General features: G+C 42.8%; 6 protein-coding genes and 1 long non-coding RNA gene across 26 annotated transcripts in view; 5 read left to right on the top strand and 2 right to left on the bottom strand.

The window, feature by feature from the left end:
• Positions 1-19,569, top strand: part of ZDHHC5 (zDHHC palmitoyltransferase 5) — a 23,391-nt gene extending 3,822 nt beyond the window's left edge. For 3 of the 5 annotated variants that reach the window (XM_019947873.3, XM_019947872.3, XM_019947874.3), the window contains 11 exons: positions 1-691; positions 8,786-8,907; positions 12,460-12,617; positions 13,376-13,548; positions 13,704-13,806; positions 14,641-14,732; positions 15,153-15,285; positions 15,763-15,886; positions 16,321-16,433; positions 16,902-17,761; positions 18,194-19,569. The exon at positions 1-691 is cut by the window's left edge and continues 504 nt beyond it. In XM_019947873.3, the coding sequence (XP_019803432.1) occupies positions 588-691; positions 8,786-8,907; positions 12,460-12,617; positions 13,376-13,548; positions 13,704-13,806; positions 14,641-14,732; positions 15,153-15,285; positions 15,763-15,886; positions 16,321-16,433; positions 16,902-17,761; positions 18,194-18,359 (2,148 nt within the window). In that variant the 5' untranslated portion in view covers positions 1-587 and the 3' untranslated portion in view covers positions 18,360-19,569. Of the gene's footprint in view, positions 692-1,375; positions 1,452-8,785; positions 8,908-12,459; positions 12,618-13,375; positions 13,549-13,703; positions 13,807-14,640; positions 14,733-15,152; positions 15,286-15,762; positions 15,887-16,320; positions 16,434-16,901; positions 17,762-18,193 lie in introns of all 5 variants that reach the window. The other 2 variants (XM_073808983.1, XM_019947876.3) reach the window with 2 other exon arrangements.
• Positions 19,570-20,844: 1,275 nt separating this feature from the next.
• MED19 (mediator complex subunit 19) lies at positions 20,845-26,307 on the bottom strand. Of its 2 annotated transcripts, none has more exons than XM_019947879.3 (5): positions 26,018-26,307; positions 21,995-22,251; positions 21,751-21,847; positions 21,341-21,462; positions 20,845-21,240 (listed from the first exon to the last, which is right to left on the bottom strand). In XM_019947879.3, exons 1-5 carry the CDS (start codon positions 26,283-26,285, stop codon positions 21,172-21,174), a joined length of 813 nt encoding a protein of 270 aa, XP_019803438.1. In that variant the 5' UTR covers positions 26,286-26,307; the 3' UTR covers positions 20,845-21,171. The 2 variants fall into 2 exon arrangements, with proteins under 2 accessions (XP_019803438.1, XP_004315591.2); XM_004315543.4 differs by having other exon boundaries at positions 21,341-21,435; positions 26,018-26,293.
• Positions 26,308-26,501: 194 nt separating this feature from the next.
• Positions 26,502-35,287, top strand: TMX2 (thioredoxin related transmembrane protein 2). Of its 3 annotated transcripts, none has more exons than XM_019947877.3 (8): positions 26,627-26,871; positions 31,526-31,586; positions 32,047-32,160; positions 32,428-32,504; positions 32,740-32,846; positions 33,023-33,088; positions 33,168-33,297; positions 34,405-35,287. In XM_019947877.3, exons 1-8 carry the CDS (start codon positions 26,683-26,685, stop codon positions 34,549-34,551), a joined length of 891 nt encoding a protein of 296 aa, XP_019803436.1. In that variant the 5' UTR covers positions 26,627-26,682; the 3' UTR covers positions 34,552-35,287. The 3 variants fall into 3 exon arrangements, with proteins under 3 accessions (XP_073665088.1, XP_019803436.1, XP_073665087.1); XM_073808986.1 differs by lacking the exon at positions 26,627-26,871 and adding an exon at positions 27,983-28,068; XM_073808987.1 differs by lacking the exon at positions 34,405-35,287 and having other exon boundaries at positions 26,502-26,871; positions 33,023-33,077; positions 33,168-33,292.
• A 389-nt stretch (positions 35,288-35,676) lies between these two features.
• On the top strand, positions 35,677-37,417 carry SELENOH (selenoprotein H). Of its 2 annotated transcripts, XM_004315542.3 has the most exons (4): positions 35,687-35,966; positions 36,054-36,199; positions 36,342-36,472; positions 37,237-37,417. In XM_004315542.3, exons 1-3 carry the CDS (start codon positions 35,845-35,847, stop codon positions 36,440-36,442), a joined length of 369 nt encoding a protein of 122 aa, XP_004315590.2. In that variant the 5' UTR covers positions 35,687-35,844; the 3' UTR covers positions 36,443-36,472; positions 37,237-37,417. The 2 variants fall into 2 exon arrangements, with proteins under 2 accessions (XP_019803439.1, XP_004315590.2); XM_019947880.3 differs by lacking the exon at positions 36,342-36,472 and having other exon boundaries at positions 35,677-35,966.
• A 749-nt stretch (positions 37,418-38,166) lies between these two features.
• On the bottom strand, positions 38,167-45,633 carry BTBD18 (BTB domain containing 18). Of its 2 annotated transcripts, none has more exons than XM_073808985.1 (4): positions 44,863-45,633; positions 44,291-44,366; positions 43,209-43,373; positions 38,167-40,197 (listed from the first exon to the last, which is right to left on the bottom strand). In XM_073808985.1, exons 3-4 carry the CDS (start codon positions 43,330-43,332, stop codon positions 38,186-38,188), a joined length of 2,136 nt encoding a protein of 711 aa, XP_073665086.1. In that variant the 5' UTR covers positions 43,333-43,373; positions 44,291-44,366; positions 44,863-45,633; the 3' UTR covers positions 38,167-38,185. The 2 variants fall into 2 exon arrangements, with proteins under 2 accessions (XP_073665086.1, XP_073665085.1); XM_073808984.1 differs by having other exon boundaries at positions 43,967-44,366.
• A 170-nt stretch (positions 45,634-45,803) lies between these two features.
• CTNND1 (catenin delta 1) lies at positions 45,804-98,296 on the top strand. 11 transcript variants are annotated; one of them, XM_073808981.1, is made up of 20 exons: positions 45,804-45,941; positions 74,168-74,284; positions 75,829-76,010; positions 78,000-78,071; positions 78,809-78,961; positions 79,377-79,912; positions 83,094-83,557; positions 84,660-84,843; positions 85,703-85,820; positions 86,282-86,435; positions 87,309-87,377; positions 88,229-88,356; positions 88,459-88,609; positions 89,367-89,559; positions 89,913-90,027; positions 91,090-91,177; positions 94,425-94,487; positions 95,255-95,358; positions 95,765-95,851; positions 96,119-98,296. In XM_073808981.1, exons 3-20 carry the CDS (start codon positions 75,978-75,980, stop codon positions 96,128-96,130), a joined length of 2,724 nt encoding a protein of 907 aa, XP_073665082.1. In that variant the 5' UTR covers positions 45,804-45,941; positions 74,168-74,284; positions 75,829-75,977; the 3' UTR covers positions 96,131-98,296. The 11 variants fall into 11 exon arrangements, with proteins under 11 accessions (XP_073665082.1, XP_019803424.1, XP_019803425.1 ...); XM_019947865.3 differs by lacking the exon at positions 45,804-45,941 and adding an exon at positions 50,903-51,116; XM_073808982.1 differs by lacking the exon at positions 45,804-45,941 and adding an exon at positions 59,829-59,844.
• A 23,634-nt stretch (positions 98,297-121,930) lies between these two features.
• Positions 121,931-140,123, top strand: LOC141279396 (uncharacterized). Its single transcript, XR_012333543.1, has 2 exons — positions 121,931-134,863; positions 136,248-140,123. It is a non-coding gene; the product is annotated as an uncharacterized lncRNA (long non-coding RNA).
• Positions 140,124-140,393: the final 270 nt, after the last annotated feature.

Consider the following 140,393-nt stretch of genomic DNA (forward strand, 5'->3'; position numbering starts at 1 on the left):
GGCTTCTCTTTAAAGCTGGAAGGGGCGCCAGATTCCTTCTTGGATTGAAATAGAAACACCTCTTTTAGGTGCTGCTCACATCTTGTGGAAGTGTGGTAGTCGTGGAGGTTCTGTAGTATCTCCTCCAAAGAATTTTTCCTTGCTTGAAGTGTTCCGTCCTACCCTGATATCCTCCCCTTCTTTCCTTTGGAAGACTCGCCTCCCTCCATGAGCTGTTCCGTGATCTGTCTGACTGCCCATGTTCTCTACCTGCAGCCATTTTCATGTGTACAGCCTACTGTTTGTCTCCAGTTTTTAAGCTGTACAAGTTGTGTTTCTTAATCTCTCCTTCTGCCTTGTTCTGGGGAGGTGGTTATTCATCATTTGGAATCACCTTTCCCCCTCCCATGTGCTTTCCTTCATTTGAGATCTTTTGACCTTTGGTTTTATTTGGGAGGGGGAAGGGTGATAATTCTAAATTTTCTGCTTCCCTGGTTTCCTTCTGTACTCCTCTGGCCGTTGTCTCCCTCATCCCATTTTCTTGTCTGTTCTGCCGCTGTGTGGGCCTGGGCTATGCGGCAGGGCAGATCTTCCATCAGAGCTCCAACATGCCCGCGGAGTCTGGAAAGAGATTCAAACCCAGCAAGTATGTTCCAGTCTCGGCAGCCGCCATCTTCTTAGTGGGAGCTACGACCCTCTTCTTTGCCTTTACGTGAGTTTTCTCCCAGTGGTGGTATGGGCGGGGGAGCTCCATGGGAGGCGGGCGAGGGGGTATTTTTCCTCTGGAGTTCGGCTACTTACTTGCAAAGGCAAGTGACTGGGAGAGTTTGAGGTCTGATACAGGTAAATCCAGATCCCAGAGATGCGGCAAGAAGAGTAAGAACAGGCCTACCCTCTCGACCTTGTTAGGAATTTTACTCTGCTGACTCCTCTACTTTCCCCTGCCTCCCTTCCTTTGAAATCACAGATGTCTTCATATTTTCCTACCCAGTTTCATCGTTAGATGATTCCGCACTAGGAAGGAAATGGGAGGGAATCACCAGAGTCTTGAAGCAGCCTAAGCAGTCAATTCTGTGAGAGAACTGGACTAGATGAAAGGTTTTTCAAAAAGTAGTGGCTTTTCCCCAGGATATCTGAAGCTTAGATTTGAGACTGTGGGAACTGGGAGTACTAGAGAACTTCAGAGTTGATTTCGAAGGTATACCAGTAAGATGGTCTTGGCTCTTAGTGTTATCAGATGGTTTTCTCTGTATTCTTAAGAGCCAAAGCCTGGAGAAGTGAAGGCCACTGGGAAAGGGCAAGTTTTACTTAGGAAGAGAGTTCTAGAAGGCTTCCTTTATGTTAGTTCCTGCTGAAGGGAATGACAGTCATTTCTCCCATTCCCTGGTCCTATTAGGAAAAACAGTTGGTGTCGAAAGATTTCCCACTTAGGATATTCAGCCTTTGTTCGTCTGCTTGTTACTGGAGGAGCCGTGAGTGATTTACATCTTTTTCCTTTTCCCTGGTATTTCAGCTGTCGACTACCTGGCAAGCGTCTTTGCCGTTACCTGTTTATAAATTAACAAGTACCAGGCTTCTGAGCCTTAAACTGTTGAGTCATTGAGTTAGTGTTCCGGTTGTGGCTCTTGGAACAATCAGAGCATGCTAGATTTTCTGGGGAGTTCACTTTGCTGTGATTCAGGCTCAGACCTAATGGTGGGGTGCTGTTTAGAGCCAGTGTGAGGTTGCTGGCAAGAGGAAGAGAATGAATTGACGTGGTAGGGAATAAAAGCAGTTTGGAGTCATTGAAGGATGAATGAGCAGGAGTTGCTGGGGTACAGACAAATTAAATCTGAGATAGGAGGGAAGGGGCACCCGCCCCCTCCACCCAAACAGAGCTTCTGACGCCAGAAGGAATTCTAAAAACTATGGGTCGTTTGGCCAAAAGAGTAATAATGCAGAAGTAAAGTAAATACGATGTTTTCCTATTTAGTTTTTAAACAAGGAAGGAGTGAATCTCTTATCTAAGGTGTGGGCATCATCCTGCTTCCCACCTCTTCTTCTAAAGAGTAGAAGTCCTAGATTCTTTGGCCCCCAGCTCTTCAGCCTGAGCATACCTGTTGAAACCCTCAAGGATTCCACTCCTACCCATAAGGAGTGAGTCTTCAGTGTCAGACTTGTTTTGGTTTCTGCTCTTATGACCACTAAGTGGAATCAGCATTTTAACCAAGGGACATTTATATGGGATCTTAGTATCTTTGTAGTTGTTGTGGTGCTGTATCAGGAGGGATAAGTACAACACCAATTTGACACCCTTAGACCTGCTTAATTGGAGAGGGTCTGTTTTCCTTTAAGAGGCAGAGCCTTCGGGAGTTAGGAAATTTGGGGAACTGGCTAAGTGGTTTCTCTTTCAACCCATCCATTCTTGAGTTTGGACAAGCAGAAACCTTGTTCTTAATTTGCTAATCTGGAACCATTGAAGTGTTTGGCTGGTTATACCAGTTTTGCCACAAAGAGTTGTCCTGACATAGACATTTTCTCAACTGAGAGTTGAAGCTGTTTAACCTACTTCCCCGTTGCCTGATGCTAGAAGAGTAGGGGGCCCTCCTTATTCCATGGTCTCTCAGCCCTAGGACAAAGAATTTTGGAGGACAGTATTGACTCTTATTTGGAATTACTCCCTCTAACCCAAAGTTAGAAGAGCCTTAGGTCTTAGCTAGAGTTCTCCCTGGCAGTTTCCTCAGGACACGTTTCTGGGCTGTCTTTTCCTCCCTAGGCTTTCCCCTGTCCACTTTGGGGAGACATAAATACCCTGTTTATCTTACCTAGCTCTTGGTACCTCTGAAATTCTCATCTCTTCCTTGCCATCTGACCATAGCAGTTCCTCTGCAAGTCTACACCTGGGCTGAGGTGTGCCGCTGTTCTCCAGAGCTGTTCTGTCCCTTTTGATGTTCAGTTCTATGTTTAAAACCATATACCACCTAAAAAAGAATTACTGGTTTCAAATAGAGATAAGAGGAAGGCTCTTTTTGAACCAGCTCCTATTTGGGGCCTTAAACCTGTAGCTACTTTGTCATCCTCCTGTTCTCTTGTCTAGGCTACAGCTGTCTGTTCTTACATCAGTATAAACCCCAGGTGAGAATTACTTTAGGACCTATAGGACTGGAGTAGGAGGACGAGCCCTTTCAGTTGGCAGACATAATTAGTGGAGGCCTGTGGGCTTCCACTAATTAGGAACAATTTACCCTCTGAGTCTCTCTGTCAGGTAGGGGGGGCTATGAGCAGAAATTATCAGTTGGGCTTTGTCATCAAAAAAATGGTGATCCTCTTCTGCCCCAGAGAACCTCGAATAGAACAGTTGAGGTCTCCCCCTTTGCCCCCATCCCTCTCATTTATAGGGTTTGTCCAGTACTAAAACTAGGCAGGAGTTATTGGGGAACCTGTGTTAATTCTTTTCCCTTTTCACTATTTGGGAAGGAGAGTGTCTGCTAAAGTAACCCTCCTGGTCCCCATTAGGTAACAGACACTGCATTTAAGATAACGGGCCTGGACCCTCATCTGGCTTAGTCTCCTTTTGTGATTGGCAGGGGGCAGTGCCAGGTGAGAGGAATAAGCACTGTTTGGGGCAAGCTGATTTTGGTAAAGTCTGTTAACCTTTGTGGACCTCTTTCTTCTGTGTATAATGAGGAAGTTGAGCTAGAGCAGTTTATTTAAGCAATATGACCTTTTTTTTTTTCCAAATGAGATCTTTTGGGGAACCCCAGTATTTAAAATGTCAGAGTAGGGCTGCTCTGGTTCGAGTGAGGCTGGTGCATAGAGGCCCATACACTGCGTATCTCCTCTTTGCCTTCCTGGGGACCCCTGAGACCTTCTTAGGGCTCCTGGCAATACCATTTGAAAGAAATCGCAGACTTGTATCCCCTAAAGTCTCTTTGAGCTGTGAGTTAAGTCAGCTAGTTTCCCATATATCTGTTTCTAAAACTGATGAGGTGGGGACTTCCCTGGTGGTCCAGTGGTCAAGACTTTGCCTTCCAATGCAGGGGGTGCGGGTTCGATCCCTGGTTGGGGAGCTAAGATCCCACATGCCTCGTGACCAAAAAACTAAAACAGAAAACAGAAACAATATTGTAACAAATTCAGTAAAGACTTTAAAAATGGTCCACATCAAAAAAAGAATCATAAAATTGTTGGGGAGGACATGGGGGTAAAGTCTCCGCTGCAAGTGATCCTCTGTGGGAAGGCTGAGTCAGGGTTGTCCAGAAATCCGTGATGGTCTTTCCAGTGTCCCATCCATGAAAGAGCTTTCTCCATTACAGTTTCTGCTTCTATCCTCTCTCAAGCATTTCATCCACAGAGTTAGTTGGGCAACCTCAGTGACTCTCCCTTCTGGCCCTTTTTTTCCATGACTGCAGAGGTGCTAGCACCTGATTTGAGTGGGAGCAGCCTCGTGATTTAGGGCATTAATTGAGCAGTGGTTGTTCTTTTCTTCCCCACGTTGTTTTCTCAACAAGGAATAAGCGCCCAAGTCCTGTATCTTGTACTCAGCTGCTTGAAAGTCTGGTAAGACAGGACAAATCAAGTCTCTTACGAGAAATTTATCCACTAGAAGCGGAGAGATTGTTTTCCTGTGGAATCTTGAGGATCCCCAGGGGCAAGAAGTGGGATATTCATTCTAGCCTTGCCTCATCACCAAAGAACACTAGTCACAGTGTTCATACACATAGTCAAAGTATGTGCTAGGCATGGGAGGAATGCATAGACCTGTTCTTTAGGAGCAAAGTGCCTCTGTTGTTAAATGTTCTTGAATCTAGTAGTTCAGAGGAGAGGAAGTGGAGTTAGCGATGAAGGTGGAGCTGGAATGATAATTGATGATGATGGAGATAGTTAATAATGTGGTTTTTTTTGTTTCTTCTATCCCATGAATGCTCAGTATTAAACCAGCTGGTTTAAAAAGAATTCTAGGCTCATTTAAGACACTGTCTCCTTCATTCTCGTACCTGTATTAGGTAGCTGACCTAACAAGCTTGGAGACTTTCCTGTGAATTACCTAAGGCTACAATAGCAAAGCATTGATCAAGACAGGGTTAAAATCCAAAGCTTCTTGACTCCTACTTTATTTTTCTTACCAGGAACTTATCCATTTTTTATAATGGGCAGAGTTAGAGAGGGCTAGGAAACAGATTTGCAGGAGTGTGGGTATTGAAACCCACTCTCCCAATTTTATTTGGCCTTGAAAACAGGAGTGCTAAAGGGATGGGCAGAAGAGCCTGTTCTCCCTGGGATGGTGTAGGTTTGGGAGTCTCATCGGTGAGTCAGCCAGCCTTCTGGGCTACGGCCACTCCCTCTGCTTTGGAGCTCTGTGATTATCGCCATCGGCTAAGGACGAGCCCAGCAGCTCCTCAGCCCAGCCCTCCTCTCCGTCCATCAAAGGCAACAGATTCAGATGGGCCACTTGGGGTGGTCACTTAGGAATCTGGCGAAGTTCTGCAGCAATGGCAAGCCTCTCCCGGAGCCAAGCAGAATGTGGGGTACAGTGGGAGCAGGCTTTGGTCTCACAGGCCTCTCCTTGGTGGGATGTTCCCTCAGAGTGCTCAGGTTGGAAGCAATGGTCTTTGACTTGAATCTAGGAGCGGCTGTTGCCTGTGAAGTTGAGTTATTTGCATCATTTCCAGATACTGCCACTGTGAGGGTAGGCTTTATTTTGGCAACAGATATTGGAACTTGATTCTAGAATTACACACTTCAGCTGGGATGGGTTGATATCAAGAAGGTTGTAGGGGTAAAGTTCATTATCTAGGGGCAGGTCATTGGCAGGCTGTCCAAGAAATAGAGTGATTTGCTTTGTTTGGAAATGCAGAAACTGGAGGAAGAATGGGTTCAGAAAGACTGACATCTGGGCCTGCAAGGGGACTGATGTCTCATTCTCATTCACCTTAGTTTCCCTCAGAGATGGAGAATACCCTTATTTTTTCAGAAGCTCAAGAGGCCATGTAGCCAGTTCTAGGAATGAGACATTTAAATCACGGACACCTCAGTGTTCTAAGGATTTCATTTCTTTTTCCCTTCTAATTATCTTCCCAGGCTGTAGGAGTCAAGTGAGTCACCCTTTCTCCTCTTCCCTGGGTGGAAATTGAAGTGACAGCTAAGTACTAGGGAGGTGCTCTGACCTGGACGACTGGTTTTCAGTTTCTCTCCCTCCCTCTTTAAGATCCTAGGAGGTCAGGCTTTGGGTGGGGCTGTGTAAAGACTCTTGCCTTCTTGCTTGTATTCCACCCCAAATCCTGCCAAGGTATGGGGACATCTTTTTTGAATGAAAGAACCCCCAGAGGAAGAGGCTTCCATAGGAGACTTTGGTAGAATAAAACTAGAGCTGTGACTGAAGGTCGAAAGTTTTTTCCTTGAAATCACTGCCTGCGCTCTAGCTTCATTATTTTGTCTCCCAATTATGTACTGACCCATAAAGAGAAGCAGAGTTAATTGATAATTACTATCTAAAAAGCCTGGCACATCATAAATATTTACTTAAAATTTTTTTTTTAATGAATGGCTAAATGGAATTTGAATAAATAGATGGTGCTGGTAAAGACTTGTGAGATGCTTTGTGACAATCAGTTTTACTTCTTATCATTAGTTTATTTTTCATTGAGGAGCTCAGTTCTTTTGAATTGTCCTGAATCACTATTCAGGGGTGTGCTTTTTATTTTTTAAAATTTATTTATTTCTGGCTGCACTGTGTCTTCGTGGCTGCGTGTGGGCTTTTTCTAGTTGCGGCGAGCAGGGGCTGCTCTTCGCTGCAGTGCGCGGGCTTCTCATTGTGGTGGCCACTCCCGCTGCGGAACCTGGGCTGTAGGCGCGCGGGCTCTAGAGCACAGGCTCAGTAGTTGTGGCGCACGGGCTTAGTTGCTCCACGGCATGTGGGATCTTCCCGGACCAGGGCTCAAACCCGTGTCTCCTGAATTGGCAGGTGGATTCTTAACCACTGTGCCACCAGGGAAGCCCTGTTCTTTTTATTTTAATGGAGACAGATAACCTCTCAACAGAATCCAGGACTGCTGTGGATTAATTCTCCGGAGTCAGTTGCTGTCTTGTTCTCTTGGTCCCTTCTTCCTTTCCTTCACTGAACTCTTCCTTTCCTTCCGCTGGTCTAGATAAAGGGAACAAGGACAGATGCTGGCCTAATTCTGGAGATTAAGTTCTCAGCCACAAAGCAGATTAGGGTGTTTAGCCACTGTCTTGTTATGGGAAGTTCTTCCTGAGCTGAGACAGGAGAGAGGGTGTTTGATACCACTGACCAAGCAAGCAGCACATCACATGTTCTTTTGACACTTCCAGCTCCCAGGAACCATCTTCAGAGAAAGGGAGAGCTCTTGCAGCATTCCTGAGACATATATCCTGACAGAAACTGAGCTTAATCCTGGACTAGGTCACTATTTTGTCAAGGAAAAGTTACCTAAAGCATATCTCTTGATTTGAACCCTGTGGAATATTGGATATGTGTGGCCAGTTTCTTTTTCCTGCAGGATTTGGGGCTGCTTTGGTCTGATATCTTCCCTTTTTTTTCTCCTCCACTCTTCTGCTTCATTTATTCATCTCGGGGTCTAGTCCTGTGTCTTGGTATCCTTCCTTACCTGTGACTGGTTTCCTTTTCTTTACCTTGAGAACTAGCCTCTAGTTGAATAAAATTCTGAGGAATATCTGATGTATAATGTGTCTGGAGAGACTTTAGGCAGTTGAGAGTAGTTCAGAGCCAGCCGGGAGGAGGGAAGAGAAGCCAGAGAGGCAGGTGGTGTCCCATGCTTTGGGTGAATGTGCAGGTCAGTGGGGCATGGCTGGGGTCCAGAAGCCTCAGGCTGTTCCAGAGAAGGGAATGCAGCTGGTGTCAGTTACATACTTAGTCCCTAGCTCTTGTGCCTGGTTAAAAGGAGGTAAGGACAGAGTCCAAAACATGTGCAAAGATCCACGAGGTAAGAACACAGACTTTAGTGCAAAGGGTTATGAGTCTTGTACCTTGATCAAAAATGAGTATTTACTTATTTATTTTGGGCTGCGCTGGGTCTTTGTAGCTGCGCGCAGGCTTCCTCTAGTTGCAGTGAGTGGGGTCTACTTTTCATTGCAGTGCATGGGCTTCTCATTGCGGTGGCTTCTCTAGTTGCGGAGCACAGGCTCTAGGCACGCGGGCTTCAGTAGTTGTGGTGCGTGGGCTCAGTAGTTGCAGCTTGCGGGCCCCAGAGCGCATGGGCTTCAGTAGTTGCGGTGCGTGGGCTCTAGAGCGGGCGGGCTTCAGTAGTTGTGGTGCGTGGGCTCTGGAGCGCAGGCTCAGTAGTTGTGGTGCACGGGCTTAGTTGCTCCACGGCATGTGGGATCTTCCCAGACCAGGGATCGAACCCGGGTGTCCCCTGCATTGGCAGGCGGATTTTTAACCACCGGACCACAACGGAAGTCCTAAAATGAGTATTTCTGTGGGAAACTAGACCCACTTGTTGGGAAGGATAAAGATAATTTGAGACTTCAAAGGTGAACCACACAAGATTTATATATAGGTATGGGGACTGAATCTTTTTTTTTTTAATATTTATTTGTTTGGTTGCACTGGGCCTTTAGTTGCAGCTTGCCGGCTCCTTAGTTGTGGCATGTGAACTCTCAGTTGCGGCATGCATGTGGGATCTAGTTCCCTGACCAGGGATTGAACTCGGGCCCCCTGCATTGGGAGTGTTGAGTCTTAACTACTGCGCCACCAGGGAAGTCCCTGAATCTTTATAGATTTTTTTATGTGGTTGGTGTCCAAAGTGTTAGAGACAGCCCCTCACTTTCTTTATTATCTGTGCAGCTGTCCAGGACTAAGCCTCTACGTGTCACCTGCAGTGCCCATCTACAATGCGATTGTTTTTCTCTTTGTGCTGGCCAACTTCAGCATGGCCACCTTCATGGACCCAGGGATTTTCCCTCGAGGTAAGATCTCCCTCCTCTCTCTTGGAAGTATCTTACTGCCTTTGAAAAAGAATGATTTTTGGACATTTATACATTTGGTCTGGGGCCTTAGGAGTCTTGGGTTTTGGGATACTTTTATAGTCTAATGATGAAAAGCAAGTCAGGATCTTAGGAATATATGTCATAACTTCTAGGCATCTGATCCACTTTGGGTCAACTCTTTGATTTTCAGTTACTCATTCAGCAGAAATTTATTTCGAGCACATGGGTTGGGCATTGTTGCTAGTTTTGATACTATCTAAGATGAATTAGAGAGTGACAGTGTGATAACAAACTGTAACGGAAGCATGAGAAAGGTTCTCTGAGACCTTAGAAAAGGGCACTTATATCTGCCCAGATAAATTGGGGAAATGCTGCTGAAGGTAGGTAGGAAGGACTTTACCGAGTAGAGGATGGAAGGGAAAGGCATTCAAGGAAGAGGAAGCGGCATATACAGAATTGTAGCTGTGAAATGCAGAATTCAGTGGGTGGAAGTTAGAATGCATGGTGGGGCCAGAAGGGGCAAGAGATAAACCAGAGCCAAGTGTAAAAGACTTTATGTGCTAAATTAAATAGATTATAATTCTTCCTTTGGACAGCAAGACGTCTTTAATTGGGGGAATCACAGGATCACATTTCCTTTTACAATAATAATTCTTATAAGAATGTACAGATACCTTTTGGGAGGCTATTGCAATAATGCAGACCAGATGAGAACTTGAATTCAAAGCTGGATTTACAGATTTTTCATTAGTAGACCCAGCAGAATTTTTCATTACTAATTGCTTACTAGGGGAGAGCGAGAGGGTGAAGGAATTGTCTAGGGTAGTTCCAAGGTTCCTAACCTGAAAAATAGGTTGTATGCTGGTTCTTTATAAACCAAGACCCAAGTTATAGACTGTTGAGTGGGTTTGGAGGGAAGACAGAGCATCTTAGACATGTTGAATTTGAGATACTTAATGGATCATTCAGGTAGTTACCCAATGGGCAGTTGAGTGGTCAGACTCATGGCAGAGTCCTCAGCCACGTAGTATTTGAAGCAACAGGAGTAAGATCGCCTAGAGAAAGTAGAATGAGATTAGGAAGGAACGAAAGTCAGCCTGACCAGCACTAACACTGTAATAATGAGGAGAAGGAGGAGCCGCTGAAGAGCCACTGAAGAGGGACTGAGCAAGGAAAGTTAGGAGGAGGACAAACCGGACACAGTGGGAACTGAGGAAAGTTCATGAAGTAGCTGATGGTTGGCAGTATCAGAAATTAGGTCCAGTAGTGTGGTAACTCAAAGTTGCCCATTGTTTTAGTGTCTAAGAAATTAGTGATCTTAACAAGAATAGTTTGAGACATCCCTGGTGTTCCAGTGGTTAAGAGTCTGTGCTTCCACTGCAGGGGGCATGGGTTCGTCCCCGGTTGGAGAACTAATAAGATCCCGCGTGCTGCGTAGTGTGGCCAAAAAAACAAAACCAAAACAAAACAAAAAACCACACACACACAAGACTAGTTGTTTTTTGTTTTTGTTTTCATTGTTGTTTTTTTTGGCCACATGGCTTGCAGGATCTTAGTCCCCGACCAGGGATTGAACCCAGGCCCCAGCAGTGAAAGCACTGAGTCCTAACCAGTGGACTGCCAGGGAATTCCCAACAAGAATAGTTAATAGTGTGTTTATGTATGTATGCGGGAGAGAGACAGTTAAATTACCAAAACTATAATGGTTTGGAAGGCAGTGAATAGGAAATGAGGAAGCAGAGTCAATGAGTATTAAGATTATTCTTTCAGGAAGTTAAGCAGAGAAGGCAGAAGATGGACTATCTTAGGGCAGAGGGAGGAGTTTTGTTTGTTTAATGATACAGAAGACTTTAGCATGTTGATAGCATGAGGAGGTGGAAGCAGAAAAGAGGGAAGCAGGAGGTGATGAAAGAGGGTAATTGAAGAGTGGCCATCTGGAAGGAGATGCTTTCCTCTGCGTGTTGGAAGTGTTATGCTTACAGAAGTAGGCTGTTTCTGGAATAGGAGGTGAGAGTGAGGACCAACCAGCATTAGTGGAATAAGAGATAGAAAGAGAACTGATGATGGTTGTTACTGATGACATCTCATTTTTCTCTCAAATGTGAAGTTACCTTGTAAGAGTGAGGCAGGTGGGATTGGGATAGCAACTTCAGTGAGATGAGGTTTTTCTGAAATTCATTGTGCTCACAAAGCCTGTGTCACTGTGCATGGTGACTTTTGTTTCAAAGCGTAGATTAACAAAAGGTGCTTTGAGTCCCTAAAGCCAAGGAAGGCTATTTTAATGAGTGTTTAATGCTCATTTATCAAATATTTATTGATTATTATGATAATGGTCATTTGGAATGATTATTATGATGGTCAAATAGCTCGGTCTTGAAGGGAAGATAGAGAAGACATTTACATAAATACACTGTGGTAACTTTAAAGAGTAATCAAAGAACTGTAGTACTTGAAGAAGAGAAAGCTCACTTCTGATACATGATAGTGTGGAAGAATCAGATATTCAATATAAGTAGCATTTGAATTTTTTTCCTTTAAAAAACTTTTTTTAAAAACGATTTTAATAAGTAGTGAATATTCATTATATAGAAAGTATAAAAAAGATAAATATATTTCCCAGCCCAGAGATAACTACTGTTACATTGTGGTATATTTCCTTCCAATCAATATTGTGAAGATTTATACATACAATATTTATTTATATATACCGTAAATCTGTAGCATATATATGTGTGTTTTTATTTGTTTTCAAAATGGGATCTTTTTGTTTGTACAGTTCTTTACCTTGTACTTTTTCACTTAGTTACATTGTTAGCATTTCCCTAAGTCAGTACATTTGAAAACTTCTAATTCCTATACCATCACTTACTTAATTTTTCCTCCTCACGGGTATTTTTTTTTTAGATTAATAATAAAAAATGAAAATTGCACACTATAGATGAGAAGGCAAATGATGTCCTTTAAGTTTTGAAGTGGGGTGGTGAGTTTCGGACAGCTGAAAATTGAAAGGGCATTCAGGTAAAGAGAATGTCTGCAACCAAGAAACAGTCCTGAAATGTATATAGGGAACTAGGGGAAGATCTTTTGGGCAAGGGTGTCTGTGTGTGGAAAAAAGGTTGATGTTAGTTCGTTACTTCCTCTTTCGGATTGTTGTAGTTCAGTCGTGTACTTGTAGACACTGAACTGTTACGCAAACTCATTATAGATGTACTTTGATATATAAAGTGTCTCTTTCTTTTGAAATATAATATGTAAACCAAGAATAGCAGCATATCCATATCAGAGCCACCTCTGAGTCATATTCTTAAACCTCGTTTCCCAGTGTAGAATAAATTGCTTCCTCATCTGCGTTTCCATAGTGTTGTATATAGAGCTGATCTCACCGTATTAGAGTTACTAGTTCCTAGTCTCTCTCACCATTAGACTGAATTCCTCGAAGGCAGAGGCCATATTTTAAATATCACTGCATCCCTAGTGCCTAGTACACAGTTCTAGCATAGTCATTTTTTCATTAACTTTTACTCTCTACAGCTGAAGAGGATGAAGACAAGGAAGATGACTTCAGAGCTCCCCTTTACAAAACAGTGGAGATCAAGGGCATCCAGGTGCGCATGAAATGGTGTGCCACCTGCCGCTTCTACCGTCCTCCTCGATGTTCCCACTGCAGCGTCTGTGACAACTGTGTGGAGGTAAGAACTCTGGGTGGGGTTAGCTGAACCTAAGTTATCTTCTTCCTACCCACAGAATAAGAATTGAATCCAGTGGATTCTTGGCCATGGACGAAAATGTAGCCCTGTCTGACTGCCTGGGCTGTGTTCTAGCTCTGGCAGAAAGTGTTAGCAACGATGTACACACGAGAGGTAGAGCATAAATATTCTGTTACAGGAGGAGCCCAAGTGGGTAGGCATAGGCTTTCCCAGCACCATTAGTCAGAGCTCCAGCCTTCCATCCCTGGGCTCATCTTTTCAGTTATTTGACCTGCTTAGTGTTCTCCATTCCTTCCACTTCATCATGCTGCTGCATTCAACCTTTCCAATTATATTTCTTTCTTCTGCGTTCCTTGTCTTTTATTTTTAACCCTTTTTTCAGGCGTTGTTACTTAGCTGTAAGCAGTTGCCTGCCAGATTTTTCTTCTAAGCCTCTTTTTTCATGAATCTTAATGTTTCTGTAAAGCCTCTGACATTTGTACCTCTCAGAGTTCCTTGGTCACATAGGATAAACTGAGAGGTGGCCTTGGCCTTTGATCAACCTCTGGAACGTCTTCCTTATAGATTGATAGAGCAAGATAAACTGCATGAACTGTTTTTAAATTTTGTAACTAAATGGTGAACATGATGACAGATTATTAAAAGAAACACTTTAAGTTCTGCTGTTTGTTCTGCTTGACAGAAATGATCTAGTGCCGTGGTCCAAGGATGCCGCTCAGTCTGTCTCATTTTGCTCCTAGGAATTTGATCATCACTGCCCCTGGGTGAACAACTGTATTGGTCGCCGGAACTACCGTTATTTCTTCCTCTTCCTCCTTTCCCTGACAGCCCACATTATGGGTGTGTTTGGCTTTGGCCTCCTTTATGTCCTCTACCACATGGAGGAACTCTCAGGGGTCCGCACGGCTGTCACGTATCCTTCAAGGCCTGTGGGTTGCAGGAGTGGGAGGGGGAAGAATGTAGAAAGTTGAGTCCTGTAGCAGTGAGGGTCAAAGGGAAGATGGCTACAGCACGGGCTGGGGAAGGCGAGATCACGTTGCTCTGCTCTCCTTGATTGTCTGGCTTCAGAATGGCAGTGATGTGTGTGGCTGGCTTATTCTTCATCCCAGTAGCTGGCCTCACGGGATTTCACGTGGTGCTGGTGGCTAGGGGACGCACAACCAATGAACAGGTATGGGGAGAAGTGATGGGAGATCCCTGAAGAGCAGGGCATGTGTCTCTTGGCCCTCTCGTTAGTGTATACTTTTTATGATGAGGTGTCCAGGTTCCTCATGTAAGCATGAGTATGGGCCATTTCTTAGTTAACAGACATTTATAGAATGTCTGCTGTATACTGGTCGATTTAGGCTCTGAGGTAATAGAAACAGTAAAAGACCTGGGCCAGCCCTCAAGAAGCTTATAGTCCTGCTTAAAGGAAAACAATTATTTTTGTGCCCATAACAATAGCTAACCTTACTTGCTTTTTCTTTTTTTTTTTTTTTTTTTTTTTTTTTTTTTTTTGCGGTACGCGGGCCTCTCACCATTGTGGCCTCTCCCATTGCGGAGCACAGGCTCCGGACGCGCAGGCTCAGCGGCCATGGCTCACGGGCCCAGCCGCTCCGCGGCATGTGGGATCTTCCCGGACCGGGGCACGAACCCGCGTCCTCTGCATCGGCAGGCGGACTCTCAACACACTGCGCCACCGGGGAAGCCCTACTTGCTTATTCTTACGTTATGTTATCTTAGTTTTCAATATTTAGAGAGCTATTTATCCCCATTTTACATAAGAAAACTGATGATTAGGGTCAGATAGCTACCATGAAGTGGACCCAGAATTTGAACTGATGACCCTGACTTTGGAGTTCCCATTCTTAGCTTATGCTTCTTTATGGTAGGACTGTATTTTACTCATTTTTATATCTCCCCGATAGTGGGTGCACAATAATTTGTCATTGATTTGTGTTTTGGCTTTTGGAGGTCAAGGTCCCATTTTTTGACTGATCTGGTCCTTTTTCCCTCCCTCTAGGTTACGGGTAAATTCCGGGGAGGTGTGAACCCCTTCACTAATGGCTGCTGTAACAATGTCAGCCGTGTACTCTGCAGTTCCCCAGCACCCAGGTACACCTACCCCTTTGCTCTAGTGTTCACCCTTGGTCAACACTTTTGTCTTCTTTGGGTTTGTTCTGGCTGCCTTTTAGGGAGGGTTCTCTTAGAATGAGAAGTGCCTACAAGGGAGAGGCACACCATCCTTTAATGGACCCTGTGAGTTCAGTTGTATTCTTTAGATGTTACTCTCTTTGGAGAACTGAGGATGAGATTTACTCGAGTGCCTTGAGCTAGGTGTATCTGCCCATAGGCCTGGTCTTGCTGTTGTTCTTGTTCTTCATAGAATCAAAGAAATCAGTTCAATGCTGATCTTTTCCCTGGCCTGGTAGGACTGTTTCTTGTATTTGTAAAACTGCTCTACACAAGGTAGGCAACCATTAGATATTTTGGAATGAATGAGTGAATGAAAGCCCTCTCACTCTTGACACTCAGGTATTTGGGGAGACCAAAGAAAGAGAAGACAATTGTAATCAGACCACCCTTCCTTCGGCCAGAAGTGTCAGATGGGCAGATAACTGTGAAGATCATGGACAATGGCATCCAGGGAGAGCTGAGGAGAACTAAGGTGAGGAGAATTTAGGGAAGTAAAGCTAGGTAATTTGGGGGGGGGGGGTCTCACCCATGGCAAAGAGATGGAAACTTGCTTTGTTTACATCTCTCTTATAGTATCTATCACTTTCTGATTTGTGTTAAAGTTACTTAAACACATATCTTCTTTTTCCCATTAGATTGTAGGTTCATTGACAGTAGAAATTTAGTCCATTCATTTGCATGTCTTCATAGGACTTAACATAGCAGTTTATAGATGGTAGGAGCTCAACAAGTAGATGTTGGTGAAAATAAACAAATAAGTGACAGAATGAAACCCTTGTTGAAAGCTTTTCTTTCTCCAAAACCGTCCCCAAACTGATCTTGTGTCCTGTCTTCCAATTCCAGTTCAGAAGTATGTGATGACTCCCCAGTGCCCCTCTTACACCAGTTTCATACTTTGAGTTGCCCTAACGCTCAGTTCTCCAAATCTGATTTTCCCTCATTTATCCAGTCTAAAGGAAGCTTGGAGATAACAGAAAGCCAGTCTGCAGATGCTGAACCTCCACCCCCTCCTAAGCCGGACCTGAGCCGTTACACGGGGCTGCGGACACACCTCAGCCTGGCTACTAATGAGGGTAAGGGCAGAAGCAGGAGTGAGAATGTTATTTGTTAGCTGTGGAGATGACACAGGCAAGGGCTGGGAGATAATGCTTGTGTTGTGACTGAGAAAACCCAGCAAGTGGTACTTGAACCACTTCTTTGGACAGCCGGGAGAAAGGGGATGACATAACAGTTAGCTATTGGCAGTGAGTTGGACATCTCTGTGTGTCTGTGTGTACTCTCAGCATCCGGACAGACCAGAGAACATTCTGGGATCTGTTTGGTACATTCACTCACTCTGTGTTCTGGGCTGGTATGAGTCTGTAGTCTTGGTTTCAGCAAAATCATTATGCTCCTTTGCTTGGTATATCTTTTCCTACCTTGTCCTCCCCCGGTACTTTAAGGAACTCTAGCCAGGTCAAAAGAACAGCTTGTAAAGTGGTGCCCCCTGGGCCTTTTCTTCCTGCAGAGAGCAGCCTCTTGGGCAAGGACAGCCCCCCCACCCCTACCATGTACAAGTACCGGCCGGGCTACAGTAGCAGCAGTGCATCAGCCGCCATGCCTCACTCTTCCAGCGCCAAGGTACTGAGTACTCTCTAAGGAGTAGGGTTGTCATGTATGCCAGCTGTTCTGGGAGAAGGGGAGGAAGAAGCAGAGGGAAGAGAAGAAAACCAAAGGCATTTTGCTAATTGTTGGCTTAGTAACAGCGTTGACAGTTTGTCCTTCATCCAAGAGAGGTCACGGTAGCATGATAGATAAAAGCATTGATTACAGCATCAGATCTGAGTTCAAAACCCAGTTGTGCCATCACAGAGAAGTTCCTTAAACTCTCTAAGCCCCATTTCCTGCATCTTAAAATGAGATATTATTTGTTCCTACTTACAGATTTACTTCAGGGGTTAAACAGGATAATGCCTGTGAAAATTCTAAGCATATTGCTGGCACGTAGCAAATACTGTTTTTGACTGCCTCCTTGGGCTCTGGGGCCTACTGTCCCAAGAGGGGACAAGAGGGGGAGCACTAAGAACCTGCTTTGCTTTTCTCCCTCAGTTGAGTCGTGGGGACAGCTTGAAGGAGCCAACCTCAATTGCGGAGAGCAGCCGTCATCCCAGCTACCGTTCAGAGCCGAGCTTGGAGCCAGAGAGCTTCCGTTCTCCCACCTTTGGCAAAAGTTTTCACTTTGATCCACTGTCCAGTGGCTCACGCTCCTCCAGCCTCAAGTCAGCCCAGGGCACAGGCTTTGAGCTGGGCCAGTTGCAGTCCATTCGTTCAGAGGGCACAACCTCCACCTCCTATAAGAGCCTGGCCAACCAGACACGTAATGGAAGCCTATCTTACGACAGTCTGCTCACTCCTTCAGACAGCCCTGATTTTGAGTCCGTGCAGGCAGGGCCTGAGCCAGACCCACCTTTAGGCTACACCTCTCCCTTCCTGTCAGCCCGACTGGCCCAGCAGCGGGAAGCCGAGAGGCACCCACGTTTGGTGCCAACCGGCCCAACGCACCGAGAGCCCTCACCAGTTCGGTACGACAATCTGTCGCGCCATATCGTGGCCTCCCTCCAGGAACGAGAGAAGCTGCTACGCCAGTCACCCCCACTCCCAGGCCGTGAGGAAGAACCAGGCTTGGGGGACTCAGGCATCCAGTCAACACCAGGCTCAGGCCACGCCCCTCGTACTAGTTCCTCCTCAGATGATTCGAAGAGATCACCCTTGGGCAAGACTCCACTGGGACGCCCAGCTGTCCCCCGTTTTGGCAAGCCAGATGGGCTAAGGGGCCGGGGACTAGGGTCCCCTGAACCAGGCCCAACTGCCCCCTACGTGGGCCGATCTATGTCTTACAGCAGCCAAAAAGCCCCATCTGGTGTCTCTGAGACAGAGGAAGTGGCCTTGCAGCCATTACTGACACCCAAGTAAGTATTAGTCCATCCTGGCCCCCAATGGACTTAAAAGTAGCGTAGTGCCCTGCAGAAGGTATCAGGGCTTCACCTGTACATTTTAGTGCAAGTGGACCCAGGGTTATCCTGCTTGTAAGATAGCCCTTCATTTTCACTCTTAACTCCAGCTGCCTTCACGGGCTATTCCTGTTAAGAGACTGAGGATTAATACTTTTTTCTTATTTCTGTCTTCCTAAAAAGTAATTTATTTGCCTGAGAGTGAAAGGAATAAGTAGAGGAGAGAGGATATCAGGCTGCTTGTAAGCAGGGCGGTAAAATAAAAGGGAATCTTTGTGTAAGAAAGTATATATGTAGAAAGCACATTTTTTTCTCTTAACTTTTTAAACTACCTCCCTTTTCGGTGCTGTGTGTCCCATTTCTGACACCTCTCTCTTCTTTTCTTCCCAGAGATGAAGTACAGCTCAAGACCGCCTACAGCAAAACCAACGGGCAGCCCAAGAATATAGGCTCAGCCTCCCCTGGCCCAGGCCAGCCACCTCTCAGTAGCCCTACAAGGGGAGGAGTCAAGAAGGTGTCAGGGGTGGGTGGCACCACCTATGAGATTTCGGTGTGAGCTTTGGGCAGCTCCCCTCCCCCACACCTCTGCGCCTACACCAAAGGGCCCCAGGTGGCCACCTTCCTTTCCTCAAGGGGCTCCCCTCCCCTGCATGGACATTTTTTAAACAACCGATTCCAAGAGGATGAGGACATTTTATAAAATGCAGTGGGGTTGGGGAGTTGGAGAGTTGGGGCCCTGAGACTGGGGTAGCAACCCCCTTCACCTTTTAAGACCTTCCCCTTCCTTAACCCCTGGACCAGACTCAGTGGACATTTGTGCAATTGCTCGCCTGGAGGGAACCAGATCATTTTTAAACCAGAAATAATTTTTTTTATTATTGTTACGGATTCTATTTTTTTCCTCTTCTGCGTTACCAGGTGTGTGTGTACATTATATATATATATATATATATACATATAAATATATATATATATATATATAAAATAAATATCAAAGAAATTATATATCTATCCTGGGATGGGAAAATGAGGGAGGGATATGTATAAGGAGGGGGATTTTACTCTTCTTATTCCTCAGACCAGCAGGAAAAGAGGGGAGACATCGATTGAAGTCTTCCTTTCCCCCGTGGTTCCCTCTCTTTGTCCCAGTTACCATCTAAGGAAATAGCACCCCCTGTTGTTGGTGCTAAGTGACCAGGAAAGAAACCCAGGGAGAGGCGCGTCTGGGTGGGGTTCTGGTCAGAGGAGGGAAGGACCTGGAGAGGAGAGTTTGTTTTCTAGGCTCACTGGCACTTAGTTTCCCCCAGGGAAGGGGTCGCAGCCCCATGACTTTGGTGGTGGTGGTGGGGAGATCAGGACAAGAGCTTGGCTGAGCTCCAGAAACAATACTGGATAATCCCCCCTTCTTGGGGGAGAGGAATTGTGGTGGGCTTCTTCAACTGGCCCCTCAAAGCCTTCCCCCAACTCACACGGTTGACATTATTTTTAAATTCAAGGCCGGGAGAGAAGAATCCAAAAAGCAATATTTCTCATCACATGCCAAAAACGGGATAGAGAGAAGGAGTGGCAGGCCTAGGCCCCTCCAGTTGTCCCTTGGGGGGTTACCCCTCAGCCCACCTCAGTATGGTGCTGGGTAGAGGGGATACCTGGGTTCTAACCTTTAAGTAGGGGAGACCCCAGCCTCTAAACAGAAGCCCTTTTATTTTTTATTCTGATTAGCCATTTTAAACCAACAAGGAATAAAAAGAAATCCTGATCTAACCAGCTCCCCCTGACTTGTGTTATTTTGTGTGGTTAAGGCAGGGTGAATGATCTCTGATGGGAAGTTAGTTACATGGAAAACCGCATAAGCGTCTCTGGTCCTGGTCCAACTTTAAGCAGGACTGTAGTGAAAATAACCACTTTAAACAAGAGGTCCTGTTTTTATTTCAGTGATTTAGATGTTTCAGAAAAAGGTCTTTTGGAACCACCAAAACTTGTCATTTCAAAGCTTAGAGAGCTCTTGACTTTTGCCACAGTTGTTCCTTAATACAGAATTTTGTCTCTGGAAAATAAAGCTCATTTTGGATGTAGTCAGAGGTGAGCCAGTGGATGATCACAGTATGAAAGCCTGTTAAAGGCAGATAGATAGGCTAGAGGGATATATGGGTGGCAGTCTGACATCTCATATTGTCTCTTCCGTTGGTCGAAAGCAAAAGGCTGTGCCCTCACTTTAAAAAGGCACCATCAGATACTAAATCTCAGAAAACTGGCCAGAACCCTTTATTTTCACTGTCCATAACTTAAGTATTTAAACTCTTGCTCTGAAATCCTAGTTAAAACGAGCTGAATGAGTGGTTTTCCACCTGCTGATCTAGGTGAACAGTCTTGGCTCACTGCAGCAGATTTTAACTGTTCTGTGTCAAACTGAGCTTAAAGTCAGATTGCATTAGCTTGTTTTCTCATGGATGTTTCTGGTTATCTGGCCTGCTGCAAAGACTGAAGGGATTTATTTTACATTTTGCTAGTTTAGGCTACCTTTTTTTTTTTTTTCCTGTCTTAGACATGTTTTCACATCGGCCAAGTAATTTCATTGTCTTAAGGAATGAGGCAGGTCAAAAGTTCTTATAAAGAGAAGCATTTACCTTTGCTTGCCAGAGGTTTATTTCAAAAAATGATAGGCTTGACCAAGAAGCAACCTTGCTGAAATATGTTGGTGACTGTGGGTGCTTTTTCCATTGGCTACTCTGTTTCAACACAAAACTGACGCAGAACACAGCTGAGACCTAAGTGAATCCACTCCTTGAGACAGAGCCTGAAGATCATCCAGGTTACTGGTTCTCAACATTACAGGCAGAGTGTTATGTGTCTGCTGTGGAAAGGTATTAGCAAGCTCTGCCTCACCTTTGGACCATGTTCCCCAATCTCATTTTGGTTGTTTCCCTGCCTGCTGATGAGAATGTAATACAAGACCCAAATCCCCTCAGATCTTAGCATGCCTTGGCTTAAACCCTGACTCTCATAGAAAGGCACTTACCTCTTAACAGGCAGCCACACTTCAGCCAGTTTGATAAATGCAATTTTAAGAAAATAAAAATCCTAAAAAATCAGATAAAGTCCTAAATCAAGACAAATGGCACAAAAGAGATGAAAAGAAAGCTTCCTGGGAGAGGAAGAGATGTCCATGAGAAAGCAAACTGGGCTGAGGCTTACAAAAGCAGAGCCCTTCTCTCTTACAGTGTGTTCATCTTAACTGAGCACAGCAGGAGCTGGCTTCTGTCCCAGCGGCAGGGGATGCTCCCAAGGCGGTGGCCAAGAGCCTGCAAGGCAGCTTTGTCAGCGGGTTCAGTACAGCAGGAAGGTCCTCCTGGCAGAGTCCCCTGGTCCTGCTAGCGGAGGCTGCTGCTGCTGCTGGCCTGAGAGCTGCCCACGCCTGGGTGGTCGGGGCTGTGCCGGTTCTGGGGAAGAAAAGTGAGCAAGAGTAAGAGAGCCAGACTCCACCTAGGATGAGTGAGACGGGAAAACTCACCGGGCTGCAGACACCAGCCGCTCCCATACCTTCTTTTTCTTCTTCTCTTTCTTCTTCCGTTTCCGTTCAGGATCCTCTTCTTTTTTCTTTTTCTTCTTCTTGTGATCTGAATCAGATGGTGTTTCTGTAGGAGAGATGAGGAGCCTATCACCTGTCGAGTTCAAAATTCTCCACTGCCGTAAGTCTGAAGACTAGAGGAAAACCCCTAGTCAAGGGCAACCGCTTTTCTTCAAATGACCAGCAAGGATTTGGAGGCAGTGCTTAAGCTCCTGCCCCAAGGTCCTACTTGCCCAGGAGACCCACATTATGTCAATTTCTTCTTTAAGGAGAATCTGGGAGTCCAGGGCTCATAAGGAATTTGACTGGGTTTTTAACTGAGGAAGGTCAAAACAGATTCAGAATGTCCGGTTTTCTGGCTTTGAAGAGAACCACTTCTTACCTGGGGGGACCGGATCCTGGGTACGGCTCTGTTTGTGCTTCTGCTTATTCTTCTTCTTGGGAGGCTGAATATGCATCAGACGACACTGCTCTGGCAACTGAAGGAACCAAAGGAAGGTCCAGGTGAGTAGAGGGAGGGAATCCCCTGCTCCCATCATCTGTTCTGCTCAGTAAGTTATGAAGGAACAGAGGTAGACAGAAAAACCACCTCCGTGCCTCTCAGGCCTCCCCATGAGGGGACTCACCGGGCCTGTGTGGAGGCGGAAGCCAGCCAGCATGGTCCCTGTGATAGGATTAAAAGAGCCACCAAGAATAGGGGGCTTCTCAATGAGGGAGCGGAGGCTGCTGTTGTCATGGGAACCAGGCAGATCAATCATCCCTGGCAGGTCAGGCAGGAAGTTACTTAGCTTCTCCTTCACTTTCTTCCCACAGAATTTATTATAGGCATGTTCCAGGTTGTAGTGTGTGATCAGATTAGTGCTGCCTGTCAGCTCTGTGCTGCCTAGAAGATACAGGGAGAATAATAATAAGAAAAATTAGTACCAAGAGGAGAGAATTTTTTTTTAAGTCATTGACCCAGAAGGGAAAGTAAATTAATCTTTTAAGTGAGAATTACCCAAAAAAAAATAATTTAAAAAGTTATTTTTAAAGTAAGAAATAGCAAAAATAGGGCTTCCCTGGTGGCACAGTAGTTAGAATCCGCCTGCTAATGAGCAGGAGACACGGGTTCGATCCCTGGTCCAGGAAGATCCCACATGCTGCGGAGCAACTAAACCCATGCACCACAACTACTGAAGACCATGCGCCTAGAGCCCATGCTCTGCGACAAGCCACTGCAATGAGAAGCCCGCGCACCGCAACGAAGAGTAGCCCCGCTCACCACAACTAGAGAAAAACCCACGCGCAGTAACGAAGACCCAACACAGCCAAAAATAAATAAATAAATAATTTTATTTAAAAAGTAAGAAATAGCAAAAGTAAATAACATACAATAAACACTAAAAATATAATACTATAGAATGGTAGGTTGGAATGAGAAGGAGAAAAAATAGGCAAAAATCCAAATAGGGCAGCAGTGGAAACTGCTTTAACCCAATGAAGGATACACTCGGACTAACCAGAGTAATAACTTACATGATGCTTATACTCTGTGTTAAGCACTGTGCACTGTTCTGTGTTTCATAAATGTACTAATGAGAAATTATACTTTTGGCCATGACCAGAATAATACAACCTCACAGCTCAGCTACAACCAAACTTAGGGTCAAATATGACCCAGTGGCTTGAGTGTCTTGCTTCCTTTTTTTTTTTTTAAACTAGCAAGAAACACTAATCACCTTTACAGAGAAAAACAGGAGATTTTTCTAGCTACTGCTACATAACTTTTGTTACCACCATCTTTAGTCTCCTAATAATACCAAATATGATAGCTTTGCCTAGAAGAAAGAAAGGTTTGATTAGAAGCTGGGCAACTAGATTTCTAATCCTAGCCGTCCTCTATGTCTCAGTTTCCGCTTTTCTATGGAATGGAGTAAAAGCTACCTTAATTACACAATTTTTCTTAAGGTTCAAATGAAATATTGAAAAGTATAAAGTATTATATAAATGGAAGGCTTTATTAGTATAAATATTTCACAGCTGGCTTTTTTGAAAGAATACAAACTTATGAGTAATTTAACTAGGGTCCAGTGGCAAGGGTAGAAATATCTAGCCTACAATTTCATGTATAGTTATGATGAACACTCAGGGTACAAATGACAAAAGTGACTTGTTTATAATCATTCACTTGATAAAACTCAGGTTCTGAGCTATGAGCCCACTGAGGGCAGAGAAAATGCCTTGTTCATTCACGTACCACTGGTGCCCAGCACACATTAAATGAACAATGTATTTTTCCTCCCCACCTTCAGGCCTTACGTTATTCTTTTCCTTTGTCTTCCCAAGCCAAATATCTCAGAAGAGTGGTCCACGGTAATGGAAGGAGACTCAGTGCCCCCGTACTTCTCATAACTCAGCACTGCTTCCTGCCATTAAGAGTATCCTGATTTTTTTCCTCTCTGTCAGCTCTCCTTCCAGGTGATTATTCTCAAGGCTCAGGTGAGAAGGCACTCTGTGCTTTTTTGTAAATTCTTTAAGAGTCCATCCAACTTTCTGTTTTGCCCATCAGTTCTATGAAGATGACTTATAAATCTCTCTTCTTCAGTTTCCTCTCCTGACAACTAACCTTCCATTTCCAACATTGTCTTAGTTAATTCACTGCAGATTTAATTTTTTTTTAACTCCAAATCTTCCCCACCTCACTCATGGTTCCTTTATTCTAGTACATGGCACCCACATTCTCCAGATATCTTTAGAAGCAGTACTCAGTTCAAATATCTCAATGGTTTCCTATTCCCTCAGGAAAAAGCTCAAATTCTTTTGACTGTCACTCACGGTTAAACACATCTTACTGTAACTTAGCTTTGGGGCCTGACCAACTGGTACTCCCCTATGTAAAATTTCTGATCCATCCAAACGGGTATCCATCATCTCCTGAAAAAAATACCCCTCGTATTGTTTCCTTTTAGAAAATTTCTTTTAGAAAAATTGACCTAATTATAGGAAAATTCTTCCTAATTTTCCTCACCAGTATGAATTCTTCAAAGTCCAGCTAAAGTGACAACTTATTCTTGCTGTCATGTTGAACAACAAGAAACACATTTTGAAAACCATTACGCAGTTCTTAGTAGTTGTATGTGAGGCATGACCAGAAAATAATGACATTGATCTTGACAAGAAATAACAGTCATTACTTTATCTTTAAACAACGTACTTTTCATTCTTAAGTAAATTTAGCTGCTTAAAAGCAAGGACCAGGCTTACTGATCTCTCTTCCCTTCTCATCACATGCTCCCTTTTTACACACCCAGTGTTTGCCCAGAACGGATAGTCAATATCTATCAAGTGATTGATGTAAATAGGTACAATCAGAACAGGTTAAGGTTAAAGAAACTGCTGGTAGACATCAACCAGTAATTAACTAAAGTCAAGTCAACCTCGCTATTTTTTTTTTTAAGATTTAAAAAATATTTATTTATTTATTTGGCTGCGTCGGCTCTTAGTTGCGGCAGGCGGGATCTTCGTTGAGGTGCGCGGGTCCTCAGTAATTGCGGCGCGTGGGCTTAGTTGCCCTGCAGCATGTGGGATCTTAGTTCCCCGACCAGGGATTGAACCTGCATCCCCTGCATTGGAAGGCGGATTCTTAACCACTGGACCAGCAGGGAAGTCCTTGCTTCAGTTTTTTCAACTATAAAATGCAGATAACAATGCCGATCTCAAGGGACTATTTAAGTATTAAATACTATAACATAAATAACTGCACTGTGAACCTCAAAGTGTGTAACAATATTCATTATTATTTCCCTCAGCTCTTGATGTAGCAGTAGGACTTGGGATGAACTAAAAGGCATCCTGGAGACGTAACACATCCAGAATGACTCTTGAGGATCTCCCTGGTGGTCCAGTGGTTAAGAATCCGCCTGCCAATGCAGGGGACATGGGTTCGAGCCCTGGTCCGGGAAGATCCCACATCCTGCGGAGCAACTAAGCCCGTGCGCCACAACTACTGAGCCTGAGCTCTAAAGCCCGCGAGCCACAACTACTGAAGCCCACGCACCTAGAGCCCGTGCTCTGCAACAAGAGAAACCACCGCAATGAGAAGCCCGCGCACCGCAACGAAGAGTAGCCCTCGCTCGCCGCAACTAGAGAAAGCCCGCGCGCAGCAACGAAGACCCAACGCAGCCAAAAATAAATAAAATAAATAAATAAATGAATTTATTAAAAAAAAATTCTAATCACTTCCAACAGATGAGGGAAACGCCGAGGCCCAGATTAGGAAGGAAGGCAACACGCCCCAAACCAACAGGAAGTTTGAGGCAGATTTGAAACTTAAGTTCGCAAGGATATTAAATCTGAACTCTCAAGTTGCAAACTCAAACTCTGGATAATTTTTAGGGAGCCATAAACCACTGTCAGGGACAGGGGCACGATAGAGCGTGAAAGGTGGTCACGGATATCCACTCTTCTCATTCTCAATCCATCCCAAGAATTCATGTCATCCCTTTGCTTGTGAATCCTCAGAGTCTCAGAGTCCGCTCCGATATACAGCTCTGGAATCCCCACACGCGTTGCCTACTTTATCCCTCACCTCTGCCAGCCGGCTGAGAGGCACGCCCATTCCCTCCTCGTTATGATCTGACTGGCTGGCTTTGGCCAGGCCTCGAACTCACCTGGCAGTTCCCGCATTAGGTAGAAGGGGCCACAACCTGCCGCTGACTTGTCAGCGCCGGAAGGGGCCGAGGCCGCGGTTGGGGGCGGGGCGGGGCCGGGCCCTCCACCCGGAGGAGGAGGCGGTGGGGGTGGAGGTTTTCCAGCTCCGAAGCCGAGTGCGGTTGGGGGCGGCGGTGGGTCAGCCTGAGCCCCGAACAGCGCCGTGAAATTCTCCATCGTCCCCTCTGCCCCGGCGCTGTCCCGGTGTCTGGCGTTAATGACTTTCATTGGTCAATCTTTTCCCGGGGTACCGCCCCCTTCCTCCAGGAGCCTCTTACCATTGGATTGCCTCGGGCCCTGCCTACCCTATTCCGGTAACTACTTCCGGCGCCTTCTGAGAACTTTCCGGAAGTATTACCTACCTTTATTAAATTCTCCTCCTACCTCCGTTCGCCACAGTCATATTCAATAATATGACACATAGAAAAAGCGACAGCTAGGTTAGCCAATAAAGTATCAAATCCCATTCTCAGTTTTTACCTGCCGTAGAGGCCAATCAGATATCTAATTCCGGGTCCAGAGGTGGTGCATCCGACACTGGGCCCAATGGAAGCCTCAATGGTGGGAGAGGCGGGACCAGACCTACGGACGCCGAAGAGCGGTCGGCGCCCCAAGGGCCGGAAAGATGGCCGTGCTAGCACCTTTAATTGCTCTAGTGTATTCAGTGCCGCGACTTTCACGATGGCTGGCCCGACCTTACTACCTTCTGTCAGCCCTGCTCTCTGCTGCCTTTGTACTCGTGAGGAAGCTGCCTCCTGTCTGCCACAGTCTCCCTACGCAACGCGAAGACGGTAACCCGTGTGACTTTGACTGGGTGAGCGACCCCCGCCTTAGGACCCCGCGACCTTGACTGTCCCTGCCCCTGCCCCTATGATTGCATCTGGGAGCCCCGAGGTTTACCTTTTTGAGAACATCTGAGGTTCCGAGCCTCTAGCGGACTTAACAGACTATTAGGAGTGTAGGGCGTGGATCGTCATCGAGCCTAAACCTCTTGTTTAGGATGGGAAAACATCCGGTTAGCCTGCACAACAGCCTAAGCCTTCTCCCTTTTGAGTCCAAGCTCCTTTCTGTCTCACAGTTCATAGTCGACAACAGACCTACCCAAACTAGGCAAATACACTGCTTTCCAGAGCTGCTCATTATGTAAAGCCTTTTGAGGAACCAGTGAGTTAAACAAGGCAAGTAGTATACTTGTTTTATTGATGAAGAAATTGATCTAGGCGTGGTTAGGCGACTTGTCCAAGGTCACACAACTAGTGAGTGACTAGGGCTTGAAACCACTCTTCGGCCATGGTATCAGCACGCTCTGTCAGCCATTGCTTAATTCAGTTAACAATTACTGAGTGAGGACTGTTAATGCTACGCACTGTACTGCATCCTGGGGATGTAAAAATGAATAAAATTGTTAGGGCTATTGAAATGGAATTGTAGAAAATACATTGCAGAGAAATCTATCTCAAGCCTCTTGCAGTATTCCCTGAGCTGGAGTGGAGAGACCACTCAGAAAAATAAGTTGAAGCTCTCTGACCTCTGCTGTGTAGCCGCATCTGTGTTCTGGGAAAGGAGGATCACCTGAGTTTTTGTCCTTTTTTGAGCCCCAAAATGAGTCTTGACCTTTAACAGAGCCCACTTCCTTACTTTTATTCTCCATCCCTTGTTTACTTTTTCATACTTCCTCTGTCCTTTCCCAGTGTTACTAATTAGCTCAAATGTAGCCATGCTACTTCAAAAGATTCTATTTTTATCTATACCACTTTAACCAAAATGAGACTCAAACATGTAAGTGGTTAGTAATAAAGATTTTAATAAAAGGAGGGACCTTTTATACAATAAATTTCTCTGTATTCTCTTGTCTTAATAATGTGCAAAATACTGTAAGGTTTTATATTTTCATATTACTCTGTTATGTTTTTTGTTTTTAAACTATGTAGGGTTTATGGCCAGTGTTTGTTTTCCTGGAAAATCTGTGTTTTGCTGATTTACCTTGGTGATTTGGAAATTAGAATATAAGGTAAATAATGTTAGCAATAACAGGTAAACTTCAAAATTTCAGTGGCTTAACAGAATAAAAGTTTATTTCTATTTTGTTAAATAAAAAGAAAGAATCAAGTATTTTGCTTTTCCTCTACATACTGTCAGAGTAACCAAATAATTGATATAGAAAAATTTGAGCTAATGCAGAAGGAGTGATAGCATTTAAAAGTCATGTAGCATTCTCGAATGCAATAATACATGTAGACAATGATCATGTAAAGCCATCAGATGAAAGGTTGCTATGTCCTCGGAAGTGATTCAGTAGGGAGTACCTAGTACCTCCTATGATGTATTTTTGGCAAAAGATTTGGATTTCATTGTATTCACATCTCTAGATTTCGTTACCATTTTACAAGAAATATGGGAAATAGAGGATCATCATCGTCAGAACGCATACCATGAGTATTGCCAGCAGCCAAATCCAAGAAAGTCAGACAGTTGACAGTGCAAATGACTCAAGGTCTTCAACAGATAAATAGCCTGAGATAGAAAGGAAGAACATGTATCCTTTAGAGATTAAAGAAGACCAAAGAAACACATTGGCCAAATGCAATTTGTGGTTCTTGCTTGCTTGTTCCTGATTTGAACAAACAACTGTACAAAGTTGTACAAAATCTAATACTTTGTTCTTTGAATTTGAATAAGGGCCAGGTATTAGATAACAATAAGTAATTATTGTTAATTTTGTTAGGTATGATAATGGTATTTTGCTTTGTTTTAAAAAAGAAGTCCTTGGGACTTACCTGGTGGCTCAGTGGTTAAGAATCCACGAGCCAGTGCAGGGGACACGGGTTCAAGCCCTGGTCCGGGAAGATCCCACATGCCGCGGAGCAGCTAAGCCCGTGCACCACAACTACTGAGCCCACACGCCACAACTGCTGAAGCCCGCATGCCACAACTACTGAAGCCCGCGTGCCTAGAGCCTGTGCTCCACAACAAGGGAAGCCACTGCAATGAGAAGCCCACGCACCGCAACAAAGAGTGGCCCCCCACTTGCTGCAACTAAAGAAAGCGCGTGCGCAGCAATGAAGACCCAATGCAGGCAAAAATAAATAAATAAATGAATAAAAATTTTTTTAAAAAGTTCTTATCTGTAAGCAATACTTACTGAAGTATTTACAGGTGAAATGATGTAGTTGGAATTTGCTTTAAGTTCCTCCAGCAAAAGAAATGGGTAGCATAGATGAAATAGAACCATATTGGCAAGATATTACTATTGAAGCTGAGTAATAGGGGTTTATTAAGGTATCGTAGGGGTCAGAAAAGAGTTTTCCCTTTACCCTTCTGAGGTCTTGCCTGAGACCCCCTAATAAAAGACAGATTAAAGACAAATACAAACAGAAGTTTATTAACATGTATAACTTGTATACAGGGGAGATACCCAGGGAAAAATCAGTAACTCAAAGAGGTGGCTTCCAGCTTATATGGCATCTTCAACAAAGAACAATAAGTTTGTGGAGAAATGACAGGATGAAGGAAAGAGTTTTAGGCTTGCAAGAGCAGAAAACTGTGGAAAGGTAAACTAATGGTAGGTAAAGGCTAGTTTGTTATGTAGATTCCTCTAGTGCTGTTTCCAGGTTGATAGGGTCTAAAGTTATCTCCCCTGATTAGTTTTGTCCTTGGTAGAGGTTGGAGGGACACCTTTGAGAATTTACGTCCTACCTTTCGACAGGTAGAGGGCAGGGAGCTTTGCTTTATTCTACTTCTTCTGAATTGCCTTTAGACTCAAAATAATCCTTATGTCAAAGTGGCATATTTTGCTACCCTCAGTATCCTCTCTGCTTTTGTGTATTGTTTGAAAATTTCCTTAATAAAAAGCTTGAAAACAATGAATAAACAAGTGAACAACCAAGGGGGCTCAGGTTTATATAGTTATTCTGGAACCCTGTCTCGCTGTCTTCAGCTGATGGCTTTAAGATCATCCCAGCATCATCAAGCCAGCAGGTGAAGAAAGAAAGCTGGACTGCAAGGGCATACATACCCTTTCTTATTTTATTTATTTTTTTTTGGTACACGGGCCTCTCACTGTTGTGGCCTCTCCCGTCGCGGAGCACAGGCTCCGGAAGTGCAGGCTCAGCGGGCCGTGGCTCACGGGCCCAGCCGCTCCGCAGCATGTGGGATCTTCCCGGATCGGGGCACGAACCCGTGTCCCCGGCATCGGCAGGTGGACTCTCAACCACTGGGCCACCAGGGAAGCCCTACATACCCTTTCTTAACCACCTGGACACAGAAGAGGCACATCACTTCCATTCACATTCCATTTAGGAGTACTAGTCACACAGTTCTCCCTAGATCGAAGGAGGGAGTCTACCTGCAGTATGCCCAGGAGAAAAAGGAAATAAGGTTTGGAGTATACATGGCCAGTCTTTACCACAGACCCATTCTCTCTCTTTAGAGTATGTTCCTTTTAGTCCTAGCTCTGGTCTCCTGATTGGCCATACTTCCCTTTTTAAATTCATCTTTCCATAATTATAACTGCCAATTCTAATCCAGCTTCATTCTTGAAAACTCTTCCTAATTTCTACTCGGATGTAATATTTAGTAAGGTCTGTCACATTCCCTACCCTCCACTTTACATGTTCATTTCTAAATCCAGTCAGTTGCTTTTTGTTGGAGATTGGGGCTAAAAACCTAAGTCCCTGACTGCTAGCTGTAAATCGCAGTTAATTGGTTCTGTCTGAAGTAAAGATTTGGATCCCTGTATTATAAACAGAAAGGTATGGAAAGCCTCAGACCCTCCCCGTATACTTTCTCTCACAAAGTCCTTGTTATTCTTCATTGCAGTCTTTACTCTTTGAAATTATGTCATGTTTATCGTCTGTCTCACTCATTCACATGGAGCTTACATTCTAGAAAGAGAAAGAACAGTAAGCCAAGGGTACTGAAAACGATCTTTGAGAGCTTTGAAAGGCCTCCTTCAGCTCTCAAATTATATTAAAGGTGCATGGATTATCACTATGAATATTAGGTGGAGAGGAGTGATTTAACTTAAATAAAAACAAATGGAAGAACCATATGTTGTATTAATGGAATATTACTGAGAAAGTTTACCTGGAAAAGTGTTATTTTACCAGGGTCACACTGAGTTGATTGTAATAGCTACAGTTTTATACCATGTACTTTATATTAACTCTTTCATACTCATCTTATTTAATCCTCACAGCACCACTTTGAAATATTCAATCAAAGAAACCAAAGCTCAGAGGTTAAGTGCTTTGCTGAAGGGCACCAGCCAGTTTGTGGCAGGGATAGAACTGGAATCTAGATCTTCTGATTGGTGTTTTCCCCACTACACCTTAGCTGACTCCGGTTATTTCGCTATGGTTACCATTCCCAGTGTGGATCTCTGTTGGTTTTTATTACATATTTGGCTCCCTTGCTCACCCAAATCATTTCTGTTCATGGCATTCCTGTCACTCTGATTTCTGTTCCAGAGAGAAGTAGAGATCCTGATGTTCCTCAGTGCCATTGTAATGATGAAGAACCGCAGATCCAGTAAGTGTAGCCTGCTTCTCTGTCTCTCAAGATTAGGACTAGTGACCTCTGAGGTGCTTTCATCCATGTTATGAGAGGGGCGTTATTTGGTGAACTTGTCCATCATTCCGTGCCAAGGCTGAATTTTATCTTGGACTTTTTTTTTTTTTTTGCGGTACACGGGCCTCTCACCATTGTGGCCTCTCCCATTGCGGAGCACAGGCTCCGGATGCGTAGGCTCAGCGACCATGGCTCACGGGCCCAGCCGCTCCGCGGCATGTGGGATCTTCCCGGACCGGGGCACGAACCCATGTCCGCTGCATCGGCAGGTGGACTCAACCACTGCGCCACCAGGGAAGCCTGATCTTGGACTTTTATCCTCTTCCCCCTCTCCCATTTCAAAATACTCCAGGAACAGGGGCAAATAATAGGTCATAGGAGCGTGCAGCCCAGCCTGACCTGTGACATCTCTGTGTTTCAGTCACTGTGGAGCAACATATCGGCAACATCTTCATGTTTAGTAAAGTGGCCAATGCGATTCTTTTCTTCCGCCTGGATATTCGCGTGGGCCTGCTTTATCTCACGCTCTGCATAGGTAAGGAGACCGCAAGACTTGGTTGTGGGAACCAAATTCCATCCCCAAACCAGGTTCTCCATAACCTTCTGCCATATCTTATACCTAATTAATTATGTGTGAGCCTTAGATGATAAGAATCTACAGAGATTTTAAGAGGAAGGGAATGTGTCTGTGTATGTCCACAAAATGCACTCTTTGGTGCTTGAAATCTTTGAGTTGCTTTGAAAGTAAATCCGCTGCCCAAGGCCTTATATGTTTCCTGTGACGACTTTTTTCTGTGTTTAGTGTTCCTGATGACATGCAAACCCCCATTGTATATGGGCCCTGAGTACATCAAGTACTTCAATGATAAAACCATTGATGTGAGTACTCTTTCTCCCTCTGTTTCTTGGGTCCCTTGTGGGTGATTTTGTAGTTGTGCTCTCTACTCACTAGGAGGAACAGCGGTGCTTCAGAATGGAAGTCAAGGGCACTCGTTCACTGTGGGATCTAGAGGAGAGGTATAGGGAAGCCAGGATGAGGAATTAGGTGCTAAAGTCTGAAACTTTCCAGGAGCCTGTGTAATCCGGTTCACTGTTTGTTCTCTGTGTGTGACAGGAAGAGCTGGAGCAGGACAAGAGGGTCACTTGGATCGTGGAGTTCTTTGCCAATTGGTCTAATGACTGCCAGTCATTTGCTCCTATCTACGCTGATCTGTCCCTCAAGTGAGTAGGACAAAGGGAGGGATGACAGAAATTATACCTTCCCTTCCATTGTTTTTGGCCTTGATTTTTGCATATTGCAACCAAAGGCACTCCCACTCCCATCCCCAAATATCTGTACTTCTACTTCATTGATTCATTCTCTCTTCTTTCACCATGTTAAATAATCTACTTCTCAGGTACAACTGTACAGGGCTAAGTTTTGGGAAGGTGGACGTTGGACGCTACACTGATGTTAGTACACGGTATGTAAGGGCTTGGGCGGGGGATCATTCAGAGTGATATACACAGATGCATTTACAGAGCACCTTCTGGGCCCTGTAGGTACCAAGTGAGCATGTCACCCCTCACCAAGCAGCTCCCTACCCTGATCCTATTCCAAGGTGGAAAGGAGGTCATGCGGCGGCCACAGATTGACAAAAAAGGACGAGCTGTCTCTTGGACTTTCTCTGAGGTATATGAAAGAGTGGGCAAGTTTTGGAGGAGGGTGTGGAACAGTAGGTAAGTTTTAGAGCCTAACCTGGGTTTAATTCCTAGTTCTGCTACTTGCCCATAAGCTTTGAGAGTGTGGACTAGTTATTAGACCTCATTCATGAATTCACTTAGCAGATTTATACTGTTTCTACCATGTGCCAGACATGGTAGTACTGGGCAACAATTATTTGTTAAGATTTAGTCTCAATGGCTCTTGTACCTATAGTCTTTTTCCTTGGCAGTACATTGGAGATGGTAGCACTTGGCTCACAGGTTTTGTTTTGCAGGTTACATTAAATAATGTAACCATAATTCTTGGCATAGTGACCGGCACATAATACGTATATATCAGTTGACTTTTCCAGGTACCCAAAAAAGGACAGCTGGGTTAGAGTAGATTCCTGTCCTTTGCTTCCTCCTTTCCTAGACTGTGTCTAAATACAATTGACCCTTGAACAAATGGGTTAGAACTGTGTGGGTCCGCTTATGTGGACATTTTTCAATAGTAACTACAGGGCTTCCCTGGTGGCTCAGTGGTTAAGAATCCGCCTGCCAATGCAGGGGACACGGGTTCGAGCCCTGGTCCGGGAAGATCCCACATGCCGCAGAGCAACTAAGCCCATGCGCCACAACTACTGAGCCTGCGCTCTAGAGCCCGCGAGCCACAACTACTGAGCCCACGTGCTGCAACTACTGAAGCCTGCGCACCTAGAGCCCATGCTCTGCAACAAGAGAAGCCACTGCAACGAAGAATAGCCTCCGTTCACCACAACCAGAGAAAGCCCGTGCGCAGCAACAAAGACCCAATGCAGCCAAAATAAATAAATAAATTTATTAAAAAAAAAAAAAGTAACTACAGCACTACACGATCCATGAGGTTGGTTGAAGCCGCCACACGTGTGGAACCACGGATTCAGAGGAACTGTGGCTACGGAAGGCTGACTATAAGTTATAGGTGGATTTTTGACTGTAAGAAGGGTTGGCGCCCCTAACCCCACACCTTTGTTTAAGGGTCAACTGTACTTACTTCCCAGACATAACACCCCCTTCCAACCTGAACCCTGATGTGTGCACCTCTTTTGCGCAGGAGAATGTGATCCGAGAATTCAACTTGAATGAGCTATATCAACGGGCCAAGAAGCTGTCAAAGGCTGGAGATAATATCCCCGAGGAGCACCCTGTGGCCCCAGTGCCCACTGCAGTGCCAGATGAGGAGAGCAAGAAGGACAAATAGGATCCCTGCCTCCAGTACTTCATCTCCTGTCAATCCCAGGCACCTCTGAGGCCCTGCCCTTTCTGTAGCCACAAGCGTTGCCTGACGCCTTGGCCTTTTTTTTTTTCTTTCCCTGTTTGGCTCTGCCCAGGAGGGGCAGGATATTGCTTCTGATTTTTAAGAGGCATCCAGGGAAATGACAGGTATCCTCCAGGAAGGCCTCTACTGCTGTGGTCTGCTATTTGACTGGAAGGAGGGAAAGATCTTATATGGTGGAGGGGGAAATGCTTTCCTTCCAAGCTTGGGCCAGTGTGTCAACTGCTGTGTGCTGCCCACACGTCTCCATCACACGCTGGTTTCATTATTCCTCATAGTGGATATACACAGCCTGCTTAGATTAGATTAAACCCTAACATAACAGGCCAAGATGCAGAGTTAGTGCTAAGATTTTTCCCTCAAGACTCTTGCTTCTTTAAGCCCTTTTGGCTTGGTCTGTGGCCTATATTTAAAAAGTATAAGCCTGTCACTGGTCCCAAGGAGAAACCTTTAACCACAGAGTTTTCTCATTGAAGATAGTATTGAATTATCTCCCTATTTTATGGAGATTGGGAGGAGGGGGAATAGAAGTTTGAGACTTCCTTTGTGTGGTGGGCCCTGGAGGAGAAAGCCCCTGGGCAGGGTCTCACTCACCCTCCTACGTCCTCCCCACACCCAGTTGATGGTTTTCCATAATAAAGAGGCTGGGATTTACTTTTGATTGCGCCTTTGTGTGTTATTCACGTATTAGAAAAGCCGGCAACTGCAGAGGAGTTGTCCATCTTAATTTCAAAGGGCATCCTGATCAGTTTCACCAAATGCTGTACATCGGTCCCCGGGATTGCGAAGAGCTGGCGAAGGTTTAGATTCCTTAACCCTAGAGTTGTCTTGGTTTGGGATTGGTCCGCGGGTCCCCGGAAGGAGGTTTTGGGTAGGGATCGTGATGCACACCATTTAGCTGGTCGCGCGGTTACAGAAAAGCCTGTGTGAAGCCAGGCTCGTTGTCAGAGCTGCCCGCCCCCCCCCCCAAGCACTGGTGGTTCGGTCTGGAGCCTACCTCCCCCGTCTCTACGTGCGGAGTGGCTCTGCCCGAAGGCTCCGCCCCCAGGCCACGTGGGCGCCCACCGCCACGCTTTCTGCAGTTTAAGAGGTTTTGTTTGGAGAGCAGAGTGGGTTGCGGTTTGGATCTTGGAGCTTGGCTGGCCTCTCCTCGGTGGCCGCGTCTCCACCCTATTCCCGCCCCAGGTCGGCTCGGTTCCCAGCCGGGCTCCAGGCGCCATGGCTTCCCGCGGGAGGAAGCGGAAGGCCGAGGCGGCGCTGGCCGCAGCGGCCGAGAAGCGGGAGAAGCCGGCTAGCAGCCAGAAGGAAGTGGAGGAGGCGAGCGTCGTTATCGAGCATTGGTGAGGGGGTCTGGGGAGTAATGGGGGGCGGGCAAGGGCGCCGCAGACCAAGGGTCCCAGTCTCTGACCTCCCCCATCTCTCCTTAGCATGAGCTGACGCGTCTACGGGCGCAACGCCGCGGCCCTGAGCCAGGCGCTGCGCCTGGAGGCCCCGGAGCTTCCAGTGAAGGTGAACCCTACCAAGCCCCGGAGGGGCAGCTTCGAGGTGACACTGCTGCGACCCGACGGCAGCAGTGAGTGAGGGCCCGGGGCGGGGCGTTGGGGGGCATGGATCCGAGGCGAGGAAGCGCTGGTCTCAAACCGCCGCCACCTGATGATTTCGGGGACTTGCTGGTGGATTGCAAAGTAATTTCGCTTCACGTGGACTTTTCCCAGGCGCGGAGCTCTGGACTGGGATTAAGAAGGGGCCCCCACGTAAACTCAAGTTCCCTGAACCTCAAGAGGTGGTGAAGGAGCTGAAGAAGTACCTTTCGTAGGGAGGTTTGGGCAGAAGTCCTCACGCTGAGGTTTGAAATGGGAAATGGGGGAGAGTGGACTGATCTCGGTGTGGCTATTGGCGGAGCAGCACTTACTGTTAAACCCCTTATTTCACGCAGGACCTACATTTTCATAACTCTTTTCTGCTCTCAGGATTTCCTCTAGTGGGAATACCTCTTCCCCTTACTGGTGGGAAAAACTGAAGTCCGCAAAAAATGATTTCTATCCAGTGTGCCCTTTGCTAACTCCATGTTTCATTCCATTGTCTTTGAGCTAAGTCGTGGAATACCGATGGTAATGTAAATGATTACAAAAATGCAAATTGTGTCCTTAGAGGATGCAGTTAATTGTTGCCCTTGGGGTGTAGACCAGTTTTATATGTTTAAAAAAACTCATTTTCCTGTAAATCCCACTTATTTATTGGGGATTCCCGTATTTATTGGTAAGGGTTATGATTCTCCCCTTTCCTGATCAAATCTTTGTGTAACTTCAGGTATGCCTACTCCTGTCCTCTTGTCTTTTTTGTTACTGGTGTGTTGTTTCTGTTACCACCCACGTAATAAGCCTGCATTGTAGTCCTCTCACTCCTGGTCACAGGATTTGACCTTGTCTTTATCCCTAGTGCTTCACAGAGTGCTTTGGCATGTTGTCAGGCACTTGATACGCTGAGGGAGATGTCGGGGGAGGATGCAGTCCTTGAGCTCTCCTGGGTTTGTGGGTTCAAGGGAGGAGGGCTGGCCATATGATTGCCTGGAGCCCTTCTCTAACTTTTTTCCCACTCTCATTTTCACAGCCTCTGTCCCTGGTGATGTTGGAGCATTTATGACGGGACATGGCCAAACTTCAGTCATGTGCCTGAAGCTGTGGTTTCTTCTCCAGAAACGGCGGTTCAGTTGTGAGGCAATCCTCTAGTAAGGCACTGAAAAGTTCTTGGATTGGTTTAATAAAAATTAAAGTATTTGAGTTTGATATAATCTATGAGTAATGAAGTAATAAAACTTAATCTTATGGTAAGGGATGCCCTAAGCCAGCCTTATGGGATTGGTCCCCCTTGTGTTTTTCATAACCTAAGGTCACCAATTAACCTGGAACTCCTGTGGTCCCTGTTAGAGCATGTGAAATACTTGTAAAAACTATGGGGAAAAACTAAATAATTTCTTTTTAAAAAAGCAGCTGTATCTTTTTCAACTCACTTCTCCGAAGAGATGATGGAAGTACATCTTCCTGGCCCCTGTGGAGGTTCTGGCTAGACTAACCATACTGGCAGTGACTAAGCCACGCACGTTAGGTACTAGACAATATCCTGTCACTCCCACCCACTTAGTGTTCCATCCCAGCATTGCTTCACACCTCCTTCTGGAACATTTTCTCTCCCACAGAACCCCCACCACAGAGGGCTGGTCTTTCTCAGCTCTTCCTGAGTTGCCTTTTGACCTGGGAGACCTGGCTTTGGCTGTTGGCTGTTACCTATGACCCACTTAGAGTTGTGACACACAGTTTATTGTTTCACTTGTCACTAACTGCAAAATAGATTATAAAGAGGTAAGATGGTTCAAGTTCATAATTTTCTACTCATGGAACGATTTTTGTCTGCCTCCAAAAGCCTAGGGAGGGAAGGAGAGCTGGGGGTATATCTGCCTCTTGTGCTAAGAGGACAGGGCATGTGCCAGCCCGCCCGTGTACCTTCTGTTAGCCAACATTTCCCACCCTCCCAGTCCCTCTAACCTGCCCTCCCCACTCCATTACGTTAGTATGTCCACCTCTGTTTCTGACTCTGAGGAAGGGTCGGGCCATACGGAGGGAATACTCATGGGCACAATTCCCTCTGACATCGAGTCCACCACATCAATCTCTTCCTCTTCAGGGCTAGCAGGAAGTGGATCCAACAACTCAGAGTTGCTAAATCCCCCCTTGCTTGCCTCTGGAGCAGGGTATAATACTTCATCCGGAGTTAGGGACACTTCCAGCCCAGTCTCCACCCAGTTTGAACAGGGAGGTAAGAGGTCCCCATAGGACCTTTGGGGAGGGTCAAGGGAGTTGATGTGGAAAAGTTTGTCTCTCTGACCATCCAGTGGCTGGGAGCTGGGAATTTCCAGGTCTGGAGTCCAAGAGCCTCCCATTGAAAGCACCTCCCCTTCACTCACCTCAGAGGCCATGACAAGGGGGCTAAAAGGCTCAGTTGGCCCTTTGTTCTCACCAGCAGGTTCCTTTTCCAATCCTGTGATTTCCCTGGGCCAGAGCTCCACGTCTGGCAAACACCATTCTTCCCCTTCAATCCAGTTCTTTCCTGTTTCTGTCAGGTGATAACTAGGGGTCCTGCAGCCCTCAGCCCGGGGACTCTCCAGAGACCCTATGGGTGGCTCGATGTCTGAGCCACAGAGCATGAAGTCCAGGATTTCCTCCAGCTCACTGGTGGCGGCAGCACTGGTGATTCGGTACTCCTCAGCCTCGCACGGCTGCCCGAGCAGGGCTGTGTCAAATGCATAGGGCTCTCTGCAGTCAATATCCAGTCCCGGTTCCTGCCCTGTCAGCTCTGGACTGGACCCAAACCCGGACTTCACCACTGGGTTGTCCGGGGAGTGGCTAGCAGAGAGCAGGATGTCTTGTAGCCTAGAGTGCATGGGGGAGTCCTCACACAGCTCTATTCTAGCAGATGTCACTTCCTGCTCGTTACCTGAGGACGGCCGAGTCCCTGGAGGCTCTTCTGAGTCTTCAGGTTCTGGGATCTGAGGGCTATCTGGAGAGTTTTTGAGGGGAGGCTCTTGAACTACCTCCCAGCAGGTCCCGTTGACGATCTTGCGAAGCTTCACTCTGCCGACCTGCCCCTCTGCGGGGTCTGAGTTAGGTGCCCTGACCTCAGGGCTCTGCTTCCTGTTCCCACCCGACTTTCCAAGACCAGACTGGCTTGGGGTGCTCTGTAGAGGACTAGTTCGCCCTGTTTTCTGCTTGTCCTCTGGTGCTTCTTTCTTTATACTCTTCTGCCGCCAGAGACGCCGGCCAGGGGCTGGGGGTACTGAGCTGGGTCCACTTAAAAGGCCGGCAGGCTTGGACGTACAGACATCAGGAGACAGCTTTGAGCGGCTCAGCCTGATCTTCCTGGGCAACAGTCGCTCGTCCACAGAGGGGTACAAGCTGGGTGGGGAAAGTGCTGTAGGACCAAGGGCAGGGTAACTTTTGTTCTCTTTAGGTCCCTGACTGTGGCTTGATGGTGAAGAGCCTTTTTCTTGTGGAGTTGGGCAGGCTCTGGCCTTCCTCTTGAGCAGAAGCGTGCCCGACAGGTTCTCTGTGTTCTGTCGGTTGTTCTCCTGGGGCCCCTCCTCCTTCCCCGAGGACTTCAATCTCACTGCCCCAAGAGGACAGGGAGTCTGGGTAACAGGCAGTGGAGTTCGCGGGCGGCAGATGGATGCCACCACCCTGGCAGAGATGGGAGCAGCACTTGGAGGTTGTAGGCACTCCCTGTTCAGTCTTCGACCCTGAGGGGCCTTCACCAACTTCCCACCCTCTAGATGGAGGGATTCTAGCTCAGATACACGGAGCTGCCGGGCAGCAGAAAGCACATCCTGGGCTTCTTCTCGAGATACTTCCATCTCTGAGGTATACAGGAAGTCCACCAGCTTCCTAAGTGTCCTGATCTTCAGGCCCCCCAGCTCGAGCACCACCTTCCGACCCTGAGCTGGCCTCTCCCGCTCCAGGCGCTCTGTGAAGAAGGGGCTGCAGGCCGAAAGGATGCAGCAATGGGCTGGGACGGCCTCACCTGGAGGGAAACCCAAACACTTTTTATCTGTCTCATGCCGACTGGCATGTTCACGGGTTAAGCACAGACATTACTACCTAAATGTGCTGCCTCTTCTCTCAGTTTCCCTCCACATTAGCTGAAGGATAAATTTAGTTCTTCTACCTGCCTGGAACATTCTGCCATTACCTAGTTAACTCAGTTTTTACCTATTTTAGGCTTTCAGAAAGCCTTCCCCCGCCCTACCCCGTCTGGGTTAGGTGCTCTGCAGCTATCACAGCATTCAGCTATCTGCGCTGTAAGTGTCCATCTCCTTCACTAAACTGTAAGCTCTGTGAGGACAGAGACCGTGTCTGTCTTGCTCACTGAAGTATATAGCCAGTGCTTGACACAAAGTAGGGGATCAAATACTTGCTGAGTAAATGTTTTTGACTCACACAAGAGTTTAAAACTTTCTGTAGAGCTGCTTGTGGTCTAACAGATCATGAGCTCTGGATATGGACGATCAGGGCTCAGTTCTTTCCTGAGCTCTCTTCGCTGCCTGGTATCCACTGTCCTGAACAACCTTCTCATTTTATGGGCATTTCATGGGCAATTTCCATCTCTCCAATGGCTTCAGTTACCAAAGGCTTGCTGATGACTCCCAGATTCTACATCTGCCCAGGTATCTTTTCTGAGATATTAAGCATGCCGTAAGCCTGCATGACTACATGGAGGTCCCACAAGTACCTCCAATGCAACCTTTCTAGAAAGTGAACTCATCATTCCCCACACTCCAAAACTTCCCAATTTTTGCTTCAAAATAAGATAGCACATTCATCCAATTGCCCAGGCCTGAAAACCAGAAGTCATATTTGATTCTTTTCTCTTACCCACTGCATCTAGTCAAATATTAAGTTTTTTAAAAAAGCTAATACTTCTTGAGTCCTTATTATGTGCCAGGCGTCTAAGGATTTTATCAGCATTAATTCAATCTTCACTGCAACCTTGTGGGGTAGCTGTCATTACAGATGAGTAAACTGTGGCATAGTGAAGTAACATGCCCACAATTACAGTTAAGGAGCAGGGACAAGATTTGAACCCAGGGCTACAGTCTATGCTCTTAACTGCAGCAAGTATTGTAAATTCTCTTGAATAGCTCATAAACTATATATTTCTTTCTATTCTCAGTGCCTTAGTTCAGGCCACCATTCCCTCTCTCCTGGATTCCAAAATAGCCGCCTATCTGGGCTCAATAACAATCTAATAATTCTTCTCATTGCAGCCCCAGTGCTGTTTCTAAAGCAGTTAGGACCTTCTTGAAACCTTTAAATACATTTCTCAGTGTGCTGAGGATAAGACCAACTTCCTTGGTATAACACTTCAGACCTGCTGATCTCTCTAGCCACACCTCTGATCAATACACTCATAGTCTGTGCTCTAGCCATAATGAACCACTCGCAAATCCCTGGTCACATGTGTACATCTCTGTACATGCTGTTTTCTCTGCCTGGGAAAATCTTACCCATTTCCTCCTACTTCTATGTGTCCTTCACAACTCACCTATGGGGTTATTTATTTATTTATTTTTAACAGTTGATTTTTTTTTTTTTAATTTATTTTTTGGCTGCATTGGGTCTTCGTTGCTGCGCGTGGGCTTTTCTCTAGTTGTGGTGAGCCGGGGCTACTCTTCGTTGCGGTGCGCGGGCTTCTCATTGCGGTGGCTTCCCTTGTGAAGCATGGGCTCTAGGTGTACGGGCTTCAGTAGTTGTGGCACGCAGGCTCAGCAGTTGTGGCTTGCGGGCTCTAGAGCACAGGCTCAGTAGTTGTGGCGCACGGGCTTAGTTGCTCCGTGGCATGTGGGATCTTCCCGGACCAGGGCTCGAACCCGTGTCCCCTATATTGGCAGGCAGATTCTTAACCACTGCGCCACCGGGGAAGTCCCCTATGGGGTTATTTCCTCCAAGAAATTGTCCCTAACACCCATCCCCCAACCTACTCAAGTCTGTGAAGGATGCTCCTCTTTTGTGCTCCTGTATCAGCTTATACTCACCCCAGTGTTATTATACTGCCCAGTTATCTGGAGGCACTGGTTATTTGAACGTCTCCGCTTTACATGGTTTCCTTACGAGGATGGACTTATCTTCATATATACTATATGCCATGCTAGTAAAGTACATTAGCATACACCGGGCAGTTGATACTTTTTATGTTTATTTTGAATTAACGAATGCATCCCAACTCTGCACTTCCTAAGAGAACCAATAGACAAGTCACTTAACTCTCTAGGCCTCAATTCACTCATCTGTACCGCTGGAACCATGTAACATTCCACATCTCACAAGGCTGTTGTAAGAATCAAATGAGACACTAAACTGTGCTATATGTGCTCTGCAAACTAGAGTGTTACACAGTGTTGGCTGTCATAATCCTTTTTGATAAATGAAGCAAGTGAACTGGAAAGAGGTGAAGTTACTTGCTCATTTGTTACTGTTAGTAACAAAACTAGGACTTAAACTCGGACTTCTAGTCTTAGGCCTTTTACACTATACCAGGCTCTACCCCAAGCTGATTTAACATTTCAAGTGTAAAGGGAAGGGGTGGAAATAAGCTATATGTTTTTAGGTTTAACAACAAAACAATAAAAGCCATCAATTTGAAGACAAGAAAAAAGAAAAATATGTAATAGTATCATTTAAGTAAGTATCTAATACTTACATTGTGCTTAGTACATTAAAAGTACTGTTCTAAGTGCTTTACGTATGTTAACTCAACGTTCACAACCATCCCACTACGGTGTATCCATGTTTTACCGAATTTCTGTGCTTACAGAACTTTATAATTAGTTTCATTTTTTAAGAGAAGGGGCATAATCTCACTTTCACTCATTGAAAAATGTACCTGTCCTAGAAACAGCTCTTTACCAAATAGCTTACAGCACTCAAAGGCAATAATTACACACTTTCCTGGTTTTGTCCTTCACTGCTTGGCCCTGAAGTCATTTTATCTTAGTCTATGGTGAGTTTTCAATTGAGTCCCTACTAGTCTCTTACCTTCTGCCTGCAGAAGGACATCACAGAACACACCACTCTGTTGCTGGTGATGAAGCTGCAGAAAAGCTAGCCGGAGGAACCGGGGATTCCTGTATAGGATTTTGGGACTGGCAGGAGAGGACATGTTGGTCTCTTAAAAAACCTAGGTTTTCATGGATCAGATTCCTGTGGGTGAAATAATACCTTTCAGAAGCACAATTATACCTAATTTTTTTTTTTTTGTCTTTGAAATGACAGGGAAATTTTGAAAGTGGGAGACAAAAGCATGAGTTGAGGAACCATAAGCCCAGGAATTGTGCCAAGGGTATCTTAAGAAAGAACATCGTAGTGGTTACAGGTGGGAGCTCAGAAACAGCCTAGATTTGAATCACAGCTCTGTTATTTATTAGCTTAGCTGTATAATTTCAGGCAAATGACCTAATTTCTCTGAGTCTTACTTTTCTCATCTAGGAAATGGGAATTATAACAGTCTTGTACTTACCTCGTAAGGCTGTTTTAGAGATTTAATGAGTCAATTTTACCAAATTGCTTAGTACTGTGAGTGTCTGGCGTGAAACTAGCACTCCAAAAATGGAGTTGTTGTTATCCTTAAACCTTCCTCATTCACATTGCCAGAAACTCAACTCCTATGGTGCTCACTACTCATATTCTTCCTGAGCACCACATTTCTGAGTTTCATGGGTATATAGTTCCCCAATTTAACACATTTTAACAAAACACTGTGGAGTATTAAATGACCTCTAGGAAGTCGTACACACCTTCTTTTCTCTGAGCTCACTCTACCACACTAACCAGCAGAGGGTGCACAGTAAAGAAAAGAAGCTGCTGGACTTGGTGGGAAGGTCTCTCACAGCAGTAAGAATATTGCCACCGTGGGTTCAGATGTTCTTGACCGAAGTGAGCCTGATTCCACCTGGAAATGGGCAAAGAATCTGGCCTTTAGGTTTGTCAATCTGGTCAGTTCTCTGGCTAACGATAAAGGAAGGCTAATTAAGCGTTCTACCCCTCCCAACACAAGCTGGGTATTCTGACTTCAGGCTCACTACGTCTCCAGCTTTTTGCACTGAGATCCCCACACTCACTGCACAGCTGGTGCTCCTTCCCTGGCACGCAGTTTTCTGTCAGGTGGCACAGAAGCTCCAAACAGTTCACGTCAAACTATCAGGAAAGAAAAGAGTGGAAAGGTAAATTAAGCAACTGTAGGCTCAGTTCCATCCCAGCCAGATAGATGGGGATATGGAGGATGGCAGCTGTTGCAAGGGCCCAGAGGTAGGCCCTGGGGAAGCTTCCCAATCCACCAGCACTGGGTCTTGTCTTCAGACCCAACCTGGAAGAGCTCTGCGGCAGGAGATGCTCCTGCTGTCCTCTCCGTGCTTGGGTCCTCGGTCCGGCCTGCCTTGCTTCCTCCCAAGGTCCAGGCTCGCGCGGGACGGGGCTGGGGGTGGGGGTGGGGTTTAGCAAAGCTGCACAACGTCCTGAGGGTTCTCCCCATCCAGAACCAAGGGAATCGGGGTTGGCGGGGGAAAGCAGGGCTTCAGGGAAGGCCCTGCAAAGCTGGGCGCCTCGGCCCAACTCCTTTGAAGAGAGAGCTCTCGGCGCAAAGGTTTCTGGGAATGGAGCGTGGGGATCCCGGAGGCCCTAATTCAAGGCTCACCCAACACCGTCACCTCCGGCCGCACGGGCTTTGCAGCCACTCCCCGGTGCCCTCGTCCTGCCGCAGGCTCGGGGATCCTTATGCACTGGGAAGTGGTGACAGCGAAAGCCTGAGGCCACGCGGCCGGTGCCACACACCTCGCGCCACCTTTCCGCTCACCGCACGTCGCGGCCCCGACGTCCTTCCTCCTCCCCCAGCTCGCGGGCCTACGTCTGCCCGAATACGTTATCCCTATTGGCCGAGGCTCCTCAAAGAGCCAATCACAGGACGAGCGCTTTGGGCGGGAGGCTAAGTCTCGAGGGACTTGGAGGCTGCGGGAAGGCGATAGGGCTGCAAGAGGAAGGGGGAAGGGCCCGCTCGGAAGGAATTCTTCTGGAAGCCAGCCTCGTCCTCTGTACCCGATGAAAACACACGGAAAAGAGGCTCAGGACTCCCAACAGGGCAGGCTCCAAGGTGGTAGAAGGGCATCTGCGGCTTCCCTTTGAGGAGGCTGCGAATGGCCTCGGCCTCACTAAGAGTGCCCCAGGCGTAATGGAGGAGAAGGCCTCTGGATGGCTCCAGCTGCACCTTGTCCCCCATGTCTCTCACTACATGGCTCCTAAGGCCAGGAATGTTCTGGAACAAGGTCTTCGGGCTAGTTTCTGAATTCAAATATTTCACAGATTCCACTCCAGCCCCGCATCTCGGAGACCTGGTGACCCAGGGGGTGGCAGACCTTTCCGTCTGGAGGGGGTCACTGGTGTTGATTTCCTTCGCACACTTCCCGACTGGAAACAGCTGTTCTTAGGGAGGGATGATATCAAAAATTAGAAGATCTCGAGATTAAACATTTAGAGAGAATGCCAAGGCACGTTAGAAATCTGGACAGCTGCTCTCTCCCCCGTGCGCGTTAGGACCCGGGTCCCGGCTTCGGGTAGCTGCCTGGTATGTCCAGCGCTGGACAGAGCCGGCTGAATCCAACGCCACTGGGGACAAGGTGTGGTGAATTCGCCCGGAGCAGCCCCCGCGGAGGCCAACTGGAGGCAGGAAGGACGATGTCTGAGAGAAGGGGAACCTGCCCACGGACAAAACGTAGAGGGGTGAGTAGTACAGGGCGCTCAAATGTATCTTTACTGATATTTTACACCTTTTCAAAAAGCATTTGAGGTGGTTGATTGAAATATGCGGGGTGGGGGTGGATTTCCAAGTCAGGTAATATTTTCCCTAGTTTGAGGCTCCTGCTCTTAAAACGAAGAAAGAAACAAGGAACAGAAGACATTTTTGGTTGCCGTCATATTTTGAAGAGGTAACAGTTCGTGAAAGGACATAAAACTTAGCAGAAGGACAGGTTTTAGGTGTTGTCAGCACCCACACACACACAAAGCGAGCAAGCAAGGAAAAACAGGCAGAACAATACTTGTTCACGCATCTGTTACTGTGGAATCAAGACTAGATTACGCAGGTGCAATACCACTATAGGTGATTCTTTGGGGTTGTAAAGAAAATATAAGTATTATATCTCCTCATGAATATATTATCAGGATTAGATTAATTTTCAAGAGGTACGAGGACACACTTCTTGGTTTTATGTTTTTTTTTTTAATCCAATTTTAGTTACATCTTGTGTTAGTAGATTTTCTAAAGGGAATGATAAATGGCCATCCTACGCAGGGCTTCAAAAATGACAAACTTTGTATGGTAATGTGTTGTCATCAGAGGGTAGAAAAGAGTAAAAATGTTTTGTTTTCCTTTGTATGGATAGCCAGTGTTTTTTTGGAGTTGGATTTTTTAAAATTTCTGGGCTTCCCTGGTGGCGCAGCGGTTGAGAGTCCGCCTGCCGATGCAGGGGACACGGGTTCGTGCCCCGGTCCTGGAGGATCCCACATGCCGCGGAGCGGCTGGGCCCGTGAGCCATGGCCGCTGAGCCTGCGTGTCTGGAGCCTGTGCTCTGCAACGGGAGAGGCCACAACGGTAAGAGGTAAGCATACCGCAAAAAAAAAAAAAAAAAAAAAAATTCTTCTCCTTGGCATTTATAGTTTTAGTCTGTTTTAGAAGTAGAGCCATCACAGCACAATGCTCTACCCTACATAATATTTTAACACTTTTTTTTTTTTTTTTTTTGCGGTACACGGGCCTCTCACTGCATCGGCAGGCGGACTCCCAACAGCTGCGCCACCAGGGAAGCCCCCAACACTTCTTTTTTAAGTATAATTTTATTTCACGGCTCTTCTCTAATCTTTCACCATTTTATGGTATCTTTTCTTTGTGTGTATGTGGTGATGGTTGTTGGTGGAGCAGTTAAACTTTGAGAGCTGTAAGAGTGAGCACTGACTGTAGTCTTCCATGCATAAAAAACAAAAGCAAAAAGCAAAAAAGGAAAGAAAAAAAAGCCCCAAACAAAATCAACCCTGTATCTCTGAACACATCCTCAATCCATTGACTTATCTCCATTTTTACTGCTACCGCTGTAGTCAACTCCATATCACTGCAACTTGACCTTCAAACTAATTTCCTTGCTTTCACTCCTGACCCTACTTTTTAATATTATTGTTATTTTTAAAAATTTTAATTTATTTTTGGCTGTGTCGGGTCTTCGTTGCTGCGCACGGGCTTCTCATTGTGGTGGCTCCTCTTGTTGCGGAGCACTGGCTCTCGGTGCACGGGCTTCAGTAGTTGTGGCTCACGGGCTCAGGAGTTGTGGCTCACGGGCTCTGAGAGCAGGCTCAGTAGTTGTGGTGCATGGGCTTAGTTGCTCTGCGGCATGTGGGATCTTCCTGGACCAGGGCTTGAACCCGTGTCCCCTGCACTGGCAGGCAGATTCTTAACCACTGTACCACCAGCGAAGTCCTCTTGCCCTTCCTTTAATCCATTTGTCACATAAGCAGCCAGATCTTTTCAAAATGTGGACTGGATTATGTCATTCTGCTGTTTAAAATCCCCTCAGGCTTTCTTCTACCTAAGAATAAAATCAAAACTCCTTTCTCTAACCTATAGAACCCTTCATATTCTGATTCCCACCTATCCCTCCCTCCTCATTTCCAACATGCTCTGCTGGATCCAGTATGTTTCAGCCCCACACTTTAGGGCTTTGGCATTAGTAGTTGCCATTGCTTATATTTTCTCATGGTTGGCTGCTTCTTACCATTCATATTTCAACTTAAATGTCACCTGTCCAGAGGGACTGTCCCTGACATCCAGTCTAGAACAAGCCCCAAGTCATTCTCATCAGTCTGTTTTGATCTCTGCATAATGTTCCATCTGACATCTTATCTGTTAATCTTCTGCAACCTCCCCCCACACCACCCCAACTAGAATGTAAACTTGAGAGCAGGAAACTTGTCTATTTCATTATCCTTGACGTCTGGAAGAGTGGGATGGTGCTCAGAATAACCCAGAAGGAACTAGTCTTTTTTCTGTTCACTGAGTATAAACAGTTTTTCTCTCAGTGAGTATTAATCCTTGTGATTCTTTATTTGGAGATGGCTGTTTGAGATAAATTTAAAATTTAACAACTTTTTCACCACTGAGTTAACTTTTTTGACTTGTATATAATTTTATTTTGAATGTTATCTACAAATTCATTAATGTTAAATGGCTTGTCCAGGATTATATAACTAGTAAGCTAACAGACTTCATTCATTTATTCATCTGTTGCTAAATATGAGATACAAGGCTGAGCTCTGGGGATACACCATAAACTAGAAAGACATTTTTTATGCCTTCATGGAGCTTATCTTCTGGTGAGGGAGACAGGAACACACACACACACACATACATACACACGAAAAAAGGAAGGCAAAATACTTGCAAGTTACTGGTGGTGTGAAGGAAAGAAGCCTAATCCATCTCTAGAAAATCATAGCATATTCTAGATAATGGCTCTGATCTAGGAACCAGTGAATCAACAAATATATGTGTTGATTGTTTTCCTTTGACAATCATCTTTGGCTTTTTTTTTTCATCTTTGGCTTTTAAACTTGCTATGTAGGACTAGGAATAGATGGAAAGTAGAGGTAGAAGATGTGATAAGGTAACTGGAAAAGATTCTTAGACAATGAGAGTTAAAGGCTGTTTGTTTCTCTGTCAAATGTATTCATTTCCTATTCTATTCCAGTTTGTTTAAACCCCATCAGACAAGTGCTGTGATGTCTGTAACGTCTTCCAGCACTTGGCCACATTAGACCAAATATGAGGGTATATGAGACAATAGACCAAATATGAGGGGGTGGATAACGATCAGATAAACCTGATTAGAAGGGCACTTTCATCCTGAGGAGGAGCGGAATTTCAGTTTAGAAAGATAAGGAAAGGTCAGATTATGGTTAATAAGTGTTACTTTAATGTATTGGATGAATAGATATGGCATCTTGAAAACAGACGAGGAACCTGGCCTTTATCCCGATCACAGTGTAAGGTAATGGAAAGAGCATGGGCCTTGGAGTCAGACTGATGAGGGGCTCACTCCTTAGCCAGATGAGCTCAGGTTAGTTTCTTAACCTTCTGAGCCTTGATTTTCTCGTCTCTAAACAGTGGTAATACTGTCTCCATGGTGGTGTTTGAGAAGTTAGGGACAGTGAGTGCAAAGTGCCCTCACGTGATAGATGCTTCATTTATTCATTGCTATTATTGGGCAGTGGTGAATCACTGAAAGTTTTTTGGTAGGATAGATATTGGTAATAATAACTCATTCTTATTGAGTTTGTACTGTATGCCATGCATTATTTTAAGAACCTTATGTGTACTTTAATTCTCACAACAGTCCTGTGAAAGAGATATAGCTATTATCTCCATTTTATAGTTAAGAAACTGAGTCACAGAGAGATTATCTAACTTTTACAAGGTCACAAAGTATGTAGTACATTGACTTGATTAAGTATACTTACAGAAGAGAAGGTTTGAAGCCAGTCAGTCTGACTGCAGAACCTATGCTCTTAACTATTTTAGATTATGAAACTGTTATGAAGATTCATTTGGTAGCAGTTTACAGGACAGATTTTTCAGTAAGAAAGAAAAATTTCAATTTATCAGTATGATTTTCACATAGCTAATCCCCGAATGACCATAAAATACTAGTCTTTGTCAAGCATGTAAAAAAAATTTTTTTTCAATCTCTGTCCTTCATGGCCTAATAGTCTAAGAACATATTAAAGATAACTCTTAATTCAGAAAAAGAATACTTGCTATAATCCTTTATTTAGGTCAAGCATAAACAGAATGTATGAACTAGACAGTCTTAAGCTCAAAGTTAACAAATAAATTGAATTTTCTAGGTATGAGATTTTCTTTTCCTTACACATGCTCTCGTCTCCTCCAAATATATTGTTTATTGGATATCATTTACTCTCCCCCTCAAACCCACATTATTTTGATTTGGGGACAAATGGGAAGACAGTGATTTTCCTCAACAGCCTAGTGGATTCAGCTTCCTTCTGGTTGAAAGTATAGACACTGAAAATTGTTAACAAGTCCAAGCATTAGGTTTTCTAATTAACTCTAATGCATTTAAACCAAAACAATAAAATTGAGAGTTTACCTCAGATATCCCCTACCGTCCCAATCAACACATTGTAGTCCTGTTTCTAGCATTTCACGCTCCTTCCCTTCCTGTCTTCCTTTGGGGAAATGCTTTGGGGTAGAAAGCAACAAACCAAATAGCAGCAGGCAAATAAAATCAGCTCTTTTTTGCTTCCCCACCCGGAAAGGAAGGAGGGAGCAAGAACCCTACCATCAAAGAGAGCCGAGGTTCTTAGGCATGCCATTCTGAAAACCCCTTATTCCTTCAGCCCCCTTCCCCCGACCCCTCCCAGCTCTGCATAATTCCTCAGAGATCATATAGGTCTCCACTTTAAATATAAATATATATATAAAACTTCCCCCTGTCTTTTTCTCCTCCTCTTGCTCTCCCCCCCTTTTTTTTTTTAATTTCCTATAATAAAGTTTCCTATTGGATAAAATCAGCTCCCTGATTTATGCCCGGCTCCTATTGGAAGTTCTCAGGGGCTGACATCACTTAGGAAAGCGAGGGGGTAGGGCTGCCAGATCAGTTTGTCACCACCCAGGCTCCCTAGCCTCTGGCTGGGTGCAACTTCCATTTTAGGTGTTGGATCTGAGAGAAAAAAAAAGAGGGAGAGAGAGAAAGAAGAGCAGGAAAGATCCTGAAAGGAGGAAGAGGTGGCGAAAAATCAACAACCTTGCTGGATTTGTCTTTCTCAGAACATTGACGAAGCCTTGGTTTTCTTTCTTAAAGGACTGGTTTTTAGAAGTCCACGTTTGAGGTGTGTGCCTTTTTAAAAAATATGTGTATAGACGGGTAAAGGAGGATAAGCCAAGTTGAATTTTTGTCTTATGGTAACCGAGGGAATTTAAAAACGAGAGGGTCTGTTATGCTGACGGGTAACTTTTAAGCAGTTAATTTTTCTTTCTACTTATTTTGGGGAATTTTGGTATTTTTATCATATTTAAAGCAAAGTAAAATATTCAAGACCCAGAAACAAACTTCTGGTCTCTCTAATGTAGGGAGATGAATAGATTCAGGGGGGTGAGAGCAATTCCATAAATTTACATTTTGGTGTGTTCTTTGATTTTATGTATTTTTTTTCTAGGTTAGGCTAACAAACTTCTGTTTTCAGAGCCCAAACCAAAAGTTGGTTTTTTTGGCATGTTGCGTGTGGGTTGGGAAAGGAATTTGTCCGGGTCGGAAGCTAGTTATACAGATGGTTCTTCATACGTTTCAAAACTTTTTTTTCTCCCTTTTATCATTAGATTTGTGGAAGTGGAAAGTTGCAGGGAGCTTTGCAGCTTAAATGGTGATATTTTTTTCCCATAGAGAGTTTGAACGGCCCAGATCGGTTTCAGCCCTGCTGTTCCTGGGTGGATCCTTCTTTTACTTTTCCAGGTGTGGTGGGTAGGAGCCTCATTCTCCTTCTAGACTTAGCCTCCCTGCTTTGCCTTATAAAAGAAAATAAATGGATCCATGGTAACTGAATTGCCATCCCCTTACTTCTAAAACTACCTTTGCTAGCAAAGATTTGTGGAGGTATTGTATGTTCAGTCTGCATATACGATAACGTTTGGTTTATGTGCTTAAAGGAGTAAGGAAATTCTAATGATGCTTGTTAGTTCACCTGAGTAAAGTGGCACATGTGAAAATATTTTCAGCTTTGTGCTCTCTGAAAGGGCCTTGGATTAAAATAAGGTTAGGCTAAGAGTAAAACACTTACACAAACTTTAGTGTTTAGGATGCAGTTGAGAAAGCACAAGGGGAATTCTTATTTTTAAACCAAACTGAAAGTTGTTTTTTGGAGGTGGGTTTTTTATTTGGTTAATTTGCCGTGAAATCAGAAGTTTTTAAGATCTGAAGGCCCATGACTGCTTTCATATCTTATATTTAATTTTAAGATTTGTTTTTGTTTTGCAAACACATTCTTGTAAAAATACTGATGCCAGATAACCATATAACCAACTCATCAGTGGCTGAAAACTGGATGTTCTCTTCCTTCTCCCTTTGAAAATGCGAATCATTTGAAAATTAAAACTGCAATAGATACTGCCTAATTGTAACAAGGTGGGCCTTAATATGTAAGCTGCTCATTAGCTTTAAACTGGTATGTATCTATAATAATCCTCTGATTTTGTACCCCCCACCCCTTAATTCTTTTCAGACTAGAGCACTTCCTTGAATTTCTTTTCCAGACATGAGTATTTCTTGAAAGCTGATTTCATTCTTGTGAGGTTGTGGCTTCAGAGGAAATGGAACTTTGTTCCTTCTTTTAATATAATTTATGCAAGGGCTACAGTAAGATTTTAATGTCTGGATCTCCTAATTATAGCAAGTGCAGTTAAAAAGAAAGAAAAAGGACAATGTGTACAGTTTGTTGGGCTGTAGTTCTTGTTTCATTTCCAGATTTTCAAATGCTCTTTCTGCCTTGACCCCAGCCTAGGGGTTTCTTGGTGGATCTTTGGAGAATTGGTCATGTTGCTACCGGAGTGTCAGTTTCCCACTCAGCCTTTAGGGGGAGGGATGAGGGAATCTGAAGAAGGAGTACAAAGGCAGTTTGAAAATAGATTCTGGATGACTGAGTGGTGGTGGTTTGGGTCCAGCTTTAAATGCTGGGCTTTGTGTAGCTGCAGTGAACATCCTAGTTAACTAGCGTCCAGGACTGTTTCACGAACTGAGGCATTGTTTTGACTGGTGTGTACTATTAGAGCCTTTTGGTTGATAAGATGGAAGATTTGTCTTTTACCTCACCTCTACTAGTTCTTCCCGGAAATATAATAAGGGGTGTGAATAAGTAAATCTTTTATTTTTTGTTTTGCTCCCCATTTTGGTTTTGGGGTAAAAAAAGACAAGTAAGTGAGAGTTGTGCAGATTTTTCTTTCCTTGTCTGACTCCTATATGCTGTTGGTTTCTTTGTTATATGACTAAGGTATGGTATGTTCCAGGTGGGGGCCTCCTTTGGGTGCTTAGAGCCCTAGTGCCTTTCTTAGGGTTCCAGTTATGGAGAGTTAGAGGGGTTAGAACATGTTCTTTCAGCTAGGATAAAAATGGGGACTATTGGAAATCTTAAAAATAAAAAAAAAGCTCCAAGTAATTGCAATTCAGCCTTGAATTGGGTTTATGAGGTAGTTGCTCTCTAGGGATGAGTGAGAGAGGATGGATGCAAATAAATTAAGCATAGATCACTATTCAATTGGAATAGCAAAATGATTAGCTCTGTAATAATTTATTGCTTTCTATTTTGGTACCTGGTGGTCCCTTGTTAATAACTGCCCACCCTCCCTCCCCCACCCCCCTCCTTGTTTTTTTACTGAGTGCTAAGCATTTTGCATAAACTATTGTATTTACTTAATTTCCTACAACAACTTTTTGTTTGTTTGTTTCTTGGTTTATTTTTCGTTCCTTAAGGAATTTGAGCCTCAGAGAAGCTGAGGTTTGCTGAAAATTTCAGTGCTTGTAAGTGACCAAGGCCAGGATTAAACCCTGGTCTGACTAACTACAAAGTTAGTGGACTTAACCACTAAAACACTGCCATTCTCCACAGAGAATAGAAACAAGAGCCAGAACTAAAATGAGCCCTTGCTAGAGGCTCATCTTGCTGAAGGTCAGTGCTCATTTAGATTTCCAACCCCCTCCCTGTTAGAGTAATGTACGTAAAAAAAATCCATTTCCCATAAAGCCTGTGGGGAGGTGGGGAGCGAGATATGTTAGAATGGCTATTATTTCAGTCTTTAGAACAGGAGTCTTTCCATATGCACACCATTGCCCTCCTCGAATTTCTTAAACTTACTAGAAATGTCTCAAACTTCATTTGATTGTCAGTGAAATTTCTTCTTCCAGAGAATTTTCTGGCATGTGGTTTGGAATGATATTGCCAACTTGCAGGGAGAGGTTTGTAGCAGGTAGTTCAAATAATGTTTATCACACTGTATTAAAATTGTCTATTTATTTATTTTTTGAATTTTATTTATTTTTTATACAGCAGGTTCTTAGTAGTTATCTATTTTAATACATATTAGTGTATATATTGTCAATCTCAATCTCCCAGTTCATCCCTCCCCCCTCCCCCCACTTTCCTCCTTTGGCGTCCATACATTTGTTCTCTACATCTGTGTCTCTATTAAATTATCTTTTATTTTTGTCTTTCCCTCTGTACTGACCTGTTTGAGTGTAGGTACTGTTTTACCTCTGTATCCTCTTAGCACCTATCTTAGTGTCTGGGATATATTGAGGTGCTTAGTAAGCTTTGGTTAAATAGGCACTATGGGAATCAGTGAGGGACTTTTGTGGGGAAGGCTGAAAGGAAGTTGAAATAGGAAGCAATTCAACAAAGATTAATAAAATTGCAATGTAATTTTGAAACTTTAGTCTGTAGTTTCAACCTTTTACACATCTCCCACCTTCCTTTTTTTTGTTTTTGCGGTACGCGGGCCTCTCACTGTTGTGGCCTCTCCCGTTGCGGTGCACAGGCTCCGGACACGCAGGCTCAGTGGCCATGGCTCACGGGCCCAGCCGCTCCGCGGCATGTGGGATCTTCCCGGATCGGGGCACGAACCCGTGTCCCCTGCATCGGCAGGTGGACTCTCAACCACTGTGCCACCAGGGAAGCCCCACCTTCCATTTTTAAATAAAGTTTCTGGAAATAATTGAAGATTTAAAATTTTAATTTCTCTTTAATCCTGTTTTCTTTCTGGGCAGACGGTACAAATAATAGTGTAAAAAGTAAGGGTCCGGGACTTCCCTGGTGGCGCAGTGGTTAAGAATCCGCCTGCCTGTGCAGGGGACATGGGTTCGAGCCCTCGTCCGGGAAGATCCCACACGCCACGGAGCAACTAAGCCCGTGTGCCACAACTACTGAGCCTGTGCTCTAGAGCCCGCAGATCACGACTACTGAGCCTGTGTGTCACAACTACTGAAGCCCATGCGCTTAGAGCCTGTGCTCCACAACAAGAGAAGCCACCACAGTGAGAAGCCCAAGCACCCCAACAGAGTAGCCCCTGCTCACCGCAACTAGAGAAAGCCCGTGTGCAGCAACGAAGACCTAACGCAGCCAAAAATAAATCAATAAATAAATTTAAAAAAAAAGAAAAAAGTAAGGGTCCTAGTCAGTTCATTTCATACTATAGGCAGCTGTTAACTTCAACCACTGAAACCTTAAATGCAGCCATTTTCTTGGGGAGAGGAACTCATTACCCAGAACATATTAGGGCAGCAGCAGGGAACTATTGCTTTCAGCCATGTTGGAAGTGAATGGTTTTTATACTTGTTAATAAAAACAAAAAGCTTGGGAACATAGTGTTTTTTTTTTTTTTTCCTCGGTACGCGGGCCTCTCACTGTTGTGGCCTCTCCCGTTGCAGAGCACAGGCTCTGGACGCGCAGGCCCAGCGGCCACGGCTCACGGGCCCAGCCGCTCCACGGCATGTGGGATCTTCCCGGACTGGGACACAAACCCATGTCCCCTGCATCGGCAGGCGGACTCTCAACCACTGCGCCACCAGGGAAGCCCGGGAACATAGTTTTGAACATTAGTGCTTCAAAGAAAGTATGTTTGGATATCATTGTACTTTTTTCACTGCTTTCACTGTGAAACTTCAGGAGATTTTGTTCACAAAGTGGGAAGTTCATGAGTTTAAGAACCCAAATTAATTTTCATGGGAAATTTGGAATAATAGTAACAAGAAATTTGCCTAAAGGAACAAGCCATAGGTTATCAGTATGTGATTTCATGTTCTCTTCCCTTGCAAAAGGGGTTAAATGCTTTGAGAAGCTGAAATAGGGATTGCTCTGCCTAAATGCAGCTGCCTCCAAGGTTTGCAATAGAGGGCATTGATGTAGCCTGGCAGGGAGATTGTGAAGGCGGGGAAGAAAAACTGTTCAAGTGGGATATAAGGGTATGGATTGATTTGTAGTTAGTTATATTGTATAATGTATTTTTAGAAGTAATTTTTTCCCACTAAGTCTACTTGGAATTGCGTGTTATTGATTATTAAATATTGAGTATTGAGAACGGGGCCCACATTTACTATTCTGGTTCAGGGACAGTGTTCCCCATTTTTAAGGCCATTTCCTCTCCAGTGAGTTCTTAAGCCTTTCTGGAGTGGTGTGGGCAATTTATTTTATTTTTTTAAAATTTATTTATTTATTTTTGGCTGCGCCGGGTCTTCGTTGCTGTGCGCAGGCTTTCTCTAGTTGAGGCGAGCGGGGTCTACTCTTTATTGCAGTGCGTGGGCTTCTCATTGCGGTGGCTTCTCTTGTTACGGAGCATGGGCTCTGGGCGCGCAGGCTTCAGTAGTTGTGGCACGTGGGCTCAGTAGTTGTGACGCATGGGCTTAGTTGCTGCGTGACATGTGGAATCTTCCCGGACGAGGGCTCGAACCCGTGTCCTCTGCACTGGCAGGCGGATTCTTAACCACTGCACCACCAGGGAAGTCCCGGGGTGGGCAATTTAAATCAGGCATGTAGTGGGAACATTCTAAGGATCCAGAGTTTTCTTAAAGCCTTCTCTGATGGCTAACAGATAATTTGGGCATCACTTTCACAAAACTTGTGCCATTGTGTGATGATAAAAGAAACTTTAACTTTTTATTTTGAAAACATTTCAAGCTTACAGAAAAGTTGGAAGAGTAGCACAATAACTCCTATATACCTTTCATTCACCTTGACACCAATTGTTAAAATTTTGCCACAAATGCTTAATTATTCTGTATTTTTTGATCAATATGCTGACTAAAACAGGGAATTTCCAATCTCAGTGTTCCATAAATGTAGAGAGGCAAGGCAGCTTTGCATGGTTAAGAGCATGGATGCCAGAGCCAGACTGCATGGGTTCAAATCTTCTACCACTTAACTAGCCAAGTAACCTTGGGAAAATTGTTTAATTGCTCTATGCTCTGATCTCCTTGTTTGTAAAATAAGGACAATAATATTAACCATCTCACAGGATTGTTGTGATGATGAAGTGACTTAATACGTGCAAAATTCATAGGATGTTGCCCAGCTCATGGGAACACCTTGTGTTTGCTATTAGAATGGATACTTTAAGTGAACTCAAACAAACATCATTTGTCTGTTGGACTAAGTTCCCTCTAAGGTGTCTTAAAACCTGAGACTCGGGCTTCCCTGGTGGCGCAAGTGGTTGAGAGTCCGCCTGCCGATGCAGGGGACGCGGGTTCGTGCCCCGGTCTGGGAAGATCCCACATGCCGCAGAGTGGCTAGGTCCGTGAGCCATGGCCGCTGAGCCTGCGCGTCCGGAGCCTGTGCTCCACAACGGGAGAGGCCACAACAGTGAGAGGCCCGCATACCGCAAAAAAAAAAACAAAAACAAAAAAAAAACCTGAGACTCTATGGTGGCTATAGATGCTTATATTACAGAATAAATGGGCATCCTGGATGGATAGGCTAACTTTCTTTCTTTAATGGGGAAAAAAGTGCCTTTAGCAATAGGCAGGTTTGGGGAGTTACATGGGCAGGGTTGTCCAAAATATGGGTGCTAGGGGAATGGATAACCCTTAATAAAGTAAAGTAAGGTGTGAGTGAGGGAGGAGAAGCTGGTGGCAAAGCTTGAATCTCTTGCAGTAATTTCTTAGGAGTCTTGGATACTTTAGGGGAAAAAACAGCAATACAAGTTTCTCCCACCTTTTTGTGTCTACAAGAGACAGAACTCTAGCACCCAAGGATAAACTTCCTTTAATCTTGGCAGAGAGTGGGTTGAAAAAGCTCTCTTTGGGTTTATTATTCTTGACTTTGAACCAGATTTTTTTCCTTGCCGTCTCACTTGTCCAACCAGGATTTTTTAGGATAACGTTAGTTTTGAACGTACAGGAAACAGTTACATAGCAATGAAGGCAGTTTTTTTTTACTATGTCTTTCTTGAAATAAACCTCCCTTTTTTATGTTCAGGAAACATCATTTTCTATTTTCAACCTTTATTTAAACTGGGACTTGTAGAAATTTTGAGTTCATCAGTGCTTCCTATGAGAAGTGTGCCTCTAAGAAAAGAGTCTGCTCTTCTGTGTGGAAAAGCTCAACTGTGGCCTGTGGGAAATACATATGTGTTAGATGCAGCCTTGCCTGCAAACTTCTGGTTTCTTCCAGCCTAAGATTTTCCTTCTTTTTTTCCTCTCCTCATACTAAATAACCCATGAAACTAGTGTTCTGAATAGTATTTAAACTTAATTTCTATTGACACTCCATAGCTTCCTGTCATAACTCCTTCACCCAGCTCTCCATATTTTTTTTAAACCCCCATTTCCCTCTACTGATTCTCCTACATTTTCTTCTTTTCATTTGCTTTCCTCTTTTTATTTGGTGTCTCCCTTTGTCTTTTTGCCTCCCGTCTTTTTTCCCCTTAGATTGGTGGTCTTCATGGGCATCACTTTGCCTCACTGACACATAATGTGGAAGAAATTTCTTTTTTTTTCTTAATTTATTTATTCATTCATTTATTTTTGGCTGCGTTGGGTCTTTGTTGCTGAGCGCAGGCTTTCTCTAGTTGTGGCGAGCGGGGGCTACTCTTCGTTGCGGTGCACGGGCTTCTCATTGCGGTGGCTTCTGTTGTTGCAGAGCACGGGCTCTAGGCGTGCGGGCTTCAGTAGTTGTGGCACATGGGCTCAGTAGTTGTGGCATATGGGCTCAGTAGTTGTGGCGAGTGGGCTCTAGAGCGCAGGCTCAGTAGTTGTGGCGCGTGGGCTTAGTTGCTCCACGGCATTTGGGATCTTCCCGGACCAGGGCTCAAACCCGTGTCTCCTGCATTGGCAGGTGGATTCTTAACCACTGTGCCACCAGGGAAGTCCTGGAAGAAATTTCTAGTTCTTAAAATAGAATAAATTGTACTCATGTGGTGAAGGTACAAGTATTAGGATACTGCTTTTGGTTTATTTCAATTAGGTCTAGATTAGGATTAAATGTTATGATTCAAGAAGATTGATTTCTTCTAGTAATTAAGATTTTATTTTTTCGATTTTCAAATCTCATCCACATTTACTCATTAATTACTCATTTTGGTTCAGTTGACAGTAGAGCAAAAGATACTTAGTTTTCCCAAAGTACATTGTCAATTTTGTGTGTGCTTCCCATGTTCTGTATTGGAATGTGGTCTCATATTGAGAGGTCTCTTTGTGGAGTGAAAAGGTTTTTGTTTTAGGGAGCTTACATTTGAAAAACCAAAATATATTCTGGTGGTTGAGGTTATAAGGCATTGTGGTAGAAATTAAGTCAACTTCTCGGTACTTTTGTCAAGGCACCTACAGTTCCCATTTCATTGCAAGTGAAGTAAATCTCATTGAAATAAAGTAGCTGGTGTATATTCAGTACACTTTTAAAAATAGAGTGGTCTATTTTAAAGGAGAAATTGGTGCCAATCTGATTTCTTTCCATTGTTTCTTTGTTGGAATGGGGGAAGTACTGTAACCTCTCTGTTCTTCTCTTCTCTGTTGACTACTTTGTAAACCAGGGCAGAATTGGCCATTTGAATGTCTACCCCGCTGAAGGTCAGCCAAATCTGCAGGTAAGGCTACTGGAGACCCCAATTGATGGGCCTAAGGTCACAGTTAGAAAAAATGTGTAGAAAGAAAAATGAAATAATACTGATTTATTTTTCTAAACTTTAACTTTTTGTTTTCATTAAAAAAGTAAAACATCTTCATTCATTCATTCAAAAGAAATTTGAGAGCCTGCTATGCACCAAATAGACCTCACAGAGCTTACATTCTAGTTGGAAGAGATAGATATTAAGTAAGCAAGTAAATATATAGTAAGTCAGAGTGTGATAACACTGTTGAGAAAAAAATAAAGCAGAATATGTAGGGTGGTGAATAAGAAGTGCAGGGGTGGAAGTGAGGTTGTTTAATACAGAGTGGTCAGGGAGGGCCTCACTTACAAGGTATGTTTGAAAGAGACTTAAGAAATTAGAGATTGAAGTCCTATAGATATGGGTACAGAGTGCAGAGGCCCTGAGGCTTTTTTGTTACCAGCAAGCAAGAGAGATGGGGGCAGTATATGTGTTCAGAGAGGTCCAGTGGGTGTGTGTTGGAGATAAGGGGGGACACAGTGTAGGACCTCCTCCTGCACTATACGGTACCAAGAAAAGTCTCCTCGCTTCAGACCCCAGAGACAACAGCTGTTAACGATTTTTTGTGTAGGCTTTGTAAGGAGTTGAAGGAACACCTGGCCCAGCCTCCATCTTCGTCCCATTGTAGAAGTTGCATGTGAGTATAGTCAGCACATAATTTGCAAAGTAGCAGAATTTGCATAGGTTGATGACGCTTGTCTTGGAGAATGATAAAAGTAAGGCAGCTACTTAGAATAAGCTTGTATGTGTTTGGGATGGGAGATCAAAATTTTCTTCCCTAGAGAAATCTATTTCTCTACCTTCTTATCTACAGGTTCAAATTTCTATGAATAGTAGAAGTGACAGCCTTCTTTTTGAGTACATTGAGTTTCCTTTTGAGTACATTTGTTGATTTGGTTTATGACCAAATATTATGCCTACCCCGCTTATCTGCTGCTTTTCGTTTTGCTCATTTAGACCAAAAAGCTCCTGCTTCCCCGCAGCCCTAATCATTGGAATTAAATGGCTTCAGGTACCATTTTATAGGTCACCGTATCCACATTTCTGTCTGGCACATCAGGGGACGTGATCAGTCCTGATAACTAACCGTATGTCTCTTTTCCCTTTCTATATGTGTGTTTAAGCAGTAATGGTTGTTAAAGCGTGTTGCTGAACCACTTGGCCTGGTTGGCTTTGGTGGGATTGAAGAAGAAGCACCAACTGTTTAGTGATTGATGTTCTGTGGCAACCCCATAATGGAAAGTAAAAGGATATTTGATTACCAGAGTAGCTGTGTCTTGAATCACCCATTCTTACTTTCCCTCTCAAGATTTCTGGTTTAGCTAGCCTGTCCTTCAGTGAAAGAATTTCTCTGTCTCTCTCTGTTAGGAGTTTAGCCCTAGAACTTGACCTGGTTACCCTCTATTCTTCTTTTTAATTATAACTATCTAGTTGTCATTCTGTTACATAATATCATCCTTGGGCCATGACCTCAATCAGGAAACATTTTTGCCCCTTCCATCTGCTTCCTCTTTGGTCAGGTAACTGTATATCATCTTGCAGGAAGTACTCTAGGCAATCAGGTTCCCCCAAATTTTGAAGTTGCTTTAATAACTGCTTGATGTATATTACTTCAGCATTTATAGATGTTTGTAGTTGTCTTGAAAGTATGTCTTGCCATGCCATTCTTCTTTCCTAAGTCTTCAGTGACATGCTTCTTTGTGGAAATATTTCTCTTTATGCCTCTTCTAAAAACATCTTGCTACTCACTTGCCCTTACTCAAACCAGAAGTTAGTGACTTGGATAAGTGTCAGAGGTAACACTTGAATCCAGAGTTTCTGGTTACTTCTATTGTCAACTGGGCTAAAATTATCTAGGGTCTTGAATGCTAGATTTAGGACTTCGGACTTCTTTGGGGATGGAATGTGGAACAGTCTTTGAAAATGTGGCACAGCTCTTTGTTCCTTGGAGGAAAGTTAAACTGAGTCATTTAAAAAATAACTGGGTTTACAAATTGGTACATTGTCTTCACAACAGTTGCAGGTTACATGGTGGCACATTTTAGATTATTAATAACTCGTATTACTCTTAAATATGTACATATGTGACAACATGCATGCAGTATGAAATTATTATATTGGCAACTAGATGAACATTGAATCCTAGAATTGTGTATGGTTTCATTTTTATAAAAATATTTAATAAGATTTGGTTGGATTTTCATATTATTAAATAAAAATTCTAGCTCTGTATGTTAAATTAAAAAAAAAAATTGGGGTTGTCCAATCTGCAGTGTAAATAGGGATGTCCACCACTGTAGCAACTCAGGATTCCAAAGTGAGACAGTTCTTCCTTTTAGGTTCTGAGTCTAGAATATAGCATTTAGGATTGTGTCATTCTGGCCATTTATATATTTAAATCCATGCTTTCAAATCCAGACTGAACAATGAGCTGTCTGCTGAATAGTAAAGCAGGTCCAAATAATTTATTTTATAACTAATGCTTTTTTGGGAGAGGAATGTGGTGGTCAGAAGGTTGTCAGGGATAGGCCACTACGGTGGTTCCCAGTAGCTGACTCTCAGAATCACTTTGAGGGCTTTTTGCAAACATGAATTCTGAGGCATTCCCTCCAGAAATTGAGGTATGAGGGTTGGGGAGGTAGATTTGGGAGATTGTATTTTTAAAAAAGCTTCCCAGGTGATTCTGATCACTTAGGCTTGAGGACCACAAGATCTGAACATTTGAGTTAAGCTACATATCTATATGATTTCTCAGATGGGTGGTTATTTACTTAGTATAAGAAGTAGAGAAGAATAGTTCATGGTAGTAGACACGGTAAGAAGGTGGCTAATTTGAAGTTTTCTACCTCTGTATCCCGTATTATTTTGGAATTACAGATGCCACTGCCTGATTTGGGGATTCTGCCAGCACTTAGTATGGAATTGAGGACTTGCCTCTTAGGGGGAAGGGAAACTTTTAGACCATATCTCCATTTCCCCTCTCCATTTTGAAATTGTGGAACAAATTCAGGAGAGGATGTTAACATTGAAACTCAGCTGGACAATTTGTTTAAAACTCGACAGGAAGGGCCAATGTTACTTCCTGTCTGAAAAGGAAGTGCTGGCTTCCTTCCCTTCCTCCTTGGCTAATGCTGGTCAACTTAGAATATGGGTGGGGGAGGGGCTGATCACATTACTACTTCAGCTGGCTGTTCGTTCCATGGGAAATAGGGCTATCATCAATGTTCAGTAGCACAAGCATTTGCTCCCTTCTTTCCTTGCTTGTAACATGGTGATGGGTGCTCTGTGGGCTCCTGTCTACTTGCCCTTATGTGATAGTCCTGTGCTAGGTTTGGCTGTTGCAGTCCAGGAAGGCTTCCAATCTCCCAGACATTATTTTACATTCAACCTTATACCTCCCCTGTATTCCCTGACATTTGAAAATAGATCAAGGAGTTGTAGGGAAGAAACTGCAATCCATTTGACACTGAGGGGTAGGTTGTGGAAAGGAGAACATAATTGGGCAGAGGGGAGTGGATGACAAAAGTTTCTTATTTTAAATTGAGCCAAGAAAGCATTCCTTCTAAGTGGGGCCAGTTGGCACTCTTCCTGCTATTTTAGTTCTGGCTTCTCCTTCCTACTGGCCAATTGTATTACGTGTTTGATGTGAGTTTGAACTGTGGTCTCTGGGGTTGGGGGGAGGGAGAGTGGTGGAAACAGCTGGCGCCTTCATCAAGCTATCTCAATTATGCTGCTTTTCAGGGTGCTTAGGGGGAGGGTGGTAGAGGAATTGGATGTGTGTTAGCAGAGTCCTAGCAACTCGCAGTAGTGGGATTGGATTCTTGGGCACTCTTAATGCTATGTGGGATGCTGGCTACTTGGAATGCAGCAAAACCTTTTCCCAATCACATTCTTTTCTCTGCCTCCCCTCCAGTTCTTTCAGCTTTGGGCCTGACTTGGAGAGAAAGGGGGTACGTGGGAAGTTATATAGCAAAACAAATTCATACTTTTCCAACCATTGAGTATTCAGCTTAAGTCTTGGGCCCTTCCATTGACTTTCTCCTTACCCATTTGTTATTCCTTTGGTTGGGTTTTCTAAATGTCTGCAAACAGCCAGAGATACAAGTAGACCAGGACTTTTGAAGAAGTTGTGCTGAATTGCGATCAGTTGGCTATACTGGTCTCCTTCCCTCCTTCCCATCGTGGGTTTCTATATTTCTGAGTCAGCGTGCAGTTTGTCTCACCTACTCAGTTTGAGGCAGAGAACCTGCGGAGCATCCTTTTGGAGTAGCAGTAGCAGCATTGATACGGATGTGTCCAGTTCTGTCTGGGGTGTGTCTTTTATAACCCTCTTTTTTTTTTTTTTTTAAGTATCTCAGAAAACTCTTCTACTCTACTATTTTTATCTGCTTTTTATATAACCATCTCACACAGTAGTACTTAATTGACTGATTTATTTGGCCTGGGCTATGAATAAGGGAGAATTGGATAAGAATACCAACAATTGTAACTAATTTTTAAAATTATTCTTGAGTGAAAAAGGGAGTTAGTCCGATTTAGTGCTAGGTAAGCGATCTCTAACTTTTTTGTGTGTGTACTTCAGTGATAGAGTTTGCAGTGGCTAGGACCTGCTGTTAAGTTCTGTTCTAAAATGTAGTGTTGCTCAATATTCTTTTTTCTATCCCGTTCTAGAATGGCTGACTATTGTGTATATACCTGCCCCACTTCCTTTCATCTGGTTATATCATAGCCAGATATGGACTAATTCCTTCTAATTGTGCTGTTTTAGACTTATCTCCTTTTGCATCAGCATGTACTATCCGAATCAGGCTTCTGCATGGAGTACTTCTAGCAGATCCAAGAAGAAGGGGAAAGGAGTGTAGGAGAAAGGGAGGAGAAAAGATGAGAAATGATAGTGTATTACTAGTTAGTTGCCTGGAATGTCCCTCTGGTTTGAGAACTCTGTGCTGAGCCTTATACTACGCTTTATGCAAGAATTGAGCCCTGGGGGCAAAGAGTGTTGTTTTGGATTTCAAGAGTCTTTGGCTAAATAGAGCTTGACTTCTATCTGCATCTTTGCTTCTGAAGTTTAGAGCTGACGTCCAGTGGGCTTGTTTAAGATAGCAGAAAAATGTATCATTTATCCCATTCTTGGTGTCAGCTGCGGACCCTTACTAGGAAGGGAGGCTTTCTTTTCTGATGAGGTTCCAAGTCTACAGCCCCTGATCCACTCCAGGGGGAGTAGTGAGCGGGAAAAGCTGTTTGTTGTGTTGACTTTTTTTTGCTGCAAGAACTACTGTGCAATTCCTACTGGGCCTCCTTTCATTCCCTAGGGAAGTAGATAACTTTGCTCCTAGCATCTGCTGATACCTATTCTGCCTCTTCGTAGGGTGGAGTCTGCTGCCTTTGTTTGTTCTGTTTGGGGCCTCTTAAAAAATCAGCTTTATGCTTGTGGGGAAAAGAGTTTGAAAGACTTTGAAAACAGTAGAAATGGGTGATAGAGAAGTTGACAGAGGATGTGTCCTGAAGTAGTTTTTCCAGGTGGGAATATTCCATTGACTGAATTCAGGTTGGTTATCAGATTGCCACGATGAAGCTTTCTATGAGATGTATCGCACGTAGCTGAGCTGAGTATAACACCAGTTTTAAGATCCGCGGCCCCCAAAGTGAAGAAACTAGCTAAGCGGGAATGTTGAAAATCCCCTCAGCCCCTCTGAACCCTTAGATCTTCACACAGTATCTTTCTGATGATTCTTAAAGGCCTGAGCTTTGTCCTGTGTAGTGTTGGCTTGGGTCGGGGAGGAGGGTTGTTTTCCCTGAACATGATAAGGAATTGAGCAGGGCAAAGTGGGAGCTCTGGCTGGTGATTGGTAGACAGGATGCCCTGGAATGCAGTTGGCTTGAAGCCCAGAATCCAGCACTTTGTATTTGTTTGTTTCTGGGAGACTGTGGTCTGGTGCTACTGTGACAGGAAGTGAGAAAGCTGGGAGTGGGGGAATGGAGAGGGGCGATGTCTTTGTGGTTCTCCTGTGAAATCTCTTTGTCCCTGGAGAGCAGCCCTGCTACAGGGCTCTACTGAGAAGAGAGCAGCCTTTGTGTGTCTAATGGGTCTCAGAGCATCTAGCTACTCCGAGGGATTAGGGAGTGTGAATTCTGACTGTGGCCTCTTGCGTTTTAGCACTTGAGTTATATAAATGGCTTCGATCTCGTAGTATTGGGGCTCTCACTGACTTTTATGTGTGCTACTATTATTTACAGATCTCTAGGATTTAATTAAGAAAGGAATTTTAGAAGGAGATAGATGTTTATTTGTATTATGTTTATTCCCTGTGTATATTGCAGATACCTTGTTGAGTCTGAAAGGAATAGAGAGAACCAGGCAATGCCGGGCCCCTACATTTTAGGTCTCATCCTTCCAGTTGACATCTTACTACATACAGAGCTGGAGAAACCTACCCATTTTTTATTTTAGTATTGAGAGGTACTGGCAATTCTCTGTTTGCGCTTAACTAGGGAATGGTTGGTAGTTTCCTAGGATTTTTTTTTTCTCCTCTGTCTAGACTGAAATAGCACCTGTAACATTCTCTGTCCCCGCCCGCCGCCCCCCACCCCCTCCCGCCGCCTTTTCCTCTTGTTTTGTGTTTTCCCTGCCCTCCATTCCAGCTGCGAAACAGGCATCTCTTCTCACTTTGTGGATTGGGTGGCTGAGTCCTCAGCTTCTTGCCAGGCTGGCTAGTCCCTGAGCACACGCACAAGCCGGCCTTTGATTACCCAGGAGGACAGCTGCCCTAGAGGCAGATTGCTAACATACCGCTAGAACAATCCCTCCCCTCTGTTCTGATGCTGGCTAGCACAGTCTTCCCTGCTTCTAGTTCCTTCTGTTTCCCACCCCACCTCTGATCTGATCTTTGCTTTTGGTTTAGTGAGATGTCACGTTAAAAATGAGAGTAGGGATGTTTGTGATTAGATTTCTTTCTTGAGCTGTGATTAGAGAATGTGGCAAGTAGTCAGATTTCTATAGCGGGCCAGTCAGTGGAAAAGTAGGTGATTGTGTACCAAGTAATACCATTACTTTTGCTCCTCTCACCTTTTCTCCTGAGTTCTTTTTCCTTTTAAAATGGGAAATCTAAGGTATTTCTCAGTTCTGGCTGTTCTTCTCCAGAATTGAGTGAGGTCTTGCTCTTTAGAATGAAGGCAATACCCAAAGGTCTAGGTGCTTCCACCTCATCCTTTCTCACTCCCCTCCACCCCTCCCCCCCAAAGTTTACTTTTGGTCACCTTCTCTATTTGAGTTAGAATGACTTTTAACCACAGGAAGCGTAGAAAGTTCATACTCATTTCACTCTATCAAGGAGAAGGAACATGGACTTGGAGTAGAAGAGATGCGTTTCTACCACTTACTAGTTATATGATGACCTTGAGCGGGATAGTGAATACTTTTTTTTTTTTTGTGAATACTTTTTTAAAAATTAATTAAATTTAATTAATTTATTTTTGGCTGCATTGGGTCTTTGTTGCTGCACACGGGCTTTCTCTAGTTGCGGCACGCGGGCTTCTCATTGCAGTGGCTTCTCTTGTTGCAGAGCACTGGCTCTACGAACAGGGGCTTCATTAGTTGTGGCACGCGGGCTCAGCAGTTGTGGCTTGTGGGCTCTAGAGCGCAGGCTCAGTAGTTGTGGCGCGCAGGCTTAGTTGCTCCGCGGCATGTGGGATCTTCCCGGACCAGGGCTTGAACCTGTGTCCCCTGCATTGGCAGGTGGATTCTTAACCACTGTGCCACCAGGGAAGCCAGTACTTCTGATGCACAGTTTACTCATCTATAAAAGGGGCCAACATTACCTCAGAGGTTGTTGGGAAGAGTATCTGTGAAAATTTATAGGGGGAGGTCAGTAATTAATGACTCACAACTTCTCTCCCCCTGTAAGGTCAGATTTTCTTCTTTTAGATAGGGAGAAACATTTCCTTCAGCTATCTGCCCTGAGCTGAAATAGGACCTTCATATTTCCTATGATTTCTTCATAGACTCACACCTTCTCTCTCTTGCTTGTCTCAAAAGGGAGGCATACTCTAAACCTAATGGAAGGGGTGTCTTGTTGCTCTCTTCAGGGCTCAGGGCTTTCTTAGGAAGCTGGACTGTAACTATGATTTAGTTACATGCTTTCAGCTTTTCCAAGTCATCTTCAAATGATGGGCAGAGAGATGGTGGGAATGCCAGGGATAGAAAGTTAGGAGGTTTGGTGAGAAGCTGCCACTTTAAAAAAGGACTGTGAGCTCAGACAGTTGGGTGGCCTCTAGTAAACCTTAAGGTTAAGCTTTTTTTCCATGAATTTTTTCCTTCTAGCCTAGGGTAGGGAAGAGTGTAAGGTGTCCTAGTTAATTTTAGGATTTCTCTTTTATGACAGGAGTTAAACACTACTGTTCCATTTTGACTAGACTTTTTCTAATTTCCCATTGTATACCTGACCTCCTCTCTTTTCCCCTTCTTTTGTAGAATGGAGAAAGGCATTTGGCCTCTCCCCTTCCTCCAGTCTGACACCTCCCTCTGTTTTTTGCCCCTCCTTCTTATCTTTGTTTCCTTATTGGCCTCTCCCTAAAGCTCTGCTTTCTCCTTATAAGGCTGCGTGAGGTGCCTTTGGCAGGGTTGCAACAGGGATACAGGTAAGTAACTTGATGTGTCTCAGAGGCTCAGGATTGAGAGAAAATTCAGTGTTATCTGTCCCAGTGGAAGGCCTTGGAGAGGCACGTGGGTGGTGGGGGAGGAGAAGGAGGTGGCCTGGCCTGAGAGATCAGAAGGGCTTGTTAGACCAGTCCTGTGTGTGTGTCATACACTCTCCAGAGAGAAGCAGGTTTTGTTTCTTTCCATACCCTTTCGGTCCTGGGCCCCCTCAGGAGCTGAGAGCCACACCCTTCCTTTGCTTCAAAGCCAGTCTAGCATTTAGACATTTTAGTATCTTATGGTTTGGGGGGTTCCCAGAATACTTGGGAGGGGAAAAGAGAGCAAGAAGAATGTTCCATCTGGTTTCTGAATTTAGGGTCAAGACGGTGGAGGTGATTTTTTTTTTTTTCCTTTTAAAGTCACAGTAAAAACTTTAAATCCTAACAGGTAACTAGAATGTTTACGGTGTCCTAGTGACCTATAGAGATTGCTAGCTCAGCCGCCTTGTAACAAGTATTTCTTTAAAAAAAAAAATCCTTTCATATATTTATTTTCCCTTTTTTCTCTGAAACTCCAATGAGATAGAATGATCACTCCTTCCTAAGAGGAGGGTGATTTGCCGGAGACTCCCTTAATTCATCAGATTTGTGTTGGACACAGTGAGACCTAGTCCTTCCTTGTAAAACTGAGACTCCTTCAGTCAGCCTTTTGAGTGCTCTTAAGTGGAGAAGCTGAGCCTATCATAAAGCAGATCCCCAGGGAAGCACAGAAACTGCTAAACACCTAAGACAATGCCATTTCTGGAATGTCAAGTTTTGTAATTCTGAGAAGTGCCCAGTTGACATGAGACTGTGAAGTGAGCAGAGTCCTTTCTCCATCTTATTGCAAGTCACGTTCAGAGACTTGGGGTTAGTGTGGGAGTGAGTTTTTCCAGCAGGGAGAAATATGAGAGTTGTTCTGACTGAGCTTTGAATTGTTCTAAGCTTTGGATGGTGGAACTTCAAGTGGTGGGTGGAGTACTAAGACTTTGGACTTTGGTATAAGCACTCTGTGATAAGAAGCCATAGAAAAACTATTGACAAAACACATTCCTTTTGATTTAAAAATAAGGTGCCAATTTTCTCTGTTTGTGGTTGAACAGCATTAATTGCTTTGAACTTGCGGCAAATGCCAGTTAACGCAAATGAATGCCTTTTCGGTGTTTGGAAGACCTACCTTTTTTGGTTTGAATGTTATGTAATACAGTTCTGTAGTGTTACAGGTGCTATATTTTATTGATTGGTATTCTTTAATAGAAGGCTCAGTGTGCTTTTTAAAAAAGCAGTTTGAAATCCCTAGGGTGATGTAGAAGAGGAATTTTGCTTATCATTGCATTTAGAGGGAAGGGATAACTTTCTGATAATCAAAAAAACTTTCTGATAATCAAAATTGGTTTTGATTTCATAATGGAGAAATAGGAAGAAGTGAAGAGGGCTGCGTTTGGACCTGGCTCTACAGAAGATAACACTTCTTTCCTAAGAACCCAAAGACTATTTTTCGGGGTTTAGAGTTCTCCATCTGAAGACACGTAACTTTTCTGCTTTCCGCAGAGGCCTCTATGCCTGATCCTGCTCATCTCTTTGGATATACTTCTCTGAAGTGCATGGAGGCGGCAGACACGTTCAGAGTTACCCAGCCTGTAGTTTTACATATATTAGCCCATTAAAGCTAAACTCTGAAAAGTAATAAAAAGTAAAACTTACAGGGGTTATTTATAACTTCTCCAAGGTCTCACAATTTGTTTTCGGCAGAGCCAGGACTTGAACTCCGGGTCTTTTGACCCCTGGCCTGGAGTTTAGTTTTTTTTTTTTTTTCCCTTTAAGAGTGTGAAGGATTCCTGTAGTTTACAGAGCTACAGTAAGTGGGAGAGGGGAACATGTGGAGACGTGTGGTTTATTCAAAAGCCCTAACAACACGACCAAAACTCTAGTCTCTTGTGTTAACTGTTTGTAATAGTATTGTATTGGTAGCAGTAGCTTTCTGTGCGTCAAGACATTTTCTAAGTACTTTCCATGGATTGTCTCGTTTAATCATCACAACCACCCTGTGTATTTTATTTTTCCCATTTTACAGAAAAGAAACCTGAGGATTAGAGAGATTTGCCCAAAGTCATATAGCTAAGAAGCAATGGAGCTGGGATTTGAACGCAGTCAGTGTGATTCCAAAGTTTATGTTCTTAACCTCTAAAAATTAAAATTTCAAATTATATTTCTATGGCCAATTTACAGTAGAACAAGTCATTGTGGGGACTGTGCTATTGGCAAGTGACTTTCTTCTTTTCCTCTTTTACCTGGTTGGCATTGTCAGACTGTTTGGTCTTTCTGGGTATTTGATTTAATTCAACTTCTTCTGGTTCAGAATTCTTACAGAAGAGATTGAATGTTTACTGTTGTCATTGCTTGAATGTGGGAGCCTTGTTGTAGACTCGTAGGTCTATAGGACCTATGGCTTGTTAAGAGTAAAACCAGGGCTTCCCTGGTGGCGCAGTGGTTAAGAGTCCTCCTGCCAATGCAGGGGACACAGGTTCGATCCCTGGTCCGGGAAGATCCCACATGCCGTGGAGCAACTAAGCCCATGTGCCACAGCTACTGAGCCTGCGCTCTAGAGCCTGTGAGCCACAGCTACCGAGCCCTCGTGCCACAACTACTGAAGCCCACACGCCGCAGCTACTGAAGCCTGTACGCCGCAACTACTGGAGCCCATGCTCTGCAACAGGAGAAGCCCCCGCAACGAGAAGCCCGTGCACCGCAGCGAAGAGTAGCCCCTGCTCACCGCAACTAGAGAAAGCCTGCACATAGCAACGAAGACCCAAATGCAGCCAAAAATAAAAAAATAAATAAAATAAATTTATTTTTTTTAAAAAAAGAGTAAAACCAGTTACTCTGAGAAAATCTACTGTTGGGGAATTGCAAGGTTCACTTGTTCACTTTGCTCCTCTCCCTCACCCTGGCAATTCCTTGATGATCTTTTTTTATTTTTTGGCTGTGCAGCTTGGCTTGCAGGATCTTGGTTCCCTGACCAGGGATTGAACCCGGGATCACGACAGTGAAAGCCCCAAGTCCTAACCACTGGACCACCAGGAAATTCCCGATGAACTTTTTTTAAGTGAGGACAAGTGTAATCCATAGTAAGTGGCCAGCCTGTAAAGACGTTGGCCTGTAGTCTCAAGGCTTCCCTGATTCTAACTGCCAACATCAGTTAATGGTTTGCAGATTCTGGTCTATAGTATAATTTTCTTATGATGTGTATGTTTGGCATGGAGAAGACTCTCAAGTCTCTGAGTTGTGAGGTGGGGTACTATATATCTTGCCTAACTGCTTCGTTCTCTTCCCCCACATATGCTTTCTTTTTCCTCCCATTTACTTCTTTTCTCCCACTTATTTCTTATTTGTAGACATTATGGATAACCCTTTAACCTAAAGATAAATGGAAATTTTTTCTTTTCCCTTTTTCCTGTGATGTTTGGGTAGAAAGCTCTTAAGAGTTGTAAGAGAGAGGTGCTGGACTGTCCATTTTATATTGGACTTAAGTTCAAAATTTGCTATTAACTGAGACCTTGGGTAATTTCTACACCTATAGCCTGTTTTCTCATTTGCAGTAAAACTTCCTTAGAGTTGCTGTAAGGATTGCCAGGATAGTAAATGTAAAACATTCAGTAATTGCTAGTTCTTTTCACCTTCCCTTTCTCCTTAGTAATAAACTGCTAAGGCCTCACACAGGGAATCGAGAGCTCATTGTAGGCAGATGTGTAATTCTGTGATAACTGCCAGGCACTTAGGAGAAGCACCCTGTGTCCCAGAAACACTGGTCTAGGTGGGACCTCCTAGTAAATAGTGTTGGAGTAGGGAAACCAGCCTCATCCTCTCCTTAGAACCCAGTTATGCACTTGATCCAGTTAATTTCGTCTACTAGTTCACAAAATAGTTTTGGGCTGAGGCATTACTATTAAGTAATGTAATTGGAAGATAGAAACTAACTCTTGAAACAACTTAATACCTCACATTTGTATAGCATTAAATTCTCAGCCGATCCTCACAGCAACTCTGAGTTAGACGGGGCTGGTGGTATTGGCATCTTACAGATGAGAATGTGGCAGTGACTTACTGCCATTGTTGGCTAGTGGCAGAGCCAGGACTTGGACCTGTCTTCTGAGTCCAGTTCTGTCCTACAAAGCTCTGCTTCTGCCCTCTTTCAGGCAGAAAATTTCCCCCATGCTGTTAGGCCTAGGAATCTGATCTTCTTTTTCTTAACTTTTCTGCCTTCTTCTCCAAATTAGAGCCAGGTGGTCAGCTTTTAAAGCCACGAAGATGGGAGAAGCTGATGTTTTTCCAGATATTGCTTCCCGACCTAGAGCCCTGGGTAGAGGCCCTACTGCCCTTCCTAACTCCCTGTATTGTATTAGCTAAAGTTGTGGGGGCAGAAAGTGGCAATTTTATGGAAGGGTGACAGTTTCTCTGTGCAACAGGGAGTGTTGGCACTGTATGCCTGAAGTAGTGGTAGTTTGGTCTTTTATTAGCAAAGAAGATTACAGGGCAGAGACTGCCAGAGTGCTAACTACAGTTCAGACAGACCCTGTTGAAACCCAGAACTGGAAGAATCTCCCCAGCTCCGGGTCCTCTTGGTGTGGAAGGTTCATAGGTCATTGTACATAGCAGATGAGGGCAAGTGCAAATGAAGTAACAGAGATGAAAAGGGAGCAACATTCAAAAAAAATAAGGCTACTTATTAAAGACCTTTGAGTGGCCTGTTGGAGTGCAGGGTGGGAATTGAGAAAGTGACAATGGGCTTTGGACCTAAAGGAAGAACAGGAGTTGATAAGTGACTGCGGGAGCCCAGAGCCTGGGTAGGAGGACTTTGGAAAAAAGACTGCCACATTCTTGGATTTAGATCCACTGGAAGGAGATCTAGATCCACTGGAAGGAGTCTTGGTGATGGAGAATTAATTAAGGAGTTTATTGGGTACCTATTTATCAGTTCCTCTGGGTACTCTTGCTTGCTGAATACTACATATACTCTAAAGCGAGCAGGCCCAAGCGATTGTGCTTGGTGTAGGGCTCTGGGGAGCGTGGGAAAGGGAACTGAAGCTAAAGGCTTAGCCTAGGCTAGTCCCCACATGTCTTCCCCACGACGACTATTGCATTGGTTTCTCAATATCTTTGTGGGCATGCTGGGACTGGGCTCTGAGGTTTCTGCCTTAGGGGTGGGAAGGAGGGGGAAGGGCATTCCAACAGCCATTTTTTTTTTCCTTCCCAATTTGGTTGCTGGGAACAGGGGGTAAGTGAATATATATCCATATTATGACCTGCTCCTGGTTCTCTACAGAAATACATGTAGAGGAACTCTGACATGACAGTAGAATCCAGGTTTTAATGAAAACTACGACCAAGGTCCAAGTATTTGAAAACAGAGCAAAGTCCAAAGGGCATTTGTCACATTAAGCAATTCCAAGTCGTATTTTAAATTACTCCCTTCCATTCCCAGATTGTTTTTTCCCCAACACGTGCCCTTGCTGCTCTTTTTTTTTTAATGTATTAGGTATATTTTATTTTCCTCTCATTCCTATTTTTCCTCCAAATATTTCTACAGCTCTCTTCTTCCTGCTTCCTCCTTGCTGTGGTGGCTGGGATGCTTCTCCCATGATATTTTGAATCTAGACTGGGCTGTTCTCTGTTAAACCAATCAGTTACGACCTTCTCTAAACAGGTGTGTATGTAAATATGTTTATTAAGAATAAAAAAAATTTTTAAGTGCCTTTTTTCTGGAGGGGTTGAGGAGAGGGTGGGGAATAGGGGAGAGGGTTTATTCTAAAACCTGCCTTTCAACGTGGTATATCTTGGGCTGACCAGAAAGTCTCTTATAGCCAACTTATAAGAGAGAAACCCTACTAAATCCAACAGTATGACTACAATGCCCCTCCACTTACTAGCCAGCTTGCAGATTATGTAATAGGGTATGGGGAACTCTTCGCTTCTGAATATCATTTATTGTGGAAGTGGTACACATAAACCCTCTAGATACTTGGATATTTACCCTTAGTTGGAATATGTAAAGAGGTAAAAATGTAGCCTGTTTAGAGCTTTCTGCAGGATAACAGAGATGTAGGAAGTTCCAGCTATTAATTGAAGGTTAGAATACGAACTACTTCAAGGGGTAACTTTATAATTTAATATAATGCTCCTTTTCCTACTCCACAAAGAGATGTGAAGGTCACTGAAAATGTTGCCTTTTTACACATAGACTTTTTTATTCTGTTGCTTTCTTGCCTCTGTTAGCCAAGGCACACATTCTGCCCTCAATATTGTAGTATAGTGTTGTTTTTTTTTTTTTTTTTGCGGTACGCGGGCCTCTCACTGTTGTGGCCTCTCCCGTTGCGGAGCAACAGGCTCCGGACGCGCAGGCTAAGCGGCCATGGCTCACGGGCCCAGCCGCTCCGCGGCTTGTGGGATCCTCCCAGACTGGAGCACGAACCCGTGTCCCCTGCATCGGCAGGCGGACTCTCAACCACTGCGCCACCAGGGAAGCCCTGTAGTATAGTTTTTAGAAGTAGAAAATCCCTTTATAAATGTATCCAATTTGAGGGCTTTAGTTTTATTTCCTGCCTTTGATGGTGGGAATTTTTTTTACTGCATCCATTTCTTACCGGCGTTTTAATTTAGCATATTCATTTAGTATATTTTGCCACCACTCCAGCAATTTCAGTGTTCAGATTTGGGAGAGGTTAAGTAAGATCTGTACTGCCCCTGTATCTCAGAGGTGGCTCGCCCCAGCAGGAGAGCGTGTGCTTGTCTATACTGTGGAGTTACATCTTTCATTGAGTTGATGCCAGCAAATTTTTCCAGGGGAGAATAACCTAATTTTAAACTCATGTCATGACTACAGCCCCTAGGCACATTCTCCCTTGGATCTAGTTGCACTTTTCCTTTCAATAGGTATTTCTTGTGGGGTGTTGAAGAGGGTAATGGCCAAAGGATCCTGCTTGAACAGACACTGGTGGTGGGTCCAGGCTTGGTGGTGGCTCTCTTTCTGTGCTGCAGTAAAACCACGAGAGGGCATCTTTGGCTCTGGGATTAATAATTCATCTGTCTTCTCTGACCTGTGACCTTTTCTTTCTCTCCTCTCTCTTACCTTTTCCCGGTAGTGTGAAGTGAGGGAGGCCTTCTCCCTCCTTCCTCCTCCCCCTGTGATCCACCTTCCCTTTTTACCCTGCCCTGCGGCGGCTCTGCCCCTTACCTTCATGGACGACTCAGAGGTGGAGTCGACCGCCAGCATCTTGGCCTCTGTGAAGGAACAAGAGGCCCAGTTTGAGAAGCTGACCCGGGCGCTGGAGGAGGAACGGCGCCACGTCTCGGCGCAACTGGAACGCGTCCGGGTCTCACCACAAGATGCCAACCCGCTCATGGCCAACGGCACCCTCACCCGCCGGCATCAGGTAACCCCTCTCTCCATCAGACCTGCAGGTAGGACTTTGGCATGGTCATAGAGAGACTATGATCCTTCTTGGGAAACTACTCTCCTCGTGGTTATGGGCTGTCCAGTGCCCATGCCTCATGATAACCTTTACAGGCGTGATAAATGCTGATTAAGAGATAGGGAATATTGCTGCTGTGCTGAGTTGGGTGGACTTATCTCTAGAAGCATCCATCTGACTTCTTGTTTGCTGGAGTGGGGTTTCTGGGATGCAGTTCTAGTAATGGCAGATCCTATAATTTGAAGCTGTGCTCAGGTTACTTGTTTTTTTTCTTGTATGTCCCCCCCCCCCGCCCCCATATCAGAAGTTAAGGAAATTAAATGCCTACTTAGTGGTTGGGGCAGTTGGGCATCTTGTATCCTCCCTCAGAGAACAGTTTGCTCAGAAGGTGTGGCAGTCAGCGTTCATAAACTGTGCATCCCTGCGCCATGCTCTTCTTGTTGGCTGTGCAGATCATTCCTTGGAGGAAGGGGTTATTGTTAATTCTTTCGGTTAGAGTTGGAGAGCGAGCATCATGCTGCTGTTTAACCCAAATAACCACAGGAGCCAGTGGTCTCTGGGTTGGCTGACTCTGCTGTGACTTGGGAGAGTTGGTGTTAGAAATGAGAAGTATCTTGTGTTTCCTATGGTTTCTGTAGTCTGACTTCGCTGTGATGTAATCTGTCTGAGGTTTTGTGTGTGTGTGTGTGTGTGTGTGTATGTGTATGTAGTAGGCATTGCCTGATAGACTTCATTTTAAGAGATCTCTGATGGGAACGAAGAACAGTGCTCATGCTCCAATAAGTCCTTTCATTGATTACTTATTTATTTTTTAAGATGGAGAAGGTCCCTCATGCTAAGGAGCGTGTTGAGTGAGAGGATATAATTCCAATTGGGGATGATCAGGAATTTGGAAGCAGTGTGTTTGCAGTGTTCCTAGGATTTTTATAGGAACAAGAATAGAGGGTTAGGGTTGAGGGAGGGGTATGTATTGAAAAGGAGAGCAGGATTGCTCAGCCTTGGAGGTGGTGGGGAATTCCAGGATTTAGTACGTGGATTCTCTCTCTCTCTCTCTTTCTCTTTTATTTTTAACTTCTGCTCAGCAATGAAACCACACCCTTCCTTCTTCCTGAAAGTAATGTTTAACTTCCTTTCCCTACAGCATTACACTCCCTATGTAATGGGAGTAGGGTGGGGGAAGAGTCTCCCAAGGTGGCTGAATCTCACTGTATTCTTTTTGAAGGGGAGTAGTCAAATGTATTTTTACGTAGTATAATGTTATTAGATTATTTCCTGCTGTTTAAGACAGAGCAACTTAAGAATGACATTTTTGAACGTGTTCTGTGGCTCTAATAATTGGTGATGAAGATACTGAGACACCTGCTTGAGGGGAGTTGAGATACTTGTTTTCTTTCTACTTGGAAAGAGAAACTCATACTTCTTGCCTCTTTCTTTAAAAAGCTGCCTGGTATGGGAGTTTCCAGTGGTTGTAGAGCATGAAGATGCATGAAACAATAAAGAAGGCTTTGGAAACCCCCCAACCTAGGCTTTCCAAGTTTCCTTATGTTCTTATGGCTTTCCAAAAAGATTTCGTGGGGAACTTATCTGAGTCTCTGCTCTTTATTCAGAAAATAGTTTTTGAGTACCTATTATGTGCCAGGCACTGATCAAGGCACTAGGGAGACAGTGAACAAAACTGACCAAAACCAAAACACAATAAACCTCTGCCCTCATAGAGCTTACGTTCCTATGTTCCAGAGACCCAGTCTGCCAGAGTTCTAGGCCCGGTTCCAATTTTGAGGTGTTAAGTCTAAGGAGTGATGTGCTTCTTTTATCTGTACTGACAGAAGGACTCCAGGCCACAAATGTCTTCTTGAAAGGCCTTTTCCTGTTTGGAACAAAGATCATTTGTCTTTGATAGAGCAAAAGAAGGCCACAAAATGAATTGTCTTCTTGTGGGCTATGTTTCAGAACGGCCGGTTTGTGGGCGATGTTGACCTTGAGCGACAGAAATTTTCAGATCTAAAACTCAACGGACCCCAGGTAATTCTTTTGGCTCAAGGTCTGGGTTGCTTATTCATATTTTTCTTACTTCCTCAGCTTAAGAGCATATTGGTGTCTTCTAAAGTGCCTGGCACATTGTAAGCGCCCATTAATTAGTTTCTTTCATTTAGGAAAATTAAAAAATGGAGTTTCAAAGTATAAATGTAGTTTTATTTTGGAATTAATTGTAATGCCCATTGATCCAGTATTTGATCTCTCAATTACTGCATCCCTTTTCTAGAATGGGCGTGGTTCTACTTTGCAGAAAACCATGCCTAGAATCTGGCTGACCTTGAGCCTTAGGCATATCTGAAGAATAGCATAGAGCTATTCAGAAGATAGCTCTTATTGGGGTTTTCTGGTTCATCTTAAAAGTTCTTACTGGGTGAACTTTTTTTTTTTTTGAAGGATCCTTCAGATGTAGATGTAGCTGCAGTTTAACACGGTTCATATTCACTTAGATGATCAGAACTGGGAAGTTATATCTGCTGTCTCTGTCACTTGGGTGTTGATGTAGCTATAGCTAACTCAGTTCCTGTTTGTTAAGTGACTAGAACTGGGAAATTATGTCTTCTGCCCTTTTGTACAAATTCAAAAGTGGGGACAGGCACCCCTCTAAAAGTCCTGGGGCCCATGGAAGGTGCAGTGTCTTTAGGGAGGCAGTGCCTCTCATTGGGATGGATTGTTAGTATATGTGGCTTAATAATAGCTCTTTCTGTTTTCTCTTTTCCATGTAGGATCACAGTCACCTTTTGTATAGCACCATCCCCAGGATGCAGGAGCCAGGGCAGATTGTGGAGACCTACACGGAGGAGGACCCTGAGGGAGCCATGTCTGTTGTCTCTGTGGAGACCTCGGATGATGGAACCACTCGGCGCACAGAGACCACAGTAAGCTAAGACTTGTACAAGGTCTGGGATGATGGGGAAGTTCTTCCTATGGTCTTCATTAAGGGGAGGGGCTGAGCACTTAATTAGGGTGGGTGAGGAGCCACTGATCTGTGGTAAAGGCATAGAGAAAGTGATCTCTGGGTAGACAGAGAAGATAGAAGAGATATGGGAAGATCTAATGGAATGAGGAAGAGTCTGCAGTAGCTTCCCTTAGAGGCATAGTTAACTGCCTGTGCAATTTTCCTTGCCTGGAGAATTCCTATAAGATGGAGAGAAGGGTAGGTGGTAGATTGCATGGCATTTCTAGGTAAAGCGAGCTGGGGGTAGAGGTTCGTTTCTTTTCTTAGAGTGGTCTAGAATTTAAGCTTAATTTGTTCACTTCATTAATTTTTCTTTTCTCTTTCTTTACTTGAAGGTCAAGAAAGTAGTGAAGACTGTGACAACACGGACAGTCCAGCCAGTCCCTATGGGACCAGATGGGCTGCCTGTAGATGCCTCATCAGTTTCAAACAACTATATCCAGACTCTGGGTCGTGACTTCCGCAAGAATGGCAACGGGGGCCCTGGCCCCTATGTGGGGCAAGCAGGCACTGCTACCCTTCCCAGGAACTTCCACTACCCTCCTGATGGATATAGCCGCCACTATGAAGATGGTTATCCAAGTAGCAGTGACAACTATGGCAGTCTGTCCCGGGTGACCCGCATTGAGGAGCGGTATAGGCCCAGCATGGAAGGTTACCGGGCACCCAGTAGACAGGATGTCTATGGGCCCCAGCCACAGGTTCGGGTAGGTGGGAGCAGTGTGGATCTGCATCGTTTTCATCCAGAGCCTTATGGGCTCGAGGATGACCAGCGTAGCATGGGCTACGATGACGTGGATTACGGCATGATGTCTGATTATGGCACTGGCCGTCGGACTGGGACACCCTCTGACCCTCGGCGACGCCTCAGGTAGGCAAGAAAAAGGGAAGAAAAGGGTCTTTCAAAGACAGCAAAAAGGGGTTGCTCTTCCTTCTCCGTCTAAGTGCTTTTTGGGATCAGAGGTAGTTGTGGCCCCCTCCTCTGCCTGTTTTTGTGGAAGACCACCCTTTTCTTCCCTTTTCTGATTTTACTAAGTATTGACATGCTTTTTTGTCTCTTTTTCATTGTAGAAATCATATATTTTAATTATAGAAAACAACTTGTGATGGTTCTTGGTCTGTGTTCTGAAGAGTGGCCTTTGTTTCTGTGCCAAGAGTTTCTATATTTTCTGCCTAAGATTTGACCCCCTTTTGGAACCTGGTGTCTGAGGCTATGGAATATTTGTTCTTGTGAATTTCTTCAGCTTCTGGTTTGGTGTTAAGAACAAGGTTGAGGGTTTTAGGCCAGAATAGATAGTTAAGGGTATATATAAGAACCTTCGCTGTGATGGTTTTAATCTCAAATAAAAACAAACCTTGATCTCACGAAAACCCTGACACTTTGTGCTTAGGTGCTTACATTTGATTGTAAAGTGAAATGGGGGTGGCTTCCTTAGAGGGTGGTACATTATTGACACTCTGAAAGGTCACTAATTACGACTTTACTGTTTATCCCTGGGGATTCTTTGGTGATGTGAAAAAGGTAGTAATTGACGTTTGGACTGGTAGATGGTTTGCCTTGAAAAAATGCTTTAGAATGCGAGTTGGCAAACCTTTTCTGTAAAGGACCAAATAGAACTAATTTAGACTTTGCAAACAGTATATCGTTTTTGTTGTATGCCGTTGTTCTTCTTTTTACAACCTTTTAAAAATATAAAAACCATTCTTAGTTTAGTTTTGGGACTGTACAGAAAACAGGTTTGGCCCATGGGCTGCCAATCCGGCTTTAGAATAAATCAGAGACTGTTTTCCAGGCAAAGAGAAACGATAAGAATGAAGGGAGAAGATTTATGGATGTCTTAATGGTAAGGATATCCTAACAGCTGTTGCTGAATTTCTGTATGAGGTCATGACTTTCTAAAACAAATGCCTTGGTGCTCATTTTACTTATATGACGTAGCTTTGGTGAACAGCAGACTGGGCTGGGCCCAGGGGTAGAGGCCTCATTACCTAAGCCTGAGTCACTCACCTTTCAGGTGTCTTTTGGACAGCAAATCCACCTCCTATGTGATTCATCTTTTATTCCTGGGGTGGGGGCACATCAGGCCTTAGTTGGTGCAACTTGGAGTAGTGGTAGATAACAGCTATCACCAAAGGAGTCTGCCTAGGGTGTTGGCTTCTTCTCTTTGTTGACAAGTCTGCTTTTTCTGACTTCCTCATTAGTAGAGGGATTGGATCTAGGTGGGTGCTGGTGGCCAGGTCATTCTGTGTTGTCCCTTGCTGTGGCAACTGACATAAAGAAAGAGGGCTTGGGCTTGGTTCTTGGGTTTATTCCAGGGTGATACTGGACTTGGAAACCTGCTTGACTAGCAAGAACATTTGCTGCTTCCTGTTCTGGGGCTAGGAGAGTAATACAAGGTCAAACGAAAACAGTAAGGCAGAATGATTTGTAGAAAAAGCACTGAACCAGAAGACCTTGGTTCTAGTTGTGCCTTTGCCACTAGCTGTGTAGCCTTAAGCAAGTCATTTAATCTTTCTGGGCACAGCTTTGTTATTTGTAAGACAAAGGAAAGAATGTCATGATCCACTTGTAAAAATAACTTGAGTGACCAAAATCTTCAGTTATGGTAGTTGTTTTGTAATTGCTTATATTAAAATAATAATAAAAGTAAAAACATCATCACTACAAAACTAGATAAGCACACCATCCATTGATAAAGAACTACTGTTAACATTTTGATGCTTTTCCTTTGAGTTCTTTTTCTTATACATGTAAACACACTCTGACTTTATTTTTCCCCTACTGAAATGGAATCTTAATATGCTGTTTAGTTGCCTACTTTTAAAACTCAGCTATATAACCTGCTTATTTTGTTTCACTGATATTGCAAAATAGTGATCTTTTACTAACTGCTTTGTCCATTTAAATCACTTTTGAGTGGTTGATGTTGACAGCTATGAGGCAGGCCCTCTGCTCAGGCTAAAACCTTGAGGGTTTGGTGACAGTGGGAGTGGTTTTGCGGAACAAACGACGGGCTTATTTGGAGAGTTCCACACAATGGATTCTCCTCTCTCCTGTGGGAGCCACAGAGTGAGATGAGCTCACTGATAATGGGTCTCTTCCTTCCTGGTGGTTATGAATAAATAATAGTGTGACAGACTCACCCTCTAGTGGTCGTTGGTAGTACTGAAATAGGAAGCAATATCTCTGGTTAGATGTTTTTCTTTACCTTCAGTTGCTCTGTCTGTTCCTTTTCATAGTGACTGGGTATCCCAAATGTGATGGTGGTCAGTAGTATCTATTTTGACAGAATTGGAAGTATTGTCTTTAGAAACTGGAGACTAGAAATTATGTCTCAAACACATTTGTTGAGTAGCAGAGATGACCTTGGGATGAACTGGTGCAAACTAATGTTCAAGCTTACACCTACCTCATCAATACCAAAGCCAAGTCCTCACACGAGGTGTTAAGACATCCTTTACTGCTTTTACTCTATCATCTCTTTTGTAATAATTTCCAAAATAGGGTAAGGAGAGACTTAAATGTGAAATGTGTTTAAGGGTCTTATTCCGCCAGCTCTTTCCTGTGTGTAAGTAAATGCCTTATTTTCCCTTTAGCCTAAGGCCTTATGAGAGCTGTTCTCAGACATTGTTCGCTAATTTCTGTGGTACCAAGTCAGTTGGTTTCATTAACTCTGCTGTCTGAAGGTTTATTTCAATCTCTATCTGGAGAAGTTTAGTAGGTGTCAGATATCGTTCAAACGCTAAGCAGTCAGGATTTGGTTCTTTTTTGTGATTAACTCTCCGAATGCTTGTTGCTCCTCCAAGCTAGTGAACTTCACAGAAAAAAATGGCAGCTTTAATCTAATTGCAGATGCGTTTAAGATTATTGCCTTATCTCATTAAGAAAAATTGATCGGTATATTTTTTATGCAAAGGAGAGATAAGATCTAGTGTACTAGAGCTGGGGTTACTCATTCCTTGAAGATGAGGGGTAATGGGAGCCCCCCAAGAAACCAGGCTTAACAACTTAATGTATTCCTTTTTTCTTTCCGGTTCTTCCAACACTGCAGGAGCTATGAAGACATGATTGGTGAGGAGGTACCATCAGACCAGTACTATTGGGCTCCTTTGGCCCAGCACGAACGGGGAAGTTTAGCGAGCTTGGATAGCCTGCGCAAGGGAGGGCCTCCACCCCCAAATTGGAGACAGCCAGAGCTGCCAGAGGTGATAGCCATGCTAGGATTCCGTTTGGATGCTGTCAAGTCCAATGCAGCTGCATACCTGCAACACCTGTGCTACCGCAATGACAAGGTGAAGACTGACGTTCGGAAGCTCAAGGGTATCCCAGTACTGGTGGGCTTGTTAGACCACCCCAAGAAAGAAGTGCACCTTGGCGCCTGTGGAGCTCTCAAGAATATCTCTTTCGGGCGTGACCAGGATAACAAGATTGCTATAAAAAACTGTGATGGTGTTCCTGCTCTTGTGCGATTACTCCGAAAGGCTCGTGATATGGACCTCACTGAAGTTATTACTGGTGAGTTCTAGGCCCAAGGGAAACTGCTAGGTTAGGGTCACTGTTATCCCTTAGAGAGATTGAGAACTAGAAGGATTTCTAGTCCTTTGACTGTTGATTAAATGTTGTGGCCTTTGGGTCAGATCCATCTCACAGATTTGGATCATGCAAGGTTTTCCAAATTTTAAAGCATTGTTTGCTAATGTTTTAAACGCAGAAGATTTCACTTAAAATTCCAGATTCTTGCCTTCTATTTTAAACGTGCGGGAACTGGTAGCAATGGATCTATTTTGCTACCTGGCAGTAGCTGGTCTGAGCTGATTGGGGCACGTGCTCTCCAGTTCGCAATAATTTCCAACATGTTATCTCTGACCAACTGCCACTACTTAGGAAGTTGTCTCCCCAGAATTGAAGCTGAGTGTCAGTTGGCACTTAACCCATATTCTTGTAATTTCTTTAAAATACCTGCTTGTCCTGACTCACCTGCCTGGCATGTATAGGCATTTGTGCTTGTGGTCCTTGCTTTAGAAGAGTGGTTTTTCAGATTGTGGGTCATACTCCATTAGTGTGTATTGAACACAACTTTGTGGATCACAATCAGCGTTCCAAGAGAAAGAAAGAAAGAAAGAAAAAGAAATAGCATAGATCATTAGTTCTCAACTGGGGGTGATCTTGCCCCCCAGAGGAAATTTGCAATGTCTGGCGGTATTTCTGGTTGTCATAACTTGGGAAGGTTGGGAGGGAGTGCTATTAACATCAAATGAGTAAACTCTGGACATACACTAAACATTTAATGTTGGGCAGGACAGCTCCCCACAACAAAGAATTATCTGGCCCAAAATGTCAGTGGCGCTGGGATTGAGAAGTGGGTGTAGATAGCCTAGAGGGTATGGCTTATAATAAGTATTGTTTTATGAAACCTTACTTCATGGGATGTATATTTGTATTGAGCCATAATGTACAATGTATTATTGTGGGTCACAGGCTAGAGCTTGAATATCATTACAAGGTATTTGGTCATTGGGGAAGACTGAGAAATGTTGGAATAGGGCATTCTCTTTGGCATTCTTCAAGCATACTGTCTTGGGTGCTGGAGAGCTATCTGATGAGTTGTCTCTGCCAGGAACCCTGTGGAATCTCTCATCCCATGACTCAATCAAAATGGAGATTGTGGACCATGCACTGCATGCCTTGACAGATGAAGTGATCATTCCGCATTCTGGTTGGGAGCGGGAACCTAGTGAAGATTGTAAGCCGCGCCACATTGAGTGGGAGTCCGTGCTCACCAACACAGCTGGCTGCCTTAGGTAACATAAGGGTTCTGAGAGTATGAAGGTAGAATTTTTGAAGACTAACTGAAATTGCTTTTAAAAAAAGTTTAAACTCCTTACTGTCACTCAGCCTCCGTTCCTATTTGTATTGCATACTATGACTTCAACCTGTTTTTCTACCTTTGTCACTACTCCCTTGCATATCATATATGCCTTATGTGGGGAACGGCAAGTAAACCACATATCTTCCTCACTTCTGTGCCTCTTTGACTTTGTTCATATAATTTGGTAAACATTTGTTCAATACCTACTCCACGTAAGGCAGTCGTTTAGTCCTAGGCTTGTGTGTACCTGTGTTCTTGCCTTCAATTATTTGTATTTCAAGTCAGGCTGCGATAAATGCAACAAATGGAGTACAAACTACTAGAAGGATAGAGTGAGGAAGAGCTCTTCCTCTGTCTGCAATGCCTTTCTCTGCTTATTTATCTTTTGAAGCTAAACTCAAGTGCTTTTATTTCATGTAAGTTTTCCTGATTTCTTTTTCTAATACCCCGTAAATGTGCGATATATTCTTTCTCTCTTTGGAATATACCCCTATGTGCTCTGCCCCTATTCTTCACTTGTACTTCCATAGAAGAAGTATCTATTCTGTCTTAAATTATTGTTGTTGGTATACTTTATTTATACACCCCTCTCCCTGGCCTGGTTATAAATGTCCTGAAAGCAGGAACTGTTTTATTCAACTTTCTGTCAACTCCAGTGCCTTCCTTATAACAGGTACTCGGTATTTGTTACAGTGAAAAGAAAAGATATTAAGGGGGCTTGTAGATGTTAAGGATATTAAGAGAGGGTTTCTAGATTTTAGTCATCTTGAAGCCTCTCCTTTTTCCCTCAGGAATGTCAGCTCGGAGAGGAGTGAAGCTCGCCGGAAACTTCGGGAATGTGACGGTTTGGTGGATGCTCTCATTTTCATTGTTCAGGCTGAGATTGGACAGAAAGATTCAGACAGCAAGGTAGGTTAATGGGTGAGAATTCCATTCACAACAACCGTGAGGTACCCATAGTGCAGACCTATCATCTCAGGCTTTCAAATAACATTAGATACCTATACCAGCCCCCACTCCTTAAAGTGGGCGTTCACCATAGACGAAAACTGTTTTCTTTAGAATTTCCTTCACCTATATATTTTAAAGCTGTTTAGCCATACTTGCATTTTTTTTCTGATTAGGAAAAAAGTCAGAGTGAGCCTGAGTTTTGTGTTAACACACCAAATGGTAGCAGAAACCTTCTGTTAGCCTGAGGCTACAAGAATTTTGAGAAGCGTGGGCACTTGAGGTATTGTGAGAGATGATGAATTGGGCTGTGCTTTTGAGGATAAATATTTTAATACGTGCATTGTGGAAGCCTGTACTTGCTAGGAAATCACTATAGTTGTTCTCTTCTCTCATTGAACCTTGTATTTTGTGATCCCAAGCTTGTGGAGAACTGTGTTTGCCTCCTTCGGAACTTGTCGTATCAAGTTCACCGAGAAATCCCACAAGCAGAACGTTACCAAGAGGCACCTCCCAATGTTGCCAACAGTACTGGGCCACATGCTGCCAGTTGCTTTGGGGCCAAGAAGGGCAAAGGTGAGTCTTGGTTCCTTGTTCCTTGCTCTTTAATATAAGGATGGGGAGAGGAAGGAACATGTTTAGCTTTAGGTACAAAATACTTGCTGAGCAAGTACAGGAATCAGCCCAGTCAAGGGTGTCTTTTTGCTCTGCTGCCGCTTCCCCTGTGTCGTGTGCTTCATGGTGGTGACGATGGTGGTGGTGGCGGTGGTGGTGGTATTGGCATCAGTAATTGGGCAGTGAAGGCCGAGAACTCAACTAATCTGGGGCCTTCTCCCCCATTCCTCCTTTGTGTTTCCTGTGTTTTTCTTTTCCTCTCCGCTTTCCTGCTTGTTTTCCCATGATCCTGTTGACATCTCTCTGCCGCATTTTTCTTCCTTCATTTCTCTCCTCTACTTTCCACCTTGGGTGATGCACTGGAAGATGAGTGGTTCTCCAGAGGTGAGTGGAATCTTTTAAGGCGCTTACCTACTTCTAATTTGCATGTTTTGGTTTTAGCTTCCCTGGTATTTCTTTGCCTAACCCTTCCCTGTGGATGCATGTAGGAAAATTCAGTTGAGGATGGCCACTGAAACAAGTTTAGCTCTTCTGAGCTAATGGCTCATGGCATGCTATTTCTGGACAGCAGCCCCAGTTATCAGGACTCAGGACGGCAGCAACAGTAGTGGTTATCCTTGTCTTACCCACGTGCTGCCTGTTTTCTGTTCTTGTATCTGATAGGGACAAGCTGGGGATCCTGGTGTTTTGTCTGTTTGTCTGTTTTCTTGTTTTTTGCCCCTCTTGATGCATCTCTGATCCAAAGATTTTGACTGAAGAATAAAAAAATATACTGGGTAGACTCTTCCCTTTCTTAAACTCTTTACCCCTTCCCCCTTTTTTTAATTTCCAAAGGGAAAAAACCCACAGAGGATCCAATAAATGATACAGTGGATTTCCCTAAAAGAACTAGTCCTGCTCGAGGTAAGATATGTTTTTCTTCTCAGGCTCCATAGAGCTCATGAACATAGTCCACAGATAGGTGTTTGGCAGCCTAACAGTAGGCTGTACAGTACGTTCACTGTTCTGTCTTCTCTGACTTAAGGATTTGAAGTGATGACAGAAGTATTTGGAAACTAATAACAGTAACTTTCAAAGGACTTCTTGTTATGGCAACTCTTCAGATTACTTGAGGATAAGGACCTGATGGTAGTCTAGACCAGAAACTTAAGTACCCTAAGTAGCCACTAGTTCTTGGGACTCAAACTTTACTTGTTATAAGAAGTCTCTTTATCACAGTTTGGATCTTTATATTCATCAATATGGTGAGTCCAAAATTCACAGCTCCCCGTGGATATAAAAATTCAGATGTTATTAAATTTGAGCCCCTTTCACTTAATCATAGTTCAGGTGGGCAGAATGACTCAGTTAAGTTAGAAATAATTCATCTGAGATGAGGAATCTTTAACTCTGAGTGCTATCGATGAGTAAATGAATCCCTTGAGTGCCAAGCAAGGTCAGAGTAAACTGTGGGAGGAGAGAAGAGGCTAGGAGGAGGGAGAGACAGGAGTTGCATATGAGTTGATATCTGTTTTGCTCTTGCCATGGTTGATTTATTCTTAAGGCTACATTCTTAAGGCTACATCTGACTACATCAGATGTAGTAGTCAGACCTCTTGAGTTTGCTGTTGGGTGAGTGGGAGGGGTTAGAGAGTTTACTGGTATTGGAGCATAAACCCATTAATCCAGAGTACTAACACTGGAGTTCAACCAGCCAGAGCCTGGTTCGTAGGTACTGATGAGTGTCCTCTGCTTTCTTGTCCTTTCTTGTGCAGGCTATGAACTTTTATTTCAACCAGAGGTGGTTCGGATATACATCTCACTCCTCAAGGAGAGCAAGAATCCTGCCATCCTAGAAGCCTCAGCAGGGGCCATCCAGAACTTGTGTGCTGGGCGCTGGACGGTGAGTACCTTTTACAAAATGGATTTGGAGATGGGAGGACTTAGCTAACTAGTTTGCTACCATTTATAATCTGTTCTACTTCTTTCCATGTGCTACTTGCAGTATGGTCGATATATCCGCTCAGCTCTGCGTCAAGAGAAGGCTCTTTCTGCCATTGCTGACCTCCTGACCAATGAACATGAGCGGGTCGTGAAAGCTGCCTCTGGAGCCCTGAGAAATCTGGCTGTGGATGCTCGCAACAAAGAATTAATTGGTGAGGAGCCGTTACCTTAGCATCTAGTACAGCACCTTTGATCCAACAGGTGCTAAATAATTTATTTGTTGAAAGGGCTGAGGAAGAATCCTAGTCCTCCGTAGTTTGTGAATCTGGAGGTTGGAGAAGGTTATAGTTTAATGGTTCTTGGAAAGACAAGAGGGGCTGATTCTTCAAAAATAGAATAACAATATCTATCTATTGAGCATGTACTTTGTTACTAGGGATTGTTAAGCATGTCTGTATATTCTCATTTAAATGTCACCACTTTACAAGGGTCCTTTTTTTAAAATTTTTTGTTAGAATAAGGAAACTGAGGGTCAGGGAAGTTAAGTAATTTGTCCGGAGTTAATATAGCTCATAAGTGACAGAGCCCAGTTTTTGTTTTTCTTAAATTCACAATGACTGTTCTATTAAGCTATAATAGTAGTATAATATTCTGTAGTATAGTATTCAGTGTACTATTTTCATTAGACTATCTGAATGGACTGTGTAGCATATTTGAGATAAAGTATTCAGATTGTTTTAATGTGACTGAAAGAGAGAATAAATAAAAGAATAGGAAGGACAGTATATCCATGGCTATTCCAGGTCCTTTGCTCTTTTGAAATGATAATCCTACAGGAGAAGGAAGTTGATTCATGTGGATAGTATCTATGCTTGATATGAGCAATGTGATTAAGTGTAGTGTTAGGCTCCTAACAACCTGACTCAGCTTGTTCTCCCCGCACACATTCCTCCTGTCTCACCGCTATAGGTAAACATGCTATTCCTAACTTGGTAAAGAATCTGCCAGGAGGGCAACAGAGCTCTTCCCAGAATTTCTCTGAGGACACTGTGGTCTCTGTTTTGAATACCATCAATGAAGTTATTGCTGAGAACTTGGAGGCTGCCAAAAAGCTTCGAGAAACACAGGGTATTGAGAAGCTGGTTTTGATCAACAAATCAGGGTGAGATTAACACTTAAAATTACAACTGGAAAAGTTTGAATATGAGAGAGGGGTTGCTGGGAAGGGGCTTTCCCCTTTTGCTTTTTAAGGTTATTTTCCCTTATTTACATGGAAAGTATAAAGAGGTATTGCTCTTTTTTCTGTCTTCATGTTGATCCATAAATTGATAAGACTCTTACATCAAACATTTCTTTGTGTCACCGTTTGAGTTAAAACATGAGACTTGGTGAATACTTGATCTTGCCTGTTTTGGGATTTATATCCGTACGTTACATTATATTAGAGAGTACAAGTTTTCAGCTTCTTCCCTCGTCTTACATCCAAATTCCATCTGGTGTTACTTTCCTCAAAAGGAACCGCTCAGAAAAAGAAGTTCGAGCAGCAGCGCTTGTATTACAGACAATCTGGGGATACAAGGAACTGCGGAAGCCACTGGAAAAAGAAGGATGGAAGAAGTCAGACTTTCAGGTAGAATAACTCTTGGGACTGAGACTTTCACCTTTTTTTCCCCTTGGTCTCAGGTAATGCTTTTGTCTTTGGTTCTTCTATTTCACTGTCACACTGAGTCTACTTTTTTGTTTTTTTTCTTTTGTATTTTGATGGCATGTGGGATGGTTCCCCAACCAGGGATTGAACCTGGGCCTCCGCAGTGAAAACGCTGAATCCTAACCACTAGGCCACCAGGGAACTTCCCCTGAGTCTACTTTTGCCCCAAGTCACTGTGTGTAAAGAAATAATTTATTAACTATCCCCCCAAAATGGTGCCTATAGTTCATTTGCTGCTGAAATAGCTCTGGTCTTCCTCTGTGTCATAGCACAGTGTAAATGCCAGTGGTAATGAAGGATGATGATGGCCTTTTTGACTTTCTCCGAATCTGCCTTAGCCCTTTGAAGGAGTTTGCCATTTTCTGAACTGTCATTTTCTGAGACTGTATCTCCTTGATAGCGTGAGTGTTTGATACCTTTGTAATCTGTTCAGAACACAAATAGAAGCCTAATATCCTAGTTTTTTTTTTTTTTTTAATTTATTTTATTTTATTTTATTTTATTTTTTTGGCTGCATTGGGTCTTCGTTGCTGCAAGCGGGCTTTTCTCTGGTTGCGGCGAGTGGGGGCTACTCGTTGTTGTGGTATGCAGGCTTCTCATTGTGGTGGTTTCTCTTGTTGGGAGCATGGGCTCTAGGCGCGTGGGCTTCAGTAGTTGTGGCACACGGGCTCAGTAGTTGTGGCTCGCAGGTTCTAGAGCTCAGGCTCAGTAGTTGTGGCGCACAGGCTTAGTTGCTCCGCGGCATGTGGGATCTTCCCGGACCAGGGCTCGAACCTGTGTCCCCTGCATTGTCAGGCGAATTCCTAACCACTGTGCCACCAGGGAAGCCCTAATATCCTAGTTTTGTTTCACTATATAGGTGTTTATTTAACCCTTACGAGTTACCTATTCGGGAATAAGGACCTAAAAGTCTGAGCCCATTAAGAAGTAAGATAAGGGTGAATTCAGTACTCTGTGACATTATTGTGTTTTGTTTGCCTCCAGGTGAATCTAAACAATGCTTCTCGAAGCCAGAGCAGTCATTCATATGATGATAGCACTCTCCCTCTCATTGACCGGAACCAGAAATCAGGTACAGTAACCAGGGGACATAGCCCTCTGCTTTTATTCCATTTCTGCTATTCTTCTGCTCTTCTTTCGTTAGATGGCTTACCATCTAATGAAATAGCATATATATTTATTTCTGAATGAGCTTGTCTTTTGGTGGAGGGAGAGTAATACTTCACCTCAGGATTATAACCCAGAAGCTGGTAGACCTGAGCATCAGCAAATAAGACAGGCAGTTAGCCTGCGTGTGACTCCCCCATCTTTGCTTGTGGACTTAAAATGACCAGGGAGCGAACCCTACTCTGTTTCCTCTATTTACGATATACTCGGCATATAACAGTGTATAAATTTAAGATGTACAGCATAATGATTTGACATATGTATATAGATAGTGCCTGACTTAACGACGGTTTGGCTTATGATTTTTCGACTTTGTGGTGGCGCAAAAGTGATGTGCATTCAGTAGAAACTATTTCAAATGCTGAGTTTTGCTCTTTTCCCTGGCGAGCGATAGCATGGTGGGACAGCGTCTCACACTGCAGCATCGGCTGCAGCTCCCAGTTAGCCATGCAGTCATGAGGGTGGACAGCCGATACACTTACAGCCATTCTGTTTTTCACTTTTAGTACAGTATTCAATAAATTATATTATGAGGTATTCAACACTTTATTATAAAGTAGGCTTTGTGTTAGATGATTTTGTCCAACTGTAGGCTGATGTAAGTATTGTGAGCACGTTTAAGGTAGGCTGGGCTAAGCTATGGTTGGTGGGTTAGGTGTATTAAAATGCATTTTCAACTTACGATAGGTTTATCAGGATGTAACCCCGTTGTAAGTCCGAGGAAGATCTGTATATTGCAAAATGATTTTTTTTCCCTTTTGAATTTTCATATAATACCAAGTAGTATGTGTTTACTGTTGAAAAATTAGAAAATACAAACCAGAAAAATGACAACAAAAAAAGTCACTTATTTCTGTTATCCAGAGATAACCACTCCTATTCTATCTCCTCTAAACACTGCCATGTGAGCAGATACATTTTTCTTCAAAAGACAAATCATATATTTAGTGCTTATTATAACCCTTTTAATCTTAATGACACTTGGGTTTTGCCTCAGTCAGGGTTCTTAAAATGTGGTCTGAGGATCACCAAATCTGTTGACATTTGTGCTGATGGTGCATAAGCAGTGGTGGTGCTTTATTGCTGGAGGCTGAGTGTAAACCAGGGCGATGACACCAAACCAAACTAGTTGTTGTAGTCTTTGTTGCCATGTACTTGCAGTTATAAGAAGGGCCAGTTTCTGGAGGGTAGGGGGAAAAAAAGGAGCCAAGTTCACTTAAGAACGTACTTGATGGAACTGTAACAATGTTAATTTTATTGTTTCTGCTCTTGAGTACACAGCTTTTTAATAGCCTGTGTTGATGATATAGGGGGTACTCATAAAGCACCCTGCAGCATACCAAAGCATGATGGTAATCTTGAGGAAAAGCACTTGTGCTATTGTTGGAGTTACTAGGTACACTAACCACTTTTTTTTTTTTGGAACACTATTTTTACTTAAAAAAATAGACATTTTCTTGAAAATGAACACAGTGAGCTTGTCAGTTTGAGGAAAAATAACTGACAGTACTTGCCTGAATTTTCAAGAGAAAATTTTATTTTTATTTATTTATTTTTAAAATTTATTTATTTATTTATGGCCGTGTTGGGTCTTCGTTTCTGTGCGAGGGCTTTCTCTAGTTGTGGCAAGCGGAGGCCACTCTTCATCGCAGTGCGCGGGCCTCTCACTATCGCGGCCTCTCTTGTTGCAGAGCACAGGCTCCAGATGCGCAGGCTCAGTAGTTGTGGCTCATGGGCCTAGTTGCTCCGCGGCATGTGGGATCTTCCCAGACCAGGGCTTGAACCCGTGTGCCCTGTATTGGCAGGCAGATTCTCAACCACTGTGCCACCAGGGAAGCCCGAAAATTTTAAATTTTGGAAGAATTGTATCTGTCACTGTGAGCCTGGTAACATCCCAATAGTTAATATACTTTTAAATGAAATCAGTGGCGATGTTAATGAATGTGATTTTTTTGATATTATATCATGAAATGTGTTAACATTTAGAAAATCTGCATAACTCTGTGAACCAGTATTTTCCAAGTGACCAGTGCATGATTTTCAAAATCATGCATGAGTAACTGATCCATTCAAAGTGTAAGACAGACCAATAGATGTTAATTTAACAGACTATGAAGAGAGCCTTAGTTTGGATTCACATTCCTTATTGCGCTAACCTTAAAGAAACTCGCCTTGTCGAGTATTAGTATACTATCAAAGAATATCCACAGTTATCTGAAAAGACTAATAAAGTTCTCCTCCCTTTTCCAACTTCTTATCTGTGTGATGCTGGATTTTCTTTATATAATTCATCCAAAATAACATCACAACGGATTGAATACAGAGGCAGATATGGGAATCTAGCTATCTTCTCTTTAAAGATGTGCAAAAATGTAAAACAGTGCTTTTTATTTTTTTTGATAAGTGTGTACGTTTATAAAGCCATCTTGAACAATTTGGTACACTATCCACTGTGATGCTACTAAAAATCAGTTTGATTCTTTTTTTTTTTTTTTTTTTCTTTCTGGTGAGAAAGAAACATTTTTAATTTTTATCCTTTTTTTTTTATTGGAGTATAGTTGATTTACAGTGCTGTGTCAGTTTCTGCTGTACAGCAGAGTGAGTCATTTATGTTCATCCAAAATAACATCACAACGGATTGAATACAGAGGCAGATACGGGAATCTAGCTATCTTCTCTTAAACCAAACTTTAAATATGTGCAAAAATATAAAACAATGCTTTCTTTAAAAAAATTAAAAGTATTATTTATGTTAACGGAATAAGTATTGTTCTTTTAAATGAAATAAATATTTAAAATAAATTTTAAATGAAATAAATATTTAAAAGCACTGTAGCTATTAATACATGTAGTCTATACCAGTGAACATTCTTTGGATCCTCATAACTTCTAAGAATATAAAGGGGCCCTGAGACCAAATAATTTGAAACCTGCTGGCTTAGAGTGAATCGTTTCTTATGTTAGAGTCTGGAGGAAAGGGATCTCTTTAAGTTCCATGAGGGCTTTGTCTAGAGCCTGGCACTTGTGGTGGGTGCTTAGTAAAAGTTTGATGGGAGGGAGGGGGAAGGGAGGACAGACTAGAGAGCAATTTTTATGAGTTTAGATTTTGAAGAGTTGGGTTTTGACCTGGATAACTTTCTGACTCCCTGTAGATAAGAAACCTGATCGGGAAGAAATTCAGATGAGCAGTATGGGATCAAACACAAAATCATTAGGTAGGTGATTAATTCCTGCCTAAGGATATGGAGTAAGCCATATTATCATATGGGATGAGGAGAACTGTGTGGCTCTGTAGCTCTTTCCAGCACCCGCACCATTCACCTTCCTGGAAGGACACTGGCTGGACATTCCATTGGGAAGGATTCAAGGAAGTGTAGTAAAATCTGATCTGTCTACCTTTTTCCACATTCCCAAATGCTCAAAGGTTAAAAAAAAAAAAACTTCATATTCCTCCCCCATTAATACAGAATCAAGCGTGTGTCCCTAAACTGTTGCTCACAGCCTTTCACAGTCTGACGCCAGGTTCGCTCTGTCTTACTCTCCATATACTCTGTTTGAGCCCACCTAGTCTACTTGCTATCCTGTCTCTTCACTCTATACTTTTTTATCTTGCTCTTGTAATACCTCCTATTGGAATGTCCTTCCCACTTGCTTTGTAAACGGTCTTCATCCCCAAAGGCTTGGCTGAATTCCTGTCTACTCTGTTAGGTCCTTCCTAACTATTGCAGCTCACCTCACTATCTTCTCCTAATTCCAGTACCCTTCATAGATCTCTTCAGTTTAGCTTTATTATCATATATGATATATTTTGCCTTCCCAGTTAGATGTAAGTTTTTTTATGTCAAGGACCACCTGACCTTAATGCCTTTGGTAAAGCTCAAATGCTTTACCAAAGAGGTGCCTAAATCACGTTTATCTGCCTAATACATATTTTACACTAGAGGGGAACATCATGTCTCTGTACTTTTTTTTTTTAAACTAGATAACAACTATTCCACACTGAATGAGAGAGGAGACCACAGTAGAACACTGGATCGATCTGGGGATCTAGGCGAAATGGAGCCATTGAAGGGAACGCCCCTGATGGTAAATTCTCTTTATATACTATTGTCCTTCTGAGGCTAGTTCTGTTTTGAAGCCTGCATGTTCTGTGAAATAGGAAAAAAGGACTTAGTGAAAGACAGCACCTTTCCTTGTAGGGGTTTTCAGGGAAAAAGTAGGAGTTTTGACTCACATTGGGGTTTCTGGTGCCATTGTTCTGCGACGGTCGAGATGGGAGAAAGAAGGCCATGACTGTGTCGCTGGTGTGGCTAGCGCCAGCTGGTCTGTCCTCGCGTTGCTCTCTTTCTGTGCCTGGCTTTGTTTGAATATCTTGCCCTTCACTTGCTATTACCTTGTTTTGTTTGAGTTTACGAATCTGGGGATTTTCCCTAGATCTGGCACGCACTCATGTTTTCTTACTCTCATACTAACACATTGCATGTGTTCACAGCAGGACGAGGGGCAGGAATCTCTGGAGGAAGAGGTGGATGTGTTGGTTTTGGATGATGAGGGGGACCAAATGTCTTACCCCCCCATGGTACGTCCTTCAGCCACCCCCAAGATCATCCTTGAGGAGGAGGTCTCTGTGCCAGCAGTTTGCCAATCATGCTGATCTGATCAGTCAGCCGCACGGGGCTTAGGGGTGCTGCTTCTGTGATTGTTACCTCTTAAGAGGCTGGGACGTGCCGCTGGTGATCTGATTCTCCATTATGTGCTGCTTTCTTCCCTTCAGATTTGCTCAGCTCTCTTTTGGTTCTCCTTATTCCCAACCCTATTAACATCTCTTTCTCTTTTTTCCCTACAGCAGAAGATTTAGCACCACTCTCTCCGCTACATCTGGGCTTATAATATATGTACTTTTATTTTTTGGTGGTGAAATGGACTGATGATTTTTCCCTTTCTTCGCTGGACTGTTGTGCCCACTGCCACACTGCCTCCTGCCCTTGTAGCCCTAAGTGGCTGCCTTCTTTCCATCAACTCCCTAACTTCTTCCAGTGAAGCTTAATTGTCCCTCCTCCCCCCTCCAGATCCCCTGCAATTACTCCCAAGAAGCCTGACTCAGTTATATGCGTATCTTGAGAGACTGCTGCAGATTAGCTCTTTTTGCCAGCTCTCCCTGGAACTCTTGGCCTTGTGTGGAGGGAGGGAGAGAGTGGGAATCCTCACTGGAAGCTATGGGAAGAATTGGAAGTTACATGCTATATATGCAGTGTCCAGCAATCTGATAAACCCATGATTCTTAAGCAAGATTTTTCTTCTCTTGGTGGGGAAGGGACCTTTACTTTTTTGGAGAGTGGAGGGCGTGAGCTCTTCCTTTATTCCTAATGACTATTTTTGAAGCAAAGACGGCCGGCGACATTGGCACATACCACTTGGCAAGGGCCCTTGAGCAAGTGAAGGTTTCCTAGAGCGGAGATTAAGAAACCTTGCCCTCCTCAACTCCAGGGCAGGGACCATCAAGGACCTACAGACTCCATCTCTTCTCCAAGCCTCATGCCAGCCCTGGGCTGCAGCTGCTGCCCCTTACTGAGGCTGTCCTTAACCCTCCTCTCCCATCCTGTGATAATAATGTCTGCTGACTTGGCCTGGCCATTTTCAAGAGGCTGTAGAAAGAGGAGAATATGTCAAGGAAGACTTCTTGGGTGAGAAGGAGCAGAAAGATGTCTTCTGGGGAGAAGAGCCTCTAGGAGGAGCGAGTAGGAATGTACATGAATCATTTAGTCTGAAACTGTCAGGAAGCTACAAAGCTGGCTTCCCCCTGCCCTTATTTCTCCTTTTTCTCACCCTTATAGCCCCATCCTCCCCTGCTTCCTCCCTGGATTGGTTGGCTGACTAAAGGACTTGATGTACATACTCCTGCCCCCTTTACCCTTAAAAAGGTGGGGTTCGCCCCTGGCTTTGCCTCTTCTTTGTGCCTTTGGCCTGGGGTGCGTCTCCTCCTTCCCTTCTATGTGCCTTTCTTTGCCTCTGCAGTCTCATTTCTCATGATTTTGCAAATTATATTTTGTTGCTTTCTTACCTACTTCTTGGCCCTAAATAGCAGAAAGAAGAGGAGAGGTGATCTAGAGAACCTCAGTCTCTCCACTGGGAATTGGAATAGCCTCTAATTTTAGCCATAGAAGGTTTTTCTCAACTGTATATGTTGGGATTTTGCAAAAATCCTGTTCTGATGAACCTCCAAAAGAGATTGGTGGGAGGAGTGAGTGGTGTGACTCTTGCTCCTTAGTTGCCCAGAATGATTGTCGTCTCTGAAGGGGTTATAGGGAAGTCGTGTCCATATCCCCCTACCCGACCACCCCCCCACCCCTGTTCCTCCTCCTTTTAGTTTAGTGTATATTAGCAGGTTGGGCTAGAGGAATCAGCTGCTATGCGGTTGATTTTTTTTTGTTTTTTTTTTTTTAACCCTTTCCCTTATTTGCCTTTTACTCCTCCCCTTAATCTAAAAGCTCCGTTTAATGCAACTGGAAATCTTTATGCTCCTCTCTCCCCCTTCCTTTATATATTGAGGCTTTGGGGTAGGAGAAAAGTGCACAACCCCCCACCCGCCTTCCCTCTGCATTAAAATTCCTTATTTACCCCTTTTCCCCTTCACATTTCGTCCCACTCCTTTTCTGGCAAAAAGGAGCCTTTTCCTTTCTGTGACCCTGAGAGCATACTGCACAGGGGAGATCGCCCCCATCCAGATGTGGCTCCACTCTTGGTTTCTCTTGTCTTCTTCTGCTCTTTTCCTGGTGCTCTTTTTGTCGGTGGGGTGTGGGTAATAGAACAGCCATGGGCTTTTGGGGACCTTTAACTGTTTTTTCCTTTTCATTTATAAAAACACTAAACGTTCAATTTCAGAGAACCAAAAATCCCACCTTCCCACCGAACACTACTAAGGGGCATGTCTTCTGCTCCATACCTTTTCTGTTTTTCTTTCTCTCTTGTTAATGCTTTTAAAAACAAATGAGTTTTTTTATATAAATAAAGTTTTTAAAGTGTGTATGTGGGGGGTGTGTGTCATTTCTTCACTTTAAGCTGTATCTCTTCTCTCCTTTTCATCTTGGTTACTTCCTTATGTATCAGTGTCCTTTTTCTCTGCAGAGCAACTAGAAGGGGATTGTACCAGGACTGATTTATTTTGAGCTCAATCCCAACTCTTAACAGGGAACATTCTTTTTAATTATATATGAAACATTTTTCCTCTGAAGATTCTTAAAAATTAAATGTGGCTAAGTAGAGCACGGGAAGCTTGTTGCTAACTTAGAGATAGGAAACTGAAGTATAAAGAATTAATAAGTCACTGGGATTCTTTTGCGACATTTGACAAAACTAACGTTGAATAAAGCTCATTGCGATTCATGACCCTCTTGAACATTTATGGGTAGAAGATTAAAAACTACCAGCTCCAGCTATCATCCTAATAAGTCTGAATATGTAGAATTAAAAGGCTCACTAGGCCATAATGTTGCTTCTCAGGCTATTCGCAATCTTTTAGTAAGATGATAAGGGGCAGGCCTATAGCTGCTTCCTCTGTGTCCTCCCAAGTAATATGTGGGTGGGTCGCAAATACTCATTGGATTACCAGGGGTTGTCTTTACTGTAGAGGCCAAGGATTAAGACCTACAGAAAGGGGCTTATTTCTCTGGGGCCCATATTTCCTGTTACATTATTAAGACTCGAGAATTTATGTAAAATGCTTTCTGTATGCCCGGTCTTTAGATTAAAAATATATAGCTGCTTCTGGTGATGCTCATGTCTCAATTTTGTTGAACTAGGTCTTGGGTATGAAAACTTTCTTGGGCTAGTTAAGACCAGGAAATCTAAGCATTGTAGCTGATAACCTTTTAAAGCTTGATTTGTGTCTGACAGTTGTAGTTTCAGAAGGATGAAGCACAGAGCCAAAAAGCTATTAGAGTTTACTTTGCAGAGAGGGTTGGCAGACCTGCTGGAGATTTTTTTTTTTTTTTTAATGTAGAAAAACCCGGCTACTGGTGAATAGCCTTTATTTCTGTCATATTCTTTATTATGCACTGGCATTGAGCTACATAGAAACCTTACTCTTCTCTCGATTGGTCCATTTGTTTTATCTCATTCAATAAATATTTCCCCAGCATCTTCCATATGCCAGGCATTGTTGTGTATGTTAGGCTTAGATTAGAGAATGAAACAGATGGACCCTTTCTCATGTGCAATCCATGAGAATTCTATGCAGCTGAGATCTGTGGTCTTTTAAAAACATTTTTCTGCCCTTAACTAAAACAAGGTGTTAAAAGAATGATTTGTAAAGTCCCTGTATCTTGTTTCTTGACGCTGATTTAGTAATGCTTTTGAAGGTTCTTGGTATCTCTTAATACGAACTTTAGGAATCCTGTGTATTTTGTCAAGATTTGCCCATTTGTTCCCTGATCCTTTAGAGCCTGAGTTGTTGTTTTTTTTTTTCCTGGAGGCGGTTATAGATTATGCTCAACCACTCTTCTGCCTCAGTGAGTCTTTTTTGTGAACATGTTTGTGAAATAGCTGCAATGAGTCTTGCTGTGACATACTTTCTGACAGCTCAGAGCTATGACCTCACTTGGCCACTTGCTCTTTCTTGCTGAACTAATGCACTTTGTTACAGACTAGAAGTATCTCACCCAGGAAGAACTAAGGATCAGTTACTCTAGATCGTTATTTTTCATTTTGTCTGTCTTTATATCTGAAGTACAGGATAGTAAAGGTTTATCTTGGTATTTTCATAGATAGAGTTACAGACGAACTACACCCAGCCTTATAGATCTGAGCAAGTACACAGGAATTACCTGGGAAGCTTGTTAAAAATGCAGATTTCCATGCTGCGTTTCCAAAAATTGCTTAAATAAGTGGGACTCAGGAATCTGAAATCTTAAGTAACCTGGGTTATTCAAATGCCTGTGGTGAGTTAATTGCAACTTGAGACACTAAAGACTTGCTTAAGAATTCAGCTTCAAACTAGAATCCAGGATGACTGGCTTCGACTCCCCTGGCAGTGATACTAGTTTCATGGTGGGTGTGGTGATAACCACAAGAAAGGAGTGTTCATATAGGAAACAGTGTTTATCTCAAAGGAATGAGTGATTGCTGTAGAATCTGAGATGACAGTGACAGGCTGACATGTAGCATGTAGGCAGGAGAAACTTCTTTTGTAAATCGTGTCATCTATATAACGCCCAAGCTGATGAGAGGTGAACTTAGCCCTTGATACGGGGCCCTCTAGGGCAATAGAGAATTCCCTGGAGCCGATGGCTCTAACTAAAGTGTCACTTCCGGCTACAAAAGGTACCTCAGCTGGGAAGCAAGTGGCCCCATTGGCCAAAGCCAAGGAGGTGTGTCTGGAAATTTAAATCACTCCTGAGGGACAGCCTATGCCAAGAAAGCACGCACCTGCACGTGCCCACACACACGACATTGTAGGAGCTAATTTCTTTTTTTTTTTTTGGCTGTGCCCTGTGGCTTGTGGGATCTCAGTTCCCCACCCAGGGATTGAAGCTGGGCTATGGCAGTGAAAGCCCGGAATCCTAACCACTAGGCAACCAGGGAACTCCGCAAATTTCTTTTTCATGTAAATTTATGAAGTTTTTTTTTTTCTGGCTGCGGTGCGCGGCATGTGGGATCTTAATTCCCTGACCAGGGAGCAAACCCTCGCACCCTGCAGTGGAAGCACGGAGTCTTAACCACTGGACCGCCAGGGAAATCCCAACCTATGACCTCTTGACTTTGCTGCTGTCTACATCACGTAAAACATGAGTTCTTCAGCTGGTCCACCCAGAATTTAGGGGCAGACGTGGATGGAGAGGAAGCTGGAGGAAATGAGGTAGGGAAAGCATAAATGAAAATAGTCATTTTCTTCTGTCTGTATTATATCCTGACTATTTTTTCCCTTTTTATGTAGTATGAAATGCAGCCATGAATGGATTGAGTCAAGAGCATTATACCTGTTAGTGTAATTGTAGGAGCCATAAATATTATTGTAAGCATGTGGCAACTAGCTATTTTGTTTTATTTTTAGCTGAGGAGAAACTGCTATGCTTCTCACTATATACATTTCTATCTTTATTGTTGAAAAGGACAAGTTCTTCCACTTTTATTTAGGATACAGAAGGGATTACTATCGTGCTGTCTTTGCCCAGGTATTTGTAGCGCTAATGGACAAGTAGTCTGATGCCATAAGGCATTTGTGCCTGAGGAAAAGAAAAAGAAATAGGAGCTATTCACGGTAAGGTGCCAGGCACTTAACACTGCTCTCGTCTTCAACTCTTTTTTGCTCCATCCTTAAGGCAAAGTTAGCATCGGGCTTTTGCAAACTTTGCACTCTGGGCCTTTTTACAACCCAGTCTGTTAGAATCAAGGGTGAGGGGAGTATAGTGTGTATAGTTGGAACTAATTCAGACTTCTGTTTTTTGGCATTGTGGTGGATTGGATACTCTGAAAAGTACTTTCAGCAGAAACAAGATGCTGGGTAAAATGTATTTATTTTAAAAATAGTTAAAAACATATTGCTGAACAAGCACAAAAGTAAGGAATCCATAGATCTTAAAAAATGAAGTGAAAACTGGAATTGTAGGGAGTAAGCAACTGCTAGAGCTAGCTTTTACTCAGCTTTTGCCAAACTCAGCAGGCTTTCAGCATCTATTTTAGTGACTATGCAGGGTATGGGAAACAAAACGAAGGTGACTCCAAGTAAAGCCAGGATACCCTCAGTGTAAAGGTGAACAAGAAATCAACTCTGTGGAAGAGGGCAGCAAGGAATTTTATGTCTCAACCTTGATATTACCCCAAAACTGGGCTCACCTCTTGGTGGGTGTCAAGCCAAAGACACAGCCAAGCCAAAGATCAGGAGAAAGAAAGATTTATTACTTGCAACAAGTAAGGAGAACACCAGGCATCTTTCCCAAAGCAGTGTCTCTCTGGATCAGCAAAGTGGGGGAAGTTTTAAGCTAAGGCTACATGCATATTCATGAAGGAGCTTGGGCTCAGGAGAATTCACCATAGAATTGGGGCTAAGGTTGACAGAGTACAAGCTTTAGTTCATCGAAACCAGAAAAGGTCAACATCACCACCATCTTTAGGTTCCAGTTGATCTGGTGGTTGAGTGCCCAAGGGGATGTTTAAATTCTGAAAAACAGCTCAAGAAAGTGCTTCAGACTAATCTTTACCATTAAAACAGAACTGGGAGTCTCTAGAACTCATTTATTAGCCTTGCTGTTGTTACTTCTCTTGCCCAGTAACAATTTGTTCTTTTGTTCCCTTAAGATCATTATTACTGAGACCTGTTCAAGGGCAGGCATTGTGGCCAGGCTTAGATCGTAAAACGGCTTAGGCCTAAAATGGCTTCTCTTATGTCAAAAAGCTATATCTGGTTCTTTTCTGGGCTCCCTACTCTATCTGCTTAGAGTTCATCTTGCCTTCAGGTGATTTCCAGAAGCAAGTGCAATCCCTTGAAGACCTCAATTCCTATATATAAACTCCCAAAGCAAATCCTGCTTAAAAATTTTAAGATGCACAAAGAAATAAGATGCCACAAATGGAAAAGGGGCCAAAAAGTCACAGAAGCTGATCCTTAAATACTTCCGATGATAGCATTGTCACACAGACTAATGAAATAACTTTTTGATTAATGAGCTAATACAAGTTTGAAGCTAAGAGGTGACAAAAAACAACCCAGCAGATTTTTTTGGGGAAAAAAAAGCCTTTCTGAATTAGAAATGAAAAATACAAATTTGAAATAAAAACTCAGATTAAATTGATTGGAGAAATTGAAGGGGTTCTAGTGAATTGGAAGATCTCAAGAAATTATACAGAATGCAGTCCAAAGAGAATGAAAGGAAGAATGGAAAATGGCAAAGAAGTTGAGAAGCAGACAATAGAGGACAAGTGAATGAGAAGATCTAATGTACTAAGGTATCTGGAGCTCCAGGAGGAGACAATAGGAAGAGACGATATCCAAGGAGGTAACCACCGATCAATTTTCAGATTTGATGAAAGGCACTAAACCTCAGATTCAGGAATCCCAGTGAGTTCGCCAAGCAAGATGAAAAGCAGCTCGTATCTAGAGACATTGAGGTAAAATGCTCTCTATCTTGAGCAGCTAAAGATAAAATGCAGACAAACCTTAGAAAACAGCCCAGATGGGGGACTTGTCAGCACCAACAATGAAAGCCAGAAAACTGGGATTCTTTCGCTGCATCCCATTAACAAAAGAAGTTACCATGGAAGTTGACACTTGGTAAAACTTTTTTAAGAAAGAGGGCTGATTAGAAACATTTTCAGACAAAAGCAGAGTTTGCGCAGGTAAGTCAGGATTCCTGAGGCAGAAGGAAAATGGTCTTAAATGGAAAATCTGATTCAAGAAGGAACACTGAACAAAGATACTGGTAAATAATGTTGGTAAGAGTAGGTAAGCATTAAGTGTAAAAACTGTAATTTGTGGGAGGGAAATATGAGCTAGAATTAAAATACTGGACATCAATAACATGTAACTTGGGGTGACTAGAACACTAATTTTCATGTTCTTATATTCAGGAGGAAAGTGAATGTATTGATTAGCTTAAGACTTCTGTGAAACTGTACATATTAGCTAGAATAACCACTAGAGAACAGAGCATATCACCTTCAAACAAGTAGAGGGGGAAGAAGGCAAGAGGAGGATGGGGGGATCAGATCTGGTACTACCTCTGACAGAACCATCTAAACTCCCAGGGTACCAGTTATAGGAAGTGGTGAGGAGCCTACCCGTGTATCATGGAACTGGGACATAGTGTATGCAGAAAAAGAACAGTGAGTGAAGTGTAGGAGGGGGCAGAGAGAACAGGTCTAAGATAGTTTCCATTAAAGCAAAGTTAAAATTTAAATAAAAATTATTTGCTGGGTTGTGTGTGAATTGGTCAGCCTGACTTAAAGATAGGAGGTTAGGACAGAATATTTTCCTATCTTGCCCACTGAATTGTTGACTCCTGGAGTGCTTCAGGATATGGAACCTTATAGTTTTACATCAGAGGAAGAAGAGTTAAATGAAAATTGAATCCATGCCCTCTATGTTTCCAGACCCCAGACCCCAGACCCAGATCCAAATAAACACTATAGGAAGATGAGAAAAAAATCCAAACATGAAACATCCAAGCAAACCCTACTCTCTTTGCTGCTAGTTACTTCTCTTTGCACTAGGAAACCATGCAGCTTCTTCAAAACAAAACGAACAAAAACTGCTCCCACGCCAGAGAGTTCTCTAGTTTCATGCCCCTAGTGACATCACCAACATTCTAGGAAGAAAATTCTCTCCTCCTTTTAGTCCTTGCTTTCAGGACCTCCTTTCCCTTCTTAAATACTGATGTACCACCAGGGTTCACATCTAGCCTGCTTCTGACTTTTTACTGACGGAATTCCTGGGAGGGACCTGGGTTCAACCTGATTCTCACCATGTCTTTGTATTTTTGAAAAGTCAGACCCCAGGCTCTCTTCTCAGTCTGGTTAAAGTCTGATGGTGGACCCTTGGTAATTCAGCTCTACTCTGTCTTGTAAAGTGTCTTGAATTCTGGTAACTCTTCTTCTAGTGATGGTTATCTCATTGCGAGTTGCTTTGTAACTTGTATTTTACATAATGTCACTTAAGTGACACGGACTTTTGTAAAGTGGAATCCTACACATATTTGTTCAATAAATACTTTATACAGGTGCTAGGACCAAAGGCCATTTCTGCTTTTGAGCCCCAGGGATAGAGGCATTAAATTTATTAGTCAATGAGATAAGCGTTATTATAATGATACGTTTCTAGCATTAGAAGAAGGGTGAAGTCTGCTTGGAGTGAGGGCAAGACTTCACTGAGAGGTGATATTTTGGTTGGTTTGAAAGTATAGCTAGCATTTCATCAATTGGAGAAGATGTGTCATGCAGGACAGATGGCATAATGTGAAAAATATTGAGGTGTGGGTATCCTCATAGGTGAGGGGAAGTTTATTTTATAAAAACATTTCATCTAATAAATGGGGTGATTGAAATATCACCATTTTGCCATCCTTAATAAATAGATCTTAGGCACTGAGCATCAACAGCTGCTAACATCACAAAAAGAGACAGATACCACCTACAAAGTGGTTTTAAAAAAGAAAAAAAAAAAAACCTGAGTCTGATCAAACCTCTATATCCAATTACTATTTTATAGGAAATACAGAGGATGTGGGAAATGTTTAAATACACTATGGGGATGCAATTAGCAAAATGGGGCAAGAATTACAAAACAAATGACCTAATTTTTAAAATAAATTAATTGCAAGAGGAAAAGAGATGGAAGGATACTTATAGACTGAAAGATATCAGTCAATCTACAGATTAAAAGACATCCACCAATCACAATGCATGAGTCTTATTTGGTTCCTGATATAAACATAACATTTTATGAGAAAATTGGAAATTTGAACACTGGATACTTGATTTTCCTAAGGGATTATTATTTTTTAGATGTGACACTGGTATTGTTGGTTATAATTAACTCCTTGTCAGACTGAGCAATGTGATGAAATTCTAGTGGATGGAATGTTACGAGGAAGTTTGCTTCTAAGTAGTGTGGGGTAAGAGAGGTTAGAGGTGTAAATGAAACAAGATCGGCTGTGAGCTAATCATTAAAGCTGGTTATGGGTATGTGGAGGTTTATTATTGTATTTGATTTGATTTTTATGTATATTTGGAATTCCCCATAGTCAAAAGTTTTGAAAAATGGTGAAAGACAATTTGGGAGCTAATTGTTCCAGGTATGGGACTAGGAAGGGGGGATGGTGGCAGCAACTATAATGCTTGGGTTATAAGTACTTTTACTGCCGTAAGCAGGCCAGTGGGATTCTGGGAGGCGTTGCCTCCAGAGCAGCCGCAAGGATGGGAGAGGGGTGCTGAGCAGAGGGGACAGCTGCTGTGTAGCTCGCCTACACATTTTAACAAGAACAGCTTTGCTTCTGACTTTTATTAAATTGGACTTCTCAGTGATATTTCATTTAAAAACAGGATTCTGAAGCTTTAAAAATTTTCACTAACTATTAGGGGAACAACTGAATATTTTAAAGACTATCCCTTGAGCTGTTGTCCAGAAGATTGGAGGCAGGGAAATCAGCTAAGAGACTGTTGTGATATCACAAATGAATGAGAAGTTTGTTTTGAGGGGAATGTAGCTAATGAACATTTGGTCTAGGAGGTAAACGTTTTATGAAAATGTTTGTTTTTTTTTTTGGCTGCGTTGTGTCTTCGTTGCTGCACGCGGGCTTTCTCTAGTTGCAGCGAGCGGGGGCTACTCTTCGTTGTGGTGCGCGGGCTTCTCAGTGCAGTGGCTTCTCGTTGCAGAGCACGGGCTGTAGGGTGTACAGGCTTCAGTAGTTGTGGCACGTGGGCTCAGTAGTTGTAGCTCGCGGCCTTTAGAGCGCAGGCTCAGTAGTTGTGGCGCACGGCCTTAGTTGCTCTGCAGCATGTGGGATCTTCCCGGACCAGGGCTCCAACCTGTGTCCCCTGTATTGGCAGGCGGATTCTTAAACACTGTGCCACAAGGGAAGTCCCTATGATAATATTTGTAATAGTTGTTTCCCAGTCCACAAAGGACAACAAAGAGGGTGTGGAAATATGCTCACTCTTCTAACAAAGTCAGTCTCTCTGAGCACCTCCTAGAGTACAGGCTGGAAGCCAGCTCCCTCTCCTACCCCATTCTTAGCAGAACAGCAGAACTCCTCCTTGCTGCAGTCTCAGCATCTTTGATCACAGTCTCTATTCTTGTCCTCCTGTGCACCATGACTGATCTTATAGGGAGGTAGGGAATGGTGACCACTTCTATCATCACTGCCCCATCTCAACTACAGCTGCCTCAGGTATGCCCCACCACATCTACCTGACAGTACTCTGGATTCTTATAGCAGCTGAACTCCAGACTGTAAAACCCAAGAGTTAACCACCATTTCTTCTTATCTCCACAACCTTGGAATCTATCTGCCTAGGAAAATCCACTGACCTTCCCTCCTGTTACTGTCCCCTGGAGCTGATGTCTTCCTGACCCCTGTGCCTTTAAGCCACACATCCATCCACCAAGTTCCTGTGGCTAATAAAAATAAGCTATTAACATTCCAGACTTACAGGTGAAAATGATTTAGGTACATCCTCAGCGTTCTCCACCTCACTGGCTTTCCCTTCACTCTGCCCTGGTTCTGCTTGGTTTCTCAGAGTTTGTAGGTTTTTGTTCTTTTTTGAAAACCTTGCCCCGGCCCCCTGACTTGCTGCTTGAGTGAAGCTTCTCTAGTTCTCTTTGTGCGCATCAAGACAGTTCTTAGGCGTCTTGAATTATGGAACTCCTTGAGAATCTGATGATAGTAACCGACTTTATCCAGAAAAGTGCACACACACAGTATTTTGCCTATAATTTCAAAGTCTCTAGATTTTTAAAGCTGTGCTCAGTGCATCAGGAAGCCTTTTGGTGGTGGTGGTGGGATTGCTTGATAAAAGCGCAATGTTCTTTGGCTCTCCCCCAGACCTATTAGATCAGAATTTCCAGCAATGTAAACAATCTCCCTGGTTGATTCTTAAGTACACTAAAATTTAAGAAAGTGTGCTCTAAAGACTCAGTTTATCTTCGCAGTCTATCTCATCTTCCCCTCCCAGCCACTTAACTATGGTTCGAACTCCGGAGTCCTGGTCCTCTAGGGCTATAGTGAAGCCCCCTGTAGGAGAAGCTCTAGAGTCTGACAATGGGGTTAGGTCTCTTTCATTTCCAGGCATAGTTCTAAATTTAGAGAGCCAAGGCATGTCTAAGAGAGCCACATTTCCTCCCTTCCTTTGATCCACCTTGCATCCATTCTTTATGTATTCACTTTCCCCAATCCAGAGTGGAAACTCCCTTCTAATGGAGACACAGATTCCTACCCAAAGCAAGGTGTCTCGTGCCTCTGCATGTTTGCCTCATCTCATGTGTATTAGTCCTGTGGATAGCCAGTGGTTCAGAGTTAGAGGGCCTTGTAATTGGGGTAGAAGGATACAGTAAACAGGTTTGTGGGGTTAAATCTAAATGCTAGCAGGTCCAGGTACATCCTTGACGTTCCAAACTGACGACAGAGTAGAGAAGGTCACTGAGTAACTTCCTTTTAAATGATTCTTTTTACTGGCTATAAGCATTTTTTTAGATGTAATAACTGAAAACAATTTAGCAAGTACAGAAGTACAGTTTTTTATTTGTTTGTCTTAAAGCAGAAGATAAGTCAATTATAATCCTGGATCCTGTCATCCAGAGGCAACTACTAGTAACATTTCGGCATCCTTCCATCTAGTATTTTCCTATTAAAAAAAAACCATAATAGAGCTTATACAATACAAACAACACAGTTACCTGCTTCTCTTGTCTAACATTGGTTTATAACATTTCCCAGTTAATTCTTCAAGACCATAATTTTTTTTCATGGCTGTATGATATTTAATCAAATGGATATACCATTATTTATTTAACTTTTGCTCAGTTGTTGGATACTTAGGTATACTACTTATGTATGGTATTATAAATATGCTGTAATAAACATCTTTGTGCATAAATCTTTGTCATCTGGATTATTTCCTTAGAAGAGGAATTTCTGGGTCAAAAGTTAAGAACATTTTTTTTTAAGAACATTTTTGAGGCTCTTGATATACTGTACCGAGCTATTTTCAAGAAAGGTTAGCTCCATGGGAACGTCTTACCACACGCACACGTGGAAGTTGCACTACATAACAAAAGTGTTTCAAAGGGTTTGCACACAAGCAAGATATTACAGTGAAGTGTGGGTGAATAGGACCGAGAGGAGAGGGCCAATGGAAGCAACTCCTGGAGGAGGAGGTCTGTTTTGTTAATACTAGAGCAAAATCCTGTACCACATCCTCTCAGAGACTTCAGGCTTGAGTAAATATTATGACAGAGTTTTGGACTATGAACCCCAACCCAGTTTGCCATTGGTATTCTAATCTCTCAGGAGACTTGCCTCCTTTGTTCTTGTTCTTTCTGCTGTAGCTACTGTTATTTCCCCTTTGGCGCCTCTGCTAAGACTACTGCTGTCTTTTTCCTGTGCTGTTCCTGCCTTGAAATGGGAATAAAATTTTCTTCCTTTGATAAGTAGAAGTCCTTGTTGGCCAGCTCTGGATCCTCAGCTCTAGTGACCACCCGCCACCCTCCCATCCCTGCTTAAGAGTGGCTTTACCCACTCTTTCAATTTCTTGTAGTTCCCTTCATTCAAGAACTTGAAACATGTTCCCCAGAGACTGGGCTGGGGAAGCGTCTCATGCAAATAGAGCTCCAGTGTTCTGTCTTATCCTAGATTTCCTGAGGTTCACTTGCACACTGGGTCCCCCTTCCCCAATTAATAAATGAACACATCTCTGAGATTTTCTAACGTTAAACCATTTGAAAAATTGGAAGATTAGATTTAGATTATCTTCTGACATAGGTGAAAAACACTTGGGTACTAGTCTTATTTCTTCCTTTAACCAGTTGCATGACCACGGGGTAGTCTATGTACTCTCTGGGCCCCAATTTCCTCATCTATAAAATGAGTCATTTGGGTATTGTCATATTTAGGTTCCTGTCAACTCTGATAGTCTATGATCTGAAAGGAAATCGAGTTGTTTTTAAAGTTCACTGCAGAAACAAGAGACACAGAAAGCTAAGAATAAAGATAAACCTATTGGGTGATGAGTAGATCATTTGTAATTCAAAATGTTATATGGGTTAGCACAGAAATAGGTCCTTCTACATAAGACTAGGATAAAGCATCACAAATCAAAGAGGGAAGAAAAGTCAGTAGATGGTGTTGGGATGATGGAGTTAACAAGTAGGAAGAAAAAAATCTAAGAAGATTTTTTTCCTCCCATACCACATAATACGTTTATTTAGATTTTAAAAGTTATATTTAAAAGGGGGAGAAAATAAGTGAATATTAGATTTTAGGGAGAAGAGCTTGCAAACTCTTTGAAAAAAGTTATAATATGTTTTTTTGGTGCAGTTACAAAAAAATTGAGTGGAAAGTACAGAGAGTTTCCATATATCCCCTTACTTAGTGTCTCCCTACCCACCCCTGAACCAGTTCCCCTGTTATTGATATGGTGTATTCATGAGCCAACATCGGTTGATACATTGTTATTAATTGACATCCATACTTTACATTAGGGATCACTCTTTGTGTGAGTTTCTCTTTCTGTGGGTTTTGACAAATGTGTAATGTTTCCACCATTACAGTATCATACAGAATGGTTTCACTACTTTAAAAATCTTCTGTCTTCCTCTAATTAATCCCTTCCTCCTCCCTAACCCCTGGCAAGGATGGTTTTTTTTTTTTTTTTTACTATCTCCATAGTTTTGCCTCTTTCAGAATGTTTATAGTTGGAATCATACATTAATGTAACTTTTTCAGATTGTCTTATTTCACTTAGCAATATGCATTTAAGGTTCCTTCATGTCTTTTAATGGCTTGATAGCTCTTTTAAAAATATTACTGAATAAGATTTCATTTTTTTAATTTATTTTTAAAATTTTTTGTGGTAAGCGGGCCTCTCACTGTTGTGGCCTCTCCTGTTGTGGAGCACAGACTCCGGATGTGCAGGCTCAACGGCCATGGCTCATGGGCCCAGTCGCTCCACGGCATGTGGGATCTTCCCGGACCGGGGCACGAACCTGTGTCCCCTGCATCGGCAGGCGGACTCTCGCCACCAGGGAAGCCCTGTTTTGTTTTTAATTTTTAAATTTTATTTTATTTATTTTTTTATACAACAGGTTCTTATTAGTCATCAATTTTAGACACATCAGTGTATACATGTCAATCCCAATCGCCCAATTCATCACCCCCCCCGCCACCGCTTTCCCCCCTTGGTGTCCATACATTTGTTCTCTACATCTGTGTCTCAACTTCCACCCTGAAAACCGGTTCATCTGCACCATTTTTCTAAGTTCCACAAATATGCGTTAATATACGATATTTGTTTTTCTCTTTCTGACTTACTTCACTCTGTATGACAGTCTATAGATCCATCCACGTCTCAACAAATGACCCAATTTCATTCCTTTTTATGTTTGAGTAATATTCCATTGTATATATGAACCACATCTTCTTTATCCATTTGTCTGTCGATGGGCATTTAGGTTGCTTCCATGACCTGGCTATTGTAAATAGTGCTGCAATGAACATTGGGGTGCATGTGTCTTTTTGAATTGTGGTTTTCTCTGGGTATATGCCCAGTAGTGGGATTGCTAGATCATATGGTAATTCTATTTTTAGTTGTTTTTTTTTTTTTTGCAGTACGCAGGCCTCTCACTGTTGTGGCCTCTCCCGATGCGGAGCACAGGCCCCGGACGCGCAGGCTCAGCGGCCATGGCTCACGGGCCCAGCCGCTCCGCGGCATGTGGGATCTTCCCGGACTGGGGCACGAACCCGTGTCCCCTGCATCAGCAGGCGGACTCTCAACCACTACACCACCAGGGAAGCCCTATTTTTAGTTTTATAAGGAACCTCCATATGTTCTCCATAGTGGCTGTATCAATTTACATTCCCACCAACAGTGCAAGAGGGTTTCCTTTTCTCCACACCCTCTCCAGCATTTGTTGTTTGTAGATTTTCTGATGATGCCCATTCTAACTGGTGTGAGGTCATATCTCATTGTAGTTTTGACTTGCATTTCTCTAATATTTAGTGATGTTGAGCAGATTTTCATGTGCTTCTTGGCCATCTGTATGTCTTCTTTGGTGAAATGTCTATTTAGGTCTTCTGCCCATTTTTGGATTGGGTTGTTTGTTTTTTTTAATATTGAGCTGCATGAGCTGTTTGTATATTTTGGAGGTTAATCCTTTGTCTATTGATTCATTTGCAAATATTTTCTCCCATTCTGAGCGTTGTCTTTTCATCTTGTTTATGGTTTCCTTTGCTGTGCAAAAGCTTTTAAGTTTCCTTAGGTCCCATTTGTTTATTTTTGTTTTTATTTCTATTATTCTAGGAGGTGGATGAAAAAAAATCTTGCTGTGATTTATGTCAGAGTGTTCTTCCTATGTTTTCCTCTAAGAGTTTTATAATGTCTGGTCTTATATTTGGGTCTCTAATCCCTTTTGAGTTTATTTTTGTGTATGGTGTTAGGGAGTGTTCTAATTTCATTCTTTTACATGTAGCTGTCCAGTTTTCCCAGCACCACTTATTGAAGAGACTGTCTTTTCTCCATGGTATATCCTTGCCTTGTTTGTCATAGATTAGTTGACCATAGGTGTGTGGGTTTATCTCTGGGCTTTCTATCTTGTTCCATTGATCTATGTTTCTGTTTTTGTGCCAGTACCATATTGTCTTGATTACTGTAGCTTTGTAGTATAGTCTGAAGTCAGGGAGTCTGATTCCTCCAGCTCCATTCTTTTCCCTCAAGACTGCTTTGGCTACTCGGGGTCTTTTGTGTCTCCATGCAAATTTTAAGATTCTTTTGTTCTATTTCCGTAAAAAATGCCATTGGTAATTTGATAGGGATTGCACTGAATCTGTAGATTGCTTTGGGTAGTATAGTCATTTTCACAGTATTGATTCTTCCAATTCAAGAACATGGTATATCTCTCCATCTGTTGGTATCATCTTTAGTTTCTTTCATCAGTGTCTTATAGTTTTCTGCATACAGGTGTTTTGTCTCCCTAGGTAGGTTTATTCCTAGATATTTTATTCTTTTTGTTGCAATGGTAAATGGGAGTGTTTCCTTAATTTCTCTTTCAGATTTTTATCATTAGTGTATAGGAATGCAGGAGATTTCTCTGCATTAATTTTGTATCCTGCAACTTTACCAGATTCATTGATTAGCTCTTGTAGTTTTCTGGTGGCATCTTTAGGATTCTCTATGTATAGTATCATGTCATCTGCAAACAGTGACAGTTTTACTTCTTCTTTTCCAATTTGTATTCCTTTTATTTCTTTTTCTTCTCTGATTGCTGTGGCTAGGATTTCCAAAACTATGTTGAATAATGGTGGTGAGAGTGGACATCCTTGTCTTGCTCCTGATCTTAGAGGAAATGCTTTCAGTTTTTCACCACTGAGAATGATGTTTGCTGTGGGTTTGTCATATATGGCCTTTATTATGTTGAGGCAGGTTCCCTCTATGCCCACTTTCTGGAGAGCTTTTATCATAAATGGGTGTTGAATTTTGTCAAAAGCTTTTTCTGCATCTATTGAGATGATTATATGGTTTTTATTCTTCAATTTGTTAATATGGTGTATCACATTGATTGATTTGCATATATTGAAGAATCATTGCATTCCTGGGATAAATCCCACTTGATCATGGTGTATGATCCTTTTAATGTGTTGTTGGATTCTGTTTGCTAGTATTTTGTTGAGGATTTTTGCATCTATGTTCATCAGTGATATTGGTCTGTAATTTTCTTTCTTTGTGACATCTTTGTCTGGTTTTGGTATTAGGGTGATGGTGGCCTCATAGAGTGAGTTTGGGAGTGTTCCTTCCTCTGCAATTTTTTGGAAGAGTTTGAGAAGGATGTGTGTTAGCTCTTCTCTAAACGTTTGATAGAATTCACCTGTGAAGCCATCTGGTCCTGGACTTCTGTTTGTTGGAAGATTTTTAACCACAGTTTCAATTTCATTACTTGTGATTGGTCTGTTCATACTTTCTATTTCTTCCTGGTTCAGTCTTGGAAGGTTATACCTTTCTAAGAATGTGTACATTTCTTCCAGGTTGTCCATTTTATTGACTAGAGTTTCTTGTAGTAGTCTCTTAGGATGCTTTGTATTTCTGCAGTGTCTGTTGTAACTTCTCCTTTTTCATTTCTAATTTTATTGATTTGAGTCCTCTCCCTCTTTTTTTTGATGAGTCTGGCTAAAGGTTTATCAATTTTGTTTATGTTCTCAAAGAACCAGCTTTTAGTTTTATTGATATTTCGTATTGTTTTCTTTGTTTCTATTTCATTTATTTCTGCTCTGATCTTTATGATTTCTTTCCTTCTGCTAACTTTGGGTTTTGTTTGTTCTTCTTTCTCTAGTTCCTTTAGGTGTAGGGTTAGATTGTTTATTTGAGATTTTTCTTGTTTCTTGAGGTAGGCTTGTATTGCTATAAACTTCCCTCTTAGTAGTCTTTTTCCTGCATCCCATAGGTTTTGGATCGTCATGTTTTCATTGTCATTTGTCTCTAGGTATTTTCTGATTTCCTCTTTGATTTCTTCAGTGATTTCTTGGTTATTTAGTAACGTATTGTTTAGCCTCCATTTGTTTGTGTTTTTTATGTTTTTTTCCCTGTAATTGATTTCTAATATCACAGTGTTGTGGTCAGAAAAGTTGATGATATGATTTCAATTTTCATTTTTTTAAAAAAAATTTTTAAATTATTTATTTATTTAATTTTGGCTGCATTGGGTCTTCGCTGCTGCTTGCAGTCTTTCTCTAGTTGCAGAGAATGGGGGCCACTCTTCACTGCGGTATGCAGGCTTCTCATTGCAGTGGCTTCCCCTGTTGCGGAGCATGGGCTCTAGTTGTTGTGGCCCACGGGCTTTGTTGCTCCGTGGCACGTGGGATCCTCCTGGACCAGGGATTGAACCCGTGTCCCCTGCATTGGCAGGCAGACTCACAACCACTGCGCCACCAGGGAAGCCCTCAATTTTCATAGATTTACTGAGGCTTGATTTGTGCCCGAAGATGTGATCTATCCTGGAGAATGTTATGTGTGCACTTGAGAAGAAAATGTAATCTGCTGTTTTTGGATGTACTGTCCTAGAAATATCAATTAAATCTATCTGGTCTATTGTGTCATTTAAAGCTTGTGTTTCCTTATTAATTTTCTGTCTGGATGATCTGTCCATTGATGCAAGTGAGGTGTTAAAGTCCCCTACTATTATTGTGTTACTGTTGACTTCCTCTTTTATAGCTGTTAGCAGGTGCCTTATGTATTGAGATGCTCCTATGTTGGGTGAATGTATATTTATAATTGTTATATCTTCTTCTTGGATTGATCCCTTGATCATTATGTAGTGTCCTTCCTTGTCTCTGTAACATTCTTTATTTTAAAGCCTATTTTATCTGATATGAGTATTGCTACTCCAGCTTTCTTTTGATTTCCATTTGCATAGTATATCTTTTTCCATCCCCTCACTTTCAGTCTGTATGTTTCCCTAGGTTGGAAGTGGGTCTCTTGTAGACAGCATATAGATGGGTCTTGTTTTTGTATCCATTCAGCAAGCCTGTGTCTTTTGCTTGGAGCATTTAATCCATTCATGTTTAAGGTAATTGTCGATATGTATGTTCCTATAACCATTTTCTTAATTGTTTTGTGTTTGTTTTTGTAGGTCCTTTTCTTCTCTTGTGTTTCCCACTTAGAGAAGTTCCTTTAGCTTTGTTGTAGAGCTGGTTTGGTGGTGCTGAATTCTCTTAGCTTTTGCTTGTCTGTAAAGCTTTTGAGTTCTCCATTGAATCTGAATGAGCTCCTTGCCGGGTAGAGTAATCTTAATTGTAGGTTCTTCCCTTTCATCACTTGAAATATGTCATGCCACTCCCTTCTGGCTTGTAGAGTTTCTGCTGAGAAATCAGCTGTTAACCTTATGAGAGTTCCCTTGTGTGTTATTTGTCATTTTTCCCTTGCTGCTTTCAATAATTTGTCTTTGTCTTTAATTTTTGCCAATTTGATTATTAAGTGTCTTGGCATTTTTCTCCTTGGATTTATCCTGTATGGGACTCTCTGCACTTCCTGGACTTGGGTGGCTATTCCTTTCCCATGTTAGGGAAGTTTTTGACAATAATCTCTTCAAATATTTTCTTGGGTCCTTTTTCTCTCTCTTCTTCTGGGACCCCTATAATGTGAATGTTAGTGCATTTAATCTTGTCGCAGAGGTCTCTTAGGCTGTCTTCATTTCTTTTCAGTCTTTTTTCTTTATTCTGTTCCGCAGCAGTGAATTCCACCATTCTGTCTTCTAGGTCACTTATCCATTCTTCTGCCTCAGTTATTCTACTATTGATTCCTTCTAGTGTAGTTTTCATTTCAGTTATTGTATTGTTCATCTCTGTTTGTTTGTTGTTTAATTCTTCTACATCTTTGTTAAACATTTCTTGCATCTTCTCGATCTTTGCCTCCACTCCTTTTCCGAGGTCCTGGATCATCTTCACTATAATTATTCTGAATTCTTTTTCTAGAAGGTTGCCTATCTCCACTTCATTTAATTGTTTTTCTGGGGTTTTATCTTGTTCCTTCATCTGGTACGTAGCCCTCTGCCTTTTCATCTTGTCTGTCTTTCTGTGAATGTGTTTTTTTCCCCACAGGCTGCAGGACTGTAGTTCTTGCTTCTGCTGTCTGCCCTCTGGTAGATGAGGCTATCTAAGAGGCTTGTGCTAGTTTCCTGATGGAAGCGACTGGTGGTGGGTAGAGCTGACTGTTGCTCTAGTGGCAGAGCTCAGTAAAAGTTTAATCTGCTTCTCTGCTGTTGGGTGGGGCTGGGTTCCCTCCCTGTTGGTTGTGTGGCCTGAGGCAACCCAACACTGGAGCCTACCCAGGCTCTTTGGTGGGGCTAATGGCAGACTCTGGGAGGGCTCACGCCAAGGAGTACTTCCCAGAACTTCTGCTGTCAGTGTCCTTGTCCTCACGGTGAGACACAGCCACCCTCCGCCTCTGCAGGAGACCCTCCAACACTGGCAGGTAGGTCTGGTTCAGCCTCCTATAGGGTCACTGCTCCTTCCCCTGGGTCCCAATGCACACACTACTTTGTGTGTGCCCTCCAAGATTTGAGTCTCTGTTCCCCCCAGTCCTGTAGAAGTCCTGCAATCAAATCTCGCTACCCTTCAAATTCTGATTCTCTAGGAATTCCTCCTCCCGTTGCCAGACCCCCAGGTTGGGAAGCCTGACATGGGGCTCAGAACCTTCACTCCAGTGGGTGGACTTCTGTGGTATAAGCGTTCTCCAGTTTGTGAGTCACCCACCCGGCAGTGATGGGATTTGATTTTGTTGTGATTGCACCCCTCGTACTGTCTCATTGTGGCTTCTCCTTTGTCTTTGGATGTGGGGTATCTTTTTTGGTGAGTTCCAGTGTCTTCCTGTTGATGATTGTTCAGCAGTTAGTTGTGATTCTGGTGCTCTCGTAAGAGGGAGTGAGAGCATGTCCTTCTACTCTGCCATCTTGAACAAATCTCACTTGTGCTTTGTATTTATTGGAGAAAAATTGCTTAGAAGTGGACTGGCTGGGAATTCCCTGGCAGTCCAGTGGTTAGGACTTGGTGTTCTCACTGTCTTCGTCCTGAGTTAGATCCCTCGTCACGGATCTAAAATCCCACAAGCCTCACGGTGCAGCCAAAAAGTAAATAAGTAAAATATAGATTAAGAAGTGAAAAAAAAAAAAAGTGGACTGGCTCAGTTCAAACCCATGTTGTTTAAGGGTCAACTGTACTTTCACATTAGTCTCTAATAATTTTACACATTTAGAAAGTACAGATAGATTATAAGCCTTTAAAAAATATTGAAATATGGTTGACATACAATATTATGTTAGTTTCCGGTGTACTACATAGTGATACGACATTTGCATACATTATGAAATGGTCAGTGTGGTAAGTCTAGTAGCCATGTGTTCCCATACAAAGTTAGTAAAATATTATTACCCATATGCCTTATGCTGTATATTACAACCCTGTGGCTCATTTATTGTACAACTGGAGGTTCACACCTCTTAGTCCCCTTCACCTATTTTTTTGCCCCACCCCATTCCCTTCCCCTTTGGCAACTACTCATTTGTTCTTTGTATCTATGAGTTTGTTTTTATTTTCTTTTGTTTGTTTTGTTTTTTAGATTCCACATACAAGTGACATCATGCAGTAATTTTCTTTCTCTGACTTATTTCACTTAGCGTAATGCCCTCTAGATCCATCCATGTTGTTGAAAATGGCAAGATTTTTTTTTTTTTTGGTGGCTGAGTAATATTTCACATCTTCTTTTTCCATTCATCTATCCATGGACACTTAAGTTGCTTCCATATCTTGGCTACTGTAACTAATGCTGCAATGAATATTGGTGTGTATATATCTTTTCAAATTAGTTTTTGCTTTTCTTGGGTAAATATCCAGAAGTGAAATTGCTGGATCAAATGGCGGCTCTCTCTTTAATTTTTTGAGGAATCTTCAAACTGTTTTCCTTACTGGCTGTACCAATTTACAATCCCACCAACAGTGCATGAGGGTTCCCTCTTCTCTACGTGCTCACCAACACTTGCTAGTTGTTGTCCTTTTGATGACAGCCATTCTGACAAGTGTGAGGTGGTATCTCGTGTAGTTTTGATTTTCATTCCCCTGATGATTAGTGATGTTGAGCATCTTTTCATGTGTCTTTGGCCATCTGTATGTCTTCTTTGGAGAAATGTCTATTCAGGACCCCTGCCCATTTTAAAATCAGTTTTTTTTTTGATGTTGAGGTTTTTTTTCGATTTTTTGTTTTTCTGGCCATGGCTTGCAGCTTGTGGGATCTTAGTTCCCTGACCAGGGATCAAACCCAGGCCCTCAGAAGTGAAAGCACAGAGTCCTAACCACTGGACTGCCAGGGAATTCCCTAATGTTGAGTTTTATGAGTTCTTTGTATATTTTGGATATGAACCTCTTATTGGATATATAATTTGCAAATATCTTCTCCCATTCAGTAGGCTGCCTTTTTGTTTTGATAGTTTTCTTTGCTGTGAAAAACTTTTTAGTTTTATGTAGTTCCATTTATTTATTTTCACTTTTGTTTCCCTTCCTGAGGAGACAGAACCAACCCCCACCCCCACACCCCAAATTGCTAAGACCATTGTCAAAGAGTGTACTGATTATGTATTCTTCTAGGAGTTTTATGATTTCAGGTCTTACATTTAAGTCTCTTTAATCTATTTTTAGTTTACTTTTGTATATGGTTTATTTCTGCGCTCTCTATTCTGATCCATTGATCTATGTGTCTGCTTTTGTGCCAGTACCATACTGTTTAGATTACTATAGCTTTGTTGTACAGTTGAAATCAGAACACATGATACCTCCAGGTTTGTTCTTCTTTCTCAAGATTGCTTTGGCTATTCAGGGTCTTTTATATTTCCATACAAATTTTAGAATTATTTGTTCTAGTTGCTTTCAAGTTTTAACAGTTCTGAATAAAGCTGCTATAAACGTTCATGCAAGTTTTGTGTGGACCTAAGTTTTCAAGTCATTTGGGTAAATACCAAAGAGTGTGTTTATTGAAACGTATGGTAAGAGTATGTTTAGTTCTGTAAAAAACTGCCAAACTGCCTTCCAAAGTCTCTGTACCATTTTGCATTACCATCACAATGAGTGAGAGAGCTCCTGTTGTTCCACATCCTCACCACCATTTGGTGTTATCAGTCTTTTGGATTTTACTCATTCTAACAGCTGTGTAGTGGTATCTCATTGTTGTTTTAAGTTGTAATTCCTTAAATGCTTATCTTTTCATATCCTTATCTGCCACTTGTATAACTTCTTTGTAAGGTGTCTGATCAGATCTTTTGCCCATTGTTAAATTGGGTTGTTTGTTTTCTTATTGTTGAGGTTTAAGGTTTCTTCATATAGTTTGGATAATAATCTTTCTTCAGGTAAGTGTCTTGCAAATATTTTCTTTCAGTCTGTGGCCTGTCTTAATTTTTTTTAACTTACAAACTTTTAAGTGATATAATAAATTAAAAAAGGAAAAGACATGTTCGACTACACAGACATTTAAAAGTTCTCTACATAAGTAACCAAGATTAAATGAGATACACGCAAAATGTGAAAAATACAGCAAAGATGACAAATGGTTAATATGTTTCTTATACAAAAAGTTCATACAATATATGGTCAGAAGACTTGAGCAAATTAACCATTAGAAAGGTTATAGAATTAATAAATATATGGACAGCTGTTTATTCAATAGATTTGAAAGGATTGAAATTATTCAGTGTTCTTCAACCGCAGTGAAATTAAATTAGAAATCAATAACTGAAAGAAACTTTGGAAATTAACAGATAGGTGGAATTTACAACTGAATAATCAAGGAGTCAAAGAAGAAATCACAAGAGAAAAGAGAAAAATTGAAGACACAATATAACAAAATTTATGGGATACAGCTAAAACAGTAATTTGAGGGAAATTTGTAGCTATCAGCACCTGTATTATAAAAGAGGAATGATCTCAAATCAATAACTTAACCTTCCACCTTAAGATACTTGAGGAAAAAGAAGAGCAAACCAAAACTAAAGCAAGCAAAAAAAGGAAACAATAAAGATTAGAGTGGAAATTAAACTCAGAATAGAAAAACTGCAGAGAAAAATAAACAAAACAAAAGTTGGTTCCTTGAAAAGATCAACAAAGTTGACAAACCTTTTAGCTAGACTGACCAAGAAAAAAGGAGAGAAGACTCATATTACTAAAATCAAGAATAAGAGAGGGGACATTATTACTGACATAATATAAATAAATAGAGGCAGAAAGAAACATGTGAGAAAAATCCAACACACTTTCTTTATAAAAACATTCAACAGGGCTTCCCTGGTGGCGCAGTGGTTGAGAGTCCACCTGCTGATGCAGGGGACACAGGTTCATGCCCCAGTCCGGGAAGATCCCACGTGCCGCGGAGCGGCTGGGCCCGTGAGCCATGGCCGCTGAGCCTGCATGTCCAGAGCCTGTGCTCCGCAATGGGAGAGGCCACAACAGTGAGAGGCCCGCGTACTGCCAAAAAAAAACCCCCAAAACAAAAAATTCAACAAATTAGGAATAGAAGGAAATTTCCTCAATCTGATAAAGGGTATCTATGAAAAACTCACAGCTAATACAATACTTAATGGTGAAAGACTAAATGATTTTCCCCTAGAATAAGGAAAGAGAAAAGTGTGTCTGCTCTCTCAACTTTTAAAAAACCTTTTTTAAAAAAAAATTAATTTATTTTATTTAATTAATTTTTGGCCGTGTTGGGTCTTTGTTGCTGTACACGGGCTTTCTCTAGTTGTGGCAAGCTGGGGCTACTCTTCATTGCTGTGTGCAGGCTTCTCATTGCGGTGGCTTCTCTTGTTGCTGAGCATGGGCTCTAGGCACGCGGGCTTCGGTAGTTGTGGCTCGTGGGCTCTAGAGTGCAGGCTCAGTAGTTGTGGCACGTGGGCTTAGTTGCTCCGTGGCATATGGAATCTTCCTGGACCAGGGCTTGAACCCGTGTCCCCTGCATTTGTGGCAGATTCTTAACCACTGCACCACCAAGGAAGCCCCCGGCCAATTGATTTTTGACAAGAGTACCAAGAGCATTTAATAGAGAGAGAACCGTCTCTTCAATAAATGGTGCTGAGACAAATGGATATCCACATACAAAAGAGTGAAGTTCGATCCCTACCTCACGCCATATACAAAATGGACCAAAAATGGATCAAAGATCCAAATGTAAGAGCTAAAACCTAAAAACTGTTAGAAGAAAACACAGAGGTAAAATTTCATGACCTTGGATTTGGTCATGGATTCTTAGATAAGACACCACAAGTATGCACAACAAAAGAAAAAATAAATTTCTTAGCTCAGGCTCTCATAACAAAATGCCATGGACTGGGTGGTTTCAACAATAGAAATTTATTTCTCACAGTTCTGGAGGCTGGGAGTCTTAGATCACAGTGCCAGGAGAGAGAGAGGGAGGGAGGGAGGGAGGGAGGGAGGAAGGAAGGAAGGAAGGAAGGAAGGAAGGGAGGAAGGAAGGAAGGAAGGAAGGGAGGAAGAAAACTCTCTGGTGTTTCTCCTTACAAGGACATTAATCTCACCATGAGGGCCCTTCTCTCATGACCTCATCTAGATCTAATTATCTCCTAAAGACCCCATCTCCTAATACTATCATATTAAGGGTTAGGGCTTCAACATATAAATTTTCTGAGAGGCGGTAGGGGTGACAAAAAAATCAGTCCATATCAATAGATAAATTAGACTTCATAAAAATTTGAAAAGTTTTGTGCATCAAAGGACACTATCAAAAGAAGGAAAAGACAACTTATTGAATGGAAGAAATGTTTGCATATCATATTATCTGCTAAAGGACTTGTATCTAGAATATATAAAGAACACATAAACTCAATAATAAAAACAAAAATAACCCACTCAGTCTAAATACACATTTTCTCCAAAAAAGATATACAAGTGGTCAATAAGCACATGAAAAGATGTTTGACATTTTTGGTCATCAGGAAAATGCAAATCAAAACTACAGTGAGATATACCACTTCACATTCACTAAGATGTTTTTAATGATAAAAGATGGATATTAACAAGTATTAGTGAGGACAGGAGGAAATTGGAATCCTCATATACTGCTGGTGGGAACGTAAAATGATGCAGACACTTTGGAAAACATTCTGGTAATTCCTCAAAAGATGAAACATAGAGCTTCTGTATAACCCAGAAATTCTATTCCTAGAGAATTGCAAATATGTGTTCATACAAAACTTGTACGTGAATGTTCCTAGCAGCATTATTCATAATAGTTAAAAGGTGGAAACAATCCAAATGTCTATTAACTGATGAATGGATAAATAAATGTTTTAGATCCAATGGAATATTATTCAGCCATGAAAAATAATGCCCGTACTCCACTGCCCAATACTCCAAGAGGGGAGATGGGCTGGAAATTGAATGAATAATTGATCATGCCTACATGATGAAGCCACCATAAAAATTTCAAAACTATGGGGTTTGGAGAGCTTCTGAGTTGGTAAACACATCTATATCCTGGGAGGGTAGTGCACCCTGACTGTACGGGGATAGACGCTCCTGTACCTGGCACCCTGCTGGATTTTGCCTTATCTGTCTCTTCCTTTGGCTGTTCATCTGTATCCTTTATCATCCCTTTTATTTTATGATAAACTGATAAATGTTGGTAAGTGTTTCCCTGAGTTCTGTGAGCTGTTCTAGCAAATAACTGAATCTAATAGTGGGGTGATGGTGGTCGTGGAACCTCCAATTTTCAGCCAAGTCAGACTGCAGTTGTGGATAACCTAGGGACCTACCGCTTGGTTTGGTGTCTGAGGTGGGGAGCAGTCTTATGGGACTGAGCCCTTACCTGTGGGGTCTGTGCTAACTTTGGTTAGTGTCAGACTGAACTGAATTGTAGAACACCTTGCTCGTATCACAGAGAATTGCTTGGTGTGGGGGGAAACCCCCAAGCATCTGGTATCAGAAGTTTTGTGAGTGTGGTAGTAGTGTGAGGGTAAAGGAGGGACAAAGGAATATGAGAGGTGTGGGTTTTTTCTTACTTGGATGAATTGTAGGGTATGGGAATTATATCCTGATAAAGCCGTTACAAGTAAAATTGTTTTCATTGTTTCCACTTAGAGATGTGAAGATAGGTAAGAGTGAACAAACATTTAATGAATCAAAATTCAGGTAATCGTTAACTTTTGAACAAGTGGCCCTTTCATATATTATATAGCCACACCTCTGAACAACCTTCTTATACCAAATTTGACTTTTCCATTTCAGTAGACAAATAACCATTTTATGTTACCTCAGAGTACTGCTGTCTGCCTCCTAATACTTTCATTTTAGCAGTGTTGCCATCTAAACATGGCAATGTTTGTATAACTACTTGAATATTTTATTGCGTATTTGCCCTTATTTATAAAAGTAGAGTGGAAAATGGAAAAGTAAAATGCTGATGTTAATGATTTTACAATTGAGACAAAGGAAGATATCATTTGGTATGCCAAAAACAGTAAATTTCATGCTTATTGAATTTAAACAAGTCTGACAACTGTTTCAATAAAGAGAACAACAAAATTTAAAACACATGTACAAAATGCTGTACATACATGTGCAAAGTTTGTTGCTAAAACGTAAGTTGTAGTGGAGAAAATGTGTGGATCTTTACAGTTAGATGTCGTGGAATCTTATTTTGATACACGTGATTTTTAAAAATAATTTAAAAAAAATCAATGATCCTTCCTCCTTCACACTAGACCTCTTGGCAGCCACACCTTGGTGTAGTGTTGGTGCAACATAGTGCAGATACCCAAAAAGTCAATCCCTGGGCTTTGAGGCTTAAAATATGTTCTGCAAACTCAAGGCAGAGATAAAACTTTTGTGATTAAAAGGTTTTGAACTTCAAAAGCTAGAGTCATCAATAACCCAGGGCATAAAATCATGTCTTAACCACAGACATATAAGAATAGGTGCTCAGTCAAAGGCAGCTTTTTCCAGTGCCTTTCTTTTTCTCCAAGACCAAATAAAAATTCCCTAGACTTGTAAGGTGAAGAAAGAGCAGTCGTGAGCTTAGAGGCTGGTGAATCCGGAAGGAATCCTGTGGGCCAGTCTCCAGAGTTTCCGTACCTCTTGAGGTGTAGGAGCAATGGAAAGACATGCACGTATGGCAGGCTGGCCAGAGACCCGGAGTGGTGTGGGAGAGGGTGAGTGCGTCCGACCCCCTCTGAGAGGGTACAAGGAGTAGTGGAGAGTCTAGAGTGGCTTTCCTTTGGGACATAGAGTTATAACCATGACTTCATGGTCTGGCAATTGGAAACCAGGTGGGAATAGGATGTCACAGTAAATACCAGCATGGAGAGACAATGACAGAGGACCAGGCAATATCTCTATCTATCCTATCCTTACTCCTTGGTACTCTCAGCCCTGGGAAAGGGAAGGAGTGTGTGTATGGGTGGGTGTTGGGCAAAGGTCAGGGGGTCCTGTTAAACTGACTGTGATTGCCCAGAATTGACAGAGAGAATGTTTTTGCCATCTGGCAGAAGAGGAACTCAAAAGACCTTGCCAAGAAAAAATAAAGTCATACTTTTCGTACAGGTGAGTTTGGAGCATTGGGTAAGCACCTATTCTAGAGGAACTGAGAATCAGCATCAGCTAACACATCCCAGAGGGAAGTTCACAGGCCACCAAGCTGTGGACCATGATTTAGCTTGTTGCAGTCTTCTTTATGAAGGGAGAAAGACGATCAATGCTACATTTTCTCTTTACAAATTTTTTCTTTAATTTTATTTAATTTTTTAAAATTAATTTTATGGCTGCTTTGGGTCTTCATTGCTGCACACGGGCTTTCTCTAGTTGTGGCGAGTGGGGGCTACTCTTTGTTGCATGGGATTCTCATTGTGGTGGCTTCTCTTGCTATGGAGCACGGGCTCTAGGTACGTGGGCTCAGTAGTTGTGGCTCGTGGGCTCTAGAGCACAGGCTCAGTAGTTGTGGTGCATGGGCTTAGTTGCTCTGCGGCATGTGGGATTTCCTGGACCAGAGATTGAACCCATGACCCCTGTATTGGCAGGTGGTTTCTTAACCACTGTGCCACCAGGGAAGTCCCTTCTCTTTACAAAATTTAAAAGAGCATTGAAAAGTCATTTTCATAGTTACACGATTTCTAACTCCATTATTTGCATGATTACTATTAGCAGATCTTTATATTCAACAATAAAATGAAATCTCCTTTCAAATAAACCAAATGAATAAGGATTTTTGAATTGCAAAGTTACAGCAGAAAATAAAATTTGAGGGAGTCCGCTGGTGGTCCAGTGGTTACAACCTGGCGCTTTAACTGACGGGGGCCTGGCTTCGATCCCTGATTGGGGAACTAAGACCCTGCAAGCCTCAGCCTGGCCAAAAAAATAAAGAAGAAGAAGGAAAATTAAATTTGATTGTCAGTATTTAAAGTATAATCTATTGTTAATAATTTTTTTTTTTTTTAATGCGGTACGCGGGCCTCTCACTGTTGTGGCCTCTCCCATTGTGGAGCACAGGCTCCGGACGCGCAGGCTCAGCGGCCACGGCTCACGGGCCCAGCCACTCCGCGGCATGTGGGATCTTCCCCGACCGGGGCACGAACCCGCGTCCCCTGCATCAGCAGGCGGATTCTCAACCACTGCGCCACCAGGGAAGCCCTATTGTTAATAATTTAAATATTCATGTATACAGTGTATAACATTCAGGTACAAAATCAAATTAAGCATTTATATCATATTTGAGACTTCATAATTTTATTAACTCTCTGAATTGTGCCCCTTCTCTCCCTCCTTTCCTTCCAGACATATAAAGCATGTAAGTACAAGGTTCAAGTTTCAGGCGTTCCACTCTCCAAAACATTTTTCAGGAAAGTATTTCCAGGAGAGGCAGGGATTATCTAAATAGAAAATAACTTTCCTATCCCATCCCAGAATATCTAAATAAAAATGATCAATTCACCAAAGTTTCCAAGAGTTTTCTATTTTTATCATGGCCTTTGGCCCATCCAGTTGCAGCATGAATTAGAAATGGATCAATTCCCTGGAGTCAGTTCATTTACTGCCTTGGGGCAAAGGCATGGAAGAGTAGAAATAGCATTGGATTTTGAGTTTAAATATCTGGGTTTGGTTTCAGTTCTTTGCCATCTTTGTGGTCTTCCTTTTTGTCTTTGTTTCTATATGTATACTTAAAAATATTTAAAAACTTTATTCAAACTATATATTTAAAAAATGTTATTAATTACAAAATACACATGCAAAAGTATAAAATCTACACCATTTAAAGAATATTGCTAAAATAAACACCTATGTATGCACTATCTACCTTAAAAATAGAACTTTACAAGTATCTTTAATGTGCTTATGAATCACCTGGGGATCATGTTAAAATGCAGATTCTGATTCAGTAGGTTTGGGGAAGAGCCTGAGATTAAGCATTTCTAACCAGCTCCCAGATGACACAGAAGGTGGTGGTCCACAAATTACATCTTGAGTAGCATGGCCTAAGAAGGCTCCTGTGTGCCTCTACCTAATTTCACCCCCTTTTTTCTCCCCAACAAGAGGTAAACACTATCCCGAATTTTGTGTCAATCACCCCATGCTTTAATTTAAATAGCTTTACCATCTATAAATGCATTTCTAAATATTATAATTGTTGAATTTTACCTGTTAAAAAAATTTTTTAACATCTTTATTGGAGTATAATTGCTTTACAATGGTGTGCTAGTTTCTGCTTTATAACAAAGTGAATCAGCTATACATATATCCCCATATCTCCTCCCTCTTCTTTTTATTGAATTTTTGAATTTTAATCAGTTTTGAATGAGGATAAAGAGTAACATGTTTTCTTACATCTTTAACAACACTATATCATCCTTTGCATGTGGTTGCAAACAATAGAAAATTACATAATAATCTGAAGCAGAAAGGGAATATATTGGAATGATATTAGAAGACTGGAGGACCAGGCTTGAAAACTTGACAGGTACCAAGTGAGTTCTGGAGGGCTACGCAGAAGATAACCAGGGAAGGTCACACAATGCTAACGGGTCGTATTGTGCTATCACTTGCTCAAGATTCAAAGTCCTACAAGATAATACCTGTTGGCCAAGCCTGTGTCATAGCTTTACCATCTGATTTTACTGGTATGAAAAGAGAAAGGAGACATATCTCCTTCAGTTCATACAGTAGGATATAAGTACTGCCTTCAAGCAAAAGGTCTCCAAATTAATACGAGTACAACTAAGAAGCTTGCCTAGAAGGTGAACGTCCAAGATGGCTAAATTATTTTACCACAAATCAAACCCCTCTATGACAGCTTTAAAAAAAACTGTCTTCCAGTTATATTTGGAAAATCATGTATGATCCAGTCATTAACCAAATTTATATGCACATTCTGTTAAGAGGGTCATTATAGGGAAATCTTGGGAATTGTAGATGAAGGGGTACTTCCCTTGACTTTTGAGACTAATATCATAAAAGCAAAAAAAAAAAATGCTCTTCTCCAAGATAGAACATTGGTCTAAGTGGACCATTTTTTGACATGTAATGGTGTTTTTAAAGTTTCATTAATTATTTATTCCACAGGCATCTATTTAGTTTTTATTTTTTAAACATCTTTATCGGAGTATAATTGCTTTACAAAGGTGTGTTAGTTTCTGCTTTATAACAAAGTGAATCAGCTATACATATACATATATCCCCATATCTCCTCCCTCTTGCATCTCCCTTCCACCCTCCCTATCCCACTGCTCTAGGTGGTCACAAAGCACTGACCTGATCTCCCTGTGCTATGCGGCTGCTTCCCACTAGCTACCTATTTTACATTTGGCTGTATGTATAAGTCCATGCCACTCTCTCACTACCTCCCAGCTTACCCCTTCCCCTCCCTGTGTCCTCAAGTCCATTCTCTACATTTGTGTCTTCATTACTCTCCTGCCCCTAGGTTCTTCATAACCATTTTTCTTTTTTTTAAGATTCCATATATATGTGTTAGCATACGGTATTTGTTTTTCTCTTTCTGACTTACTTCACTCTGTATGACAGACTCTAGGTCCATCCACCTCACTACAAATAATTCAATTTTGTTTCTTTTTATGGCTTAGTAATATTCCATTGTATATATTTGCCACATCTTCTTTATCCATTCATCTGTTGATGGACACTTAGGTTGCTTCCATGTCCTGGCTATTGTAAATAGTGCTGCAATGAACATTGTAGTACATGACTCTTTTTGAATTATGGTTTTTTCAGGGTATATGCCCAGTAGTGGGATTGCTGGGTCGTATGGTAGTTCTAGTTTTAGTTTTTTAAGGAACCTCCATACTGTTCTCCATAGTGGCTGTATCAATTTACATTCCCACCAACAGTGCAAAAGGGTTCCCTTTTCTCCACACCCTCTCCAGCATTTATTGTTTCTAGATTTTCTGATGATGGCCATTCTGAGAGGTGTTAGGTGATACCTCATTGTAGTTTTGATTTGCATTTCTCTAATGATTAGTGCTGTTGAGCATCCTTTCATATGTTTGTTGGCAATCTGTATATCTTCTTTGGAGAAATGTCTATTTAGGTCTTCTGCCCATTTTTGGATTGGGTTGTTTGTGTTTTTGATATTGAGCTGCATGAGCTGCTTGTAAATTTTGGAGATTAGTCCTTTGTCAGTTGCTTCATTTGCAAATATTTTCTCCCATTCTGAGGGTTGTCTTTTCATCTTGTTTGTAGTTTCCTTCGCTGTGCAAGAGCTTTTTAGTTTCATTAGGTCCCATTTGTTTATTTTTGTTTTTATTTCCATTTCTCTAGGAGCTGGGTCAAAAAGCATCTCGCTATGATTTATGTCATAGAGTGTTCTGCTATGTTTTCCTCTAAGAGTTTTATAGTGTCCGGTCTTACATTTATGTCTCGAATCCATTTTGAGTTTATTTTTGTGTATGGTGTTAGGGAGTGTTCTAATTTCATTCTTTTACATGTAGCTGTCCAGTTTTCCCAGCACCACTTATTGAAGAGGCTGTCTTTTCTCCATTGTATAGTCTTGCCTCCTTTATCGAAAATAAGGTGACCATATGTGTGTGGGTTTATCTCTGGGCTTTCTGTCCTATTCCATTGACCTATATTTCTGTTTTTGTGCTAGTACCATACTGTCTTGATTACTGTAGCTTTGTAGTATAGTCTGAAGTCCAGGAGCCTGATTCCTCCAGCTCCATTTTTCTTTCTCAAGATTGCTTTGGCTATTTGGGGTCTTTTGTGTTTCCATACAAATTGTGAAATTTCTTGTTCTAGTTCTGTAAAAAATGCCATTGGTAGTTGGATAAGGATTGCATTGAATACGTAGATTGCTTTGGGTAGTATAGTCATTTTCACAGTGTTGATTCTTCCAATCCAAGAACATGGTATATCTCTCCATCTGTTGGTATCATCTTTAATTTCTTTCATCAGTGTCTTATAGTTTTCTGCATACAGGTCTTTTGTCTCCTTAGGTAGGTTTATTCCTAGGTATTTTATTCTTTTTGTTGCCAAGGTAAATGGGAGTGTTTCCTTAATTTCCCTTTCAGATTTTTCAGCATTAGTGTGTAAGAATGCAAGAGATCTCTGTGCATTAATTTTGTATCCTGCTACTTCACCAAATTCATAGATTAGCTCTAGTAGTTTTCTGATCTTTTTGCTGAAAGATCAGCTGTTAACCTTATGGGAATTCCTTTGTATGTTATTTGTTATTTTCCCTTGCTGCTTTTACTATTTTTTCTTTGTATTTATTTTTTGATAGTTTGATTAATATGTGTTTTGGCGTGTTTCTCCTTGGATTTATCCTGTATGGGACTCTCTGCACTTCCTGGACTTGACTGAATATTTCCTTTCCCATATTAGGGAAGTTTTCAACTATAACCTAGTAGTTTTCTGGTAGCATCAACTATAATTCAACTATAATCTCTTCAAATATTTTCTCAGTCCCTTTCTTTTTCTCTTTTTCTTCTGGGACCCCTATAATTCGAATATTGGTGCATTTAATGTTGTCCCAGAGGTTTCTGAGACTGTCGTCAATTCTTTTCATTCTTTTTTCTTTATTCTGCTCTGTGGTAGTTATTTCCACATTTTATCTTCCAGGTCACTTATCCATTCTTCTGCCTCAGTTATTCTGCTATTGATTCCTTTAGAGAATTTTTTTTTTATAAATTTATTTATTTTGTTTATTTTTATTTTTGGTTGTGTTGAGTCTTCATTGTTGTGTGTGGGCTTTCTCTAGTTGCGGCAAGCAGGGGCTACTCTTCGTTGCGGTGCCCAGGCTTCTCATTGCGGTGGCTTCTCTTGTTGCAGAGCATGAGCTCTAGGTGTGCAGGCTTCTGTAGTTGTGGCACGTAGCTTCAGTAGTTGTTGTGCCTGGGCTCTAGAGTGCAGGCTCAGTAGTTGTGCCCCACGGGCTTAGTTGCTCCATGGCATGTGGGATCTTCCTGGACTATGGCTTGAACCCATGTCCCCTACATTGGCAGGTGGATCTTAACCACTGTGCCACCAGGGAAGCCCCCTTCTAGAGAATTTTTAATTTCATTTATTGTGTTGTTCATCATTGTTTGTTTGCCCTTAGTTCTTCTAGGTCCTTGTTAAATGTTTCTTGTATTTTCCCCATTCTATTTCCAAGATTTTGGATCATCTATACTCTGAATTCTTTTACGGGTAGACTGCCTATTTCCTCTTCATTTGTTAGGTCTGGTGGGTTTTTACCTTGCTCCTTCATCTGCTGTGTGTTTCTCCGTCTTCTCATTTTGCTTATCTTACTGTGTTTGGGGTCTCCTTTTCACAGGCTGCAGGTTCATAGTTCCCGTTGTTTTTGGTGTCTGCCCCCAGTGGCTAAGGTTGGTTCAGTGGGTTGTGTAGGCTTCCTGGTGGAGGGGACTGGTGCTGCGTTCTGGTGGATGAGGCTGGTCTTTGTCTTTCTGGTGTGCAGGACTGTGTCCAGTGGTGTGTTTTGGAGTGTCTATCACCTTATTATGATTTTAGGCAGCCTTTCTGCTAATGGGTGGGGCTGTGTCCCTGTCTTCCTAGTTGTTTGGCATAGGGTGTCCAGCACTGTAGCTTGCTGGTTGTTGAGTGGAGTTAGGTCTTAACGTTGAGATGTAGATCTCTGGGAGAGATTTCGCTGTTTGATATTATGTGGAGCCAGGTGGTCTCTGGTGGACCAATGTCCTGAACTCGGCTCTCCCACCTCAGAGGCACAGGCCTGACACTAGGCCGGAGCACCAAGACCCTGTCAGCCACACGACTTCAAGATATATTGTTGAGGTGATGTCAGCAACATGACAAGTATAGCAATTTCTAGCGCTTGTCCTCCCCCAGAAACATCAATTTGAACAACTATCTGAGGCCAAAAATACCTTCATAAAAGCCAAGGATTCCAGGTAAGGTATTATAGAACCTCAGTGTGAGCTGGCTCTGCAACTGGGGTTCAGTGGCTCCAGAAACAGGAAGCTCCTGGCAGGCTCCCTCTAACCCAGGATCCTCACACATCCTAGCGTCAGCCCGCTTTTGTTACCAACCAGGGTCCTTGGACTCTGTAATTGATAGAAATTGATGACAGGCCAGATGAGAAATTCAGGCAAGGCTTTACTGGGACTCCTACTGTATCATGAGGGAGTGAAACCAAGTAGCAGGTGCCCTTGCTCACCCCCTGAGAGGGGCTGTTTAAAATTTAAAAAAAATTTTTCATACAGTTTTAAAGTTTACTTTCCATTTACGGTTTTTACAAAGTATTGGCTATATTCCTTGTGTTGTACAATACATCCTTGAGCCTATTTTACACCCAATAGTTTGTACCTCTGACTCCCCCACCTTACAGTACCCCTTGCTCTCCTACCCCAACTGGGAACCATCAGTTTTTTCTCTATATCTGTGAGTCTGCTACTTTTTTTTATATTCACTATTTTGTAGTAGTTTTTAGATTCCACATATAAGTGATATCATACAGTATTTGTTTTTCTCTGCCTGACTTATTTCACCTAGCATAAAGTCCTTCAAGTCCATCCATGCTGCTACAAGGGGCAAAATTTCCTTCTTTTTTATGGCTGAGTAGTATTCCATTGTATATACATACCACCCCTTCTTTATCCATTCATCTGTGATGGTACAATTGTTTCCATACCTAGGCAATTGTAAATAATGCTGCTATGAATACTGGATGCATGTATCTTTCTGAATTAGTGTTTTTGTTTCTTTTGGATATACACCCGAGAGTAGAACTGCTTGATCATTACCTTACCTCTTTTTGAACTTTATACAAATGGAATAATACTGTGTACATTCTTCTGTTGCTTCCTTATTTCACTCAACCTTATGTTTTAGAGGCATGTTCATCGGGATGCATAGACCTGTAGTTCATTTATTTTTGCTACTGTTTAGTTTCTGAATTGTATAATATGCTCTATTTTATTCATCCCTTCCTACTGATGACAGATGCTTGTCTTGCTTCCACTTTTTTTGCTATGAGAAACAGTCCTGATATAAGCACTTCTGGTACATGTTTTATAATGAAAATGTGCAAGAATTTCTCTTGATTATATGCCTACTCATAGAATTGCTGAATCATACTGTCTACACATGTTCAACTTTTTAATTTGATGCCAAATTGTTCTCAAAAGTGGTCAGTCCAGTTTACACAGAGCCATCACAGATCCTGATTTTGTAGGTCTGGGGTGCGTCCCAGATTCTACAATTCTCAAAAGCTCTCAGGTGACGACAGTGCCACTGGTCCAAGGACAACAAGAATGCAAATGCCCATCCATTCATTTACTGAGCGTATTTATCAAGTGCCTGTAATATGTCAGGCATTGTTCTAGACATTGAGGATACAAGAGTGAATGAGACAGGACACTGATTTGCCACTCCTCAGATTGAAAGTATAAATATTTGTTCAACATTTATATAGTCGAGGTGGATAGCAACTGATAGTCAATTTAAAATTGTACAGTACAGCCATATCATATGCACATTTAACTTGTATTATTTTGTTTTCTGACTTTCATGTTTAGAAAATGCATTCCTTTTTGTAGCTACTTATTCTCTCTTCAGGAAGGTAGATGTTTGTGTGTACCAGCTCTTGGGTGATACATTACAGGGTTTAAGCTTAGATGAGATCACTCTTAGTAAATACTACTGTGTTGTGCATTATTTAGTTTTACAATTCAAGGGAACTATGACCTGCAGCTTCAGGCAACTGTCAACTAACAGGTCTCAGAGTTAGTTTTACTGCTTGTAGTGGCACCATGAACTTAGTCTGAGATTCAAAAAATACTCAACAGAGGTAGTTTAGCACAGGCAAAGGATGTTTAAAAATTTCCACCCAAAGAAACACTCCGCCTCAATTATGCAGAAACGTGAGTTAAGCAGCATCTTATTTCAGGTTTAATCTGGTGATGTTTTAGAACTCCATACAGATGATGGTGTAATTACCTGCCCAATTGGCCAGTGACAGAGGCAAAACTATGTGTTTATGAAATCTCATTTAGTTTTCCTATGTCTGGATTAAAAAGGAGGCTACTTTTCCCAGTCTCCTTTGCAGTTATGTTGAAGCCAGATGAGTAGCTTCAGGCTAATGCTGTGGGGGTTGAAGGGATGTGAGGCAACCTCAGGCCAGGTAATTAAAAGCACTCTATATGGGGCTTCCCTTGTGGTGCAGTGGTTAAGAGTCCACCTGCCAATGCAGGAGACACAGGTTCAAGCCCTGATCCGGGAAGATCCCACATGCCGTGGAGCAACTAAGCCCGTGCACCGCAACTACTGAGCCTGCGCTCTAAAGCCCCCTAACCACAACTACTGAGCCCACGTGCCACAACTACTGAAAGTCATGCTCCTAGATCCCGTGCTCCACAACAAGAGAAGCCATCACAGTGAGAAGTCTGCGCACCGCAACGAAGACAAAATGCAGCCAAAAATAAATAAGTAAATGGGTAAATAAGTGTTTACAAAATTTTTTAAAAAAAGCACTCTACATGACCTTCCCCCAGCATTAAAGTCTTGGAGGGCACTCCAAGGTTGAGATGGTGGCATTGTCAGATGAAAGGGGTTCAAATACTGATGGCTGGATAAAGTTGCCCTGGAGAGTCACCTGATCTGTCTCAAGTTTAGCAAAGGTAAAAGCTTTTGTGGTGTTAACTTACTGACATTGTGGGGTTTATTTGTAGCGTAAGCTATCTGACCAATACATGTTCTGACTATTAATCTAGGTAGGGCCTACCACACTGTGCTGTACCTAATTGCCTCATATATATTTTTACAGGTGAGTGAATTAGATTAATTTCTACCAAGTCTCTTCACCATAATTTTCCAGTCCTGACGTCAATTCCAGGCATGCACTAAAAGCTTGGTTTATTAGTTAAAGGAATGTGGAGAATCGGAGGAATTTAGTAAGTATATACTTTCTGAAAGGAGACAAAAGTAAGAAATTTTCACACTTAGCTTGCTGGACAGCAATTTTTAAATTATTCATTTTTAGAATAAAGTATCAAATTGAACATGCTCATTACAAAAGTTTAGTAAAATTTTTGAGAAAAATAGAAAAACATTTTTCCTCCGTGCTACCACTGTAATATAACCATCATTTACATTTTTGTGTGTTCTTCCCGGGTTTTTTGCCACTCGTTTTTATCACATTGCTACAGTCACACTCTAGATGTTCTGACCTGCTGTTTTCCGTGTTATGATGTGGTCTTCATAAGCATTACATTTAGTGGTTACATCATAATGTATTTAGGGGGTGGATTTTTTAATCCTTTTCTTTCTTTGAACATTTAGGGTTCTTCTAACTTTTTGTTTTCAAAACTGATGCAGTGATAAGCCTGTTTGCATAGTAAGATTTTCTACATTTACAATAATATCCTTAATATAGATCTGAGAAAAGCCTTTTTAATAATCCAAAAATCTGAGTGAGGCTGATGCAGGCCAGGTTAAGACTTAGCCTTAGTTTAAGAGCATGCCTTCCAAGCCCAGCATTCAACCTTGAATTAGGTCATGTCCAGCTTTGTGTGATTCTCTAAAGCACATATACTCATCATATTACATGTATATTTAAAGATGTCCAAGCCAAATATAATTTTTTTTGAATGTGTCTCCTAAAGCACAGTGTCTTATATAATGCTGTAGCTGCCTAAATAACACACACACACACACACACACACACACACTCACACACACACACCCCTCTTGAGAACTATGAGTCATGTACATGACTTCTGGCTAGGAAACAGTTGTATAAGGAAACTGTCATCCTATGATAGAAAAAGGAAAACATTAATATTCATTGTGGACCAGAGACTCATGGACATTTGCATTTGGGCAAAATTAAACCCCTAAACCAAGAAAGTTAGAAAAGGAAGAGTGAATATGAAAAATACATGGGTCACCTGGGTGGAGAAACTGGAATGCAGGGCAGAAAGTTGACCTTGCAGGTTAAACTTCAAGGCTGAATCATGTGATAGGATTCTGCCACACCACCGGGACCCTGACTTTCAGTATTGCATACCTTGGCCTATGTTTATAGATACAGGCACAAGAGAATGAGGAAGTAACCTCACATCTATTGATTCTCTACTGTGTTCCAGACATTCAGAGGTTTTACATTTACATCAGAAGGATGACAGCCCCTTTCCCTAGACACACACACACACACACACACACAAGGTCGTATTCAGCATTGGGTTTAGGCTGAGCTCCTTGATCCTGCCTCCCAGTAAATGAGGTTTCTTGCCCTCCTCCCCAACTTTCCCTTTCTCCCTTCTTGCCTTGGTCCAGACAGACTGTGTTCCTTCCTAACCTACAACTCTCATCCCAACTCCCAGAGGGCCATTTTATTCCTTCAGAGGGACATCTATCAATAATTCTCAACTGTGGGGCTTCCCTGGTGGCTCAGTGGTTGAGAATCTGCCTGCCAATGCAGAGGACACGGGTTCGAGCCCTGGTCCGGGAAGATCCCACATGCCGCGGAGCAACTAGGCCCGTGAGCCACAACTACTGAGCCTGTGCGTCCGGAGCCTGTGCTCCTCAACAAGAGAGGCCGCGATACTGAGAGGCCCGTGCACCGCGATGAAGAGTGGCCCCCGCTTGCCGCAACTAGAGAAAGCCCTCGCACAGAAACGAAGACCCAAAACAGCAAAAATAAATTAATTAATTAATAAACTCCTACCCCCAACATCTTAAAAAAAATAAAATAAAATAAAAAATTCTCAACTGTGGTGACCTTGACCAACAGCCTTGCAGATGTAGCCTGAGGTTCTCAGCTAGTGACGTACCTCCAGATTTCCTGCATAAACCTGCAAAGCCATCCCTCAGCACTGCTAGCCAGCCTTCCCTCGCCCAGCTGAATACTCCTTCTGTGCACTGCTGTAATCGGGCAGTTGAGTTTGACCCCCACGGATAGATTTAGAATTCTTTAGCAGGGCTTTGTCCATGTTTCCAAGTCTTTCTTTCCCTGACTGGATTGTTTTGTTTCCCTTTCACACTGTAACTTCTGGAAGCAGAGGCTGTTCTAAGTTTTTTTTTTTTTTTTTTGGCCACACCATGTGGCATGCGGGATCTTAGTTCCCCGACCAGAAATCAAACCCGTGCCCTCTGCATTGGGAGCCTGGAGTCTTAACCACTGGACCACTAGGTAAGTCCCTGTTCTAAGTTTTGTATCAAGTGAAGAGCAAATATTTGAACAATTACTGTTACCCAAAAGTATTTGACAGTTGAGGTTGTTCAACAGTATTTAAACGACATCTGTTCAAAACAGCATAAAGCATAGCCTTGGCCATTTAGGATCTTGAAATGTTGTTGAGACAAACTCGCTCCCGTGACACAGGAGTGAAGTTGCGTGGTGCCCACTCTGCAGTGGGAACCATTCGAGTGACCTGTGAGGGCTTCAGAAAGAGGAGGGACGGGGCTGGACATTGAAAAATGAGGAAGGTGGGGCTCGATGGAAGAGACGGGGGCGCGCAACAGCCTGGAAGTGGGAATTAATCTCCTCGGTAAACGTTTACTGGGCAAAATTGCATTGGAAAGAGTCAGGAGACCTGGTAGAGTTACTCAACCCCTTTGAGCTTCAGTTTCCTCAGTTTCTGTGAGGACTGGAAGACAAGGTGTGTCAGTGTACCTAGCACACTTCTGGAAACAGGGTAGACACTTGATGCCCATTAACTTTCATCCCACCACAAGTTAGATTATGAACACATAGTGGGTGGGGAGCTGGAAGAGATTACCTGGGACCCCTGAATGCAGTGGGGTCTCAGGAAGTGCTGAAAGGCTGACAGAGTAGGGGATGGGGTGGGTGCAGATTTGGGGGGACAGGAAGGAGAAGAGAACAGGCAAACTCAGCTCTCTGAACCAGCTCTGATGGATGCAACTCAGTAGGATTTCTGATAGGCAACTATCAACCTTAATGGTGAACCCCCATTGGGGACTCAAGATTCCCACCAGGCCCGTGGCGTGATGCTGAGAGTCCCTTTCATTCCAGCCTGTGTCTTTCAGGTTCTCCTCCTAGAGCTGTTTCTGAGGTGGCCACACATCCAGGTCCAATGACAAGGCACACAGCTCAGGCAAACGAGACAATGGCACTCGGGACTGAAGCTGTGGCTGCATCCCGGTCCTGCCAGAGTTTATAAGGCTATAGCCCCATGCCCTCATGGACACACCCAGGTCCATATCCCCTCCTGGGTTCCTGGAAGCTTCAGGCCTCAGGGAAGAAGAGAGCATGCCCTGCAGATTTTGGTCACTTGCTTTGGTCTTGAGGCAGAGGGAGATTAGGGTCTCCTTGAGGAGTCGGAGCTTATGGTCCCATCTTGCCAGCAGGAAGACTCAGCAGGAGCAAGTAAGAGCCCTTCTGTCTCCTCCCTGGATTCTGGATAAAAAGAAGTCGTCTTGCCCCATTGGGAGCTTGCAGGAACCTGGAGGACAGTCTACCCAGCTGTTCTGACTAAAGGACCCAGGGGAGCCTCTGCTGGATGCTGAGGACCTATTCTGGGCTCTTGTACTGGTTGAAAGAGTTGGTGACATGAGCTCCATGGAGTGTGAGTCTAGGGCTAGAGCAGGCTGGAGCTAGGTTCCTTTTCTTGTTGTTTCTGGGTCCCAGCCGTGGTGGAGCACAGAGGGGAGTTGGGGGCACAGGGGCAGACATTCTGGGACCTGACCCTCTCTAGGAAGCTCTCCTGGCTTCAGCCACCAGGGAATCATCTGAGGAGGTGCTGCTGGCCTTGTTAATGGAATGAGTAGTTTATTTATATTAGCAAGTAAAAAAATTATATTTTCAGAAATGAAGCTAACTTCTAAGCATAGGAAATGCCAATGGGCAAAAGGAAGAGCAAAGGGAATCGTTAACCAGGAACAAAACACCCACTGGTCATCTCCCAGTTGTGGCTTTTTCCCTCCTTTTTGTCTCTCTGACTGTGCTTTGGGGGTGGGGACACGGCTTCCTCCCCTAACCATTGGTCTCCTGACACTGCTCCCCTGAGACTGTCCCTTGCTGGGCTCAGCTGAGGCTACTGGAATGGGGTTGGTTGTGGTTCTGGAATCATGAAGAGAATTACAGAGCGTCTAGCCCAGTGTGCTCTCAGCTGAGGTGTGATGCTCTGAGTCAGGATGAGATTACCCAATGGAAAGAGCAAGAACATGCTTAGGGCACCAGCAAAGTCTAGGCATTAACATTAAAAAAAAGGGACATAGGGACTTCCCTGGTGGTGCAGTGGTTAAGAATCTGCCTGCCAATGCAGGGGACACGGGTTGGATCCCTGGTCCGGGAAGATCCCACATGCTGCGGAGCAACTAAACCCATGCACCACAACTACTGAACCTGTGCTCTAGAGCCTGTGAGCCACAACTACTGAGCCCAAGTGCCACAGCTACTGAAGTCCGTGTGCCTAGAGCCTGTGCTCCACAACAAGAGAAGCCACCGCAATGAGAAGCCCATGCACCGCAATGAAGAGTAGCCCCCGCTCGCCACAACTAGAGAAAGCCCATGTGCAGCAACGAAGACCCAACACAGCCAAAAATAAACAAAGAAAGAAAGAAAGAAAAAAGGGGACATATCTGGACATTTAAAAAGAGTACCAGGAAATAATAGGACATTGGCATTAAAAAAAAAAATCATCTGGGTGGGTTCATGGGGAAAAATATAAAGGATACTTTGGAGTATTGACAAGATATGAACATGAAGGTTCATTAACTAATAGTACTATATAACTGTGAAATGTCCCCGTTCTGATAGCTTTACTGGCTCTGTAGGAGAGTGACTTATTCTTAGGAACTGTTCACTGTTTAGTGATAAATGGTTTGGAAAAAATTTATATATATTGTTACATGAATATTTTATATATTTATTATGTACATATACATATAATTGGGCAAAATATAAATGGTGACTATAAAAGCCACATAGAGTTCCTGTATTATTCTTGCAACTTTAAAAATTATATTAAAATACATTATAAATATAAAATAAATTATATTAAAAGGTAAGAAAATCTGGGTGGGAGGAGTAGTGATGTTAGAGATGCTATGAACTGTTAATTGTTGAAGGTGAATGGTAGGTAAACGGGTGTTAATTTATCATACTCTCTGCTTTGTACATGTTTGAACCTTTCAAGAATATTTTTATTTTTTAAATTGAAATATATTTGACATATAACATTTGGTAAATTTAAGGTGTACAACGTCAGTTTGATACATTTATATATTGTAATATATTGCCATTGTAGTGATAATTAGCACTCTATCATGTCATGTAATTATCCTTTCTTTTTTTTTTTTTTCCGCGGTATGTGGGCCTCTTACTGTTGTGGCCTCTCTCGTTGTGGAGCACAGGCTCCGGACACGCAGGCCCAGCGGCCATGGCTCACAGGCCTAGCCGCTCCGTGGCATCTTCCCGGACCGGGGCCCGAACCCACGTCCCCTGCATCAGCAGGCGGA

The sequence above is a fragment of the Tursiops truncatus genome, chromosome 8, assembly GCF_011762595.2.
Source record: "Tursiops truncatus isolate mTurTru1 chromosome 8, mTurTru1.mat.Y, whole genome shotgun sequence".
Lineage (NCBI taxonomy): Eukaryota > Metazoa > Chordata > Mammalia > Artiodactyla > Delphinidae > Tursiops > Tursiops truncatus.

What these genes read in the sequence shown, in the direction of transcription:
- MED19 (XM_019947879.3), bottom strand. Translation starts at nt 26,285, where the DNA reads ATGAAAGTCATTAACGCCAGACACCGGGACAGCGCCGGGGCAGAGGGG. An exon ending in TCCGCCTCCACACAGGCCCG is followed by an intron (nt 21,848 to 21,994) that starts GTGAGTCCCCTC and finishes TGGTTCCTTCAG; the next exon opens with TTGCCAGAGCAGTGTCGTCT. An exon ending in AAGAGAAGAAGAAAAAGAAG is followed by an intron (nt 21,241 to 21,340) that starts GTATGGGAGCGG and finishes TTTCTTCCCCAG; the next exon opens with AACCGGCACAGCCCCGACCA.
- TMX2 (XM_019947877.3), top strand. Translation starts at nt 26,683, where the DNA reads ATGGCCGTGCTAGCACCTTTAATTGCTCTAGTGTATTCAGTGCCGCGA. An exon ending in TTATCTCACGCTCTGCATAG is followed by an intron (nt 32,161 to 32,427) that starts GTAAGGAGACCG and finishes TTCTGTGTTTAG; the next exon opens with TGTTCCTGATGACATGCAAA. An exon ending in TCAATGATAAAACCATTGAT is followed by an intron (nt 32,505 to 32,739) that starts GTGAGTACTCTT and finishes TGTGTGTGACAG; the next exon opens with GAAGAGCTGGAGCAGGACAA.
- BTBD18 (XM_073808985.1), bottom strand. Translation starts at nt 43,332, where the DNA reads ATGTCCTCTCCTGCCAGTCCCAAAATCCTATACAGGAATCCCCGGTTC. An exon ending in TGTCCTTCTGCAGGCAGAAG is followed by an intron (nt 40,198 to 43,208) that starts GTAAGAGACTAG and finishes GTTTCCCTCCAG; the next exon opens with GTGAGGCCGTCCCAGCCCAT.
- CTNND1 (XM_073808977.1), top strand. Translation starts at nt 75,816, where the DNA reads ATGGACGACTCAGAGGTGGAGTCGACCGCCAGCATCTTGGCCTCTGTG. An exon ending in TGTGTGCTGGGCGCTGGACG is followed by an intron (nt 88,357 to 88,458) that starts GTGAGTACCTTT and finishes TGCTACTTGCAG; the next exon opens with TATGGTCGATATATCCGCTC. An exon ending in TGACCGGAACCAGAAATCAG is followed by an intron (nt 91,178 to 94,424) that starts GTACAGTAACCA and finishes GACTCCCTGTAG; the next exon opens with ATAAGAAACCTGATCGGGAA.